The following is a 144,179-nucleotide window of genomic DNA, read 5'->3' on the forward strand; positions in this document are numbered from 1 at the left end:
CTGACATCTTTCTCTGTTTCATGAGAATCTGACAGGGTGTAACTGTAACGACCTGTTGTTTTATATATAGTTACCAGAAAGCAAATCACTCTAAGTATCTGTATCTCTGCTTTGGTTGCCAAAGAGACATTGATGGCTTTCTGAGCCAAACCTTTTTTTGGCCTACATGAAAAATACCCTCACTAGAGTAGGAACCTTGTCCTCCTATCATCTTTCTACTGTTTGAGAATTCATATTATAGCTGTGGTGGTTTGGATATTGCAACATTGTCAGAGCCATATAGAGATACCCAAATTTGTCCTAGGTCTGGAAATATCTTAATTTCATAGAATTAGCAGCCATAGCTATTTTTGAAAATGTTTAGAGTCTGTGCATACCTGGATAAATTATAGAGGACCTTTCTTAGCTCTTATTTTAGCACTGTGTTTCAATAGTTATGTTAGTGACCTTTTTTATTATGAGAATTCACGTTAATTCATGGCAAGCCAGAACATTATTATAAACCTCTTGACTGTTTCAGTTTTCAGGGCTTTTAAATGTAATCAAAGCTGGATTTATCTGATACTAAGAGATGAAACAGTTACCAGCCTTAAGTTTCCTCCCTTTTATTTTTCTAGGAGGCTACTGCCAGAGTAAACTGAAATTGGAGGTGGTTTATGTTAATGCTGCAGCTTGTAGACTGCACTTGCTCAGGAGTTTATCCAGGAGGATCAGCTGATCCCGCTGCAGGATGGTGACCTCTGGCAGAGACACAGGACAGAGACAGCTGCTTCAGCTCTCCCAGTTAAACCTGCTTAAGGCGGTGAGTGGGAGTTGTTAATACCATTATTTGTTTAATTGTAGGGCTAATAGATTTTTGTGCGTGTGTGTGTGCTTTATTACAAAAGAATACATGAAATAGAAGCAGAGAAAAAATTGAGCATGCTACTTGGGAGCTGGTTCCCAATTATCATTCCTTTTTATTAACAAGAGCCTAAAATGAAAAGTAACCAGGAGCATATTTGGCTTTAAACCATTTGTATAAAATGACAGCCCACCCTGAAACATCTCGTGCCACGGGGATGTACACTGCTTTTAAGAATACAGGGCAAGGGCAAATTTGTAATTAGCTTAGTCATCTTATTTTCCTCCAAATATAGATAGGCACTTCTTAGCTTTCTCAACTTTAGTACTTGAGAATAGGCAGCCAAGTGTGCTCTGGGAACTATTTGTAGGGAAGTCTGTTAGAAAATTGGGAATCCAAAAGTTATTTCTATTTTAATAAAGAGAGGATAAAGTTTTTGATGATGATAGCTTTATGGAAGTGCAACCCTTTCCCTCCCCACCCCCCACCCCCCTGCCCATTCCTCCGTAATTCCCTTTATAAACAAAACAGAGATAAACCAAATACTTGCTTCACAAGCTACTGCAGGGATCACATTGGCATTGTGTGCTGGCTTGTGAAGTGTTGTGTCCTTGTTTCAATCTGCCCAAACTCTGAAACTCCTAGAGAAAGTCGCGTGTGCTGTGGGAGGTACCTCCTGTGCTCAGGCTCACAGCGAATCTGCAAGTAATGGACCTCTCAGGAAAGAAGCTGAGGGCACTTGGCAGTTGAAAGTACCTTGCCCATACTGGAGATGGTGACAGAATTGGCAATGAGGACGTGACTGGTCGGTCATTCTGCAAGACCTGGTCTGGGGCCAGTTTTCATTTTCATCTTGCTCTCTTTCTGTTTTTCTTTCTCTCTTGCTTTTGTTATTTATACCAATGAGCAAATGTTTCTTATTTTTAGCAGTCTTTCCATTTTGCTCAGGCGCTGATCCTAAGTAATGGAATTCCTGTTGGCCCTCCCTAGGGCACCATCCCACCTCCAATAAAAGCAGGCAAATGCAAGCTTTGGTGTAGGGAGTTACTGATTTGCTTCCAGGCAAGTAGGTGTGTGTGATACATGCAAAGGGTGCCCGTGCATACCTTGTATTAGCACTCCGTCATCTTAGCAAATGACCTTGCATGATCTGCCCTGAGCTGTTGGTGAGAAATCATTTCTTTATGTTGTGTAGCTCCGTACAGCAAGCAGCCTTGTAGCATGCTTATATTAGAGCATAGAAAACCAACACTGAAAACCCAAACACACCCAAATACACACACCCATTTCCACAAACAGAGCAAAGTCCTCCATTGAGTGCAGACAGTTTCAGTTCTGGGAGGAGCAAAGTCAATGGAGCAAAGATCCATTCAAAAATGGATAGATTCCTGGAAACAGATATAAGAGTTACATAGGTAGGAATACACGATGTGAATGCCTTTTTTCCCCTTTTCTAGATCTTGTGTCACTGGACTATTTCAGATATGCTAAAACAAGGGACAATATTGTCCTAAGGGAAGCAGTTATGGGAGGACTTTCACAGGGGTGTGGATGTCCAGGGAGCCCCTGCCTCACAGATTAGCAGCCTGACCAGCAGCGTCTTCCACAGAGTGCTGTAGCAGCTTTATGTCTACTTTCCTACTTTAGGAGACAATATATGACATCAGATACTGCATTTCTTCTAAACCCCTTTAGGCTGGAAATAAAGGGAGAGTGTATCCAACCCGAGGCAACCAAGTTTATCCTTTCCCAAAGGTTATCCAAAAGAACTTCAGAACCAAGAAGGAGTAGCTACTGCAAGGTAAGAGGTGCAGACCTTTCATGTCTTGTCCATCCATACCAGTCCATACCCTGAAGTATGAATGATTTGCTGGGAGAACAAGTGCCCTTGGTCACTGCTGCCTACTTAGCATCAACAGAGCTTTACTTCCAGACACTAGCATTTATGTTGCTGTTGGTGGGGGTTTTTCTGGCTCATGCCCATTGCAGTTTCAACTGGAAGGAAAGCAGGTGAGGAGGTTGTCCCACACCCTTGGTGTGTCACTGGGATCCCACTCAGCCTGGAGGCATAGCTTATAAAACTCCTTGGTTCTCTCAGTACCGTCTGGCTTAATTTTAAATACTTTGTATATGTTTTTGTCTTCCCCATTTTCAGGCTTGACTCATTTTGATAGGGTTAGGGACTTCCTACATACATGGATGTGCCAGCAGAGGAAACTAATGTGCTGCTAATGGAGGAAGACAGGAGGTTTAGGGGGATGTTACTCAGGTGCAGCCAGAGCAGCTGATGGTTCAGTGCTTAATTTGCTAATGCCATGTCTGTTACCCAAGTGTCCTCACTTTTGCCACTGCTAAGGAATTACTGGTTGATTACAATTTAACCATATTGGAGACAGGGGGAAGAGAATCATAGAATCACAGAATCATTGGGGTTGGAAGGGACCTCGAGAGATCATCGGGTCCAACCCCCCTGCCAAAGCAGCTCCCTAGGACATATCACTCAGATATTCAAGACCCATCTGGACGCCTATCTCCTGAGAAGGAGACTCCACCACCTCCCTGGGCAGCCTGTCCCAGGGCTCTGTCACCCTCACTGTGAAAAAGTTCTTCCGCATGTTGGTGCGGAACTTCCTGTGCTCCACCTTGCAGCCATTGCCCCTTGTCCTGTCTCCACAGACCACTGAAAAGGGGCTGGCTGATTCCCCCTGCATCCCATACTTAAGATATTTATAAACATTGATTAGGTCCCCCCTCAGTCTTCTTTTCTCCAGGCTGAACAGTTCCAGCTCACTCAGACTTTCCTCATAGGGGAGATGTTCCAGGCCCTTAATCATCTTCATAGCCTTTCTCTGGACTCTCTCAAGGATGTCCCCATGTTTTTTATACCAAGGAGCCCAGAACTGGACATGGTACTCCAGGTGGGGCCTGACCAGGGCAGAGTAGAGGGGGAGGATCACCTCCTTAGACCTGCTGGCCACACTTCTCCTGATACACCCCAGGATCCTATTGGCTCTCTTAGCCACCAGTGCACACTGCTGACTCATAGCCAACCTGTCATCAACCAGGACCCCCAGGTCCTTCTCCACAGAACTCTTCTCCAGCAGGTCATCCCCCAGCCTGTACTGATACTGATGGTTATTCCTCCCCAGGTGCAAGACTCTACACTTGCTTTCATTGAATTTCATCTGGTTTCTCCCTGCCCAGCTCTCCAGCCTGTCCAGGTCTCGCTGGATGGCAGCGCAGTGTTCCTGCGTGTCAGCCACCCCTCCCAGCTTTGTATCATCAAGAAGAAACCTTGTTTAGGAAAGAGAGTTATGATGCCTTTGAGAAGGACACAAATACCTTTTCTACCATAGATCTTTGTCAGCCTTCTACAGGAAGACCCTGTTCCAGTTGCTGCTGGTTTTATCCTTACTGTGGTGGATCTCTGTGATGAAGCAAGTCTTCTCTGTGCCAAGAGTCTGTCTTGTTACTGTCATTTAAGATCCAGCTCTTATTAACTATCCCAAATCCAATGGAAGGGGGGCAGATATCTATACTGAAGCTGCTCTTTTAAACTCAGCCCTATTTGTACACTGTGATCCGCATACCTCTCTGCCCCCAAATGACTAAAATTGTAACACAGTTGTCCGAGGCTTATTTTTTAGTAAATGACTCTTATAACTGGCATTCAGATTAACTGCCATCTTAGTCTGAAACGCAGCGAGATATTTAACATGTGTGGGATATGATACCCACCTCAAATAAATACAAAGCTGCGTCAGTAGATGTTTTCATATTTTCAGGTAAGCAGGCTGGTGTTGGGGAAAAAGGTTAGTCTATTAACACCTCTGCTCAAAGCGAGCCAACTTCCTTTCTACATGGAATAATTATTTTTTCACATAAGCCCTGTAGTGCCTCTGCTATGTTTGCACTTGTAAGTCTCAAACATTGCAGTACAGATCACCCTTTATGAGTGGGATCTGAGGTCATGTGTCTGCATTTAAAATTCACCGTCCATGGGCTATCATGCACTGGCTTGTGAATTCTGGAGGTGTAGGGGCTATGGGCCCATATTTCAGGTGTGAAGAAAGCCGGGCCCTTTTTTAGCACTTAAAGCACCCAACTGTGCAGCTCATAGCTATGAGTACCTTTGGCAAAGCTTTATAAATTCTGTTGATTCATAGCTAGCATCTCACCATATATATGGGCAGGGTTATATATAATATATACGTCCTGTACATAACAGGACCATTTAGAGCATCCCTACAAGATAAAGGTGTAAAGTAAACTTGGGCATGGAAGTCATTATACCTCTATTGAAGACTTGCTGGGGCTTTTTGTCTGCCCTAGCCTAGGGTTCACAAGTGATTTTGGGTGGCTGGTGATCCATGCTTCTGTCTATAGAGTTCCAGCAAGGATTAAGGTTCTTTAACTAAAGACCGTCCATAAATAGGTGATGGTGGGAGAAGTGATTGTAACCAGCATGCCCAGGAAATATCAGAGAGAGGAAGGCCTCTACCCTGGATCATGTATTCTGAGGCTTTCCTGGATAAAAAGTTGCAGCCAGAGTTGAAGAGGATGTAATGACACTCAAAGCTTTGGTTTAATCATCTTCTAAAGTCATGCCCAGGGTTGGCTTACAGAAGATGAAAAAAAAAAAAAGCTAATGAACTCTGAAGAGGCCTGATCTGCAGCTGTCCTCAATAGCTTTCCTGAGGAAGCTCTTTTTTCACTGCATCTGTGATGGCTGCATGTTGCTCTATTGAGCAGCTGGGTCTTGGCTACTCCAGTATACTCACTGCTGGAACTCTCTTAAAACTCTGACCAGGATCTGAAAAAATGTTATTATTTGAGATGGCTTTAGCCATCTTAAACTGTGGTTCTAGCCACAGTTTTATGTTAGGCACGCTATTGTAGAGATATGAGAGGCTGTCCGTGCCCTAGAAAGTTTATTTTCTATCTGCAGATGCTTAGCTTTGAAAAAGGAAATGGGTAAAGATAATCTAGATTTTTTTTTAACCCTATATTTACTGGTTAGACTGGTCAGTGAGATTCTGAACAAGTGTGAGATTGCTGAAAGACTAGAGTTATCTGCAGAGTTGCAGAAAATCTGAATTAAAAAAAGCAAATCCATGAACAAAAAAAGCCCCATTGTGTCAATCTGCACTCAGTAGCTGGGCTAGGAGAAGGACTGTATTTCATCTTCTCTCAATGTCTTTGCCACAAATTCTTGTGTATTTTTATACACTGAACAGGTATATTTCACTGCTGTGCTAGATCCAGAATTTGTACATTGTGCTGCTGTATGCCAGAAACTGTTAGTCTTGCACCAATAGCACAATTTACAAGGGACATGCCCACGTGATCTAGAGTGACTGTAACTATGTTGGTGCAAGGAGTCCCCAGATAAGGTGAGTTTTAGTCATGCAGAGTATCAATCTGTAGAAGCAGAATGGCATGACAGCCTGGAGGGGAAAAAAGAACAAAGAATATATTGATGCAATCTATCCAGTTGTGCTATGCTGCAAATAGGAAGGTAATCCCCTAAATTCTGAAATATCAAAAAAAAATCTGGAAGGTGTCTGTCATTGCTCAGTGGGATCCCCCTTTTCCCTGCATATTTCCAACTTTTAAAAATCAGGAATGTTTACTGTGGGGAAACCAACTGTTAATGAAGCTCAGCAGAAGTGTGTGAATATTAGTTCAGAAATGGAAAGGGCATGTTCATGGGAAGAAAAAGGTGCATGACCAACATTTGTTAACTAAAAGATAACTAGCTGGAAGTAAGAGTTTAATTAAGCCTGTCCTCTGTGTGAACAGGCCGCTGTAGGCAAACAGGGAGGACCCAGGGGTGAAAACTGCAAGCTGTATGAACGCAGCGTTCAATGCTATGGCCATGTTTTTAAACTGCTGCAAGTAAGGTGCCTTTTTGTCTTAGCAAGGATGAAGCGTTAAATGAGATGTTTTGCAAATGTGTAAATATGTGGTTTTGTTAATGTGTCATTGGCTAGTTAACATTTTGAATGAAATTAATCGTTGTGAAAACTTAAAAAAAATATTCTTTGCAAATCATAATTTACTCATAAGTAAAGGCAGTGAAGGAAATCTGAAACATTCAGCGGTGCAACTGTGGAGAGTATCTTCTGAAATTCTCTAATATTTTTGATGCAAGAACAGAGGCAGGGATTTAAATTATTTTAAGGCATTGCTTTTGGAAAAATATCCTCGCTCATAATTTCTTTTTTATTCATGGAGTACCCAAAAGAGGGGAAAACTTTGCAAAGAAAAAGAAGCTGAACTGCAACTCCCTGCTCAAGGCGTTAATACAATTCAAAGGAGCCATGGCCTTTCCAATTCATAGCTGGCAGCATTACCACCCATCTGTGTGAGTGGGATGTGCAAGCAGGAGTCAGGGCTCAAAACCCTCCACCTGTTTTCAGAAAGTAAGTGCATACACACTGAAGTTACTCAGCATATTTGTTCCGTCTTCTGCAGTCTGGGTGATGTTGTTACTACTACTTTTCTGCTGTCTCATATCTCCCACTGCCATGTGCCAGCTGATAGGGGAGCTGTGACATACCACACCCCCGCGGCTGGGAAGGGGGTCACATGGACCGGTCTCATCCAGAACACTTTAAAGAAACTGATAAGCTCTATCTCGTTTAACTTGGCCTTTGGAAGACGCTTGTGGAAATTTCTGCAAAGGAGGTGACATCAGTTGTTGTCACAGCTGCTCTGTAAGTCTGCAAGGCTGTGTCTGTTCAGTATCTGGCCTGGGAGTGTATGTGTGTGCAAGTAGCTATTGTTTATAGATTGCATTTAAATCAGAAAACAGTTAATATGAAGTAGGTGAGGAGGTTCAATGGCTCAGAATATGTGCGTTATCATCGAGACTTGAGGCCATGATGGACTACATAAACTTAAAACAGAAAGACAACCAGCTTTGTAGGGCCAATGTTACATTTGAAACAAACCTTCTTCCAGGGGAATTCCAAGTGTTAGCATGTGGGACATACTCCAGCTGCTAGCTGCTGAGACTTAAAATAAACCAGGCAAAATCCCATATTCAGGCTCTACCAACCGAGGCAAACTGCTATTGCAAACCTTTCATCTCCCTTTTTCTTCCCATCAGGTCAGAATGACAACAAATATTTTTGAAAGAGCATTTAGACCTTAGAATTTCACACAGCCTTCCCCGTGCTTCTCTGAAGTGACGTGTTTCTCAACATAGCTGTAAATTTAGCAAAGAATCTGGTTTGTACAGGTTGAAACACTGTCCCGGGAAGGTTGGGATTAAAAAAGGCTTAGAAGGAATATTTCTACCTCATCTGAAAATGACATTGCCACCAATTCTCCTGCTTTCCTAATCTAGGTACTTTTGAAATCACAGCATGACTTCATTAACAGAGCACTATTCTCCTTATTAACTTGAAGAGGGGGAGACCCTTTTTGTTAAAGAGAAACACATGTGACTTCAGGGTGGTTTGTTTTTTTGTTCTGGGTTGGTTTTTTGTTGGGTTGTTTTGGTTTTGGTTTTGGTTTTTTTTTCCCTAATGTATTGAAGAGGAAATAATTTAATGTGTCTGTGGAAGACACCATAGCAGAATTTCAGGAAAAAAGATGTCTGGGGAGATGTATGGCTGTTTGACAGCTAGAATATGAATAACTTTGAGGAGGTCTGAAAATACACTACACCACTGTTTGCTTTGTTTTGTGGTTTGAGACTGACTTCAGGGTTTTTTGTGTTTTGTTTTGTTTTGTTTTTTTTTTAAATTTTATTTTAATAACCCTCTGACTATAATTTGTTTCTAAGGTACTGAGATGCTTGGGAGGGGTGGGAAAGAAGCAACTTAATGCAGTCTATGCAAATAATGTCTAATTTTTTTTAACACTACTCTGAAACTTCATTCATCAAAACTGCTCAGTTTTTCTGTGATAAAACCCGTTGAGCAACGTAGTACATGACATTTAGGAATTTAATGCTTTTATTACTGTCAAAGCACAGATATCAAGCTATACCAGTCAGCTTGAAAAGCATTCAAGAGACTGATACAACCTACCATCCTGCTGCTTCTCCCCTTCCTTTACAGACAGACACACAAATTCCTGTTCAAACCAACAAGCTTCTCCAGAATATATTTATGAGTGAATACCAGGCAATGGTTAATCACATACTGTGCTAGGAATATCTTTTGAAGGTATCCTGAATGCTGTGACAGAAGTATTTGCCGCTCAAACTATTTATACTTCATAGGAGTTTGGAGGGCAGACAGATGTTTATTTTTTATATGAAATGGCAGCTCTTCCTTTGTACAAAATAAATGAGCTGCGTCTGAGTGGACACATCAGGCAGATCTGGATCATGCTTGTTTTTGGGAAATGCTGTTTTTGCACCCCAGACACACTTGATAAGCCTTTCAGTCTCTCAAATGACTTTGTAGCTCTGTGGCCATCAGCTGGATCTTGTTTCTCTGAGCTATTGGAACAGGTCAGTGCAGGGTAACTCAGGCAATGTGAAGCTGTCGTCTACGTAGAACCTCCATTAGAAACTTTGAGGGCTTCCAAATTGAATAAAATTATGACCCTCAACTCTAGTGTTAACCACACTTTTATATATATATAATTTTTTTCCCAGGTGCTGTTCAAAACTCTACTGAGGCCAGGCAGCCCTTGAGGAATAAGACTGGTAACAATAACTTTTTTTTTCTTTCCATTTTCCTAAGCAAGTAGTTTTGAGGACTTTTTGACGAAGTATACATGCAAGTCATCCTCCCCTCCCATCTTGAATTATTCGTAACTCTGTGTTTTTGGGAAGCACGGGCAATGTATAGACACAGCATGTTCAGCAGGCATGCAAGGAATGTTATGAGGGTAGCAAGCTTACCGTTTCCCTGGTCACTCAGAAGATTTATGTGCCAGTATAATGAGAATGAATGATGAGCTGTTGTTCATTGTCAGAGACCTTGTGGGTCTGTCAATGCACAAGAAGTTTTGGAAGTTGATAACCTCTGTGCTTCAGGCTTTGTTTTGAATAGATAGACAGAAATTGATATTGGTGGATGTCAAATTGAATGGGCAAACTGAAGCATACCAGCCAAGCTACTGAAGTAAAGTGAAAATCTGAGCCATTTATACAGTTGGAAACAGAATCGGGGAATTTTCATTATTGAGGCACACAGTAATGTCTTCTATAGAATCATGAGATGCTCCTGCCGAGAATTTTAGTCTCTTCTATTTTTTAGGTCTCTTTGAGATGATGTATCATAGCTTTAGTCTGAGCACTGGCCAAGTATAAATGGAGCTCTGAAACTGAGAAGTCTGTAGGTCACTGTAAACTTGCCTGGAGACGGGGCGTGTTAAACTATTTTTTTGCTGTTCAAGAGCAAGATAAAATGTCCGTGGACAGAACCATGATTACTACTATATAAGTTATTCACTTCAACACCTTTCTCATATCATATCAAGTTAATGACCATTTTGTGCGTCTGGTATACATCCAGAACCCCTGTTGTAAAGTCAAGGTTGCATGAGATATCCCAGTTTGCATTAGTAAATGCTATGGTGTACTATATTATTTTGACAAGTATCATAAAGCTATGTAAGCAGAAACCATACTTTTAAGATTATTTTCTTTCCTAAAGAATATGAAGTAATATTTGAATACTGAACTTTGTTCTTTAGACATACTGCCACCAACCACCCCTCCCAACTCCACATCCTAAGTAGTAAATTCCTGCAAACCTAAAAAAGCCTGAACTTTTTTCTTTTATACACCTAAAATGTAGCCCTCTTTAACAGAATCTGAAGTGCTATGTCTACTTCAACCACGTTAATTCTAGTTATCATTTCATAATATCCCCTTTCTTAAAAATTTTGGTTGTCTGGATTGTTCCAGCATCTCCACGAAATAACTTCTTGAGGCCGATTTAAAATTTTGCTGTGCATTTTTGCAGTGTGATAGAGAACTCAAGCCAGGACTTAAGGGCTTAGGTCCTGTTCAGAAGTTACCCATGTGCAAAAACATTTTTCTCTAACATATGGGAAAGAGCAGAGTGCTCTTACGCGCGTGCCTGGGAGATAATTGGAAATTGCTGTGATCTGTTTTGCGAAAACAAGGACCATAAAAAGGCCCCCAACCCTCTCTCCTGGAATGACACAAAGCATGCACGTTTTCTTTTTGAACAGTGTTCGCTCAGTGTTTTTATGAGTACCTACGATATGGGGGTTGGAATGGCATTTGGAAGCGATCCTTAACAATAGCCTCATCACCGTCCCCGTATCTGCGCTGGCTGGAGACGGACTATTATTTACCCCTGCGCCGTTGTATAGCAACCCATGGAAGCTAGAGGCATAACTGCGTACGTTGCTTGGCACTGGCAGATAGCGTAGCGGCAGCGGCGGGGAGTATCTTGTACACGGGTGGTGATGCATGTGGAGCCAGGTGTCAGAACCGAGCCAGAACAATTCCCATGCTCCTGTGTGGTGCAGCCAGGGGAGGTGGAAAGGGGCAAAACTGTTCTCTTGGCAGCTCTGTCTTTCCTAGGTGTGAGCCTGTGCATAAACATTTCGTTCAGCCCTGAACTCGTAATGGAAAATCTTGCATGATTACGACTTAATATACCATAGTCTGTATTTACGGCTGAGTTGGCTTGAGTTAACAATACCTTTGGAGATACACTGCTTGCAAAACATGTGCCACTAGCCAAAGCATGCCTTTTATCAAGATGGGTTAGGAATATCCAGTGCTTCCCTACAGGCATGTCGCTACCTGTAGCTGAATTTAATAATACTAGATTATTGTAGGGTGGTTTATACTGGCTTTTTTCTTCACTCTTTTGAATCTATTTATTTACTTAATTTTCCTACCATCAAGGGAAAAAAACCTATGAATGCTGGCAAAAGCAGGGTCAGATGGTGAGACTGGATTGAAAGACGATGTTTAGGTTCTTAGGATGATGCTCAAAAGAACCTGTGGGCTCGGCTATGCTACACAGTCAAGTATGCTATAGAGATCCCCGAGCTAATGCCACGATCGGAAGCTCTGGTGGTGGTGTTATGTTCTCCCTGGGCTAATTAACAGGGGTGCCTCTCAGCATACCTAATTAGCTCAATTTCTGCAGCATCCTCAGGGGCAGAGCTAATTAGCGTGGGTGCTTTGCTATACAGACACAGCTATAGTGCCTCTGGGATATAAGCTAGCATCCGTACATGGAACTGCAGCATACCATGTAGACAAGCCAGTTTCCTCAAAGTTACCTCAGGATTTTGAACAGCCTTTTGCTGTGTAGACTTGCCTGGTGTGTTAATGAGACCCCAAAAGCTTATGCAGAGAGAAGGAAAGCAACTTGGGATGTGGGCCAGAGGGTAACATTTTGGGAGACAGATGTTTTAGGGTGAGTCCTGGATTCATTTGCATTTACTTTACCTTTGCATCTACTTGTTACCTTTGGATTAAAGGCAGTATTAAAAGTAAGCTTCAGATATGCTGAGGCAAAAAAACAGGCCTGTATTGAGGCGCGTGAAGTCTGAACCTTGCAGCTTGCTGCTTTTTGGTTCTCAGCTAAACTTAGAGCTGCTAAAAGATAGTCATGAACTAATGAACTGAAGTATTTTTAAAGCACATTTCTCTGTTGCTGTGGTCAAATAATCATGGTGACGAAGTATCCTTTATGGTTTTACAGATCTTGCTCTCTCTTATCTTGAAGTGTTTTGCTAGCATGAGTAAGCACAGCTTCACATGAGCCCTGTGATGAGGCAATACAATGATTCCCATAGCATGAGCAGTAAATCCAAGATGGGAAGACCAGCCAAAAGTAACTTGCTTTTATTAGAAAGAACGCGTCCTCTCTGGTTTAACTTATTCTTGCACCGCACTCCTCAGAATTTTCTTCTGCCAACGTTTTTCTTACCAGCACTATTTTAACTCTTGGATATCAGGTGATTGCAGATTCAGTTTAGCTGAGCTGACCTGAAAATGTTGCATTGCACTATGCAAGAGCTGCAGGAACATGGCTTATTATTCACAAAGGGGCTGTACACTGCAGAGAACTGATAAACAAAAGATCCACTGTGTCTGTCTTCTGCTTACAATATCAGTAGCAACAGGCTGCACTGATACGTTCTCTGATAGTTCAGCCTTGCACAGACAAACATTTGTGGCCATTTGTGGTTATGAATTCCAGCCTCTGCATGGAGTCCTCATGTGCTCAGCACCTCCCAGGAGCTCAGTTGGAAACTCTTCCTGAAAAGTGGAAAAGATCTGTCTGAGACGGCCTAGTACAATCTTTAATCTAGCTTCACTTTATTCTCATCATTCTAACAACCCCAAAGATACATAGCATACAGCTATCCAATTCTCTCCATTTCCCAGAAGGAAAGCCTGTGGCTATACCTGCATCCACCTGATCTTGGGAGTGGTCTGAAGCCTGCGATGCTCATCATGTCTTTGCAGCATGGAGTTCAGGTTGCATATGAATTCCATGTATTCTGTCACAGGATGGTGATTCCTGTTTATGAAAGTCCCTTTCTTTAATGGGAGGAGAGACTGGAAATGTGGAAGTGACCTGGTCAGGCAAGGGGAGGTGGTCGCTGGAGTCCCTCTGCAGCCATTTATGCTCTTCAGTGCCCTGATGTGCATGGATCAGCCCAGAATGACTGCCAGAAGGTAAAAGAAAATCTAGACAGTCCCTAACCATGTCCTTAAGTTCAGAATAGGATGAACGTTTCCTAAAATAGAGAGCAAGGGTATCCTCTGCTTCTCTCACGTCCAACAGGGAGAAGTAGTGTGTGCGATGCTGAGCCATTTGAGCCTTTCTCTAGTGATGCAGGCAGGAGAGGAGCCTCTTGCAGCCAGATTACCTTGTGGCTGGTTCCACAGCTGCCTGCCAAAAACAACAACCTACCAAACCCTGCTGTGATGTGAAATGGACCCATCTTCCCGAACTTACTGCTTTGATCAGTTGTACTTACCGTGCAGCTGGTGAGCTTTCAAATAAGAGGTGAGCAAGAGCTTGTAAGGTAAGAGCTCTTTATAATAACTTCTTCATAGAAGTGACTTCTGGAGTTAGCAAATGTGCAGTTAGAAAACAACATGGCTTACATGTATGGATCCTCCTTCATGGAATCCTAGCAAGATTCTTGCTTGAACTATGTGCAGACGAAATCCAGGATTAAAAAAAAGGCCTCATGAGCAAGGTGGAACAAGAGACAATGAGCGATGTGTGTCTCAGCAAGACTTCCACAGAAACGCCTCGACATGTGCGCAAGGTGAAAAAGAATAACAGGATGACTTCAGTGTTGGCTTGTGATGGGCAAGGGAGGGACCTTTTCATCACAGTCAGGCGGTGAAATGTGTAGCTTCAGAAGGGGGAGGAAGTACAGATCCTTACTTCAGAAATATAAATCCTTCTTTAATAAGTGTCTGAAACTGTAGGAGTTCCTAAAGAAAGCCAGCTTTCCTAATCCCCATATCTTTAACCCTTTGCCTGCCTGCTGGAATGCTGCTATTACTTCCACTTTCCCATTTTGCTCAATCTCATAGGTGTTTTGGGCAGAGAGTGAGCAGTGTTACCTTACACAAAGAGGTCTCCAAAAGGTCAAAAATCAATACCAAGACCTGCATCAGAAAGAGCTGGAAGCCAAGTCAGTTGCAGAGTTTCCAGTGGTCTCACAAGCCCAGTAGGAGACACAAGCAGGATTGGGCTACCACTTTTGAAGGAAAAGGCACCCACGTTCTAACTGAACGTGATTTTTGTTTTTTTTTTCTTCTGTTTTTTTCCTGAGGCTTAGGTTCTAATAACACATTCATCTTGCCTATCTGGAGCAATGCATCAAGTCACCTTAAGCCCTGTTTATAAGGCTAAGTAAGCATGTCCAGAGGGCAAGTCATCCCACCTGTGTTAGTTTGGGGAGGTGGGGTGGTGGAAATAAGTGCTCCTGGGAAGGGCCTGCCTGCTCTAGCTGGCCACACAGGGAAGCCAGGCAACTTTCCGGGGCTGTGTTTTGTCTGTGGCAAAAGCCTAAAAGCAATGCAGTCCTGCCTGTTTTTGATTTGGCTGAAGCAAGGAAGTACTGGAAAATAATGAAAGAACCTTGCTGTTCACTGGCTGAAGCCCTGGACGTTAACCAGGCATCACAAAAGTGTAAGTAAGGGTCTGTACCTTTACATGGAGGTAAGAAAAACACTCACAATTTAAATGTGCTTGTATTTGAACAGTTGCTAGCAGGATCTGAACACAAGGTGTGAAGTCAGTATTTGCATGCTGGTTTGGGTCTGTTGCTGTTGAAGTTGTGATCAGGTGTTTAAGCTGTAATAATTTACAGAGTGATACCCTTGAAAAGGATTTTGCGGGACAGATAAAACATAATCAGTCACCTAGTGCCATAATGCAAGATTTTCCACTCCCCTCCTTATGTTCTGATATCTGTAATCCACCAGTTTAAACAAAATGGTTTTTGATTTACTTCATGCACCAGAAGTCAAGGCTGATTTTCATAGAAATATTTAATCTTAGCTTTGAGATAAGAGTGACCAACCCAGACTCTAACAGCCAATTTTGTCAGTGCAGTTTGCTTTTCTTGCAATGGCACTTGCCTGAATAAAAAGCAAGTATGCTATCAGAGATGAGAGATCTCCCAGCCTAACACATGCCAGATGATTCCAGTCTGGGCATATTGTGTGTCTCTGCAATCTGAGTGAGGCTGGCAACTAACTGTGCCTTGCTCTCTGCTGCAAGGTGATCTTGCTGCTGTTGGAGCCAGTGGCCGGCTGAGGTGCTCAGCACTGGGCAAGGTGGTGTCTGCTGGGCTCCAGGACAGTGCAGAAATCTGCTGAGAACAAAAAGACTTGTGAGAACAACTCAGTTCTTTGCTTTTCCATCAGTGGACTGCTCTGCTGAATTTAGCAGAGCTGTTCTCAGACCACATTTGTGTGTGAGGGTGGACAGTTGCTCTATAAATGACCTTCCTTTAGGTGAAGCCAAATCCAGAGCAGTGACTTCTCTCTCCCTTCCTTCTTTTCAAATTTCTGGAGCCTCACTGAGGAAAAAGTAAATAAATCTGGGGTTTATGTGAAGGAGCAAATTTAAATTGGAAGCAAGTTAGCAGAGAGTTTCTTGCTGAAGCTTGAAGTTGTATTGGAACTTTAGGTCTAGTGTCCCAGAGCTGCTTTTCTGATGTTCTCTTCATGACCTGATTTATGAATTTACACATGCCTAACAGGTATTATTCTGGCCTGGGACGTATGTTTTAGTTCAGGCTTCAGATCCTTCCTGTGCCTTTCCTGCTTCTCTTGCTCCCCACGGCAGCAGAAAAATTAGGACGTGTTTGTAAGGGTTCTGTTTTCTTCCTTGGCTGGATGACTCGTAAGCCAAACATTGATAATATCAGCTGGCAGTTATTTAAACCTGAGGTTTCAGGTTAAGGGGTAACAATGAATGCAAATCTACTAGGTGAGAGACTGTGATGGACACGTGTGTGTTACAGCTTGAAAATTTTAAGGGGCTGTTATCACAAAGCCCTATCACACACAATTGTAAGGCCCTGTCTGTTCAAGGGTGTCTGTCTGTTTTAATGGCATGGAGCTGTACCTGCTTCTCAGGTACCCCCCCTCCCCCAAGAAGACTGCAGCTTGCTGTTGGGCTCAGTAGAGGGGACATGTATGCTTTCCTTGCAAACACTACGTGTTAATAACGGGACTGCTGGTCACTTGTGACTGCCTCATGAGAGAGGAGAGTGTCATATGGTAGTTAAAAAAGACATGAGCATTGCACAAGTACTAGTAATTAGTTAAACTGTGCCTGGGAAAGTTCCCACGCCATGGGACGTGGCCATCTCTGCCTGTGACCCATGAGAGCATTCCCTGGAAACAGAGCATTGCAGAGACAGCATACAGCCACCCACTTCCAGAGGCTAAGAGAGGCTGTGAACGTAGACACGGGCCATTTGCAGGACAGCTGACCACAATTCTCAGACATTCAGAGACAGATTTCACGGTCTCATTCTCTCAACACAACAGAGCTCAACTATAATGCTGTTAGAAATGTTTCAATTTAGAAAATGTCTTGCTTGTTCAGTTAGGGGAAAAAAATGGCCACTTACCCCACACCCCTCACACCCCCATACTCCTTCCCCCCAAATCCCCCAATTTTTTTCCTGTGGATGGACAAGTGGCTTATCTGGCATCTCCCTCTTTTCCATAGTGTCTCTCCTGTACCGCTGAGAGAACTGCGTCATTGTTGCTAATTTATCTCTCTGTGGTGTTGCTGGTAATAACTGATAGAAACTCTTGGGTGAGAAATCTCATTCTGGGCCCTAAGCTGAAGCAGTCCAGTGAATATACAAAGTAACCCAGCAGCAGACAGGAACTGTCTTAATTCTCATCCTTTCCTATAGTGGTGACAGGAAATGGAGGAGCCCCTGGGATTCATCCTCACTCTTCCTCCCCTTACCTTTAGGGCAACGTCTCTGTTTCTGTTTCCAGTGGTTGTACACCCCTTCCTTGCCACTGGAATTTTAAATATGAATATTTTTTCCTAGGGAAACCTGATAAATTATAGCCTATAATTTATCAATATATGTAATAGGACCACTTAATTTAAATACTGAAACACCTTCCTTTGAGATTTAACTTGTAGCGTGCATTCATATGAAGGAGAGACTTCATATGAAGTAAGATTTTGCTTAGACGGTCCAGTGGGTGTGTTAATGATTGATAGATGGATGACTACATCATGTCATCCTCTTACAATGTTGGTTTTTTTTATAAACTAATTTTTGTTTTGGACAAAAGAGGGTTTAGAGATTTTTTTTTTTTTTTTTTAACTTGTGAAATTCTAGACAGAAGTGTGGGAGAACTTCAAGAGGATGGCTTGGTCTTCTACTTGTAGACTTTCTTCAGGGCTGGTGATTTGTTGGCCTATATCACTTTACAGAACTTACTTCGTTGTTTTAGTTACATTGTACTGAGTTGTATATTCATTCAGGAAGAGACAGACTTTGATCACATCATGACATATTAGCTTTAGGCTTAGTCTTTATTGGGGATATTAAATTAAACTACTTAAAATCCTGGAAACATTTGTGAGCACGGCACATAAACACATTAAAACATCCCAGAACAATTTACAAATAGTTTAATTAGTGTTTAGAGTAGCTTACCTTTAGCACATTTAATAGCCAATCCAGCCTTTGAAACCTGGGGAGTTAAGTGCCAAACTGGACATGGGAATTAATTTCACTCACCTAATCTCCTATTGTGTCCTCACAGTTCATCAGGTGCCTCATGAAAGATTCATAATTGCCAGGAACAGGAAATTCTTAGAAAAAGCTGCAGATGAATATTGGAAATTGCAGAACAAAACTGAAGTTCAGCACGTCTTGTTTATGTAAGTCCAGTTCAGCTGATTCAATTACAAACCGTTTGTTCCTGTTGTGTAAGCACGACCAAACTGAGATATGAAAGTGGAGCTATTTTTCTGAAACCCCATCCCACTGTACCTCACAGCTGCATCTTTTTATCTTCCAGTGTGGTTTTGGATGACCATAAATAGAAACCATACAGGCCTTCATTGCTAGCTATAACTTAGAAAAATCTGTAGAGTGATGCAGAATCCTGTGTGCGGCTGAATTTCCCAAGTTCCCCTTGTCACCTACTTTATACTTTGTATTCACAGCATTTTCAGGTGTTTTTCCAGAAGCTAGTCCTACTAGTGTCACCTTGCAGGAAAAAAAAAATCACAACACTGAAAAGCAGACAAAGTCTCTTTTGAAAGTTCACTGCAACTTCTTTGAAAACAAAATACTGTGGCTGTTTTTAAAACCTGTGAGGAAAACCCCTTTCTGAGAACTCTGTAAAACCTTGCTCAGTCTGCATAACAGTAAATAGGAGGGGGGAAATGCTTCCTTGACCTCTGGGATGGTCATTAAAGTTACTTATCAAAATAAAGATCAGTCAGCTGAGTTCTGTTACATGGAATATCTGGTAAGAATGAAGTGTTCCACCCAGGTGTTGTGAGCAAATTAAATGGTGCTTCCTTCCCCCTGCAGCATCAAATAGTTATGCTGTAACTGTTGGTTCCTCTTCCAGTGTGCTTTGTCCTGGTTTTATGCACTGTGCAATTTGCAGGTCATTTTGTCTCAGTGTGGGAAGGGAGTGTTTTGGGGTTTGTTTTGGGATTTTTTTATAACCCATATTTACTTCATAGGAGCTAAGGTTGTGTCCAAGATTAGCTTCAGTTTGTTCTGTGAGGCAGTAGCAGCAGCATGAAGTATCAGTAGTGTATTCATACTGGATCTTAGTGATGCTGTATAAATGTGTCTGGATAACAAAGGGATTTTCCCAAACCGGGAGACCCCTTTCCCCAAGATTTGTCAGAAAGTAGTAGTAGTTTTCTATTCACATACAACATAGCATTCAAACGCAGGAAGAGAGGAGGAGGAAGAGTTGAGATGCAGTGAGAGGGTTCAGTGGTTACTTCTGGCTTGACAGATACTACATGTTCTTGTAAGCCTAATTTCTAAACCAAAGGAAACTGTAGACATTCGGATAAACAACTGATGATATCTAAAGTTTCATTAATCTTGTTCATTAATCTCTGTTTCTGTGCTTCTGTTGCAACTACCTTTGTATGCTCTTCTAAAACATATCTACTGTCTCCTTTTCAAGAGCTCCTTCTAACAGAAATGCCCTTAAGAAGTGAGTCAGTAAAATATTTACCAAAACACCCCTAAATACCTACGGCCTCATGGTATGTAAATAGTATTGCTCAATGTCTATGAAATGTTACTAATGATAACTTGATTAATTTTGTTATTTCAAACCTTTTTCTTGGCCTTTTATTGCAATTCACTGTGAATCAGATTATAAAACTTTCCCATCAAGCTCTTCACGTGAGTTCCCTGAGCAATCAGTAATAAATGGTCATGACATCTGAAACACAGCTTCCAAACTCTGTGATGTTTTCTTGTCTTATTTAATACTGAATCTTTCAGTTGTTTGTTTTTTTTTTCTGCAAGTAAGATACTGTCATTTCTTCATTTCTTGAATTTGCTGCTACGTGTCAGGAATCACACAGAGCTTGGATCCATTCAGTAGCAAATAATAGTGCTGCAAGCACTGCTCTTTTTCACTGTTCTAGTTCTTGGATGGGAAGAGGCTTTCTGTGTGGCTTTGAACGTCTTGTCACTTTTGATTCCTTCATTGAAGGCTACTCCTGGAAAGCTTTGTGTTTGTTTTCCTGCCCTGGCCAGTGGGGATGCTGAAAGAGGGGTGTAGCTATTTGTATGTTTAAATGGGGAAAATTTTTGAATAAAGCTAAATCTCCTTCAGGGCTATTGCTTCTCTGCTGAGCCAATGTGTTTTGTTAGCAGTAGGCTTTCCCCAGAAATGGTTAGGGCTTCCAAGTTAATGGTACGGCCAGTATGGTGTTGGACCAGATTCATAGCAGCCTCTGGACAGGCTCTTGCTGGCCTTGGTGGGACCAGTTCTTTCTTTCTGCTTGCAGAGGAGGGGTGGGGGTGGGGAATGAGGAGAAGGAAAGGGCATGGAATCAAGGAGAAAACTGGAGGACTTGAGTAGCACATGACAGAACTGAACTTGGCCCAGTAACAGAAATGTGAACCAGAAGACTTTCCTGAACACTTTGCCAATGTTGTTTGCAGAAGCAGGAGCTCAGGTGCAGGCACGATACTTGCTCTCTGCAAAGTACTAGCATATGTTTTCCTGTAAGAGTTAAAAAAGGGAAGTGTACCTTGCCCAAATAATTGCTAAAAGAATTCCGCAAGCAAGGAGTCAGGTGGGTGAGGAAGACATGTATGAAAAACTGTCTGGTTATTGATTGGGACATATATATTGGGACACTGGTAAAGCAGAATGTTACCCACAATGGTGAAAGTCACCAAAACCACAGGGAAGAGTGCAGTTTTAATTACAGAGTACAACTGCGTGGTGTTTAGCAGATGTCTGCTAAACGTAAGTATTTGTCCAACCACCTGTGTGATTTGCCACCAGTGTAAAATTGAGAAGAGATGAAAGGATGGTGCCAATAATTGCTCTTTTTAGGAAATAAGACTAACACTGATTTATTTACCTCTATTTAATGTAGTGTCCACAATGTATTGCGTGTCTTGCAAGAATCACAGAATGGTTTCTGTTGGAAAAGACCTCTGCAATCATAGAGTCCAACCATCTATCTAGCTCTACTAGGTCCTATACTAGACCTTGTCACCAAGTACATCTACTCTTCTTTTAAGCACCTCCAGGGATGGTGACTAAACCACCTCCCTGGGCAGCTTGTTCCGGTATCTGACAACCCTTTCAGTAAAGAATTTTTTTCCTAATACCAACCTAAACTTCCCCTGACATGACTTCAGGCTGTTTCCCCTTGTCCTGTCACCAGCTACCAGGGAGAAGAGACCACCCTCCACCGAGATAAAACCACCTCAAGATCTGAGACAAAAGAATAAATCCAGCCTTTGAGCTCAACAGATTAAAATCCTGTTGCTTCTGACCTTTTCTCACTTCTCAGCAGCCATGTTACAACACCAAACACACGGATTTGACCAAACCCTGGTCATGTCAGTCGGATTACTTCAGTTGACTTGAGTAAGGTTTCTATAGGAATGCACCTCATCATATACTCTAATAACGTTTAATGTTAGCTTTTAAGGCCGGCTTCATTAGTATTGCTTAACAAATTATAGGAATCAAAGCCTTATCCACCAATTTTTAAATACTCAGGTATCAACACTGAATTTTGACCAGTGTTTCTATACTATTCTATCACCTGCAGTAATGACAAACAACTACTGTATGCTCTGTCTGCAGGTGCTGTGCTTTGCCCCAATGGTTCTTCTATACTGTGAAAAGATTTATTAAGATATGATCCACATCAGAGAGATTACAGATCAGAAGTAGTCTGATTAAAATATTTGGCAGGACATTTTTGCTTGAAGATATGTTAAAAGATTAAATGAACTAGAAAAAAAAGAAGCTACTGTAATGAGCAAAATATTTTTCTTCTCAAGTGTTTCTAAGAACTTTTTCTAAGTCATCCATTTCAGCTCTTCAAAGATTTAAGGAATTACATAAACTCTTGGATATTTTCCCTTTTTACAAATCCTACAGTACTGTCAAATTAATTTCCAAATAAATCCTTCCTGTTTATCTATATTTCATTGTGTATCAAAGTGATAGCTAGCATGCTATGATGATTGCATCACTGCTTCAACCAGATAATTTGGTCTCTGGCTAGTTTACCTCTAAGGGACATGCTGACATGAAATTAAAACTGTAGCAAAACCTCATAATCTAGATGAAAAATACTAGTCTTCAAAAAAGTAGTAAAGTTGCTAAAATTTGTAGTCTATAAGTTTTCAGGTCTCACAAACCCACGTAAGTTTAGGTGGCATGAAGTCCACCTAAATTTATGAAGAGCACTGAGTTATCTCAAGGTATTTACACAAGTGCAGCTAAACTTGCGTTGCCTGGATTCAACACAACAAACCTTGGCGCAACAAACCCATTTAAAAGTCTTCTGGAGTTCATCAAGAAGCTGAGGCTGTGGCCACATGTCCTCCGGTGACTGATTAGGTAGTATTTTTACACCTCTACAGAGAAATAACAGGTTTGTATAGAGAAGCCTGTAAATATTAGATATTACATTTATTAATTGATGTAATCTGTTAAACTGTTAGCTTCACTGCTGAATGTGTTTAGCAGTCATTCCTAATCTGTACTTTTGGGGTCTCCTCTTCCATGATGAGTGAGGACCTCACGTTTCTTTACAAGATCCTATGAAGCAGGAACATGGGGATGTCCTCATTTAATAGAAAGAACTGAGACTTGGTGCTGCGATGAGACAGCATCTTTACTCCATGCAATTGAGTGTGCATGCCAACCCCGTTGCGGCACCATGCCACGCTTGCTGTGTGCTGCCATGCCATGCTGTGGGCTGCAGCACAGGTACCTGGAGCTGTCCCGGGGCCCCTGCATTATGTCCCACCATGAAGCATGGCTATCTGGGCGGTAGGTGAACTGCTCATAGTTGTGTTGAGGTCACTGGGTTTTGTAATGCTTGTGGGGAAGCTTTGGCCCATCGGCCTTCTGTTCTAAGGTGCTGTGTCAAACTGGGGTTTTCTTCAGGCATTTCACAAGGTTGGGTTGGTGCAGGGCTCTGTGGGCTGCCTGTCCTCATGGTCTTAGAGGCACAGGAGTGTCTGCTGACTGGTGTGCCTCCTCCCTGCTGTCAGTGGCTTCCAGGGAGTGACGATCCTGCTGGTGCTGTGCTTGTGCCCTCACCTTGCCTTGGGCTGGCTTTTTTGGGAAGCCATCATGCCTGACCCCTGAAACGAGGCATTTCTCGTCCATCTCAACAGACCTTGGCTTAATTTGGGTGGTGAGTGTTTGCAGATTACACCCTCTACTTAATAATGCTTCCATGGCAGCTGTTTTGTCCAGCTATCATCATGATGTAAATGTTTTTACCCAAAGATCCTTGGATACGTACTAATATGGTACACTTTCTCATGTGTTTGCTAATTGCTATTTATTTGCCTGAGAAATTTTCTGAGTTCATAATGTATATTTTTACCACTCTACTTCTGTTTCAGGGTAATGTTTAAGCCACTACTGGAAACAGCTTTTGCATTCTCTTCTCTATAATAAATGGCTAAACCGAAAGAAATGGAACTAAGCTCCTTTAGCTTAAATTCACTGAGCTTTTGTTTTGAGGTTTAACAGTGAATCTTAGAAAGCTTGTTTTTCATTTGTCCTGAAACCTGGTCCCTCCTGCCTCCCCCTTTTCATGCCAATAAAAGGTAACCAGAGACATCTGGGGGCTCTCTTTCTTACCTCCCTTGAATGGGAGCGTCTTCTGAATGCCTCTTTCATGTACCTGCAAAGACCCCGCTCTGCTAACCCGCCACAGCCGAGGTTCTCAGAGGTTGAATAGGTTTTCATTGCCCGCATTTCTGGTCTGAAACAGACTGAGAGAAATGAGTGTTAAGTAAACGCGGTGGCAGCCCTGCCAGCGTCAGCATTCCAGCCTGCAGCGTTGCTCTGGACCAGGACACTGCGGACATAGGCTTTTGCACATCCAGCTGTCAGGGGTGTGTGTGGGTCTGTTTTACTTGTTAGCAGTTGAGAAAAGGGATGCAAGGCAAAAGCAAAGAGTGGCGAGTCTAGTTTTTATGAGGCTGTTTATTCTTTCTATAACAAGTGTGTGGTGCCCTATTGATGTTCAATGGGAATTTAATGCAGTGATAAAGTAAAACTGTAAACTTACCAAGTCTGTTTTCAGCTGCCTTTGTTCTGTACCTCTGAGCGTCTGCAGAAAACGTGTTCAACAGCACTCAAACACTTCTGTGAAATAATATGCGACCTTCTTCTGCACCTTCTGCAGAGAACATCACCCTGCTGCAGCCCATGGAAGTCAATAGAAAATGAAGGTCTCTTTCTGTACCAGGCCTCTTGCATGTGAAGACAGTGTTTGCAGGCTTTTAAGTGAAAACAGAGTGGTGTTTGCAGTGTTGTGTCACAAGTGTTTTACAAATGTTCTGTTTTGGTTTAAAGATCAAGATTTAGGAAATGCAGATAACTTTGTAATAGAGTTTTCTGGATTTGGTGTTTTTACCAGGGCAAACTCCAAACACCCGAATGCCCAGCTTGCACTGGAAGTTACACATGGAAGGATTGTGCATTCATAATGTGCTAATAACAACATCAGAGTATTGTCTGTTGCAGCAGGAGAAGGAACACAAACTGCATGAATTAGGGCTTTGTTACCACAAACACCTAGGCACTGTGTAGTCAGGAAAGTTTCTCCCTTCTACCAAACTGTGTAGACAGGAAAGTTTCTCCCTTCTACCAAAATAACCCTATTCTTTACCACACATAGGCACTCTTATACCAGTTTGAGACCTTCCCAAGTAAAGATAGTTTGATTCAGGAATGAGAATGTGTGCTCAAGAAGTTATCTCGCTGTAAAATGTAGCCTGGGTTATGCAGATCCTTCCACCTTGCTTTTCTTGCAGTTGCTGCTCTGGGAGCTGGAAGGGTTACTACTGTCCCAGATGCCTGTTAAAGATCTTTTGGTGGGTGATGTGTTCCCTTAGCTCTGCAATGTAGCCGACTTGGATGATGCACCCCTTTCTGTTTTGCTCCCACTGAGCTGGTGGCTGTTGCTGCAACTGGGAGCATCTTGAGACATGTTGGCATTATCTTGTTCAAGTGCCTAATGCAGATGGACTAATGATGGCCAGAGTAGTGCTGGGGTGGTGTTAAGTGTTGACTTCTTAGCCTAGTGTGTGTGACGTTAGGAAGAAAATGACAAGTAGAAATGCTTGTACCCAGATCATCAAGCAGCTGTAACCATAGAAATGGAGCTGGGAAGAGTTGCTGTTGTGATGTGCATGTTCTGTGGCAGTGCTGTGCCACCCGTGACCTGTGGCAGACATGATGGCAGACACTGCAGAAAGGTCCTGCCCTGGGGACAGGCAGGAGGGCTGGCTGAGCAGAGAGACAGCAAACAGCCTCATCTGTCCAGGGCTCAGCTGCTGGGGCCAGCACCTCTCTCTTGTGTCCTGCAGGGTCCTTGAGGACCCAGAGCCCACCTGTGTGCCAGTGGGCATGGGGATGCTCAGAAACATAAGCTAGAGTAGCGTGCCCTAATAATTTTTGGCATGAGCTCCCACAGCATCTGAAGTTGTGTTTACAAAAATGTGTGCATAGAGCTGCTAGTCTTCAACTGTGGGCCCAGAGGAAATGTCACATGCTGACTTCAGAGTGACTACTGATGAAGAATGCATCCACTTCTTAGAAATGGGATGTCAGACATATTTAGAAGGGCAACTTCTCAGTGTGCTCTGAATCTGGCCCAATGCACCTTAGATCTAAGGTATGTTCTTGAAAATGAAGAGCCTTCCCCACCCCCTCGCCCCTTACCACTTTTTTGTTATAGCGAGTGTGTTACATGTCATCGGGATTTTTAAATTTTTTTTTCTTTTACTCCTAATTGATGGTGCTGTGTTATTTGGATAGTAATTATTTTCAGGTTGGGTGTAGCTGTTTGTCAGTTTATTGAAATGAACTGCCATCTGAGCACCCTGATCAAAGCAAAAAGCATGAAATCCCACGTGTTGCACTTTTGAGAGCATCAACAATGGACCTAACCTTTCACCCTTGACTTTCTTTTAACCCTAATTTTGAAAGACAGTAGCAAACAATTCAGCTAACTTCTTAAGCGAAGGAATATTCAAACTAGCTCGATTGTAATGCAGCGTCCTTTTCAAGTGAGTGGAAGGTCTCAGAGTGATGCATACAAATACAGAGTAAGCTGGGTAAGTTCATTACTTTGGAGTTTCTGGTGCAGTAATAGCAGTGAAATGGTTAAAAGGTTGGCTTTAAAGTGGTCACAATTAGGCTTCAAAGTTAACACCCCACCCCACTGAGATGAATGGGAGCAGTTGACATTTCTTAGTGCTATTGTTTCAGTCTGGCTCGCTATAGCTTCTAAAATAAGACAACAGTACATCTGTTTACATTCTGCTTCCGCAAACCCAGATGGACTAGAAACTTCATTGTTTTTTAAGTGGAAGCTTAGATTCTGGAGAATACAGCAATATCCACGGGGTATCTGTAGGAAGAAGAGCTGAAAGCCGCCTTAATCACAGGCATCTCCCCCTTCCTTGTAAACTTCTATTGTCCCAGGACAAATCTGTAAACCACTGGGGGGAAAAATAAAGTCATGTATATCTGAAGTACTTTTTACTTACTACATGACATACACACAATGACTTCTCAACAAGTCCCCAGTGTGCAAGTCTTCAGAAATGGACGGGGAGTTTTGAACTTCTTTAGTGAGCAGCGTGTGCTATAGAAGAAAGTAAAGGTCCTGCTTTTTTTTTTACTCAATGTTCTATCTTCTCTTAACCTCTCCTGTCTTTAGAGAAACCGGAGTTTCCCCCAGGAACGTTTTGAGGCCAGGCGCTACTTCCAGCCTTCACATGACTAGAATCCTTTACTTTATCTCTAAGAGCAATGTAAGAAGTAGTAAGATTCTCGAGAGAAATGTGTCTTGCGTTTTCCTGGTACTTTACTGGGGCAGCTACATTGACTGCAGCAAGCTCTTAGGAGCTGGCATGGATTAACAAAGGTGCAAGTAGGGCCAGAATTTGTAGCAGATGGTCTCTATTACCCCATGCCTCAGTTCGCATAGGGAGTACACTGTGTCCTCTCTGACTTTTGTTGAGGGGTCTGCACAGTGGCAAACTGCCCTCGGTAGCAGCCAGAACCCTCTGAGAGCTTCTCCGATAAAGGCGGCCCATTAGATATGCTTAGGCTGTGGATTGAAACCAGCTGTGAATCTGTCGGAAAGATTTTCCTCATTGTGCTTCCAGCAGGGTGGAATGCTTGTGGCTCCTTCTGCGTATATATATGTATTTCGGGCTTCGGTGCTCTGACTTTGCAAGGCCTAGAGCCTGCCAGTGATAAGAGCTCTCATGCATACAGGCTCCTTTTGTACGCTGGCGGGCATTTTGCCGGTGGGACAACACAGCTTGTGCTTCTCAAGTGACATTGAGGATGCTTCCAAATGGTGTCTCCCAGATTTCAACCCCTGGTGAATCGTATGGTGAAGGCAAGTGTGCCATCTGTGGTTTGGGCTCGTGAAGCTTGTTTCCTGCCCGGCTTCAAGCAGCATTTTCATCCGAGCATAAAATAAAGCAGCTCTGAGCCTAGCAGACAGGCCTCCAGGTTGACACAACCGTGGGCATTTCAAGATTGTGAGTTGTCTCCTCTCTTCAGCTCCTGTGTGAAGTGAGGGGTGTGGCAGTCTGGTCCACATGATTAAAATACCCGAGAAAACCAAGAGGAGTATTTATTTTGAAAGCTGCTCTCATGAGTTTATCTTTCCATTTAAAACCATTGCTTTACAAGTAAAAGTTAAATCAGGCTGGAGTGAGGCAGTTCCGATGTGACAGAGCTCCTACAGTGTGCAGCATGAACCGCTCCATGCAGCTACAGGAGGAAGGGCATGTTATTTAATCAAACAGAGGGTTATAGAACAGCATCAAACATGCATTTACTTTATTTGTTTCCATTTTGCATCTCCCCAGTCCATTTCGGACTGAGGTTCCCTATAGTATTACATAGGTGTGAGTTACACCTTGTGCCTTTTGTGGGAGGAAATAGATATCCTATTAGACCTTTCAAATATAGTGACTCCTGCAAGGCTACGGTAGGTCAGTGGCAGAGTTTGGAAAAGAAATTGAGAGACCTGTGTGCCACAGTAACTGGCAACCCGACCTGCTTCCCTGTATTGCAGTAGCATTGTGAAACTGCACAGTCAGAAGCCTGAGCTTTGTGTTCCTGCCTAACACTGCGAGTTTCCTGAATAGACTCAAAGAAAATATGACTATAGCTTTTCTAGTGCTTGTGCGTCACCTGCCTTTTTGCCTCATTTTTAAAAGTGGTTTTGATAACAGAGTTATCTTTCAGGGAATATGAAATACCAGGGATTCAGAGGGGCAAATTCAGACAGGGCTGGAATCTGCCGTCATAATGACATTATAATGCAACCTCTGAAAAAGTAATGTGTTATGTGAAAAAAACCCAAATAAAACCCAAACACTTTTAATTTTTAAATTGTGCTGCTTTTTTTTTTTTTTAAAGAAAATTGAAACATCCACTTTGAGACTATTTACCTTTGAGTAAGTTCTGCATCTCCCTTTTGTGGTTTATTTCTTTGGTTGATTTATAGTTTGTGAGCCTACTGCTCCCAGTCTCTTTGCTGGTCTGAGCTTGCTTGCCAACTGGTATTTGCCACTAAACAGCAGAATCTGCTCTCTTTGAGCAGCTTGGTACATTGTACCAGTTGTTCTTCCGTAGAAGAGGATGAGGGATGCAGACCATAGCTCTCATGAGGAATGCAATAGGCAAAGAATCCAGAAAATTGAAACAGAATTTTTCAGTTCATGAATACAAAAAATTGGAATTTCTTCCCAAAATATTTATTTCTTATTGGGAATTCAATTTTATTTTTTAAAGTAGATATTTATTTATTCATCCCACTTAAGGAAAGAAAAGGTCAAATACTGAAGTATTTTATAGCATTAAGTTCCCATCTTTTTTCCAACTCTAATTATGATAATGAGGTACAAGGATTTATTTTCTTTCTTTGTTTGTTTCTTTCTCTCCTTCCTTTTTCCACCCTAGACAATGAAGATAATTTAATCTAACAGCTTTTACATTGTGGTCTGTGGACCAGAGCTGCCTTGTAAAACTTTTTCTTTCAGTGGTTTTATTGTTCAAGAACTGACGCTTCCTGTTACTTCTGGCCATGCTTTTTGATTTTGTGAACGAGTGTGCTTAAAGAAAAGAATAATAATCAATTGTATACGCACCTTTTTCACAGCTTTACACTCTCGGCACAGTAAAAATGGCACTGGAACTGTGGAGGTAACAACTTCTCTGAAAGATGAAGCGAGCTGCAAGAAGGCAGAAATGGCAACAGGCATAAAGAGAAATCTGGCTCCACTTCACGTCAGACGTTCAGTAAGGATGAGGAAACAACAGAGGCTACCCAGCACAGGGTTTTGGCTCTTACTGCACTTATTTTTGACCTGATGGCACAGAAGCTGCGTTTTTGGGTTGCTTTTCAAGGAACAGTAAGTCAATGGGGTCCTGGTTCTCAGAGGAGACTAACAGCCCAAGCAGTGATCAATTATGATTGAAGTAGATAAGCGAGACCTACGTGATCTTAGCTGCTGCATCGTACTGAGGGTTTTTTTTTTTGTGTTGGTATTGCCTGTTGTGGTTTTACTGTTCTAATGCTTAATATTTGTGTAGTTTGAAGGATGTTGTATACGTGACTAGATTTACCCCCTACTAGGATGTAGGCCAAGTTTTTTGAAGTGATTGTTTATTTTGAGTGCCTCCATTTTTTTAAGGGTCCAAACCTGAGAAATTATAAAACAAGGGCAGCCTTGAAAGGAGTGCAGAGAATGCATCCTCTGAAACTCAGCTGTATGTGTGGTGTGTCAATATAGGAATAGGAAAGCAGTAAAAAAGGAAACGATCAAAATCCTTGCTCAGGCTTCATCATTTCAGGGCCTGATCTTGGGTTTGCTGAACCGAGGTGAGCAGATTTGGGCACTGCTGTGCTGGAAACTGTAACACATACCCAGCTCTGTCCCATCCTCAAGGAAACAAGTGGTGCAGTGTGGTAGCACCCTGGCTCTGCGCTTTTCTGTAACCTTCTAATTTTGCTTTAGGCTTTATCTGAGATTTAAGTGTCTTCTGCTAAGATGGTGGCAAGATCAATTCGGATTGTACCATATAGATGTAATAGCTAGAGGATATATATTATAATGCATGTATAACCTATGTATTCCGTCTTTCTCTCCATTGTGTGGATGAATCTCTCAAGATATTCAAGACTGTGCAAACTGCTCGAGATGACCCTGTTTTAGCAGGGGGGTTGGACTAGGATGATCTCCAGAGGTCCCTTCCAACCCCGACCATCCGGTGAAATCTGTGAATCTGGCTAATGCTGGGCAGCAGGAGGGCAGGCTTTTTAGAAAGACAGCATGAGCATGGGTGCTGTCAGGATAGCTGGCTTAGAGTTAGTTTCCCTCAATTTCATTTTTGCTAATACAGGGCAGTACTGATAGGGTTGCAGAAGAAAGTTAATTTAAAAGAAATACTGGTGTTAAAAAAAACCCCAAAAAAATGTGTCCTGGGAGCGTTTCTATAGGTTTTAGCTTTTTTGAATGCCTATTTTTAGGACTAGATGTCAGCTGACATAGCTCCTTTAAAAATCCACTTTGGATTCAAGGAAAGAAAATAATGAAGCTGTGAAGTCTTAATTGTTAGAAGTGCAACAATAGCTTAAAAACAGGCTGCAAAGCCTGGTCTCGCAGCTGGAGGAAGGGATACTTTATTAATAGTTGCAAGGAATGGGTGGATAAGGCCTGAAAGAGGCAGCAGGGGATATAAAAAGAAACCTTATAACACAAAACCGTTGCCAAAACCCCTTACTGAACAATTTAAGAAAGAGCTTGCACCGCGCAAGCATCGAGATAACACACGCCGAACACGGCGCGGCAGCCTCTGGCTGAGACACCTCACTGAAAGTTAAGGCACAGCAGTGTGGCTGCCCTCCGGCTCTGCCATGGGCTGGCGGGCTGGCGATGAGCGCACATGGCTCACTAGTCAACAGCCTGTGTTTTCATGACTCGAAGTTTCTGGCTGGTAAGCTATAGATGATGTGATGACTAGAGAGAGCAGAGCACTTGCTGAATAATCATCATCACACTTTAGTGTTTTACAGTCTATTAAGTCCCCCTGCCCACCGAACACCCTTGCAACTGATAGCCAAGCTGCTTTGCTTGTATGACCTGGGACAAAAAGCTCTAAGCACTCATTTTCTGGGGGAGGTGGTGAGGAAGGACCCTTTCTACAGAGGTTTCATGTAACTGTGCTCCCCTCAGTGTAAATCCCCAATTGAAGCATACCTGGTTTCTTTTTTTCTGTGGCTGGGAGCTGACTGTGTGGAAGATAAGGGTACTGCAAAATTGCTCCAGCCCCAACTGAAGGGCCCCAGACTGCCTGAGTGCCCAGCAGTGCAGTGTCCTGTGTTAGGCTGTGGCTGGTTGTTTATGACAGATCCAGACTACTGCAATTTTCCAGTTATTTCTTAAAATAAGTACTTAGGTAACTGCCAACAGCCCCCAGAATCTGAGAAAGGCTTGGGAGCAGAAGAGCTGCAGCGTTAGGGAAGTTTTGATTTCATTTGGAAGCATATATCCATAAAATTGCTTTAGTGCAGGCTCCCCATCTCATGCCGTGCAAACTCTGTGTGAGATCTGACATTGTTCTCCAGTCTTTAATCAAGAGAGCTCAGGGGGTTGCAGGGGGCTGGGGAGGGAGAGGAAATCTAAACAAAAATCTGAGCCTGATTTTTACCATCATACAGACTTAATCCAAGTTGCCTGTGCCAATCATAATCCCTCCTTTCAGGTTTGCCCTTTCTACGTGGGTCAATGGCAACTCAATGCCTGATGCATTAAATCCAGAAACTTGCTGAGACTGTCGGTATCCCTGGCAGCATCACATGGTGCCAATGACACTTATTTTGACTGTGGTACATGGCAAATGTATTCTCAGGGCCAGTGTTTGCTGTGGGCATGGTGTCATTGTAGTTTTCCTGCTTCACTACTGCTCCCCTGTGTTACAGGTGTGTTGCGCCGATAGGAAACATTCCTTGTTTTCACCTTCATGCTACTAGCTTTGTTTGTTGTTTTGTTTTTCCTAAAAGGGCATTTTCTTTTCTCACTAGTGATCTTTGCTGGTTTTGCTGGAGCTGATGAGAATCCCTGCTCCTGCTCCTCTGCAGCAGAGGTCCTTTCTGAAATGTTTTTTGTTTCTGTACGCTACCCAGAGCAGGTATATCCTTTAATAGCTACTGTTTGTTCACAAGGGGAATTGACAAGGTAGGTATTTCACTGCAGCTTTCGCTGCACCATATGTTTTCTCCATCCTTATTACCCATTTTGGGTAGCACCCATAATGGGAGCAACAAAGTCACCAGGCAAGCTGCCATGTTGTTTGTATTTGGATTTGCTTTGGGTGATATAAGCAGTTACCTGGTTGGAAGACCAGCCCAGCATTCATGTTGTTATTTCTGTGGCTTATAAATGAAGTAAAAGTCTGCAGGTAGATGTTGCTTGTGGCACTGTTGAGGACAACTGGTGCTGCTAAGACGGGAGAGGGATTGCATTTCTTTGTGACTTCTAGTCTGAATCTGCGGGATTCTTTTCTTATACCGTGCAAAGGGAGCTTTTAAGGATCTGCCATTTTACAGACCGTGTAGGAACTTGTACAGTCATAAAAAGAGGGCGACTGCAACTGCATTGGTGACTAGCTTTCAGGCTGAGAATCCATGATGACAGACTTTGTAGAACATGATCAGAAGGAAAACAAAGGCAAATGCTCTTTGTTGCAACCAGTGATAAAGATGATAAACCCCATGGTTTTCTTATCAAAGCCGTGCTGGCATGTGACAGAAGGAGGGACAACACCACTCCTCATCCTGCCCAAAGGGGTATATATTTATTACTTCTGTTGGCACAGCCTGAAGGCTGGTCAGATTGGGTCCTTCTGCTTAGACATCCTTCTGGTGAGAAAGGGCTCCCTTTCTTTCACATGTCCTACCTGTGAATGCTAAATTGTGCCGCTTACGTGAAAGGAAATACTTCAACCTCCTTTGTTCTTTTTAATCGGTTTGGGTTTGAACTGTGTTGAGCATCCTCACCACACCAGAACATGTTAATTGCTACAGTATATTATTACTGTTATATTCCAGGAGAAACACATACTTTCAGGACATAATTCTTCTTCATTAGATTAGAAAAATAAACTATAAACAGTGTCACATGAGGCTGAAATTGTAGCCCATCTTGGGAGACTTCTTGATGGGAGACTATAGGAGAGGCAAGGTGAAGTTTAACACACTATTTTTTTTTGAGATTTTTAAAATCTCTTTGTCCTCTCAGCATTACAACGTATGAAACTTCCTTGTACTTAGTTTCTTTAAACATGTAGAGTAAAAAATAATTTTGCTCCTAGGAATTTGAACACTTTGAAGTGAAATCAAGTGCATTTGCCTGCACTCTGCTTGTTAGGATCCTAAGAGCTTCTACTGTTTTTCTAGTAGTAAGTGCCACAGCTGTTTAAAATAGGTTTGATCTTTTGTCTAATCCTCCAGACTGGCAAGTTAATTTGTGGATATATTTTTTTTTAATCTTACAGCAGTATCACAAAGTTGCAAGGTATCACTGCAGCCTGACACTTCCACAGGAAGAAACGCAGGTGCACTGGGTTTAGCCAGGGCTTGTAAATCATAATGATTCACATAAAATCTATCTGAAGTTAGTCTGCCAGTGCAGCTAGCCTATTGACTCTTCTCAAATCGATAGAGGTGGGCAAGATAGAAAAATACAAAGTACTGATGATTCCATCACTGTCTTCAAAACCAGGACTAAACATGATATAAACACGTATATGTATGTATATATGCAATTCCATAGATGTTTTGTGTCAGCTCCAGCCTCAGATCACTGTTACTAATATGCATGCCTTATGCTACGTTTCTATATATGTGATAAACACATGATAAAAATCAGACACTGGCAAAAATGTCGTGCAAGATTTTGTGGCTCAACTGGCAAGACTTATATCCCCTATGAATGTCTGCAGTGTGGTAATCTAAGTTCATTCCTAGGAAGTGGTAACTGCTCTAGAAAGCCCTCTAAGCTTTCCATAATATGACGTGCCATGAGTAATCTTTCCAAAAAGATGTCAATGGAGCTGCAGCTGGTTAAAGGGCTATGCAGGGCAAAAAGTGGTATTAGTGGCTAATAAAGGCTGATTCTTTTGCAAGCAAAATTAGCTCGCTTCACTAGCTTGTTATGACTTGAAGTGTCTGGCCATTGAACTATGCATCTGGCTCGTTTGTTGCTCTCAATGAGTTTGCACCCGGCTGGAAAAAACATAGCCCAAATGAATGAGAACAGGAGGACTTCAGTTTCTGTGACTTTAGGACAGTAGCAATCCATGTAAACAGCCTTGATAAATAAAAGACATGAGCCCAACCAGGAATGTGTGTGATAGAGGTTCTGGCTCAAGGTGCTAATTTATCTTAAATAACTGGTTCCTAAAGCAGAACTTGGATGCTCACAGATGCTGCCTCCCACTCATGACTACCTAAAGGACATAAATGTCCAGTAACCAGTTCCAGCAACCCTAAATTGCTATAAGCCTGGTTTCCAGGAGGTCCCAGATCTTCTTGTGATGCTCTGAAGTGATCTAAACTGCATCAGAATAGCCTAAGCTCTTTGGATGTGTATTTATTTTTACTCACTGATGTTTTGGGGTAAATGCCACATCAGATTGTTTTTATTATCAAGTTCCTGTTCCTGCACAATGCAGCTGTACCTATTCTAAACTCCTTCATCAAAGGCTGCCATTTCCTTTTTTTTCCTAATCTCAGAGCAGTTGTCCCTGACTTCCTTAAGGCTGCCCTGCATAAAAGCTTTCTGAAAGTCCTCCCTGCATCCTTTCTTTCCTCAGTACATACTTTGAAATGTGTGGGTATACATACAAATGCATGCACACGTGCGTGCCCATGCATATTTTAATCTGTTTCTGCTTCTATTCTGCAGCCTTGTGCATGGTCAGGCTGGCAAAGGACCCGTGGAAAAGGAGAGCGCAGCGAAGCACATGCTTCCTCGTGTTCTTTGGGTGCTTCCAAATGGTTTTAATGCCTTCTTTATTTATGAGATGGTTCAAATTTCTGAACTCTGTGATAATGCCACGTAGACAAATGTGCACTAAGGTCAGGACTGATTACTTTTTCACTGCGGTATTGTTTTTGCAGGTGATTTGAGACTTGGTGTTAATACAGGTCATCAAGAGGGAGGGGTTGGTGATGTTGCTTTTTGCGCAATTAAACCCTTGAATGTTGTTCCTGGATTGAGAATTTATAGAAACCACATGGAAATACTGTTTTTTTGTTGTTAAGGAAATTCTGGGTCCCAAACTTTTTTTCATTATCAAGCAGTAGTTGAGTTAAAAGGGGAGACTGTGAACTAATGAGTGAGTGAGTTTGGCTTCTATAAGGGCTTGTGACATTGTTTTCTTTACGCTGCAGACCCCTGTGAAGTGCTGCCACCATCATTGTGGTAGAGAGTGGAATGGAAAAGGGAGATCTCCCAAGAGAATACCCACAGGTCTAACTCATTACCCCAAAAATGACAGAGGAAAGAATTACTAATGGATCTAGAAATACGATGCTTGAAATAAGGGGTTTGCATCTGTTCCTTGTGAATTTTTTTCAGATTAGACATGGTTGGGTACAGCTGGGATACCCAGCCCTGTAAGGGGCTGAGAGATGATGAGAGAGCATTGTGTAAAATTCTCTTTGCTTATTGAGTATCTCAGAAAATCACACAAGATGAAACTCCTGGTATTTTCACACCATAAGGGATTGTTCTTACATGGGGGGAAAAAACCCCACGTAATGGCTCTTTGATCCAGTGGCAGACATAAAGACATACTTAAGTACTGTGTAAAGAGGAGTCTAACTTATGGTGCTTAGTAGACAGTAACTTTGCACGTTGAAAAGATAATGGGAAATTATAGAAGAGAGATCTTGTAACACCCAGAATGGTAGAGAGGACAGTTGGAGCTAACACTGGACCCAGAACAAAACTAGCCAACCAGTAAAGCATTTGCAGAGATGAGTCCCTTGCCCCGGTACAAGAGATACTGGTGCTGAGGAGCCCCCCTCTGTTTAGATGTTGCCACAGTTAGAATGGCATGAATACATCAACGCCGCTGGCCGTGCTCGCTCAGGCTGCAGGTGACAGCCACTTCTCTGGATCTTAAGCATAGAAGTCTTAGTACCATGTATTACCAGGAAACACTAGCAGAAAACTTCTAAAGATACGTGACCTCACTGAAAACTCATAATAGTTTGTTTCTTGCTGGATCAGGTAGTTTCTCTGTAATGAAGCAAAAAAATACTGAAATAACATAGGATGTGAGATGGTCATGCTCCTGTTAGCTTTTTTACTATTGTCCTTCCTCTCAATTTGTGTCCCCTAGTAGAAGAAATATAATTTTGAGTCTATCCCAGGTAGCGGTAGGCTGGGATCTTTTTCATCTTTTTCTCATTATGAGCTATACTGTGGCCAGTGTTGTCACCTTTCCCTCTCCTTTGACTGCTGAAGAAATTCAGCTCTGTGTTCTCAATTGTGTTCTGCTGTCGCTGTGCCTCTAGAGGTTCAGCTCTTCTTGGTGCCCTCCTATTAAAAGGAATAGTGCTGTTCAAAGCTCTTTTTTTTTTTTTTTCCTTTTTCTTTTTTTCTTCTACAATCTCCCAGGTTTTTCCTGCTGTAACTGCATCTGAAGTTTGTCCCCCTACTTCTCTGTCTTTAGTCTGAGAAGTTGGATTTTGCAAAAAATAGCACCATGGTTCAGCAACAGCCAGCAGCGGTGGAGTTGTCCCAGTCCTAAGTGGATCATGCAGACCTGCTCAAGTATTCCTTCGTGCTTTGAACTCTTTCTCTGGAGCTAGTTTCCTGATTTGTCCCATTTGCACTGATTTGCTTTGTACTCGAGGTGCTCTGTTGGTGAGAGTTACAGCAAGTGGATCTCCATTTTTCCCTAGTGTAGACAAACCAGCCATGGTGACCACCTCTCCCTGGCTTTTCCTTGGCAGGCTTCCCAGAAAGATAGGTATTTAATGGCAATTTGCTCTCTGTGGTCAGCAGCAATATCTCAGCTTTTTGTATCTTAACAGCATCTCTATATTTAACTCTGTATGTGCCTGAGGTCTCACCTGCTTGCATGCGCAGAGTAACTCTGTGTTGCAATTAAATGGAATATATGCAGCAGAAACGATCTTCTGTAGTTAATTCCCCTTTCATTTGCTGCATCAGCTGCTTGTTGTGACTTCAAAACAAATGAACAACAAATCCCCACCACTTTCTTTTGGAAAAATAATATCACTTTCCAGGGAAGGCTTCCTCTCCTTCCTTGGTAAGGATCACAATGCCTGCACGTCTAGTATGACATAGGAAAGCTGCTGCTGAGTTTTAGTCAGAGAAGCAGTTGTCTACCAAAAGCTTCAAAATATACCACAAAACAAGCAGGCCATGAATCCAGGAGCAGCACAAGGGTGGGAATATGAGACCTGCAATATGTAATATGAGTCTTTTAGTCTAACCTCCCCTATTTCCACCCTGGTGCTAAATATACTACTGATGCCCTTACAAGAAAACAAACACACTGAGCTTGGACTTTAGTGTTTTTGGAAGGGCAGTGGGCACCATTGGTTTAATTTCTGTAAAGTGAGAGGCTAAATTCTTGTAATTGTATCTGTGACTATGGTAGGGAAGTTTGGTGAGTATTGGATATCAGATATCAATTAGATTCAATATCAAATATTGAATTTTAAATCTAGCCTTTCAATTAAAAATACATTTTTAATATAAAAAAAACCTGACAATTTTTAATCCAGGTACATGCCATACTCTCCAGGAACTGCTATTCTGAATTAAGAAAACTAAAAATTGTGTTTGAAGTGCATTAATCACTGTTGTAAACTAAGAAGGTTATTTCAAAATGTTTAATTTGCCTGCAGCATTTGCATCAGATAAATCAGCAGTACTTTGCTAGCCCTTCTTGTATTTATTTTATGTAGGAGGCAGGTAACCATCCCTGTATGTCCTGGAATTAGACTTTCCCTATTTTTAGTCAGGTGTCAGCTTGTATTTTCTTACCTCTAGCCTCAGGGAATGAAAGGAAATGTGATATTGTTGAAAGAAGTAGCAGCTCCAGATTAATTTGAAATTAAAACCACTCTTTTTGTGTGTGTGTGTGTGTGTGTGTGTGTGTGTGTGTGTGTGTGTGTGTGTAAAAATTGAAACATAATTATCCAACTTTTCCAGATTCACCCATTTCCCATCACCATCTTTTCTATCCAGTTTTGTAATCATGCTTGGTCACCCCTAAACTGAATTTCTGGGGAAATGCAGGATTTGCCGCTCTGTACTCTCACCACTGTTGATGCAGAACAGAAAACCCATCCAGTGCTGTAAATGGCACCTCTTTAGGATTTTGCAGCTTCTTCTGAAATGTTCTGCATTTAATGATAACAAATCTTATTTTGAACTTTTATATGTAACCCTGCTTTATTTGATAATAGCTAACTAGGAAAGGTTTCTCTTAAAAATATTGATATAGTGTTGTGGTTTAACCCCACTGGCAGCTGAAATCAACACACAGCCATTTGTTCCCTTCCCAACACCCCATGCCCCAACACTGCAGTGGGATGGGGAGAGAGTCAGAAAAAAACCTAATAATGAACTGTCTTTTGTGACAGAAAAGGAAGATAATACGACAGCAACAACAGTAATAATAGTATCCAAAACAAGTGATGTGCAGCAGAACTGCTCAGCACACACAGACCACTGATGCCCACCTAGTTTCCAAGCCGCAGTCTGACCTGCTGCCCAACTGGACCCCAGTTATGTGTTGAGCCATGACATAGTAATGGTATGGAGATATCCCTTTGGATATTGGAATCAGAGTTTGGGTCAACTCTCCTGGCTGTGTCCCTTCCCAGCTTCTTGTGCCCCCCCCAGCCCCCTTGCTGGTGGGCATGAGAAGCTGAAAAGTCCTTGACTTGATGTAAACACTGCCTAACAATTACCAAAATATCAGTGTGTAAGCAACGTTATTCTCATCCTAAGTCCACACCCCAGCACTGTACCAGCTACTAGGAAGAAAAGCTGGGATGTATATAGCTTTGCAGCAAGCTTTTCAAGATTCTTTCAGAATCTCGTTCTGTCGCCATTCAGTGAATAGTGCAAATCTCTTTTTATAGCTTTTGTCTCAGAATTTTTTAGTTACTCCATTGTTAAACTGTTTAATGGGTTTTAAAGCATTACATCTTGGATACAAGTTGATTATGAAATCAGGTAGGTTTTGTTATTGTGATTTATTTCAATGTGTTTTGTATAAAGAGTAAGTTTCACTAAATAATTACCAGCTTCTCACAGATGAGTAATACTTTTTATAGTTTCTTTTTTTATGAGAGTTAACATGCTGACCCAACACATGTGGATTCCTAACATCTGAATCTGATGCAAATCACAGGGGTGAGGACTGGCATATGCCATGTGTCAGGTGTGGTGGGTCAGGGCTTGTGTGCGAGAGCGACCACATCGGTTGTGCCTCACTCTGCACCTCCAGGAGCACAATCTCAAGGGGCAGTGGAAGGACCAGGGCATCAGCTTGCGGGGGTAGCATCCCTCTCCCTGCCCTCTGTGGAGGACTGTCACCCCTGCTCAGGCATCCCCTCCAGAGGCTGTCGCTTCTAAGGGGATTACAGCAGTGATGATCAGAAGGTTGTTCAGCCTGGAGAAAAGAAGGCTTGGGGGAGACCTTATTATAGTGGCCTTCCAGTACCTGAAGAAGACCTACAGGAAATCTGGGGAGGGACTGTTTGTAAGGACATGTAGCGATAGAATTAGGGGCAATGGTTTTAAACTAAAGCAGTGTAGGTTTAGATTAGATGTTCTTCACTATGAGGGTGGTGAGAGACTGGAACTGCCCAGAGAGGTGGCGGAGCCCCATCCCTGGAGACATTCAAGGTCAGGCTTGAAGAAGCTCTGAGCAACCTGATCCAGTTAAAGGTGACCCTGCTTACCGCAGGGGTGGTTGGCCTTTAAAGGACTCTTCCAACCTAACACATTCTGTGATTGATTCTGTGATACAGAGCTGTGTACCAGCCATGTCTGGCAGGTTAGGATCCCAACTTCAGGACAAGGAAGCAATGCTACCTCAGAGATGCACAAGAGCAGCATTGCTGTGGTGCCAATTAGAGGGAGGTGATTAGAAGTGATTAGAAGTGTATCTGTAGGACCAAACAGGGTCTATAAAGTTTGGGAAGTGCTGCCTTGTGCTGATTTTTCCATTCTAGGCTCTGGAGCAAGCTTTACTGCTGGCTGATTCCAGAGAGTCACCTTGTGATTCTGAGTTGCAGTTTCTTCATCTACAAAATCGGGAGTAAGGCTCAGAGTGTCTTGAGATAGAGAGATGAAAAGAATATCAGAAAGGGAGATACAAGGTTCTTGCATTCTGAAAGAATCAAATGCTGTGAAACTGGTGGAGCTGTAACAATAGCATGAGGAATGCTGGTAAAATACCAGCATGACATGACTTGAGTTAGAAATACTATATTTTTTTGCCACATGTTAGGAACCACTAAACCCAGTGGCTACTGTAACTGATTAAGAATTGTATGGGAGTCTGTTTTCAATATCTGTGATTTAAAAATATCTTGGAATGTAACACTGCAAAAGAAAACATATTTCCTGAAATCTGCCTCAGTGCCGTTTTGTCACTGTCTAATTTCTGGTTTTCTTCTTTTCTTTTCTTTCTTTCTTTTTTTTTTTTTTTTTTTTTTAATTTAAACTATTATTTCAAACACCATTTCTTCATTTTCCCAAAGAACTGACATTTATCCTTGGTCACATGTTGAGAATCAGCTGTCTAGTTATACATGCTCTTTTTTCAGGGGGGATGTAAGCATTTCAAGGAGAAGAATCTGTCTTACTGATTTCTATAAGATAAAATAGGAAGAAGGAAGCTTGAAATGTTTTCTGTGTGCTTCTGTCATGTCTGTTGATTATCTTTTTTCTTAAAAACTTAACTGTGACAGCTGGAAGGATCTGATAAAGCATGTAAGGTTTTTTACAGTTTCTACGGTCTCTACTTAAACTGCATTAAACACTGAAACTCAGCCTGACTAAGATGGAAGGGATGTTTTAAAGTAAGAAGTATCTTACGTTTTGTAATAAGGAAATGAAAACTGTATAGCTACAAGTATCATCATGGCAATTTTTCTTCATAAACAAGTCAAACAGCTTTAAGTCACTGATAGTATCATTTCTGCCCTGTGCATTTGAAAGCTCAGTGAGAAGACTTTCCCATGCCACAGAGAAGAACAGGCTATCAGCAGTTCTGAGTCCAATTTCTAACTCTTTCTTCTGTGGTTTAGAACAAATTATTTCTTCCTCATATGGTTTGGCTTACTCACCAGCTCTATAAAACCTTAGAGGTGTACATGCTTGCAAAATGCTTTAAAGCCATGAAGTCAAAGTTTAAAAATTCTTAAAAATTTTTTTCTGTGAGGCCTCAGCTGCCTTCTGCAATTTTCAGTGGAAGTTTTACCATACACCTAAATGGCCAGAATGAGGTTTAGCCTGAGTTCTGCTTAAAATCCCAGCTATCAAGGGCTTTGTAAATGTGAAGTATTGTCTCAGTAATTGCTTTCATTTAAATGAGTGACGTTATGTTGGTATTCATATTAACAAGTTTCTAGTCTTTCTGAAGCTTCATTCAGATTAGAACTTGATTCTCCTGAGCTGTACTAGGAAGTATTTGGGCAATTAATTTAGTTGACCCAATTATTTTCCTTTTATCCACTTAAATATATGCCTTCTCAAAGCCATATCAAAAAAGCAGCTTATCGCTGGAATATCACCATATTTAACTGGTTAAATCTGTAGGTAGCAAGGTCCAGAGTCCCTGAACCTCAAAAGCACTGACGGTATCTCCTCTGTTTAATAAGGGATTCTGGCTTTAAAGCCCTCACTGTCAGGCTGTCCCAGGACTTGACAGGTTCAGCATGTACATACCTGTCTATGGATCAGTGATGAGCTGATTATCTCCTCCTGCTAATTGATCCTGGATGTCCCATACATCTCTTGGCTTCCGAAGGTGTGCAGTAGGCAGGTACCTTGCTGCTTTGGAAGACTTGGGTGAGTAGCTCATATGCTGGCATATGAGAGGGTGAGCCACAGCTATGCAGATAGTTCCCAGTTGCTTCCTGAAGGTCACTGTGCTTTGTTGAACTCTGGTGAGATTGCTCTGGTGCTGCTTCAATGCTTTGGCACTGGCTGAAGCAGTTAGGACCTGACTGATAACATGCATCGGCAGCAGCCCAAAAGCCTGAGGTCTCCTGCTGCCTTGCTACCTGTCCCAGTGGCCATGCAAACATTTTATGCAGCAGTGATTTCAAAGTGGCATTCCTCTGGATGGCACATCAACGGGAATGGTTCCACCAGAGAGCAGGTGTGACTGCTTCTGTCAAAGACTGCAGTTGCAGGCTCCAGATAGCAAGTTAGATATGTGGTATCCTATGGCATGCCAGTGGAAGATGCAAGACTACATGTAAAAAGAGGAATTCCAGCAAAACAGAGATTTTCTCAATGTCTGACTGAATCTAGTGGCTCTTCAACCCAGAAGTAATGCTGCCAAATGGTTTATATAGAGTGGTAATGCTTAGCAGCAGTTTACCGAGCAGATAGATGGAAGCACAACACATTCTTGTAGTCCCAAGAAAACTTTCAAGTGCAGTATTCTGATTTGTGGAATTTTGTCCTCAGTGTCGGGAAAATAATTTCCCTAGGTGAACTCAGATGCTTAAAAGCTCTGTGTTTTTAATAAGGTTATTTTGGACATCAGAACTTCAAAAGCTGAAATGATGTGAGGTGTTGGAATAAATGTGTTTGCAGAGTTTGGTCTTTGTGGCTTTACAGAATTACTCAGACTTCCTTTATTTTGAAAAAAAGGAACCACATTTCCCACGTCCTAAAAGCGACAGTCCTGTAGTGAAAAGCAGAACTTGGTAATCCTCAGCTTGGTGATAGGGGTCAGTGAGGTACAGAAATAAGTGTTCCTTGAACACACCGATGGAGGTGCACATGCAGGGGTTAATGGGTTCATGGAGGAAATGGTATTGTGGCTAAAAGCTACTTGGCAAACAAGGTCAGCTCTGAGGCTATTGTGAGTTTTCTACTCAGTGGCCATAACACTCCTACTCTAAACCAACTTATCTGATTGTCACTACAAGCGATGAATGCCCAGATGAAGCAGTTCTTTTATATTTGGAATTGGCTCAGTTACTTTCCATGGTTGGAACGAAACTAGAGAGATGGTCAAAAATATTTGAATGGTCTTGGCTCATTTGGTGCTGTGTAACTACTGACAAAATGTAAGTGATTACATGGTGACTAGAAAGATGCATGCCAGGTTAGTAGTGTGAGAATGTCTTGACAAATTAGATTAATGACTGCACGGGAGTCACTTTGGTAAAGCTCCCGTTAGTCTTATGATCATGTTTGATGAGAATGAGATGTGTCCGGAAGCTTGAACAAACACAGTCTGAACCAAGTGCTTATGCTGTTAATAGAAAAGACTCCCAGAGTCATACCATCGTGATCTGTCTTTCCGTGTGTGTTCACACATCCTGTTGCCTGATCCATGAAGCTGCAATGACCAGCTGGGGCACTTGTAGTCAGTTGTTCAAGGACACATAAGGCAAATAGGTGCTTAGTGGAATTGCCAGAAGCTGTCAGATACTTACTGCTTTTGATTTAACAACCATTTCATGGAAATCCGACCCAGGGCTAGGTCCACCAAAGAACTTCTATGTTCTAATGCACCTAATGGAATTTATCTAGAGGAGAATTTACTATACTGCACTGAGGAGCATGCCTGGGCACCTTGGGAGGGAACATACCGAGAAAGAAACTGCTAGCAGAAGGGAATGGATAGGAAGAAAGATAGGACTTCACTTCCTTCACCTTTCTGTCTGTTCAGGATGCAGTTCAGCCTCCTTCCTCCCAGAATCCTCAGCCATGAACTGCATGGCTCTGCATGGCTAAATATACCTTTTGTAGCTCCCCAAAACCCTCAAGTTGGTTTTAGGCCCTTCTTCAGCTTCTAAAAGAGTCTCCTTTTCAGCAGCTTTTCAAAGTGCTAATTTGCAGCCCACTGCTCCTTTTCTCACATTGTCTTTACTCCTGCTAAAATAAATATCTCCTTCCCTGACCCCACTTAACTGTCTTGTAGTGGTTACAGAGACACCAGCCTCCCAATTCAGTGGGATTAACACTGATACTGATCTAGTATTTCATTTCTTTGCTGATTAGAATTAGTCTCTTCAACTGTTGTCTCAATGATCGGCATCATTCTTTTTTTGCAGCACTGATATTTTCCAGCTCACCAAACCCTTACATTTTCTACCCTGGTGAAAGGTCCACATAACCATTTATACAACTTAATCCATTTGAATCTAGATAATGAGAAGGGAAAACTTTATAGTCTTGTTTATGGTCATTTATGGTCATGGTCATGTGCTGAAATACTGTAACTCATTTGAGATACTTTGTTTAAGGAAAACTAGCTAAATCTTGAGCTATGTAAGAAAAGCGATGGTAAGCTTGCAAAACAAGATCCATGGTATGATGCTAAATTGAGATAATTAATCACTTTAATCTGGGAAATTTAAAGTGACCTCTGTTGCCATACACAGTAGAAAGGAAATGGAAAAGAGATGATATTTGATTATTCTCATTAGTTAACAAATAAATAAATAATATATATTTAATAAATAAAGGAAAAATTTAAAACAAAAAAAAGGCCCTAAGTATTGTGAAAGGAAAAGTTAAGATTATATATCATGGAAAAGTTTATAAACATAAGGATTCATAGCCAAGGAAACCAGCTGTCAAAGGAACCTTTGGAATCAGCATAACTGAAGCTATTCAGGGCTTGGCTAAATGTCTGTCTATCAAAAAAGGACAGAGAAATCAGTCCAGCCATAATGTAGGGATCGTCCAACAGAGTTCACTGACACATTTCTACCCCCAAAAAGTGTATGATTTAATTGGTAAGGAAAAGAAAAACACTTTGGCTTGCTAGATCTTTAACTGGTGTTGTAATATTAAAAGAACAAATTCCTCTGTCTTTAAAAAAATTATTATTGCTAGTAATTTTTAAAAATTGGTTTATTTTAACTAGAGTGTGTAGGCTTTGCTGTAGCTTCAGACCCATTGATCCTATCTTAGAATGTTGTTGCATTTTCTTGAAATAAAGTATTTATTTAGAATTTATAAGGCCCACCTCTTAGAGTGATGAATTATTTAGTGATATCTTTTCAGAGCTTTTTTCTGTATGTTTTCCTCACACCAAGCCTGAGAAAAGGCCTTTGGGAAGATAATTATTTGTTGCATGCTTAATTAGAGGTAGGGAAACAGGAGGGAAAGGATGGTTATAATGGTATCATTAGCTTTTTACCTCTATGTCACAACTACAAATACAGGCCAAGAGGGATCTTTCTCATTCATTACTTCTCAGCTACTGTTCAGATGGGTGGCAATGACCTAGTTGTAGTGGGTAGGTAGGTAACACTCATACAGTACACTGCACAAGACTGAATTGAGTTGGTAGGCTAAGAGTACTGGTCAACAAGACCAGGGGGTCAGATTTTTAATGGCTGTTCAGGCCTTTGACGTTCAGCTAGTTGCCTATTGTAGTTTTAAGGAGTTTGAAAGCACTTCCCTTGAGCTAAGTGGAATTAAGGTACCTAAGCTCTTACAGAAGTAAAGTATAGGTTTGTCTGGAACATTGAATGCCTTTATAATTTCAGCCTAGCACCCTCAACAAATGTTCAATGAAACTCTGATTCACCACTTTTCAATGCAGCCCCAGTAAACCTCTGATTTCCCAGTTGTTTATACCCTCCCATAGTGTAAAAGAGAAGATGGATGACAGTTACCTTTCAAGTACAGTGTTGCAAGTGTGTTCTCCTTTCACAGCAATGGCATTGAAAACATCAGAGGTAGCAGGCTAGTGCAGAGATGAAGCAAATGAGGTTCAAAGATGCTGCTTCAGAAAGAGTTAACCTTAAATAACAAATGTATCTTCAGGCTAATTCAGTGAGTACAGGTTTTCTGCAGAAATGTAGCACATAGCATTTAATGTTTGCAAGGGCAGGACCATTCAAACCTTGCATTCCCTAATATATACTTTAAAAATTGGCTTCTAAGTTTCTATCTAGTTCCTAAGAAACACTGTGGAGTGGATGAAGACTACTTTGCAAAAGTAAGTTTGCCACGTTGTCACTCTGCAGTATGAAAATATGTCACATGATGGAAGGGAAGTACGAATATCTGCTATCTGATGTATATGATTGAAAAGGGAAAACACAGAGTGAAATCATCAAGCCACATTAGCCAAAGTGAACAGATAAGAAAGGGTATAACACTGGAATTGTAAACAATCAAGCAGAGATTACACCTCTATGTGGAACCGTGCACGCTTTTTCTATTGAAAGCTGGAAGGTTGATGGTGGAAAATGAAAAACATCATGGTTTATCACAGAAGATGTTCAAAACACTGTATGGATGGCACAACATTCATTATGTGTATAAAAGCAGTCCTATTTTGCATGTCACTTGAAACTGGTCTACAAACGACACAACTGACAAGCAAGGAAATTAACTGCCCCTGAGCTCCAATTGGTCTCGTGTACATATGTGCATCCTGTGTGCCCCCACAGCCAGCTTCTTGCCATGACACAAACTCTGTGCCACAACTCTTGCTGCTGCCCTGCCAGCCTGGCCTGGCATCCAGCACACCCCTCCTTCTCAGCCACCACAGGAAACCAGTCACGCATGTGCTACTCATCGCCTCTATCTTCCCTTCTGAGCATCTTTGTGAAACCACATGTGCTCAAGTTTGTAAATGTGGACATCAGATAAAATGCAAGAAAGCCTCACCATCAGAAGACTTTGAATGTGGCAGAGTCTCTATTTTCCTCATTCCTTCCCCCTCCACCACCGAGAGAGAAACCGCGATGACAGGAAGAGTGCACCATTTCCTCTCAAAGAGACTCATCACTGCTCTCAGTAGCTCACGTTTACCCAGATTTTTCTCTTTCACTGTTGATGCACTTTAAGAAGCACAAATTATGAGACTTACCTGTACATGTTAAGTCACTTAAATAGGACGTTTTGGTAGAGGAAGCTGTCAAATCAGGTTACCACAAAGCAGGAGCTTTTATAGTTGACCATTCAGGCAGTGCTGCTGACTGCTGAGCTAGCTCTCAGTAAGAATGTGCAAGTTGTGCTATTTTTACTTGCCACTTGTCTAGCACTGGCCTTGTTTGCAATAATTCACTTATTCTTGCTTATACAGGTATGTATCTAGCAAGAAGAATTTTCTGAAGCAATTTCTGTGCAATTCCCTGGTGAGGACTGAGATGAATTCTCTACAGCGACACAGCCGTCTCCACTTGTAAACCATAAAGACTTCCATTAAGAAGGGAGAGAGAAAACCTTGCTGAAAGAAGCTGTGGATGAACTTCAGAAAAAATGTCCAAATACATTTGACGTTCCTCTCAAAATACTCATATTTTTGCCTGTGGTGAGCGCGCTTCATCATGCCACGTCATAACTTCTTGTCAACTTTTTATATTTTAACCAGTTGTCTAGTTGAGTGGGTTTTATTCCTTGGTTTTTCAGCCACTACCCTTTTCCAGTTTTCACTCTTCCCAGCTTACACACAGACACCATCTGGCTTTACCCCCAGGGTTTCCTAGACAAGGGCAATCTAGTTAGCCTTGTGAAATCCAAATCCCAGGCGAAACAAAAACCGTAAGAAACCTCCACAAGACAGGCGCTGCCATTTCTCTGTGAGAGGACATTACACACAGCAATTCTCAGAATATCTCGAGCAATAAGTTATCTTCTCAACCAACTTATTCTTTTCCCTGAACTTTTCCTTTCAGTTTACTGCAGTTACTACAATTCTCTTCCGGTCAAGAGAAAGTTTGAGCAGTGTGTGTGCAATTACAGTGCTTCAGAGTAGAACATCATGTAAGAAACTGTCTGTAAAAATGCTTGGAATAAAGTAGATTGAAAACAGATTTACTAAAGAAATTAGGAAGTCATTCCAGTGTTCTTTTCTGTTCTAAATAACATAGTGCAAATAAATTTCTGAGGCAAGATTCTGGACAAAGACATTCCTTTGAAAAGAGACCACAAGATTCCTGGTTGTCTTAATGGAGAAAACAGAAAGAATTGGTCTCAGTCTGGGACTCACAAAATGCTGATCTTTTTGAACAATATGGACAAGTACAGAATATTGTCCAGTGTATTTATCCTTGAGCAGAAAAACCCACAAATTTCTGTGTGCTCTCACTGTCTCATAGGAACTGAAAAAAAAAATCCCCACCAACCCCTCCCTTTCTTTTTTATGTTTGCTTGCTTCCAAAGTTTTTGAAAGAATTCATTTAGGCAAAGCATTTTGAGCTGTAAATCTGATTTTTTTTTCTGAGAAATTGTGATCTAGTTGCATAGTTCAGTGGTTTGGAGCTAGATGCTTGCTTATTCCAGGTTTTGGGAATCTAAATTCAGTAAGGAACTGTGTGTCTATGTAGGTGCAGTTCTCCAGTGAGGACTGAGGGGAGTTCTCCAGAGCAACACAACTTCTGAACCATAAAGACTTCATTTTTAATTTTCATTGTTTGCTGTATTTTGTTGTCTCTTGACTTAACAGTTACTCCTGGATGTCTTCACAGGAAGAATGTGTATCGTAGTCCTGCTCTGCAGCATAGCTCAGTGAAATGAAGAACAAGTTTTCTCCTGTTGTACACCATGGAAAGGTAAAAATAGAATCACTTGATTTTTTTTTCTGCTAGGCAGTCACAGGATGGGAAAGAAGGGTGTACGTAGCAATAGTTAGGGACTAGTTGTATAGATAATAATTTTCAGCCTTGTTAAATGCCCTGTGAAAAGGAATATATGTTGTGGTATGCTCTCAATATGGCAGGCTGTATGACATTTAAGGGATAAAAGACAGTTGTGTAAGATATTGGATGGGCCACCTCTGCTTTACTCTGTTACCCAGTGAAAATCACAATTGTCCTTTGGTCTAATGGGCATGCCCTGATGCCGTTGGTAGGTTTAGGGAGCAGGGTCTGATATTAATTAGGTAGTTAGAATTTTGCAGTCTAAAGCTGAAGTTTTGTGGCTCTTTGGGGTTTCTTCTAAAATGGTGGCCTTTTTAGTCAACACTGTAGAGTGAAAAATCTTGCTGTTTGAAATTCCTGTGTCAGTTAACTCAGTTATTTAGCAACAGGCTTAGAAGAGTGACTTTTAAAGGGCATGAGATGTAAATCAGCAGTCTGTTTTTAATTACAGTGGAAGTACAGGTTCCCTTTGAGTCCTAACAAAGGAATTTGGAGCTGGAGTCCACAACACGTTTAAAGTAATTTAGATGTTCATTTTGCAGATTTCCAAGGTATCTAAGATGGGTCTGATAATAATAGCAGGTGTTGTCTGTTTGTCTCAGCATGTGGCATGAAAGTAGTGTGGTCACACAGCTATGCATTATTTACATGGTGTCAACATGTCAGCAAGTGGGATGGCAGAGCGCCAGATTAAATCACTTCTGATTTTAAATACAGGACACTGAATAATAACGCTGTGTCACACTTGAGGACACTGGAATCTGGCAAATCGGCAGTAGCTCAGTCTGCCAAGCTCATTTGAATGGCTTCCCCCAGTCCCTCCTGAAGGATGAAAGAATCAAAATCAAGAGTCACAGAAACTGTGAAGTGTTTTTTGTTGTTGTTGTTGTTGTTAATCCTTGAAGCAGAAGATTGTATCTGGTAAAGAGACATTCTTTATTTAATATAAAGATACAATGGTCTCTGCCCTCGTGCAGGACTGTCTTACTCCTGAGGCTGGGCAGTCACCCTGTGGTACATGTTTGCCATTTATCTTTTTTGTCTCTGTAAGTGGTAAAACTGTATGGTTTGGTACAATTACTTTCTTTCAGTAATTTCTTGCAGAAGCTAGCACAACAGGTCCTTAATCTCAAATGGTATCTGTATTTGTAAGAGGTGTCTATGGTATTTAGAGTGGGTATTTATGGAGAAGGTAGGACCCCAGAAGTGGAGTCTCCTAGCTAGTGCTCAATGGTCTCTTAGCAGCCTTGTGTTGTTTCCTGCAATCAGCTCTGTCAGGGAATCTTCTTTGCAGATCCTATCCTCAACAGCTTTCTTTTACGTCCTTTGCATAGAGCTGAACTCTGTCCTGGAGAAGAGCTGACCATTTCAGATGAGATGAAATGGCCTCAAGTTGTGGCAGGGGAGGTTTAGATTTGCTATTAGAAAAAAAGAAAAAAAAAATTATCCACCAAAAGGGTTGTCAATCACTGGCACAGGCTGCCCAGGGAAGTGGTTGAGTCACCCACCCTGGAGGTACTTAAAAGACATGTAGATGTGGTGCTTGGGCACATGTTTTAGTGGTGGACTTGGCAGTGCTAGGTTAAACAGTTGAACTCAATGATCTTAAAGGTCTTTTCCAACCTAAATGATTCTATGATTCTATGAGTTCAGCCATACTGCAAGACCTCACACAAGAATGGTTAATGCACAGGGAGGGAGCCGTTTGAAGGTTAAAAGAAGCACCCAAAATGCTGGGATTCATTTTACCTTGTCACCATAATACCCTTTTTATGAAACTGGAGCTATGTATGCTCATAAAAACCTCTTGCTTTTTTTATTTTAAAGGATAATGCAACCATTGGAGCCTGTGCACAGTTCTTTCAAGTTAAATGCTTAGTTCAACATTCCACTTCCATTTCCTGGTAGAAAATGTTTTATAAGAAAGCAACTTTAACCTTTCAGAAGGGTTCATTTACTGTTATGTTTGGTATCAGCTTTCCAAAAAATGCAGTCTGCATTTGGCATATTATAGGTTCTGGTTTTAATATTGGTTTAGGGAAGGAAAAAAAAAAAAAGGAAAAAAAAGTCATACACCATAAGTGAGAAATAAAATATTGCACCAGAATTCTCTCTATACATGAATTCACCCCATGAGCAAGTAGTTTAAAGTAAGTCTGATCACTTAAAGCCAAGACTTGGGCTCAATCTGTCTGTGAACCAGCTGGTAACAAATAGCACATTCAATTCTTGGTCACAGGAAACCATGAGGTTGCTTTTTTATAGACAACTACAGCCTTACAGCTCCTGAAGCACAAGGGAATATCGTACGGACCATGGAAAGTGTTGAACACCTACCATATGCACATAAAGAAGGGTAATAAAGATGAAAGACCCGAACTTGAGCTTTAATTCTTATTTTTCTGTTTTTGATTTATCATCTGCTTCTGCATTGCTGCAATTTTCTTTGGCCTAAAATTAGGTAGAAGATGCTTGAATTGCTAAGTTTGATAAAATCAGGCAAACGTAGGCTTCTCTCTCTGTCAGTGTAACAGATGCTGAAGGTAAAACTGTAGAAGTACTTTCCTGCTTTCTTTTCAGCATTATCGTGCGTTCATTTCTGAAGTGCTGACTGCTATAACAGTCCACTGCAGTGGGCAGTTGCCAGCCATGTCTCATTGTTACAGAGGGTGCTGCAGTCATGGTGAGGTGGGCATTGAACTGGTAGAGCTGTGAACTCTGAACTAGAGACAGGGCTGACTTGGTTCTGTGCAGGGCCATGAAAACACGGCTGAGTTGCTTTTGGGAAACCAGCAGCTTCTCTGCATGGTGCTGCAGTAGCAGTATGCTGTGGGACTACCTCAGCTGTTGGTTTGCTCAGGAGTCTCTGCGCTGTGGTCCATTGCCATGTATGGATGTATTCTGGGAGTTATCCTCCACAGGACTTCTGCCATCAATAAGAACCTCTTACAGGAAAAAGGGCCTTCAGACAGGCCTGGCCATGAGCGAGACAATAAAGGCTAATCCTCTGGGATGCTGAGCCTCAACTTCTAATAAAGGACTCAGAACTTGTAAGGGTAAAGCTTCAAAGTAAGCACAGATTTACAGAGGGAGGGCAGATAAGAGGGTTGTAGCCCACCCATTAAGGCCACCTGGTCTTAATATATGGTAGCAGACAGCCTTTGTGAGACACGCACACTCTCCATATCCTAACTGTTCCAGGGAGAGAGATTTCCAAGAATTCTGCTGGCGATGTACTTGTCAAAGTTGGGTGCGCTACAGAGGCTAAGTCTGTCAGTCATACATAATAGTTTTGTCACCCCTTGAACTGCGGCAGCTAAATGTGAGGATGATAGTGAAGCAGAACCTTAGCAAAATAACATTTATGACATTTAATATCACTAATCTTTTCTGATGATGAATGCATGTCCAATGCTTTGAAGATGGGAAGGTCTGCAAAAATGCAAACTATTATTTTATCTGGAAACGTGTTTTGTGGCATCCTGAAGAGTATTCACATTTCTTATTTCCTTTTTTATGCATGTGCAGGAGTTCTCATGAATTTTCAGCAGTGCGGCCATATGGGAATAATTTCATTGTGAGAAGAAGGCTTCCATTCTATCATGAAAAAAGGCTGCATGGAAATCACGGAAAGCTACAGAAGAAAGTATCAGTCATTGTTTGAAAGCATTGTGGCCTATGGAGATGGAAACCAGAACATGGATTTGCCTCCAAATTTTATAAGCTTCTAGAAACTCAAATGATGAGAAACAAATGCGAAAAGTTCACAAAGTAGTGGTTGTTTAAAAAAAAAAAGAGGTTCTTAAAGCCCTGTTGCTCTTAAGATGAACAGGCCTTGTGGGAAGGACATTGATTATCTCAAATAACATAGTTTAAATAGGTAGAGGTATTCCCAGTATTTTTTTGGTTGCCACCTAAAATAGTGTGATACTCCTCAGTTGCTAACAATGAACTTATCAGCCCTGGAAACAAATAATTAAGAGGAACAGTGAGCTTACCATTTCTTGAAATCTTCGAACTGAGAGTGGATGGTATGCTTTAGCAAACAATAGATACACAGCTGGGTGAAATTAAATGATTGTACTAAAGAGAAAGGAATATGAGATATTATATGTGGTCTAGTCTTAAGAGCAATAGGTCTATAATTTCACAAATACCATTGCAAAGAACTCCTTAGATGTAACGATGACCATAGCAGCAATGTGAATCCATCTCCTGATTGAGGGTAGATCATTCCAAATATTAAAAAAAAAATAAAATTACAGACTGTGGTACTGTTTCAATGTGTTTCTGTCACTGCAAGTCATATTACAATTTTGGAAATCTCTTTTTGAGGACTTGAGAGACCTTCCCTTCCTACAAAGAGCTCAATGTACTTTGATTCATGAATGAGTGTATGCTTCTGCTTCCCTACCTGATGTATTTCAGTCATTAAAATCTGAAACAAGTAAGCTATATTCACTTAGCAAAATAAAAGACAATTTGTGAAGGAAATTCTAAGATTCTTCTCACTGTAGACCATTCCTAAGGAACGCTTTAATTTTCTCCTCCATGTAGGGTGATCTGGCACACTGTTTAAAAAAGAACCTTAAAAGAAGATTTTAATTTATTTTATTCCCCTCCCACAGCAGTCCTCCACCTCAGAATAGCTAAACCATTTATTCCCCCTGGATTTCCAGTGCTTTGTGACACTGGGCACTGCAGAAACTTAAATCTAGTGGGGCAGTAGGAAGTTTGGGAAAACTAGCTTGATGTGAAAAGCAATAGTTCTTCAATGTTGAGATGTATTTTTCTTGCTATAAAGAAAGAATTTAGTGACTACATACTTGAAAGAAAGACCTTGCTATTTCATGATGGCTCTCAAGTACCGTCTTTATGACTACACTGAACTATTTCTCTGATAAAACCCTTGTAACCTACGGTACAAAGGGTTTTGAGTACATGCGCAGGATATGCTGCCATCAGCAATCATCACAATGGTCTCAAAAGGTATTATTCCTGGTTAAACCATCTCATTAATTGTAAGACAAATTACTCCTGCGCCAGTGTGTTTTCCACCCACAGAGGTGGGTTCAGCAGCATAGCTAGAACAGCATAGTTAGGATGTCCTAACTAACATGGAAAGATCTGAAAAACCACGTGGTGTAGCTTTTCAACTGTTTCAGGGAAAGTTGATGATTTTGTATCCGGAATGGATAATTCCAGAGGCAGATTTTTAGTTTTTAGATTGTAGTTGATGGTTAGTTACCCTTCTTTCTGTGAGTGTCTGAAACTCTCTTTGTGGCTCACTACTTGTACATAGGTACGTTGTGCCTAAATAAACATCTCCACTGTCCCTTGTCTGGAGGGCTGTCTGCAAGACACGCTTTATCCAAACACAGTGTGTCACTCAGATACAATGAAGGGAGCACAATAGAAGAGAGCCCAGAGGAAATGTGATAGCTTGTCATATACGGGCATTCAGATCACTTTATCAAGAAGTCTTTTCTGGTCTTAAGTTCCATGAATTTGTAAGTTGTGCTGTTTCAAGCAAGTTTAACTTTCACTTGCTGTGGGGTTTTGTGCTCTTGAGAAAAGAGGACAGAATAGCTGGATGCTTAAAAAGAGGAGTGCCCTCTGCTCTTAAACTTGTCAAGTATCTTATCCTTTTAAAAAAACCTCAACAACCCAGTTTGTCACAGCAGTTTCGGCAACAGTGACTAATCTATTTACCATGCAAAGGCCACAGTAAAATATAGGTGTGTATCTTTAATACTTTGATTTAATGAATCTGCAACAATAATTTTGAGTTGGTTTAGTTGAAGGGACTCCTTGGTTTTAGTCCCCTTAAGACTGTGTAGCTCTCTTTTAAAAAATATAATAATGGAAATGAAAAAAAAAAGGGGGGGTAGCGGACGGGAATAAGAAGTCGCTAAACATTTGAAAAGCTGGAGGTCTAGACTATGTTTCCATTCATCAAGGCAGTTCTCAAAAGTAATTTTTGAACCACACTGTAAGGAAACTGGGAAGAACTTGAACTGCTAATGTTCCCTTTGTTGTGTGGGTATACAGAAAACAGTTTTCTTGTCCCACAAGGATTCTGTTGATTTTGAAATTTTAGGTCTGGCATGGGGCTCAGTGAATACATGAGTGAGTTAAGAAACAAGCAAACATATTTCATTTTAATGCTGACCTCTTTTTTTCTTTTTTCTTTTTTTCTTTTTTAACCTTTTAATATAAACTAAATTAAGTTTCAACAGCAGAAGATGCTTTTAACCACAAGACCAAGACTTTTTGTTTAAAAAATGTCAAAATGGCACATTTCTAGAATTTCAAATCCCGGTTTTCCATTTTTTTTGAAGACAGGAAGCTCTTCTGGGAATAATTTTAGTTTTGATGAATTGTCAGTTGTGATCATCTTTCCTCTTCTCTATGAAAGCCCTGTTCTCACTCCCAACACTAAGTCCAGGCTTCCAGTGCTTTACAGAATTCTAAGGTATGAGTACCTTATGTAACTTACTGATGCATTTGAGTGAGAAATAGATTATGGGCAATGATCTTTATCTGCTGGTGCAATAAGACAACTGTGAGAATGTTGTGATGGTCTTGATTGGGATTCTTCTTTCTCCACAAGTGCTTGAGATTGTCATAGTGCTGTGTTTTGTGTTTCTACATTTCACATGCCTACCATTTCATGTTAATTATTGGTTCACAATTTGTAAACAAGTAGATATGAGTTACAACTATGCTAGAAATTAATTTCATTAACACACCAAGTCCTTTTTTTCCATTATATTTGTCAAGAAGGATTATTTTCCTATGTAATAACCATGGTTTTGTTGATGGGACAAAATGCGATGCCTTCAGTGAAGGATTGCTAGTGAATCCTGCTTTAAGAAGTCTTGGATGGCTCTTATACCCGGAAACAGGTTTTTTTTTACTCTAGGAATACATTCCTGTCACGGTTTGACCGAATGGTCCATCTATCCTGCTAGGAAGAAACTAAGGCACCAATTTCCCTGCAGCCAGAGGACCTCTTGCTCTGAAAGAAGGAGGTGAAGGAGCTCCCAGTGTGGAACAGCAGCACCAGGGGCTGGGGAAGGTCTGCACAACCACAGCCAAATCATTCCAGTGAAAGTCCTTTTCTCTCCCACGTGAAAAGAGAAATCCAAACTGAGTTGTTCAGAGCTCTGAAAGGTGTGGTTGGTTCATGGGGATCGAATAAGTAAGTTACCAAGGGGTTTCTTCCTTTCTGAAACAAAAAAAGTCCTTGCACTCAGCAGGCTCTTCCTTCCATCCTCCAGCCCAGCACTACTGTATAATGTCTACTAGTTGGCAAATGTATGTTGCCTTATATATGAACAAAGTACTGGCATTTTAAACAGCTTTAATAGCTCATAGTCCTGCTGTTTGATAACATTTTAAATGTGTTTTGTTTATACAAAACACCAGTTGCCAGTTAGGTGTGTGATGCCCGGGGCAGGGGCTGCCCCAAGTGCCCCCCAGCTGCCCCCTCCTGACTGAGGTGGTAGGACAGGTCCTGCCGTCTCCCTGATTGAGCCCTGGAGAGCCCTCCAGGACTACCGGTGCCACTGCTCCAGGGAGCTGCTCTTCTGCCTGGCACCCCAACATAGAGTTTGCACCCCAGTGTAGTCATGCCCACACTGTGTAGAAATACTGCTGCTGTGCCCAGGTATAGCAGCTGCAACCTTATCTAACAGTATAACCTCATGAGGATTCCAGAAAGAAAGGGGTCCTCATGGCAGAGGTGCTGTCCTTCATTATCAAGAGCGAACCATGCTTCTGATGAAAGCAGGTTCTGGAAAACGCCTTTTATCTTACCTTTGTTGTACCCTATTACTTTGAAGAACATGACTCTGGTGCACTGTATGACAATAATGCAGCTGGACCAAAAGTTTCACTTTCAGTTATGAGCTTTCTGAAATGAAGTAGATGTTTACAGTTTTTCATACCTGGAAATGGTTCTACTATTTTGTTTCAGGCTTAGCTGAGATAATGCAGATATTATCTGTACATAATAGCTTATATCACAAGTTTGCCACTGAAAGCGGTGAAGGCCTTGTGTTGGGATGCCTGGCTGCAGTGGGACTTCCAGCGAGTTACTCAGTCACAGTAAGTTCCAGCGCAACCCTTCTGGTGGTAAGAATGCACTTTAAAGTGTATTTATATGCATATACATATGCATTCTCAGGTGTCTCCTCTTTTTTTTTGTTGTGAAGCAAAGTTTTGAAATTGTAACAAATAGTCTGAGGTCCATCTGGAGCCAGATTAACAGTGTCTCTGGGATCAAGATGTCTTTGTTGCTAGACAGCTGAAGGGAAACATATTTTCTCAGTTTCAGTGTATCTGTATATCCTGCATATTATCAGGAGCATTCTTCTGAGGTGGAGAAATTAGCAGTGGTTTCTGCAAAGCATCAGCACTTCTCTATAGTCCCAGAGAGGGATGGTCCTTCATGATGCTTCTTTTTCCAAGTAATAGTTTTGAAAGATGCATCCCATTATCCTTTCAGCCTAGGAAACCAGAGTTCTTTTCTATTTTCTGTGCCAAGACCTTCTTCCACCCGTATTGCAAACTGGCAAAGCACAAAGAGCAGCTAGTGGAATATCCCATTAGCCAAATGTATTACCCTAACGAAATGCCCTACTCGTGCATGAACTGCCACGTAACAGAGCTCTCTGAGTGTCAGCCCTTGCTGTCTGTGCTAAGCAGTGGCACTCTTCTGCTACCCGGTTCATTTTGCATTGTTTCAAATCCTAAATTTGAAGCATAACACCAGTGTTATTTTGGGAGTGACAGAGCACCAGTGCATTGTAGAAGATCAATGGAGAGATTTTGGCAGTGGAGTAGGGAGCCACGGGGGCTTGTGGTGCTATCCTTTGTGCTTGGAGTGGAGGCAGGGGTGGGGGGCTTGTGATGAGGGGAGCAGGTCTGCATGCTGCTTTCTGTTGGGCACAAGCATTTTGCAGTTGAAGGCAGAGATTTGTTTTTTGTGCGCCTCTGTAGCACTGTGAAAGTGACTAAGTGCTCTTTCATTTAGAAACTGAAAAGGAAACGTATCAGCTTGTGGTTCTGCTGCTAAAATAATTTGTTTCAATGGCAGTTCTCATTTCTGAATCCCAATGATCATATGATTTTGCTGATTCTGAGTTTGGAACATTTTCAGACTCAGGAAAGTTTCAGCAGCTTCTGACATCAGTTTTAATCGCTTTCTTCATTACTCTAGGATAAGTATTTCTCCATGATGAAGAGTAATGCTTCTTGTGTACAGTTATATGGTAATTAAAACCAACAGTTGTTTGGAGGTTAATGGTAGTGGCATTTTGCTACGTTATCTACTTTGCTTGCTTATAGCTGATTTCTATCCTGAACCTACAGTTCTGTACACAGAAACCTTTTTGAAAACCAAATGACCTCTCAGGAACCTAGTCTTTGTACTAGATTTTTAGTCTGATCATATTTATGTCTTGAATTCTCACTGTCTGTTGGTTGAGAAGAAGGTTTGGTAGTTGCAACCTCATCCTATCATTGCAGTACTTACATAAGTATTTATGTATTATACAATATACTATTTGTCAGAGTTGTCAATAGATAAAATTTATCCTCAAAATTGAGAATAGAGTTATGACTTTATAAATCAGGAAGGTATACAACATTTTGCAACACTGATTTAAATAGCCGCCAGAGGAAGGGACAGTGCTGACAAACAGCGTGAACAGATAGGTTTAATTCTCTGCTTGGATGAAACAGAAGCATTGGGTTCTGAATAAATTTTTATTGGCTGCATACACTAAGAAATGATGCTCCTGATTATTTCAAGGCATTTATGCAAGATTCTATATATATTACAAGCTGAATACAAGTCCTTTCTGTTGTTAGGAAATTGTGTGCTTAATACTTGAAGAAAGAAATAGTCTGTATGTTGGGACATTTTTTTCTTTCCCACCTTTGGCAGCGCATCTTCTATGCTTCCACACTTAGCTCAGAATGACATTTGCAACTGTTATTATCCAGACAAAGGTGCCTACTATCACAGATAGGTCCTGACCTTACTTAATCATACCTCAGCTCCTGCCTTCAGCCTAAATTCTTGCAGAGGCAGCTTAGGAGTGAAGGAACCTGTGGTTTGTAATACAGCTATGAAGGGCAGCATTTCATACTGACTTGTGAGAAGAGAGAAGATTTATTCTGGACTTCAGGAGATGTTACTTTTATGCATATTTTGTAAAATTGAGGGGAAATAGGTAGCCTTCTACCTCCTTCCCCCTGAAGCAAAGAAATTTGACAGCTGCAAACAGAACAGGCTGAAGCCATTTTGGAGATGAATGTTTAAGTTGTACAGCACGAATGGGATTCTTTAACAAGCATTCTCTCTTTTTTTCTTTCATTACATGAGGTTTTGCTTTTCTTGGATCACGCAGATTCTTGTAAAAATGTAACAAGCTACTATTCTGAATATGCCAAATAAGAACCAGATGGATCTCTTTAAAGAATAGTCTATCAGTAATATTAACAGGATCTCATGTTTAGGGACCAGACACCTCCCTTTCCTCATGCCAGCCTTCTTGGCCTGAACAAAGAGGCTCTTCTAGCAATGACTTACACATGGAAAAGAAGAAAAAGGAGGTTTTTGGTAGTTACAAAATAACGCACAGCATTTTTTCTTCTTTCACAATGTATTTTTAATGTGCTATACCCTTGGCTATTATGCACAAGGTTTTCTGTGGTGGGCTGATTTAAACACAAGACTTGGCCCTTGTTTTTTGTCTCACACCACAGTTCAACTGGTGTAATACTATTGCCTCAGTGACTATGAGCTCCTCAGACTTAAGTATGATCCTCCCTGATTAATACCCTGTAGATCTGTATTCATGTGACGAAGCGAGAGCCTTCTGAATGAAGAAAATTCCAGTTGCTGTAGTGTGCAATAGGATATACATAATACCCCTGAGACACCAACTCGGGCATTTTAGATTAGAGCTTTACTTCAGGTTTTTTTAGTCAACATGGGTTTACAAAAGGTAGATCCTGTCAAACTAACCTGATCACCTTCTATGACAAGGTGACCCGCTTAATGGACAAGGGGAAGGCTGTGGATGTGGTCTACCTGGACTTCAGTAAAGCCTTTGACACAGTTTCTCACAGCATTCTGACTGAGAAACTGGCTGCCACGGGCCTTGACAGGTGGACCCTCAGCTGGGTTAAAAACCAGCTGGATGGACGGGCCCAAAAGGTGGTGGTGAATGGAACCAAATCCAGCTGGAGGCCGGTCATGAGTGGCGTCCCCCAGGGCTCAGTCCTGGGTCCAGTCTTATTCAACATCTTTATCAATGACCTTGATGAAGGGATTGAATGCTCCCTCAGTAAGTTTGCAGATGACACTAAACTGGGAGGAAGTGTTGATCTGCCTGAGGGTAGGGAGGCTCTTCAGAGGGATCTGAACAGACTGGACCGATGGGCTGAGACCAACGGGATGAAGTTTAACATGGCCAAGTGTAGAGTGCTGCACATGGGACATAACAACCCCATGCAGCGCTACAGGCTTGGGGGAGACTAGCTGGAGAGCTGTCAGGCAGAGAAGGACCTGGTGGTGTTGGTTGACTGCAGGCTGAATATGAGCCAGCAGTGTGCCCAGGCGGCCAAGAAGGCCAGTGGCACCTTGGCTTGTATCAGAAACAGTGTGGCCAGTAGGTCTAGGGAGTTAATTGTGCCCCTGTACTCGGCATTGGTGAGACCACACCTCGAGTACTGTGTGCAGTTCTGGGCTCCCCACTATAAGAAGGACATTGAAGTCCTTGAGCAAGTCCAGAGAAGGGCAACCAGGCTGGTGAAGGGGCTGGAGGGCAAATCCTATGAGGAGCGGCTGAGTGAACTGGGGCTGTTTAGCCTGGAGAAGAGGAGGCTGAGGGGAGACCTTATCACCACCTACAACTACCTGAAGGGAGGTTGTAGAGCGGTGGGCAATGGTCTCTTCAGCCAGTTGACAGGAGATAGGACAAGAGGAAATGGCATGAAGCTGTGCCAGGGCAGGTTTAGATTGGATATTAGAAAAAAATTTTTTTACTGAAAGAGTTGTCAGGGCCTGGAACAGGCTGCCCAGGGATGTGGTTGAGTCACCTTCCCTGGATGTGTTCAGAAAAAGGGTTGATGAGGTACTTAGGGATATGTTTTAGCATAGGATGAGAATGGTTGGACTTGATGATCTTCAGAGGTCTTTTCCAACCTTGTAATTCTGATTGTGTGATTCTGATTATCTTTTTGCTTTAGTTGAAGTGGCCCTATACTCTCCTGTACTCTTGCCTTGTGCCACCTTTCTCTGTTGAGAAAGATGGGCGATATGAATGACTAAATACCATGAGCATGGCCATCCCTTACTTCACGAACAACAGCTTTCTATCACACATAACACATTTCTGTGCTATATACTATCAAAACCTGACTTACCTGCTGTGCTGAAGATAAAGCAAAATACTAGCTTCAGAAATAGTTGGAGTATGCCCCTCTGAGCTCATTAGACTTCATGAGTATACTTGGTGTGTCAAGTCTTGGCTTGTCAAGTGGGTGAAGGCAAGCATGAGACAAATTTAGCCTGAAGAAGGCTGTGGGGAGACCTTATCACCGCCTACAACTACCTAAAAGGAGGTTGTAGAGAGGTGGGTGATGATCTCTTCACACAGTGTCAGGAGATAGGACAAGGGGAAATGGCAAGAAGCTGCACCAGGGCAGGTTCAGATTAGATATTAGGAAAAAAATTTTTACTGAAAGAGTTGTCAGAGCCTGGAACAGGCTGCCCAGGGAGGGGTTTGAGTCACCATCTCTGGATGTGTTTAAAAAAAGGGTAGATCAAGTACTTAGGGATGTGGTTTAGCATAGGATGGGAATGGTTGGACTTGATGATCTTAAAGGTCTTTTCCTACCTTGTGATTCTGTGAAATTCTGTGATTCTTGTAGCCTCCCTGACTGCTCCCGATGGTGTAATGGGCAAAGCACACAAGTTGCACAAAAGATGTGCTTCACAATCAAGTAATAGAACTATGATGATGTTCTTCACTGCTGCTATTTTCTTTTACTTGGGATATTTCCAGAGTGGGGTGGGTGGGATGTACAGTACTTGTTTGTTGATGAAATGATAACTTAACCTAGATAAAGCACATATGTACTGTTATTTTAATAAAAGAAAGAAAGCTCACGTTTAAAAGGGAAATATAATACAGTAAACATCCTTTTGTACTGGCCTAGTTATTTTTCTAAACTTGTGTGAGGCAGAGGTATTTGCCTTCCAAAATAGAATTTTTGCAAGAGTCTGCAAGTTCTGTAATACCTTTTCCAACATCTGTTGAGTGAGCCAAAGGTCTGTGGTCAAGTGGGCATCTCAGTTACAACTCTTTATTGAGCGTCTAACGCATCAGGCTTTAAGTCCCACAGAACTTTCTCTTCCTGAGCAAAGCAGTTGAGAATTTAATTTTCAACTTCACCTCAGTTCCAGGCAAAACAAACAAAATGAATCCAGTCTTCAACTGGTGTGATGTCCATGAGTCTTGAATATCTGTGATATTTTGGTATTAACTATTCAAAAAGATCAGAAAGGTTTTCCTTGCTTTTTTGTTTTGATTTAAATTTGGTTTTAAAACAAACTGAAAACACAGAATTTATTTTTTACCCAAATTTTAACCCTAATTCCCTTATAGCACTGATTTCCTCCCATTGTTAGTAAAGTTTTGTTAGGATGTCCTATTTAGATTTTCTCACCTTTTTGTGCATCTCACCTTTAGTGTATTTTTAGGATGATTTTTAAGTAAGTATTTGATACACCCAGTCTTGTTCTGTAGATGTTACTGTCACTCCTCTCAAACAAGTAGGATTACTTGTTCTAAGCAAGGTACAGATCAGAATGGAGGTTGATGTGAGTGCCTTTACCCACAGTACTGAGGGTAATTATGCCAAGTTACTGGACTGGGATGCTCCCACTGAGTGATAACTCTCATCAATGCATCTGGTTTACTGTAGTATTTCAGTGTTAAAATGAGTATGTGCCCTTGCTATCTTGTGACCTGTCTGAGGACTACAGATGGGAACACCCTGCCTAGACAGGAGAGATTAAATGAGGGACTGAGAACTGGTGTGAAAAGAAGTCATATTGCCTTCAGAAAGAGGTCTATGTTCAGGACCAGGCCAATGTGATTCTACAGGAACCCAGGGCCATAATCTGTGTTGTGGCCTCCTACAACCACAACCGTTACAACCTTCTCCAGGCCTTCTGCACTTCCTCTTCCAGCATCCCTGGGATCCATAGCTTGAAGGGAAGAAAAGAGTACACATGTAAAATTGCCTGGGTGATTTGTTTTTGGTATTCTCTTTCCAAGTGTTCTGGTAGCACAAGCTGACTTGCATTTATAAAATTTCCTAGAAACATTCAAAATGGTTTGTATTTACAGTAGATGAAGATTGCTTAAAAACTGAGCATCTCCCTGGTGGGATGTTTGAGGTTTCAGAATATATGTAGTTTATTTTTGTCTTGAATTAGAACAGAGAGTCAAAAGTGTTTGCAGAAAAAAATTGGAAATGTTTCTCTTTGATACTATCAGATCACATATGAGAAAACAAAAATCTCTTCCTTTCAGAGAAGAAATGCTGGATATTTGATGATGATAATATTAATGACCTTTGAAAATGCATTATAAATCCAGGACAATGTCAACATTGGTATTAGTGGTGGATAAGTTTGTTTAAATAGCATTTAAAGCAGCTTATTCATGAAACACAATCTTTTGGATGTTTAGAAATGTCTTATTATATTATTATGCTTAGAGCTTATAGTATTATACTTAGAGCTGACCTGTTGCTCATTTAGCTGGAACTGAAAAACTGTTCTTGTAGTCTGTCATATTTGCTTGGAAGGAAAAAAGACTGGGAAAAAGCAGCAATGCTGATAACTTTGTTTCCAGTGAGGAGGCACCGATAATGTTCAGGTAACTATCCAAAGCGTTAGGCCTTCTCCACCAGAATGGCGTTATGTACCAACATGTTCCATTGTCAGTTGTAGCCAAAAGAATACTAATTTAGTGTCTCTGAAGAATGCTGGTGCTCTTTTTTTTTTTTTTTTCTTTCTTTTTTTCCCCAAAGAACAATGCTGGCCACACTTACCCATGGGATAGTCATTGCTAGTTTGATTAGCATTGTTCTGAAATACGGTTTTCCAGCCAAAACCTAACAACCTTCCCCTCAGTCCCCCTCTGTGAAAACTATGCTACAACTCTGTAAGGAACAATGGAGCTTTACAATCATTTAGGGAGCACACTTTTGTTCTTCAGTCATGTCTGTACAAGAAGGGGAAATTTCCAAAGTGATGAACATCCTCATCCCCCGTTAAGTCCAAAAAGAAGCACCAGAGTTTAATTAGTCTAATATCTCTTTCTAAGAACTGTCCATTCAGAATTATCAAGATGACCTTTTCAAAATGCTCCAAGTAACGAGGGATTGTGTTATATTTTAAATAAAAGACACTATGCCATGCTGACTTGCAAAAGGTGATTCCACGGCTCTGAGAAATCTGCTATATGTAAGGATTTATGTACAGTTTGATGGGCATTTTTTGGTATTAAAAGCAAGACGTAGGTCCAGCTCACAATCTGAAGAGGCTTGGTGCTGTAGCAAGAGCTTGGCACTGAGGCAGGTCTGAATCTGAGCTTCAGAATTGTCTGGTGGAAGAAGTGTTCCTTCGCTTTATGAGATCGGGGTTGATTAGTGTGAATGATTGCCTCTGCAGCCCAATTTTGTGTGTCCAAGGTCAGCACAAGAGGAAAACTAGGCAGAGACAAGATTAATGCCTCCTGCAGATTATGCAGTACATTAGGTTTGAGGCTTTTTGCTTTCTGTCTGTGTTACAGAGGTTCTAACTGTCATCAACAAGAGTAGAATTCTAGAATACTAAGAAGTATTTCTGTAACACTTACATGTCTCTCCAGGTCTGAAGAACATGAAGCTTTCTGCCAATGGTGGATAAAAACATGGGTATGGATCTATTATACTCTGAATTTTTAATCATGTTGTGTGAAGATCAACGGAAGATATGAAGAAAATTTAGCTAGTAAAGTTTGCTTCTGTGTTTCAAGGCTGGAATAATTACCGAGGATCCTAAAAGATGTACATGACAGCCTGCTCTGTATCTGCTATAGTGGTAAGTACTGTGCTCATGGCATTGACTGTGCAGTTGTTACTCAGCAACAGAAGCTAGTGATTCCTGACTTGTAACTGTCTATGGACAAGACTGGGTATCATGAGATCAAGGGTTCGAGCTTGTTGAGGAGTGTGGAAAGCTCTAAAAGACAGTTGCCCGAACTGTCTGTAAAACAGTGATGAGTCAAGGCCTGGGATGGACTATCTGTCTTAACCTATGTGTTCCAGGAGAACTGACAGTATGCATACCTCCACTTACTCTACTGTAGACCTGGTGAGGTTTTCTATTAACAAGAGAATGTTTTTCTCCATTGATATATAAGCTATTGCAAAACAATTCTGCTCTTTCTGTATCCTACAGTGATGGCGGATAGGATAGAATCTGAACATCAGTAACTTGTTTGTAGCTATGGAAAGTTGCATAGAGGAGACAATCTTTCTAGCTGGCTTGGTTGAGATCACAGAAAAAGTGGACTACATCTTTCTCCTTGATGACTTCACCTACTCTTTTTTTTCTACATCCCTGATACAGCTACAACCTGTAGGACCATGGTGGAATGTGCATGTTGCTGGCAAAAATCAAGATGTCAACTGATTTGTATTTGTATCATCCCCAGGATTTTTGTCATGTGTTGCCACCAACCTGGTATTGGATGAAGACTGACAATGATAGGTGTCAAAGATCACCTCTGTGATCTCAGAAGCTGCCATTTCTGTGGTCTCTGTGGAATCTACTTTGAAACAGTTTCAAGAGTAAGTGTGACCATAAAGTGTAGCTATGGTTAGGTAAAATTGTCAGTGACTAGAGGATGGGAAATGGGGAAGGGAGAGAGTCAGGCACTTATCTCTGGTGAGTGGCAAGGTGCTGGAACAGGCTGCCCAGAGGGGTGGTGGATGCCCCGTCCCTGGAGGTGTTCAAGGCCAGATTGGATAGGGCCCTGAGCAACCTTGTGTAGATCCAGGCCTGGAGGTTGGTGGCCTTGCCTGTGGCAGGAGGGTTGTAGCTCTATGATCTTTGGGGCCCCTTCCAACCCATGCTTCTATGATCTCTACATTTTTCTATTAGATTTAGGTAGTACTGCTACAACAATATGCATGACATCTTGTGTAAGGCTGAAAAGCTAGCTCTTCTTCCTGAAGTTAGAGGCTTGTTTCTGCTGAAATCCTGCGGAGATGGAAAATGATGTCTAACTTCCCTACTGCTGAGAAATGCTTGCAAACACTGATAGTGCATCTTGCAGTACCCACTTCAGTGCCAGTGTCTTACTCATGTGTCCTGTGTTGGCAGTCACAGACCATTGTTTGAGCTGGAAAGCTAGGGCAGCATGCATGAGGTGTCTGTTTTTGTGGTTAGAACCTGGTTTTGGCTTGCTGCAATGTTAAATTATGAGTATTAGTAATCTTTGGAATCTGCAAACTTGAAAACTAGGACCTAGGAGTGGAAGACAATGTGTTGTTGAAGTTTTACTGTGATGCCACATGCAAACAGGGATTTTGCAGTGTTGTTAGACTGGTTGCAGGATGGTGGTGAGGAAGTCACAACTATTTATGTAGCATCACTAAGCTTGAGAAGCTTCCGCGGCTAAAAAGCAACACCTTGTAAGAGCAATATACATACAATATATATTCCTTTTCCTATTTCTGCCTGGACAGATTGCTCTGACTCAGCTAGATTGTAGTAAATGCTCTTGTCTGCATTTGTATCTGAGTTGCACTTGATCTCTCTAGAGAAACACAGGACCTAGATTTCAGGACCTGTGGCCCTCATGCCCTGGGCATCTATCATATTCCAGTCTGAAAACTATATCTGTCCCTGGATGTGTGCCAATGCCAGCCTGCTTCCTGCAGGTGCCCAGAAATTGAGAGATTTATATGACCATGTTCCTGGATTACATGTGACCAAACTCCAAATCCTTTAAGGTGTGGCATTGTTTTGGTTTGCTGTCTTGCACGTAACCTGCAGTATCTGTGGTGTGGTCTAATAGTGCCCTGGAATCCTGATGGTCCGCGTGGCATATCCTGCATGTAAATGGCCCACATGCTGCTCTGATCCAAATCCTTCATCCAAAGGAAAAGGAGGCTCCCCTTGGACCGCTCTCACACTGAGACAGATCAAACTTTGTACACTACAGCTGTGACCTTGTAGTGGTTACAGAGATGAAGTCTAAGTGTCCCCATAAACATGCTAAAGGCTAGAAGAGTACTGTAGAAGTTGTTGCCTATTTTGCAAGGCAGCTGCAGTCTGCAGGTAGTTGAAAGTGGCAGCAGCAGTGTCCAGTGTAAAAACATTTCTTTCTGCACATGGGATGGTAGGAAAGGGGCCTTGAACTTGCTCACAAAGGAAGTGGGGCATCCAGGAACATTATTTCCAAGTCTTTCATGATTGGAGAAAGGAAAGGAAGGCCTCAAGCTGGGCGCAAAGGCAATTCAGGGCGCAGTGATGTACACAGATGATGACAGATTTTTTCCAGAAGAGATGGATGTTCTTATTTAGACTGAGTTAAGTCTGAGCTGCCAGAGCCAATCTTTGGTCCCTGTTATGGATCAGTGACCACTTATAGGTGATTTTTCTCAGGCGTCTATCGTTTTACGAACCAGTCAGTATGATGTTATCCATATATGAACATTTTCTCATACAAAGCTTTTCAGCAGCCCACAAGCTTGTCAGGCTGGGCAGAGGTAACCGTTGGGATGTCAAAAAGGCACAGCTTTATTATGCTCTGTTAAAGTGGGAAAGGATTTTCTTTTTTTCCCCAGCCAATTAGGATTGAAGAAAAAAAGCAAAAACCATGTCTTCCTCAAACACAGCACACCATGTACTTCTTATTAAGGACAATACGTGTGCTGAGTGTCACATTTCAAACTTCAGCTGTTTTTGCTGTTGCCCTATTCAAAAACAAGTATGGTTAGAATTTCATTACAATGGGAAAAGTGTGCGTGTATATTTGCTTCCCACTGTTCCATAGCACAAAAGCTGTTGGGAATTTTCTCCCATTTTAGCAAGATGTACTGGTGTTGTGTTTTGTTTTGTTTTTACCCTAAAGCACTGAAAAACCAGCTTTAAAAGTGGATGAATGTGTCAAACCAAGAAGCTAAGTAAGAAATTATTTTCCAACTTTTACTGGTATCAGTGCTATTACTGTGACAGTTGGCTGAATTTTTCAGTTAAGGATCTCAAAGTACACAAAATTAAAGATCTAATTACTGTGTGTGTTTCTGGAGGCGCAGCTGATATCAGGCTGTTATGTGATGTAGTATGTTACTTCTGTAAGTAGCTTTGTGACTTCTGTGTTTCACTGCAGGAATCTTTTTGTGGCTGGATATGAGGCTTTTAGGGTGCTCTCACATGATTCCAACCACATTATGTAGGGTGAAAGGGTTAGTGTACATGTCTAATTTGACAAGATAGATGAAGTGAAGGAGCCAGTCTTTATTGTTGAGATAGGGAAATGAGGTGAAGGAGACATATGCCAAAGATCAGCTAGATTAAGGCTAAGAACAGAGGCCATGTCTTACAATTCACTTAATGATAAGAGAAAGTATTTCTCTTTGGGTATGGCAGACTAACACAGGTAGTGTGCCATACTGAAGTGATGTCGGTTAAGGTGTTTTGGAATTCCCCTCTTTCCTTCCCTGCCTATTCACAGCAAAGTGTATTTTCACTAACAATGATTCTGCAGCTCTTCTGTGCTATATGTACAGGAAGCTGAATGAGTGTCTGGGGACCATTTAACTGGATCTATAAAAAGTCTGTCAATAAAATCCTGTCAGGTCTATCCTTCAGTACTGTGATTACAGAAGAGGAAAAAGAAAGGCATTGCTCAATGTGACTGCAATATTCCAGCACGTAATCTTCTCCCATGTGGTCATGTTTCCTCAGATAAGAAAAACTGCTGCTCTGGTGTCAGTGGGGATGGGGTCACAGAGTGAGAACAGGAACGTTTTCATTTTTTTCACAATGGACAGTTGTTTGGTGTGTTTTCCTGACTGGATAAACCATGTCCATGGTTACTGAGCAAAGTTTATTTCTGTAGGAAATAGGTAACCATGTTTGTGCGGTGGGGGTATCGGTACACAGAGCATTTGAAAAGAAGGGTCCAGAGGTCATCAGCAGAAGGGATATGATGAGGAAATGCAATGAGATATATCATGTGGATTCTGGCATATACTTCATGGGATGCTTCCTTTCAAGTGCTAGTGAGCAAGAGAGGCAAATAGAAGCTCTTTGATAACAGAGCAGCAGGGCCAGCTCTTCACTTCGTGTAAAATAGTGCAATTTATTTATGCCCACAGAAGATTTGTCTCAAAGCTTTAATTGCATTCTTGGCTAAGTTCTGTTTTCCTTATGTGCGCTCAGACTATCAAAAGAGTGTTAAATACTATATATCATCAAAACCTGTTGCTCCTGCCACCCTATTTGTTCATTGTGTTCTCTTGAACCACTGCTGCAGTGTGGCTTTATTTCATAGCTCCAATAAAAACTGTGTCCAGAACTACAAACGGCTTTGTGAATACCACCAGCAGTCCTAAATTGTCCTTTCTTGTTAAGTGACCGGAGGAATGCTAACAGGCTATAACTGTAGACTTAATCTTACCAGATAATTTATGTCATTGCTACACTGTTTGTATCCTGTGTTCCCACACACATCTTCAGGTTTCTATATTGCTTCAGGTATAAAGTGTGCTGTGACCTTGTGTAACATTATTGTCTAGAGCACCAATTAAACTGTGATTGCAGCTTACGTAGGTATGAGTATAAAGCTGAGTGCTATGGAGAGTGGGAAGTGTTGCTTAGTGGAGACTAAAGACCTTGCCCAAAAACCAGGATGGAAACTCTGGCAGTTTGTTTCTGCTAAGTGTTACTTGGTTATTCTGCCTCAGTTAAGGACCCAAGGCCCTTCCAAATTAACATCTCCTTGAACTGGATTTACTCTTGAATACTTTGTAGCTCTTACAAGGAGAAAGAGATGGTGTTTTCCCCAAAGGGTCGACTTTATAAGGGAGCAACAGCAAACAACTACTGGACAGCAAAAGGGATAATTTAAAATCGCTTCTGCAGGTAAGGATCAAATGTGTGAAGAGATGGGATGACTTACATAGTACCATACTAAAAAATGTCAAATGTGGAGTTAAACTGAAATTTCAGGCCAGCACCCTAGTGTCAGGGTAAGAACTATTTCTGTTTCACTGTTGCTTTGTGCTTCTTATATGCGTGAGAGTATCCATGATTTGGTTATAATTGAATCACGGCCAAACAGTGGTGGTAGAAAAAAAATGACTGTGTCAAATTCAAATGTGACTGTAACCCTGTCTGCTTGTTACCATATTTCTAAACCAAGTGGTACCTCAGTGTAGAAGACATCCATGTCTGGTTTAGCAGGGAGCTGGTTACCTAAGGGTGGCTTGGCTGATGTGGTGGTGGAGGAAGTCAAAAAGCATTCACCGAGACCATTTCCATTATAATGTATACTATGAACTTACACGGTAGGGTTGAAAAAACTGTACTCATTAGAAAACTCATCATTACATTCCTTATATCCTCCAAAGGATCTCAGTGAGATCTTTGAAGTCTCTCTAGAGGTGGTTAGACCGGTGTGAAACTGCGCGTTACGCTACAGTCATAGTAAAAGATCATTTTTGCATTTGTAACATGCCTGTCTGAAGGGTACCAGACTTTTCGTGTTACCTTTTCTCCCATGGGGTGCATATTGGGAAGCTGTAATGCAATCTGATATTCAGCAGTTTGTGTTATGTGATCAATTTGCTTCTCCTGTATAGCCATAATAATGTCTCATAGTTGCAGCATATTTTTATACAGCACAAGAAAGTCATTGATTCTCACAGCATGCCGGAAGTGGTATTGGAGGCTGCAATTAAAGACAGTGAAATTAGGAATTAGAGTAATTTTTTGGTTCATCTGAAGGAAGAAGACAGATTGGAACTTGTAAGCCTTTTCCTTGATGGACACTCTTAGGGATAATGTCAGCTGAAGTTCTGTGTGGGATGAATGCAGGAAGATTTATGATGATTTGCATTACAGATCACGAATTTGCTGCAAATAACTAATGGGTGTTCAGCTTGGGGTGGACGCAACTTCAAGGGTGGACCAACAGCAGCCCCAAGTGCCTGTGGAAAGGTTATTGAGAGGCTGATGCCAGGCAACGCACAGCAGCGCATGGTGGGAAAATGAGACCCAAGAGATATTTATTGAAACAAGAGAGGAGCAAACTGTACAGAGGGAGAAACCTTATCTCCATATGAGCAATCAGGCAAATGCCCAGAGGGGTTGTGTGGCCTCTGTCCTTGGAGATTTTCAAGACTCTGTTGCCCACAGACAGCTCTGAGCTTTCTGGTCTGACAACATGGCTGAGCCTGCTTTGAGCAGGAGGTTGGACTAGAGACATCCTGAGGTCCATTCCAACCTAAACTATCCTCTGATCCCATGACAATTTACACTCCATAACTTTACCATATAATTTCTTGAGGAAGATTTTGTTTAGTGGAATCATACATTTAGAAATTATTTCAGCTTTGATTAAAGAATTCTTGCCTGTTAGAACTGTTTTATTAATTATGCTTGTGGTTTAAAAGCAGATGACAACTCAAAACTCACCATTCAACAACTTATAGTAAACCCAAAAGTCTCCAACCCCTTCTCTGCTTTTCTTCTCTTCCTTCTTCTCTATAAAAAGTCCCCAAATAGAACTAAAAAAAAATCCCCTGATTGTGGACTGAAATATCAATATAGAGAACAATATTTATTGGTCCAACCCTTCTTTCCATTTCAGTGGTTTTAGTTTGTGCTCTAAAATTCAGAGCAATGTCTTTTGTTCTTATTCAAAGAAGGATCTGCTAAGTCATTGGGGCACATCTTGTAAAATAAGGGTGAATTACAGGCCACATGGGGCACATTCATTTTCAGACATACATTGGACTGGCAGCTGGAAATTCCCATAATGTCATTTTAGGGGTTAGTATTCAAGAATAACCATTTTTTTTTGTGTCTGCAAAAGTCAAAGAGGAAGCTGTTTTTTGTATTTTCAGAAATGCTGTATTATATTGCAGAAATTAAACTGCAGAAACTACATGAGGATAATATATAGGATGACATTGTCCCAAGATATCTATTAGGAATTCTCTGAGCTAAATCCATGCTGGAGCATCAAGCAGGCTTTTTGTTTGGATCTTGAAATACATGGCTTAGTTTTTGTTCACCATGTACAAGGATAAATTCAAGTCATGAGTGAGAGGATGAGATTTTGAAATCTGTGTCTTGCTTTTGACATTTAACTGGAAGAACATGATAGGAATCACATTCACATGGTATTTGAAAAAAGAATATGGTTATATCACGCTGTCAACTCTGCTAGCTTTATTTACCTAACTCTTCAGCTAATGCCACTAATATCTCAACAGGGCTATTGGTTTGATAAAGGAGGATTTAGGCAAGTAATGGTAGCAGAAGGAACTTAAATTTAATTTGCCCCTACACCATGAAATAAAATTACCTTTAACAAAGGCCCATCTTCTGCTACTTGTTCTCAATGCTTTATTACTCTAACTGTAGTAAGGTACCTGGCAGTGAAACACAAACACCAGTAAGAATGAATTTATCTCATATAGATTAGCTGTCAAAAAGTTACCCCTATCTGATACAGTTGCTTTGGCTGATTCTAAAACTGAGTCAAAGTAATAGATGTTGCATCAAAGCTGCTCATCCCATCATAGGAATATTTAGTTGACTAACTTAAAGTTTGTTCACCATTTAGTTAGTTAAAGCTGAAGGAGATGAGCCCCACTATAAGCATGGTAGAATTTAATCTCCTGTTTGCAGAAGTGGTTGTATCTTTATATATTAACCTTTCTAGTTGAAGTAAATTAAGATGCTATTCTAGTATTCAAAAATACTGTGAGTCATTACAGCATATTATGTGTTCTAAGAAATCTGTTATCCCAGCTATTAAAAATAATGTTTTTATTGTCTAAAGTGGCAATCATCTGTTGCACTTTGTAGTAGATTCATTCCTGCTCAACAGCTTTCTGAGCAGTCATTTACTTTCTTGTGCCTCAGTGGGATGCAAGCCAGCAACACGAACAACATAAAATAACGATAGTGGGCACAAAGCGCAGTAGCACACCTTCAGCTCAAATATTTACTGTATGCAATGCCTTTGGTCCTGCAGTGCACAAAGAACCTTTTGTCCAGAAAGCCAACAGAAATCGTGAAGAATCACTTTAGATTTTCTGCAGAAGGCACTGAGATTAGCCAGAGCAGAAAAATACCGAAGTGTCAGTCCTGATTATGCAAACATTAATTCAGAACAAAGATTTTGCTTTTATGGCTGTATTTTTTTAACAAGTACACTGTTTCTTAGAAATAAGAGAAGATACCAAACTCAGCTACAGTCCTAAATACACTTCTGCATGAATTTCCCCAGTCTCATGGCCACATATTTAAGGTGAGCCTGTTAGCCAGGGATTACTGAGCCCAGCAAGGATGAAGTGACTGTCAGAATTACAGCTGTAGAACGAATACATCTGATGTGTTCTCTGTTCTAAGGTCTGAGAGGGTTAGTTACAAAATAAGTTAGAAAGGGTAAGTTATAAAATCTTGCCATGAAGACTGGTGAATATGCTCTTTCAGTGCCACTAACACCGAGGGAAGTATTTTTTTCACTAGATCACTACTCCCAGTGGGAAATATCTGAAATTTGCCCATGGTCAGGTAGCAGAGAGACACAAATAACTTGCCCTACATTTTTTTAAAGACCTCACTTCGAACAAGACAAAGTCTCCTCATCTATAGCCCCTCCTGTGTCTTGCAGATGAGGCAACCCCAGGGTTCCTCAGCACTGCATTACTTGTGTTTGACTTATTTGCAGGACTTCAGTGCCCTGCTTTATATTGCCAGTAGGTCCAGCTTTCAGCAGACTGCGGTGTCTCTTCAGATGTTTTAAATGGAACAATGCATTATTCATATGCCGTTATATGAATTCATGGCCCCTTCCGCAAAGGAAATTACTTCTACCTACTTCTAAGACTTCTCCCATTCAAGAAAATTAAATGAAGCACTCAGAGATGTTGTTAATTGCTCACGACTCAGTTGAGAAACTTCTAAGAATGAGTTTCTTTTTGCAAAGTAACTTGAGAGCTCATTCACTGGATGTAATTATGCTGTATGATGGATTGGGAAGTATAAGTGGACAACTAAATAAGACGGAGATGACAAAATAATGGTAATAAAAATAATAGTGCTTGGGTTATGCGATACTTCCTGACAATGTACATCACCACGCTGTCACTGTCTTTGGATACTAATGTAGCCTTGTGGCTTCTTCCTGTAGCATATGTTTAGCAAATGGCATGTATTGTTTCTCTTCTGGACTTTAGTGTACAAATCGTGTGGGTGCACGCTTTGGAGCTCTTCGGAGAGATGGGAGTAGAGAAGGCATTTCCTCCTTTCTGTGGAGTGAAGGCAGACCTGCATCCTTGGGGTCATTGTGCTACCCCTCTCATCGGTGAGACCAGGCAGTAATTTTTGCAGTTATGGAGACTAGTCATGCCTCTGCCCCTTCCCTGTCCCGAGGCTCAGCTAGAATTGAAGATGAAGCCTCCAAAGAGCTGTAAAGGCTGCAGGAAGCAGCCCCAGAGTGTAGCACCATGCTGACCCATATAAGGCACTGAAGTTGTTTACCACTAATGAAACCTCCGTGACTCTTTCAATAGCTGTGTTAGAAAAGGCTTTTATAGATTCTTTAACACAAAGCAAACACATTTTATCAGTCACATGAATGAATGTGTTTGCCTGTCTAAATTGCTGTGTGGTACGAGGGCTGTTCCTGTTAAACTATAACCAGGGGGCTGGTTGGAGAAGAATCACTTTGGCACCTCACTTAAGTGTTCATTGGGGCCTGCAGAGGAGGGGAATAGTCCACACCTTCACCGACAGTAACTGATGGAGGTGTCTGAGGGACACTTTCAAAGAGAGAGCGGGAGCACTTCTGAACATGAGATATGTGGGGAGGAATGGCTCATTGATGAACATTTTCTTTTTGTAGAGCTAACTTTCGCTGTAACTTAAGAAACCAGACTACATGTGCTTTCCAGACTCCCTGGTTTTGTCTAGTGAGACGAATCCAGCCTTTCCCACTCTTCTGTTTCTCTTTTCCCACCCTATTCCAGATGTGCAGGCCTGCATAAACCAGCAGGATTCCAATTATAATGATACTTTCCCATTCACTATTCATCTAGTGTTTTCTTGATGTGAAAATGAAATGTGACCCAAAATAACCCAGTTGGGGATGGAAGGACTCTATCATTATGCACGTGCGATTTATTTTTCCAGAGTGTTTTTTTCTTTTAATATATTTTTTTAAGTACTAAAAACAAATGCCCACAAACAGGAAGAACAAAAAGTTGCATGTATGCAGAAGGCTTCTATTCAAACCAATGGCATCTGAGGATGGGAATTATCTCCTAGATGGAAGAAATGAGCAAAACCCTGATACATAATGATTACTAATTAATAAAACCAGTATCAAAACCCATAGTGATGAGACTTGGAAAAATTACTTCTGCAAACAATACCAGCATTCTTGCTACGAGGATACGGATGAATAATAAGAAATATAAAGAGAAAAATCTCTGACACTAAGTCCTGGAAGAAAATTTACTTCAATATCAGTTTTTCCTGATTCACAGAAATAGGGAACAGTATGGAATAACTGAAAAGCTTTTAATACTGAGTAGGGGGTTTTAATGCTGTCCTATTCTTCCTTTCCAGGTAAGTTGTGAGAGTAAAAAGACAACATTGTTTCTTGTTGTGCCATTTGTACAACAGAATTGGGATGTGTGGCATTATACAGGCTGAACAAACAATATCCAGAGGCAAGCTGAAATTTAAGTCAGGAGTGTAAGTTTCTCTCAGCTCCCGCACACTTTTTAGAAAATATAACAGTTTTTAAAGAGTGAGACATGGTATTTTGAATCTGGGACGAGGCTGAATGATGGTATAAGGACTTTGAAATGCAGGTTTGAAAAGACCTGAGGGAAGAGAGTTAAGAACATGATATAACCAGCAGTCATGTGTCTCCAGAAAAATGGCATTGATCATTTAACATCAATTTGAAGACAGAGTGGCTGGTCTTCTGTGGCTTTCTTTTTCTTTTGTCTGAAAACAGTGCTTTCCTGCAACAGCCTTTTGGGTTTTGCTGAAGACAAAAATGTTTATAAAACTTATAATAAAGGAGTCAGTGGGAAAGTTGATTTTGATTTTTGTTGCTAAACAACTCAAGGTTAGAGGAGTTTTGATAACTGATCTACTGGTTACTGTTCTTACAATTCAACTCACCATAATAAGAATGTGCTGAACCACTCCAAAGAAACTGTTTACAAAATCATCTGTTTACAGTGACTATGGCTCCAGGATAGTACCTGTCTTGAGCCACAGCTAATTGCTAGTCATAAGGTCAGTGCGAAGGTTTCAGAAGATCCAGAACAGGACATAGTGTCCTGATGTAAAGCCCAATGGATGCAACCAAACTCTCAAAACAAGGTGCTCCAGGCAAAGTTCTCAACCTGATCACCCCATTTCTGTACCTCAGGAGGTGCTGGCCCTTAAACAAGAAGACTAAATCTCTCTTCAACAAAACTGTCACATACCGTAAATGTGTTGTCCTTAACCATTTTAGACACTTAGGTCTCATTTCTCTTTCTGTCCTCATGAGCTGCTGAGGTTTTTAATGATTGCAGTTAGTTTCAGTAAGGGATATTTAGTACCTCTGAAAAACCGAATATCTAATTACTGTATCCTCCCAGTAACATGCAGGGTGTAGTTCTGCAACAGGGGTGGAATGTGAAGATGCTTTTTTTCTTTTTTATTTTCCCCCCCCTCTTAACATTTGCCTGGTCATATACTTACTATTTTCAAATCCTATTTTGCATGCATTTGGAATAAAAGACAGTATAATCTTATGTAGAGAAAACTATGTAGTTGGCTGCGTATCTATGGACTTGTTCACAAGTTACCAAATATTTTAATAGGAGTGTCATGCTTTGTCATAATTCCGAATATAGGACTGTAGATTCTAAATAACATCAACTTTTTAAAGTTTTATTGTATAATTAACTTTTTTTTTCCTAGAAAATTTTCTTTGTAAAAAGAAAGCTTGGATAGTATCTGTGCCTTTAGCAGTTCAAATTATTAGATTTTTGCAGATCCCAGTGACCAGACCAGAGCAGACACATACCCAAACATGTATGTTCTCATGGGCATATGTATATCATTTTAATAGATAGGTTTGAAATGTAGCTCTATCATTAACACAAAAGCTGAATTCAGGTGGTGTTATTGATGTGAAAATTCAGGTTTACACCAAAGGAGATTTCCTAGCACAGGACCAATCTATAGACCTAGAAATAACAGAGATTTGTTTTACAGCACTTATGCAAGGAACTACATAGCAAAATGTGCCTTCTGAATTCACAGGAGCCAGAAGAGTTGTCTGTTGACATTAATTCTTACTTCTCAATGGAATCTCATATTCCACTTTTTCTTATTTTTTGTAGATTAGGAAATTAATAAAAAGATGGCATATATGAGAAAAGAAAGTCATGAAGGAAGTCTATTGGATCTTTGTGACTGTAGCCTTCATCTCCTGATACATAACCTTTTTCTGTGCTGGATGACAGTACTAGCTCAGGAGTTCCTCCTTTCACAATGGTGCTGAGCTACTTTGTGGAATGAAAATAATACCTGTTCACTGTTTCATTCATTCCACTGCATTTTTTTTTCTATAATTAAATGAAAAACTGGTGAAGCTCTACTGGGTTCACAAATTTTTGATGGCTGGCAACCAGTGGGATAGGAGAAGAATCAGGCTCACAAACTCAGTTTCAGAAGCCTGGTTAAAAAAAAGTCACATTCAAAAAGGTTGAGCACTTGCCTGTGCACTTGACAAGGTTTTAAACAATTAGGCAACCAGCAATGGTTTCTGATCCCATGGAAACGGCTGTAGAAAAAAAAAAAAAAGGCCGTCCTCCATTGAAAAGTGATTACTTTAAAGAATTCTGTCCCATTTTTGGCAGTTTGATGGCAGTTTCCATGGGGATGGGAGTAGAGGATCGCCGAAGTGTTGTAACTTCTGTAAACGACACAGATGTAGGTTAAAAAATGTAAATTATATTTCAACAACACCTGTAAATGTATTAATTTGGGGAGAGGGAGAAGGGTAAGACAACAAAATATTTTTCTTTTTCCATCTGCAATACTTCTCCGATGAATGATGCAACCAGTCTAAATAAAATAAAATTGTCTTTTTGGCCTCTCATTCATGGTTTGCAGGGTAGTAATATTTACTGCTTTGAGAACATGACCAGGGATGTACAATTTCTTCAAAAGTAGGTATTGTTATGCTCATTTTATAAACTGGACATTTGAGTCAGAAAAAAGTTTAAGTGGCCAAAAGACCAGGGATGGGGGATATTGCTGGAAAAACACCACTTGTTTCTAAAGCCCAGGATAAATGACTGCACAGATGAAATAATGATTAATAATGATTCCCCCCCCCTTTTTTTTTTTCTTTCTCCCAGGATTCTCTCTCAGGACCCTGGGGGCATCAGCAGGCCCCAGTGTCCCTGCCCAGCCCCTGGCGCTCCCCCACACCCTGCTCAGGACCCCATGTCAGTCCTTTGGGGCTGTCAGCCCCTGCCCCAGTAGTGCCGCAGTGGGGTAGTCTCCAGCTCCCCACAGCCCTGTTCCCTGGGGAGTGTCCGATGGACTGTGGCTGCCTCAGCCTCTCTCCTGGCTGGGGTGGTGGGACAGGCACTGACTGCCAGACCCAGTCTGGGGGATCCTCCCAGAGAACTGCCCAGCACCCAGGCAGCATCCTGGCAGGAGCTGATGGCCTGGGGCTGGGATGAAATGAAGCCCTGGGCCACAGACAGAGCTTGGGGGGATGCCCCGGGGGGCTGGGTCAGGGCAGGCAGGGCTGCCATTGCCCTCAGTATCTGGCCTTCCAGTGACAAGCACAAGAGTTTTCTTGGGAGTTGACTTTTGCAGCTGAAAAGCTCTGGCAGTCCTGAAACAGAAAGGTAAATTGAAAATGACCTCAAATTGAGCGCTGCACCATCGCGGCTTTCTAACATCTCACTTGTTTGCGATGTGGGGAAATGATGGCACTTGAACCTGGTGCTCTCTCTGTTTCAGCTGACAGTTGGGCCTGTGCTTTGGTAATTTTTGCACTCAGTCAAACAGATACCTAAAGGGATTTTTTCGAGAGGAGGAGGGGAGAGTACACGATTCTCGCAGACCTAAGCTGAGAAAAGGTATTTTTGTTACCCTTCTTTGTTTTTCTAGTTGGTAACATTGAGGACATAGTTTGTGACTGTGAAGTATCTGCATGGAGATTAAAATCTCTTCGATAGATTTGTGATGTGAAAAAAAAATACTATGTGGATTACTAATGGAAAATCTAATTTTAAACAGCGCTGCTTAGCTGTGACTTGTTGGAGGGCTGCATGGCGTCGTTCCTCTGGTCTGATGTGATGAACATTGAGGTGCTGTTACATATTTCATACTAGCTCATAATTTCCTATGAAGGACATAGGGATGCACTGAAGAATACATACTGGCCTTCATTTAATGTTGTCTCAGTACTGTATTATGGAAATACAACTTTTTTTTTGCCTATGACTATTTGCGACAAATACGCAATTCAACTACTATTAGTTCCAGTTTCTCTTTAAAAAGTATATTTGTCAATCTTAATACATTTCAGTGTATCTTTACTCTTTTAAGTTGTGCTGTGGAATTCTTTACAGTTACAGCTGAATTTAATTTCAAGCTGACTTCTAACCCAATCAACATTCAGCACATTTCTATGGTCTGCCTAAATCTGTTTAAATGAGGAAAATATTCTTTCCACTGTCCTCTTTGGATAGGAAAAGACATCAATCATTTCACAAGTGGCTAAGAAACATTGAGAACAAAGGCTTAAAGGTGAACACTACATAATTAGATCATGACTTTTGATGCAAGTGATTTGTATCAATTCATATTCAGACCTCCATCTGTAGCATTATGACTTCATGAAGAGCAGGCTTTGCTATAGAGAACTGCTGAATCAGACTGTAGAAGTGTCATTTGCTTAAGTTCAAATCTGATTTTTAAGTTTTCTTTTTTTTTTGATAGGTATTTAAAAGACTTTTTTAATCTAATAATTCATGTAAATTGTTTAGCTTCAGTTGGCAAAAAATGGTACAAATACTGACTAAAGAAATGGGTGATCTCACAAAGAAATCTAGGAATTTCAGACAACCTGTGAAGAGGATAATAATCACAGGTGGAAGCGCAGGGACTGTATTGGGGGAAAAAAGCATGGAGATTGGTTGTGTTTGGAAGAGCTACAGAAAGGAAATAAAGCCATTAGTATTTCAATGGCTAACAATATCTAAAATAAAATCAAGGAAGGAGGTCACCTATCTCTTCTTCAAAATTTGCTTTCATTTCTTTAAGCCTCTGTAAGTGTGAGGACAAGAAAACATACAAGTTCAGACTTCATTATAAAAATCTTTTGCACACTGCAGTGGTTTAACCCCAGCTGGCAGCTGAGCCCCACGCAGCCAGTTACTCACTCCCCCAAAGTGGGATGACGGAAAGACTGAAAGTGAGAAAGCCCACGGGTTGAGCTAAAGACAGTTTGACAGGTAAGGCAAAAGCTGCGAAGCAAACCAAGGAATTCATTCCTCATCCCCCATGGGCAGGCAGGTGTTCAGCCATCCCCAGAAAAGCAGGACTCCATCACATGTAACGGTCACTAGGGAAGACAAACACCACCATCAAACATCCCCTCCTTTCTTCTTGCACAGGTTTATATGCTGAGCATGATGTCATGTGATATGGAATATCTCTGTGGTCACTTGGGATCAGCTTAGCCAGCTGTGTCCCCCTCCCAACTCCTTGTGTCCCCTCCCAACTCCTTGTGCTCTCCCAGCCTACTCACTGGTGGATTAGTGTGAGCAGCAGAAAAGGCCTTGGTTCTGTGTGATGTTTTCAGCACAAATCCAAAATCCCTGTGCTAGCTACTAAGAAGAAAATTAACTCTATGCCAGTCAAATACAGTACATGCATTTTAAAAACCATTGAAACTCTCTCCATCATCTCCAGTTCCCTTCACATAAATCTTAAAATCTGCAATTGAGTATTCCTTCCTTACAGTCAGAGACAATTTCCATGAGCTGGACAATGTTCTGTCAGCAGCTGTGGGGATGTGCTTAACAGTTTTACATGCTCAAGGTAAAATGCCCATTATACTTAAATAATTTGGACAGATTTTTGTTACATGCTGTTTAGGGTTGAGGGATGACTTACTTACTTATGCATCTTAGTGGCTACTTAACCAAAACCAAATATTTGTCCTACTTTTCAGTTGATTTGTAGGCAGAATGGAATTGTCAAGTGTAGTACCACTACCTATAAATGGTGCTACATTGTCAAAATTGAAATAAGTAGAATTTTAATTTATGCTGTTTTCAAATATTTTAGTTATATTCACTGACAAAATTGAAAATTAATTATGAACATTTCATATGATTATTGATAATCAACTATCAAAACTACACTGAGATTATTGTGAATGGACCCTTCAGTCACAAAAGAGTGTAACAGAGCTTAACTTTAAGTTTTTAGTTATATATACTGCTGAAAGAAGAGCTAATGCAATGCTCAGAATAATAATTTTTCTTGTAATAGGATATATAATTTAAAATCTGGTGAAATGTGGAGAATTATATTACTTAATTTACTGTTGCAATCAAGTGGTTTGTATGAGTGAAGTATGAATGATTAAACTGCAGTACATTTTATTGCATTTATAGCACTTTGTTTGCTTTCATATAATTTAACTTTTTTTTTTTTTAAAGAAAAAATTTTGTTCTTGGAACCTGTACTGATTTCCCCCCGCCCCGGCTTTGTTCTCATACTTGAACCTGGGAGTTCACTACTCTGAACAACTGAGAAACGTCTGCAGAAACTGCAACCCTGTGACAAATATCTGTCTTTATTGAGCTACGTGAAATGATCTTCCAACTCTGGAAAGAACAAGTTGTCTTTTTAGGGATTGGGTGTCGGTGGGATATAATCATGAGAGTCACTAGCATGTCTATGATCTGTGAAAAGAATGCAATAAGCTAAAAATTCCCACTTAGAGCCAACCTTTGGACCTGATCACTTTGCTCTGTATTTTTAGAGTGTTGGGCCAGTAGATTCCAGACACTGTGCAAAATCTTTCCCACAGAAAGTATGCAGGATAAATCTTCAAACACTAAATAATTCAGCATACGGGAAAATCCTGACTAAACTAATTTAAAGTGAGACTATAGAGCTATTCTAGAAATTTATTTCACACTTCTTTTCCTTTGCATTTCAGTGGCCTTTCTAAAGTAAAGTTCATAAGGTAATTTAGAATATTTGGATTTTAAGGTATTGCAAAAGTATAAATTTTTTGTTTTGGAGAAGAAATACAGTTGAATGAATTTCAGACAACAGTTCTTTGGAAGGGAGGAAAATAAAACATTTCCAGAAGTTTTCTTTCTCTTTATGTGCTATTTCTGCACTTATTTGTATAGAAATAGAAGGTTGGGGTAACATCAAGATTTGAAGAGTAAAGTTTGAGTGATGAAACTAGATAATTAGGGTTTATTTTGGATAGACAAGTTACTTAACTAATGCAGATAATTAATTTTAATTTTTAAAAAATTTTGTTAGTTTTCGTTAATATTTTCCTGCTGTGAATTCTACACTGAAAATAAAGTTACTTAATATTTATATTTTGTTTTCATCTTTGAAGGCAAAGAAATTAATAAAATAAGGGGTTGTTCTTAAAACAAGGGATAGAGTGTCATCCAGTCTGATTTTGGTTTGGGCATTTTCTGACTTATGAAAACTCATCTGACTCTGTTTTCTCTCTTTAAGTCTGGTTCTTGTCCCCTGGTCTCCAACTGTAAAAGAATCTTTTCTGGAATTCACAGAAGTATATGTAAGACAGACTCCACAGACAGCTCTTAAGAGTGGAAGGTACTTGAAGATCTCCTGAGTTATCTTTTGAATGTAAAGACTATTTGCAAACAGCACGGTACTCTTTAGTATCATTGTAACTAAAATAAGTGGTCCTACATTTAGAAATGTAGAAAGTAAATAATCTATGTATGCCTTTGTATTTACGTAGTCTGCATATGTATTCATTTCTTCTTCCCAAAATGTCAGCAGGATCTTAGGCTCCCAGACTTGCTTATTAAGGGCAATGAGGAGCACAACGAAAAACTTGGTGACTTTATATGATGAATCCTAGCAGTTGGTATAACCCATCACTTCTGGAAACAATGTATGAATAGCTGAGTGTGACTCTGTGCAGTAAACTGCATGCACAGAGATTTCTAAATATAGTTGTTGTAATTTAGAGTCAGTTACTGTCAGTCAAATCAATATAGGTCTTAAAAATGTCTGAATCTATTTTTGATGTTGAAAAATAAGAGCAGTTACTGAGATTTTATCAATTATATGATGCACATCTAAGAAACTGTGTGACTATTTATCCATGGCTTAGTAGTCTCTGATATAAATTGATGTGTTTGCCCTGATATCTGCATCTCTATATTTAATATATGTAGCCATACACACAACACATTTTTCTGTTCTAAAAAAGAAAGGCCTGTGGTGGAAAGTGCTATCTATTGCCATGTCCAAAGCTGGCAGCACATTTTGAGCAGCTGATCTTTGCCTTCACGTGTAGGACATTCCTTCTTCACTGTACAAAGCAATAAAGAGACCTCATGTGCATTAATGTATATTTTATCCCTTTTATATTTAACTTGGTTTAGTGCCACAACTGCTTTTCACTGCTGATGGTTTTCTCCTTACCTCAGACATCAGTTGTGTGCTATGTACTATTCTGTCAGATTAGACTGACGTGGGATGAGGTAAAAGTCAGGAGAAAGGTTATTCTACAAGCTGTGAAACAGTTGTGATGTTGCTGGGAAAAAGGAAAAAAAGAGTTAGCATGTTTAGAGGAAACTTTCATCCTAGGGAAATGCCCCAGTATTATTTCAGTATAGCATAGATTGATTTAACCTATATCTGTGTTTTGGTAGGGGGTCGAGGGGGGCTACAGGGATGGCTTCTTTGAGAAGCTGCTGGAAGCTTCCTCTTGGTCAGAGAGCCAAATACCAGTCAGTTCCAAGACTGACCCACTGCTGGCCAAGGCTGAGCCAATCAGTGATGGTGGCAATGCCTCTGTGGTAACAGATTTAAGAGGGGAAAAAACCCCTCTGTAGCAGTGGCTTTTGCAGCCAGAGAGAGGAGTGAAAAGATGTGAGAAACTTTGCAGACACCAAAGTCAGTGAAGAAGGAGGGGGCAGAGGAGGTGCTCCAGGCACCAGAGCAGAGATTCCCCTGCAGCCTGTGAAGAAGACCGTGGTGAGGCAGGCTGTCTCCCTGCAGCCCACAGAAGATGATGGGGAGAAGAGATTCCACCTGCAGCCTGTGCAGAACCCCATGCCAAAGCAGGTGGAGACATCTGAAGGAGGTTTGACCCCATGGGAAGCCCGTGCTGGAGCAAGCTCCTAGCAGGACCTACCAGCCTGTGGAGAGAAAAGCCCACACTGGAGCAGGTTTGCTGGCAGGACTTGTGAACCTGTGGGGGATCCGCATTGCATCAGTCTGTTCCTGAAGGTCTACACCTCATGGAAGGGACCCACATTGGAGCAGTTCATGAAGAGCTGCAGACTGTGGAAGGGACGCATAATGGAGAAGCTCACAGGGGACTGTCTCCCATGGGAGAGACACCACGCTGGAGCAAAGGAAGAGTATGAGGAGTGCTTCCCTTGAAGAGGAAGGAGTGGCAGAGACAACCTGTGATGAACTGACACCCTCTCCCTGTGCTGCTTATGGGGAGGAGGGAGAGAATTCAGGAGTGATGTTGATCCTGGGAAGAAAGGAGGGGTGGGGGGAGGTGTTTTAAAATTTGGTTTTATTTCTCTTTACTCTTTTCCTTGGTAATAGATTAATTTTCTTCTAAGTTGAGGATGCTTTGCCCATGATGGTAATTGGTGAGTCATCTCTCCCTATCCTTATCTCAAACCACAAGTCTTTTGTTATATTTTCTCTCCCCTTGACCAGCTGAGGAGGGGAGTGATAGAGAGGCTTTGGGGGACACCTGGCCTCCAGTCAAGGTCAGCCCACCACATCAGGTTTCAATATTTTTCGTGACACGTTTGTTACACATCTATTTATTGCACTAGCCGTTTTCAATCTCTAATGTCCACCATAGCCCATCTTCTCTGCCCACAAAACCAGAGTCCAGAATAGTGAATAGTGTCACAGTTACTTCCCCAGAATCCAGATGTCATCTGAAATCAAATTATTTGGCTATGAGTGGTCTTTTTAACCAGGCAGGCTACAGTCCTGCAGAGAGAGTAAGCTGAACCTCCCAGTTTCTTCATGGAGGAGATAACAGCTATTAACTGCAGACTAGAGGCATTCATTTGGTTAAACTGCTACAGTTCAGAGAAACTCACATTAAAAACAAAACCCAAATGAACCCAAACAAGCAAAACAAGGAGTTTTAATGGGACCAAACCCAATGTTGTGTTCCATTCTGGGCCTTATATTAACAAGAGGTATTGTCAACCTCAAGGGAACCCTTGAGGAATAAACATAGGTATTACAAATATCATGATGGAGTAAAAAAGACTAGCTGAGAGATAATGTAGCAGCTCAAAAACATTTTTAAAGAGTAAAAATTCCAAGCAGAAATAATCATTACTCTGTGTAGCATGTGAAAGGCATAAGGAGTATGGACTTTTCTGTCCTTTCTCAGCTAAGCATTTTTTCAGTGTAATCTGGTGTTCTCCTGTGATTCTTTGGGGTTTTTTTTCTTAATAGGCCTGGCATTATCAATTATTAAGTGACCCACTCTCCAGTGGGTCAAGATTCTAAAATCAAATATATCCAGCTCCATCTAAATGGAAAAAAGAAAGTCTCATGTAAGTGTAAGAGTAGAGGAACTCTGTTTACAGAGCGATGAGAGTGTGTGCACGATGCAGCAGCACAACATTCTGAACGGAGCCAAGCTCTAAGGCAGGGAAGGAAGTAGGCTAGATGGTTTTAAGAGGTCATCTCACCTCTAGCTTGTCACATGATGTCTAAAATTACTCCTATGTTCATATAACACTTCTTATCTGTAATGTCAAAGTGCTTTTACAAAGTCAGGTGGAGTCAGGTAGTACTGTCTTCATTTAAAGAAAGGAAAATCCTGCTAAGATCCATGCCAAGGAGGGAATCTGAAATAGATGCATATTTTCCTCACAAAAAAAAAAAAAAAAAAAGTTCCAAGAGCTGTGTAACAAAATTATGTACTAAAAAATTGCACCATAAGATCCCACCAGAACACGACTCCAGGCTTACAATCACAGGGAGCATTTCCATGCAGCATGGCCCCAGGTTCAAACTTGAGTTTTTCTTCCACTGCCATGTAATGAGGAACAGAACCTGTCTCTTGCTAAGGCAGCTCTAGGGGACAAGCTTTAGGGCTGCTTTTATTGCCCTGCCTGGATTCCCCATGAGGAACTTGCCTTTCTTCCCCACTGTGTCTGCAAACAATTCAGTCAAAAATTACTCTCTAGTGAGTACACCTGAGTACAGTATGGGGCACAGTTCTTGAAAGAACTTAGAGTCACCTAGCACAAATTGATCACATTTGGAGAATATGATCCAGTCTTTATATGTCCTCTTGCCTACTTTCTGATCTTGCTAGCAGCTATCTTCAGTTGGAAAAGCTGTGGAATTTGAGCATGGAGTATAGAATACACAGCGTTGCAGGTTAAAAGATTTCCTGTTAAGTGAGAAGTCTGGTTTGCCAGGAGGGTAAGTGCAAATTTACTTGGGCTGCCCTGATTCCAGCATTGAAATTACCCACATTTCTGTTGAGAAGAAGCTTTTCTGAGCAGAAAGTAGATAAAATTTTTAGTAGAAAAGAAAGATATAAGGAAAAGTTTTTTTAGTACATGGAAAATCCAAAGAAATAGAATCATACAATAGGTTTTCATTTCTTAAAATATATTGATGCTCCTGCTGCAGACACTGTTCTCTTGCCATTTCTTTACTTCACATGTCGAGGCATGCAGTTGAAGTGGCTTTTGTCCAATTAATCATAAAACAGAGCCTCAGTTAATTTGTCTGAAAAATTTGTTTTTCTTTTTTTCTGCAAGGACTCATTAGAGCTTTGCACCAGTGGCATTAATTGTAATTCTCAGTGCATAAGAAGAAAATGTGGATTCCTCTGTGTACTAAACAAATTCTCCAAGTAGCGATTATTGTGAATTTAAAAGTTTATGATCTAAAAGGTGTTTGGCAAGTTGGGGTATATCTGAACCTTCACTTCCCCCTCCTCGACAGTGGTTCACATAGTGTATTTATTTTGTACCTCTATGGTCTTGAAAGAGAGGGGAAAATACAACTGTGTAGGAGATGATGTCAGCCTCTCTGTTATCAAAAGATACAGTGAGTATGTGTGTGTGTATTTGGGAAAAGAGGAAAAGATACTGGCTTTGAACCCAAGTAAGACAGCTGTGTCTGCCCTGCCATTACTGGTGCTGGATCAGTACTGAGAGAAGAAAAAAAAATAATCCTTTGGACCCTCTGCTTCTGCAGCTGTCGGACAAAGGTCTGAGCTTCCTGCAAGTGCTGTGAAGACATCGTCTCTCAAAGGGTCTAGGGAAAGCTTTATAAAAGCAGAGAGATGGAGGGGGAACCTCTCCCTTTCTCTCTCCCATCCACAGGGCACTCGTCCACTGGTGTGCCAGAAATGAAGTGATTTTCTGTCTGCTCTGCCTATACAGCCTCATTTCCTGTGCATGCCTGGGCCCAAATCCCCAGCTAGCTTGGCACAGATCTTCCCAAGTCAATGGAGCTGCCCCACTCAGGCCATAGCATCTGAGGAAACAGCCTTCAGTGTAATTCTTAGGCTCTCTGGCATGCTGAATGCAGAGAGGAGCATCGTGCTGGTCTATGCACCCTTTGAGTAGGTCAGCTGATTTTACAGCTATGAAGCTGAGTAGATGTGAGTTTTGGAGAGGGGATGCACCGTTTTCTGGGAACAGAGTCCTAGCTGTTGTTTGGCCTTTACTTCAAGGGTGGAAATCTAAACTGCTGGGTCAGTTAAAGCCTTCAGGAAAGTGCTGTTTTCATGAGTCTGATAGGCTGAATTTATGCACTCTGATTTTTTTTAACCATTTATTTTCTCTCCTGAGATAAACTAATCTCAAATCTGGATTTTTGTTCTCAGATTTATATTTTGTATCTGAATGTCTGCCAGATTACACCTGGGGCGGGGGGGGACCTGACCCTTTATCCACGTAAAGGGTGAGTTTAAGAAAGTGTATGTTTTCTGCACCTTAATTGTTCTAAGGACCACAAAACTGCATCTAATACATTTGTAAACCAGTCACATGGGAAGGAAGGTCTGGAAGTATTGAGCAAACTGAAATCACTTGCAGAGTGTTTTGAGAAATTCTTTTACTTTTTAGGTGGAATGTGGCAACTGTTAAAAAGTACATGGCAACCACAGAGACAGTCTGGGACAGGATGGGAGACAGGAATACAATATTCTTGTGGGAACTGTGGGGGAAATAGAGACAGACTGCTGTGCAACAAACTCCAGGATCTGTTTGTGCAGAGGAATGCACAGTTGGAGGGGTGGGGGGTGGAAGGGAAGAGAGGAATAGGAAAAATAGACTACCCCTCTGTGAAATGGATATTATTTAAAACAATAGCTGAGAATTTCTCAAATTACAAAAAAATATGATGCTGGAGAATACAGAGACAAATACACAGCTGAAGAAGGGAAAGAGAGAGCAAGAGAAATCTCAAAATCAGCTGGATAGTGCTGGTAATTTCAAGGGTACAGGAGGAATATGTGTTCTAATCTGTGAGCCTCCTTGATAGTAATTAAAAAGTACATAGAAGAGAATTTACCCAAAATTGTTATCATGGAACATAAAACGATGGGGATTTCCAAGTGGGGACTTCTTAAATTGAACTGTAAATAGGACCTTTTTTAAAAAGAAAAAGATCTTTTTAAGGCTGTTCCTTTGTAATTGCAGTTATTTTCAAGGGAAAATGCTAATTCTGAGTCTACAATCACATAACTAAAAGCCAAATTTCAAAAGAATTTTGCTCCCACTTTTACCCTAGGATATGTGACGAACTTTCAAAATCTTTTACAAAAGAGAGAGCCCTAAGTGCCTGGCTGTGAGCTTTTTGTACTGAACACTTTCAAAAGTCTGAACCTTCTTTAGCTGCCTAATTAGGCACCACTTGTGAGTGGTGGAGCACATGAAGAATTGCTCTTTGCCCTAGATGTCAAAAACGTTGCCACTCAACCTCTCTTGCACTCCTTAGGTTGTACTTTGAGTCTGTATACCACAGATGCGGTTCATTGCTGCTTAGTCTTCAGGTTTGCTGTGTTCCCAAGGGCTTGACCCATGGGTTTCCAAGTACTGTTGCTGAAATTAGTTTAGCTGGAGAGTATTCCACAGCTCACCAGCCCAGGTCTGATGGTATTATCCTGTCATATGCTTGTCCTTCTTCTGGAATCATTGGAACTTTTTTTCTCCTTTTCCCTGAAGTGAATTTAAAATGTGATTTCATTCAAGATTTTGGAACTGCTGCTGTTATTGATTCTAGATAGTGGGGTATGTAGCATAAATAAACCTGCTGCATTTGGAGAATCTTGATCTGTATGGCTGAACTTCTGAGCCTCTGTCAACTTCAATGAGCACAGAAATCTGCTTGTACTGCTCAGGCCCTAATTTCACAACCAGGACTCTGTTTCATTTTTCCATAATACGGCATGTCAGCAGAAACACGAAGCGTAGAGCCAAGGGATCCTGGCTCCCAGGCTCCTATGCTTTCTCTGGACAATAGTTTTCCCTTAGAAACCACTAAGTTATGGACTAAAGACTGCCCCATTTAAAACCATCTTGGGCTTTGTGACTAGCAGGATTTAATAAAATAGGAGTGATTACTACAGTATGTTACTGCTGAGAGGGGTGAGGATAGTTAAAACTGAAGGCTTTGCTTGCAGCAGAAAAGCACAGCAACCACTTAAAAATATCTTTGCTAATGTTTTTATTTTAAAAATGGAAAAAGTGAGTCAGCACTGAAGGCTCTGTATTCACTGCTGTGTCCAAACTCAGCTGCTCTGGAGAGTCTCCCCATTCCCTCCCCCATCTATGCTGTTGGCACAAGCGAATGTAGTTACTCCTAATTTAGCAACATGCAGTTGCTACCTTTGCACAGGCTCTAACAATGATCCTGAGAGGTTTTCTGCTGTAGGAATTTATTTTCCAGGGCTGTAAAGCCTCTGTGCAAAAATACAAGGAAAATAATATGCAGGAAAGGTTTTCAGGTGATGAGTGTGTTCTGCCTTCAGACTGCTGGAACAAGAAAGTAATGCTAGCGGAGCATAGCTCCAGTGAGCAAGGAACTATATTGGGTTTTTTTGTATACACTTATCCTCATTTATTCTTGGTCTAGAGGCATACCTACAAAAATAAATCTTTCCAAATTCTTGGAGATTTTATAACTGCTCTGGGCTTGGTCACCTTTGATTCTACGCTGTGTTTTGCATTGCGGTAAAAGGCAGGCGAGCTAGTTCCAACATCTCCTGTGGGTCCCAGTCTGGCGGGGTTTTCAATGCACACTGCAAGCCTAAGCGAAACGCGCACCGCGCTCTGAAAGAGATACGTTACATAAGAGGCTTACACAGTGCTGGACCGCAGTGTAAACTGTCTCTGGGATGGATAAAAACCATCTCGCAACCGAGGATTAGCACTGATTCTTGTCAGGGGCTCTTGATTTGAGAGAAGAGAAGGAAATTTGGGTGTGCTGTTTTAGTGAGTTTTAGCAGCTATATAAACTGCACTTTGGAAGTCTGATGTGTATCTAACCATCAGCATGCCTGAACTGTGTTTCATAAAAGGGGCAGTGAGCTCCAGTTATGCAGCCCTTTCTCCCCTTGCTTCTCCTCTGGAACCAGAGGAAAACCAGGGCTATTTGCATGTAAATCCTGAGCATTTGGCAACTTTTGCTGCAGCCTGAGAGAAAGGGAAAGAAATGCAAATTCCCCGTAAATTAGTTTGTGTTCAGCCACACTACAGATTTAGCTTATCCAGTGCTTGGCAAGCAATGCTGGCAAGGCAGCTGGGGGTCCGTCTGCCTGTCTGCAGCCTTTTACTATGGCCAGTGCCCAGTATCTGGAAGACTGAATGCCTGGACTGAAAACAGTGATTGCAATCGAATCCCTCTGATATTGTGAGTTTCACTTTGTGGAGGGTGAGACAGAGCTTTCCCGGATGTCACTCCAAAGCTCCTGATCAGACATCCACAGGGATGTGAAAGAGCTTGCTGTGACGGAGGTCAATTACTTCCAGTCTTGGTGGAAGACAGCCTGCTTCTGCTGTGACTTCTCTAATAGTCCAAGAAGCTGCTTTCTAGCAGCACACACAGGCTTGGAGATGTTCTCCTAGATTCTAACACACTCAATGTTTTACTTCAGGGGAGAGAACACAAGTTGTATGTTACTCACGTTTCCTAGTGAACTACTGGCAGGCGTTCAGCTTGTATGGTAGATCAATGCTTTAAACTCCTGTGTTAAAAAAGATCAAAAATGTAGTTGTATCCAGAAACAAATCCCTGTGGTTAGTGACCCATTATCCTAAATATGAAACTGCTGGAGAGGGAGGAGAAGTTGGATCGTGGTAATTGCTGTACACCTTAACTCATGCCCACCACAACACCAAGCATTTCACTGAGAATATTCAGCACCTCAGAGAGTTACATGAGTACTCAGTTTCAGTGTGCAAAGGTGAATTAAGGAATGGATTTAAAAGGAGGGTGTTATAATATCAAAATACTAAACTTATGATCTTAGTCCTGCACACAATCACGATGTTGTATGTTTTCTTCAAATTTCTTACCAAAGGGCTGCAGAAAGGAAAAGCTTGTTACTTGCAGGCTGTTACATGAAGCTGCTTGATAGGGATATATAAATGTATCCTGATACACAGTGCTTTCAGAAAACTTAGAAACCAACTATGAAGTAGTGCAAGTTGTCATTGCCTACAGCAGATCATAGCTTTATCTGTCAAATCTGTTTGGCCACTGCTGGTTTTTATACATAGTTATGTCTTGGATAAAAAGGGTTTTTTTAAATTGCATGTGTGTTTTGTTCCTCATTTATCAGGGGTCATTCCTAGTGTCTTCCAAAGGACTGCCACCTTGCTGTTCCATAGATTTAGCAAATAGGGGTTTGCTTAGAGTTGCAGATAAAATTGCCACACTTTTATCAGCCAAGACATCTTCAAAATATAATTTGTTTCCAGGAGAAAGGCCTACACACAAGCCTTTTATGGCATTGTGTATTTATAACTTTAATCTGTACTGTGAATGAATGGATCACTCCACAAAACACAGTACAGAGCCATTTGATGAGCATGTTCACCAGTCTGAGGGCATTGGGTGGGGGGGGTGGGGGGGTGTGTGAAGGTGTAAGGAACCTGCTTGGTTTTCCAGCCTTGCACAAGGGGAAGAATGGAAAGGCTTATCTGAGTTTGGGGATGAATGAGCATGTCACTGCAGGGCTAGCTTTCTCTGAACTGCTGAGGAGCCAAAGCTCTGTCCCCCTGCTCTGGAGACTTGCACAGCTCTCCACAGAGAAGTGTGAGACAGTGGCAGGACAGTGTCCACAATTCCCACTAGGGTGGGAATAGCTTACATCCAGAACGGCTTGGGTGTGTGCATATCCTGTCTCTGTCATCCAGTGGTATAACGTAGTTTACACCTTTGAATGCCTGTCCCGATCACTGCTCACAATGGTGTCTCCTGGGGCTCTTTCTGACGTTGCAAACTCGGTATGGTCTCAGTCAGCAGCCTGAATCCATCTGTTTTATTGAATTCCAGTGCCTGGAGGAACATCTGGACCAGTGTTAGATATAGGGCTGTTATCTTACAAATCTAAAGGATTAGGAAGGCTAGCATATTTTACCAGTGAAAAGGTAGCTTGGAGTAATTGCTAATGGGAACTGTGACACAAAATATTTTAGTAAATCAGGCATACTCAAAACACTGTTCTGTATGTAAAGCCGTTATAAAAGAATTATTTAATATTTGAAACATATTCTATTGCTTTCCATTTGCAATAGATTGGAGTTGAATGAAGCCGTATAGCTTTTTATTTTTTAGAAGTCAAAACATTTATAATGCTGCAAGGTCCTTATTTATTTGATGTGTGCAGAGTACATTTAAAGATGCTGCACAAAAGCTGGTTAGCAACTGAATGACATGCCTGAACTATTTGGATCAAACCGATTCAGCTCAGGTCTCATTCCTGCAGTCAGGTGTCTGCCTTTATCTCCTATGAAAGAGTGGGCATCAGGAAGAATTTATCAGTGCATTTTAGTTAATCAAATCCCATTATTATAGGCAGATATTCAGAGTCTGGATCTCAGTAGTTGTGATAATAAATGTAAAATGTTCAGTAACTGTGAAGATCTGATACACAGAGACAGTATCAGCACACAGATCCGCTTCTCAGAAGCATCCTCCCCAGTGAATACTATGAAAAAGTGACCCTGAAACTATTTTTGGAGGTGACTTCTGCATGCTGCCTCTGCCACTTTATTAATCTGTTCACTTCCGCTTAATTAATATTGCATAAGACAAGGGAGACACAAGACCTAGGTGCCAGTCTTTGCCATAGGGAACATAAATCCTATCAACATAGAAACTGGAACACAGGTTTCCTCTGTAGTGGGCGTGTTGGAAGCATCAAGTCAGGGAGGTCTTACCTATGTTGTTTCTATAAATCTAGGCTCTACAAGTTGCACTTGTAAAGTATATTTAGTCCCAGAAGAGAAGGATTCCCGTTCGTCTCAGGTGGAGGGAAGTTTTGAACGGGTATCTCTTGGGAACACAAATGAGAGCAAAAAGGCAAGCCCTTTGGAAGAAAACCAATGCAGGGCCTAAAGATGTCTAGACTTTGAATGAAATTACAGTTTTCTATTTTATTTTTCCAGTGCCTTAGCAAATATTGCCAAAGCAAACTGTCCAAGTTATCTCAACCTGCTAAGCTGCCATCTATGCTGAGGGTAACGCTGTTCTACTGCTGCCAGTTCTTTTAGCAATAAGAATGTTTAAAGCAGGCTTTTATGAACAAAATGTCTCTCAAAAGAATATTATCATTGCTGTGAAATCAAGAACCTTTTATAAAAAAAAAAAAGATGCCAGAATAAAGATTTTCTTAAAAAAGCCACAAGAAAGCATGTGCTTCTAGATAAGGCAGTTGGTTACTTTGCAAATGCAGGCAGATTTGCAGGCTCTGGTTGTTAGGGGGCATAAATGACGCAAACTGCAAGTCATAAATGTCTGTTGCCGTGAAAGAGTGGGTGCAGTTTTGGGTGAACTGTGGTGTGATATTTCCATCTGATACATACAGTCAGCCAATAGCAGCAGGTGATGAGAGGCTGAAGAGCACAACATGTTCCAGTAGCACCTGAGGTTTGATCTCTGTGGCACACTTGCTGCACGCTGCACACTGAGCCTGTTATTACTGCCTCTGAATTTGTTGCATACAAATCAAAACTATATTTATTTTAGTCAGATCTTCAATAAGTAGTGGCCATTTCCTTAGAGCTATGACCCACTGAACCAAGAAATAGTTCTCAGACATCCTGATGCAGGCATTGATGACCCTTTATGAGATACCCCTTTCTGGTTTGCATTCAGGAGCTGTGCCTTCTGCAGGATTTCATCTACCATCTGCAGTAATTACCACTGACGAGAGTTTAAATACTTTGCTAAGATACTGTTTTGCTCTACACAATTTAGAAAATCACAACCTCCATGGGCAGATAATAGGTAGTATGTCTTGTACTGTGTGGAAAAAGAGGTGTGAACAATGTTGCCTCCGAAGTTGTAGATGTGCCTACCCACGCTATTTTACTACTTATAGCAAGATAGTCTCTGGAGTCCTGCTTACCTACTCCTGCACTTGCTGGGTTTTGCACATTATTTTTTTTTAAATGTAAGTATATGGATGGGTTTTGTCTCTCTTAGCTGGTTTGGTGGGGTTTTTTCCCCTCTTTGTTGCAGAAAATGCAATTGTGCTTTCATCTTCCCAAGGAATCTGTGAGCCTCTAAGTGGGAAGAACCACAAAAGTGGCCAACGGCATTGTATCTCAATTTTCCACAATCAAGAGGAGGAAGGAGAGTCTGGTTGGGAGCTGTACTTCACTTATTTCAGGATGGTTGCTGCCACATGGGTATTGCTGCCCACTGAACCTGCTAATGAACTGCGCAGTCAGAAGACCTCTGCAGCTGCATGAGGCTATATTCATCCAGGCAGTAGGCACTCAAGTTGCAGAGAGGGGGACCAATTTCATAAAACACTTTCTTCTGATATCTTTTAATTCTGGCTGTAACATCCTCTGGATGTTGTGGGTTTCAATCTCCTTTCAGTTTTAGTGGTTACATTGGTTTGTTACAAAACGCTTTTCCTAGTAAGGCTGAATTAATTTGCAAAGTGTGATAGGTGAATGTCATATCTGTGTTTATTTTGTAGCCCCTAAATCTGTGTGGTTGTATGTGCCTTCTGAATCTCTAATGTATAGTAGAACAACAGAGTGGAAAAAAGTTAAGTGCAACTTATTGATCTACTGACACATTGGAAATGGTTTTGTCATTCACACACACACACGCCACATTACTGCAGAATCTCCAGTTTCGGACTCCAAATTGGATCCAGTTTATACACCAGATACCCAGATGTTGGTGTTACTATACTTAAGATATCATAATTTTTTTCTTTTTTGGTGGAAGTCTGTTTACCTTTGCATTGCATGATGTACTAGCAGAATTTAGATCTATATATTGTTTGCACAATACAAACAAATGACAAGTAATTAAAGACAATCTTTTAAAATTAATATAGAGAAGCAAGGTGTATATATAAGTAGTCTTTTAAAATGCTTTGCCCAGATGGAATTCTGTGACTGTCAGAGGGAAAATGAAAATTGATTATAGGTGAAAAAGTAATTTGATATACTTCTAATGTATGAAATTCTTCAGCTTGTGCCAGGAGAAGGAAGTGTAACTGCATTATACTTAGCAGGAAGGTGCAAAGCTGAAGTGAGATTTATGACTTAATTTGCACATACTTCTATGCCATTGTGAGTTGTTTTCCCTTCAACATTTGTCTCTTCATTTTTTTGGCATATTAGTCTATTCTGTACAGAGAACCCTAAGGAAAACATAAGATTTTAAGCCAGACTGAAGCTAGACTGTGCCTAATTAAGGACACAAGGAAGTTATGTTTTGTGGTGGCTATATCCCTTTCTTGAAATGCTCTATGTATACATTTCCACTGTGTATCCAAACTGTTCTGTGAGATAGTGCCAGTGCCTGCATACTCTTTGGGAGAAAATTGTTCCTTTAGGTGCAGAAGGAGAAAGGCCCAGGGCTTGTATGTAAGAGTCACCAGGCAGTGGAAAGCTCTGTAATTCCTGCTAATCTGGTAATGCTGTGAAAACCACATAAAGGCCAGTCATTGCCTTGTCCTGGACTGCTGTCACAGTGTGTTGTGACCAGTTGCAAAGAGGATCAGCTTACACCAAACTCCAATGTCACGAGGCATCCAGCTTTCACATTGCTCTAGGAACCAACCTTCTCACCTTACCCCTTAACCCTGAGCACAGAGGTAGACGTGAAAGCACATTTGCTTAAAGGCACCTTGCCAAAGCCAGTTTTCTGCAGTGCAACAGTACATATATTTTGTGTTTATGATAATGCTGTAGGAGTAACTTGACTATAAGTTACGCATCTTCTTAGGTCCTATCATCATTGGTTTCAGAAAAGACATTTTCTGCCTCCTCCTTCTGGCAGAATTCAGGTGAAAAGTAGAGTTGTTTGGTATCATTGTCATCTCTGGGCAACTCCAGTCTTGAATTATCTTGGTCAGATACTACTTTGTGAGTCCATTATGATTATTTTTGAGGAGTTTTGTGTTCTGATTGACTTAACAGCAGAAATCTTCTCTTCAACCTCCTATGTAGCATCAGAGCCACACTAACAGCGCTCTGCTAAACATGGAGGCAACAAAGCCACTGGCCTCTAGGTTATATCTAAGGCAAAAATTGCCCCAACTGTCAAAAAAACTCTGTTGCCTCCTGAGTTACAACTTTTCACATCGCTTTGTAAATTATTCTCTTGGCTGACCTAGATGAAATTACCTCCTATAGCAATATAACACAGTGCATTTAAGTGAGCATGGGTATCCTTAATTTCTTACAAGCTGATGAGAACTCCCATTACACAATAGTTTCAGTGGCAATTCAGGCCCTTGTCACCCTGCAGCACTATGTCAATAATTAAGAGCCTTTGGGGCTACTGCTTTATAGGTCTTGAAGTACCCTACACATTTATTACACTGTGTAAATAATAATCCTTAGTCAAGCAACATTGTCTTGTAACAAAAAAAAAAAATAATGGCAAGCCAGCCTCAATAGAGAGGGATATCTTTAAAAGAGTTTCCCCACACCACTGGTAAGACCCAAGTCCATTCTCTATCAAAAGAGAAGAAACTGCCTGTGAACATCTAACCTCAAGGTTAGAATTTAATTAAAGTTTGTAACCGCTCTTTAGGCTAAGAGAATATGTCTGTAGTTAAAATAGAAAGCCCTACATTAACATTTGTAGTAAATACAGATGACATCATTCAGCCATGTCAGAACCCATACTCAGTATCCCAGCATTGATACAGTGGCAGTGAAAGGGGCAGTAGCAAAGTACACTGGTTGCAGTTCAACAGGTCCTAGAACTCTGTGTCCAGTCCAGCACCTCTTTGACAACACTACACCTCTCACCATACATCTCCTGTCTGAGACCAGCCAGGTAGGATTGTATGATGGGTGAGGAAAGCAGTGCTCAGACAGGTCCTAACCGAGGTGGTCAGGATGTAGTGAAAGGGCATGCCCTCCTGTGGGAACTGTGGTGCTCTCCTGCATCCTAGTGCCTAGCTACAGCTTTTGAATTTCCTTTTCCAAGGACTGAGGAATACGAACTCTGAAGGACTGGAATAGCATAAGGTAAATTGCACTTGAAATATGTTTTTTTTTTAATTTCTGCCAAAAGCAAAGTGTGCATTTACAATGTGCAACATATTTGCTAATTCCTGAGGAACTGGGGTCATAAATTCTTCTCCCTTTGAGATATAATACAGTGTCTATTCTACTTTTAAACCTCTTTGAGTGAATGGTTCATTATGTGGCTTTACTTATACAAGGTAGAGTATATCAAAGAGCAGATATATCGGCTCAGTTCCAGAGAGAACCAAGTTTTAGTGCAGTTCTGCAGCAGAAGTACAAAAAACAAGCTTGGCAAACCTTAACCTGGGAATATAGGAGGCTGCAACGTAGTGACCCCAAAGTTTTCCAATTCCTGTCTGGCAATAATTTCATCTTGTGATGAGGAGAGCTGACTGAATTTGGTGCAGAACGGTGCAGATATGTCATCTACTGCCTCAGCTATTGTTTGGAGGAAAATGGGGTATGTCCCTGGCATACCTCATAGCATAGCAGTCATACACACATTTTGTGCCTCACAGTCATAACTAGTCCTTCCCTGAGGTGGAAGATTTTTGTCCCCGTTCACAACTAGCTTGTTGATGCTCCAAGTAAATCATACAGCTTGCTGCAGAGTTTGTGGCTAAGCCTGGAATTGAACCAGCGTCTTTGTGTCCCAGCCTATTGTCCTAGTCACTCTCTGTTCTTCGGGGTCTGACTCAGCTCTCCTCAAACATCCCAATTTCTATTTTTCCATTTTTTTTCTGTTGTTCCCCCCAGCAAACTTCTGCCTCCACTTCTATTTTCCCTTCTTGCCACTCTTCATTATTCAATCTTTAAATATTCAGCAAACTCAATGAATGGCAATATAACATTGTGGAAAAAACTGTTACAGTTGGATGATGCTACATAATCTCATTGCTTATTGTGTTAGAGATGATTTATTCTGTTTTATCAGTTTGTGAATAGGTCACCCTTTTCGAAATACTAGCATGTCTTTTTAATTTTTTTTTTAGGCTCACAATTGATCCTGTAAGTTCAATACTATTTATTTTCAATTATTAAAAGTAGGCTTATTTTTTTTTCAGGGGAAAGAAGAAGTTACTAAGTTCTCTCTGGCTAAATTTATAGATTTTGCCACTGTACAGACTCTCCAAGTTTGGACTGGAAAAAATGTGGAAATGATAAAATGTCATCCAAGATAGAAAAGAAATTGAAAGATTCCCTTTAAGCATGGGCATAAGAAGCAAAAACAGTCTTTAAAGATGTTTTACCCCCTACATTTTTTAGGGAGGTCATTATTACCAAAGTCACTTAACTACAATTGTAAACTACTGATGAGACCAATATTAAAAGGGAAGAGTTTGTTTTGGAGGATGACTTCATGCTCAAAGACATTACTCTCAAAACACACAATTCTACTAGTGAGAGGAAATATTATACCTCATTTGACATCATTGCATTGTTTCATGAACAGTGCTTTTGTTTTATCTTCATGCTGGCCTGGGAACACCTCTTCTTTGCAGGTTAAAATTGATCTGTTGACATTTAGCTATCATCCTCTTGTTTTCTTTGTGTGAAAACATGGTCAGAGCAACCAGCTTTGGAGGAATAGTTTGATTTAATGATACTGGCACAAACATTCTACGTAAATGTATTATCAACTTTTATGCTGTGTAGGTGTATTTCAGTTTGATGAGAACTGGCCCAGCTCATTTTTCCATTTAATCCTGTTCAGATATCCCTACAGAGTCATATATGGTGCTATGCATACATTATGGACGAAAGAGGGGAGGATAGTCTTGACAGGTTTTCTGTAGTCTGGTTTATAGACAAGATACTGGGTTTATTACAGTGATACCAGTGTTCTATTTCCCCCCTTTCTTTCACTCTCTTTTTCTCTTCATACAAGTTGGATGTAGGAAACAGATTTTTTTCTTTCTAGTAATTTTTCCTGCCTTTGATGGGGATCTGCAATGTTATTGCTTGACAGCAAGAGTAAAATCTTAATGAGGTATTTGAGAAATCCCAATGGAGAACCTGCCACATGTAAAGAAAATATAGAGTAAATGCAGGAAATATGCAGGCCAATGCTTTGCTTTATGGATTGTTCTGTCACACGTAACGCAGAACTGTTCATTTAGTCATTTGTATGACTGTTCTTGAGGAATGATTTTCATATAATTATACCTTTCCTAGCAATTCCTCCCAGAAAACTAGGTAGCTGGTTTCATCCAGAGCAGCCCTGCCTTCTGAGAAAATTTAGATCCCTTGTGGAGATTCATGCCCACTTCTAACCTTCACTGACTATGGATTAACTTCTGTTTCAACACTTGGGCAGAACCCTTTTCTTTCTAAAAACTCCATTCTTTGAGTGCGCTGCTGAAGGTGAGCGCAGTGACGGATCAGAAGCTGAAGCTCCACTCTCTCATCTTTTTGTTGAGGCACTTTTCCTACTGCCTATTTCTGGACTTTGACAATGGTTGAGCTTTAAGCAAATCAGTGGATATTAGCACCCTCAAAAGAAGAAAACCAAACCTCACTTGTGCAGCTGTAGTGCTTTAGACAGTCTGAGGAGTGACTGACTTTCTATATCAGGGTTATGCTCACACTGCTGCCTGGCAAACTGCAAAGGTAAACGCCCATAGAGGGAAGGCAGTGGCCGTGGGGTGAGCTGTAAATACAGCCGTCTGTGAATCAAACCACTCTCTCTCTCCCACCCTTTCTAGAAATCTATCAAGCTGGCAGCCTGCCCTGCTTGAAATAAATGTGGAAAATATTATGTAACTTTGCCCTGCGTGCTGTGCTGACAGCATAGGCACTAGGCAGGTTTTAGTTACACTATCTGCTGAGGCTATTTTTGGTGACCAATGCCTTCTCTCTTTAAATTTATGTCTCTATTTCCTTTCCCCGACCCTCTCATTTATTTTTTTTCCCTCTGACAACAGAATGCAACTCAACATCTGCAAACAGAAAAACATCAGTGAAGCTGTTTAAGGACAGGCTATTCCTTTTCTTTTTTTTTAAAACAAAACAAAACAAAAACCAAAACCAAAACAATGCACAACAAACAACCAAAAAACAAACCAAACTAAACCAAACTGCCTGAGGAGGGATATATTGCCTCTAACTGTAGCCAGGCACTGAAACAGCCAGTCTCAGATCCCCTCCCCTGGAGTTATATGCTGTGTTAATACCTCCCTCTGCTGAAAGCTCTACATTCTTCCTCTCTAGCTTGACTATTTTTCTCCTGTGACAGGGCTTGCATAGATCAGAACCAGCCTGTAATATGTAATAGAACTGCCTGCTTACTGCAACGCAGATGCCCTACCAAGATTGTATGCTCTGGAGAGTGCATAAACAGTTGATCCTTCCCTGGCATGCCTGTTTGCAGCCTAGAATCTGAAAATAGGAAAAGAAGATAATTTAGAGCCAGATGACTTTTAAAAATCCTCTCTAAGGGACCCCTGTGCTGGAATTCAACCATTACCAAGGGACATTCTGTTTAAAGGCAATCCTACATGCATGTGCATTACAACTTCAATTTATTCCCTTCAGTTTTAGTCACTTAATTAGTTTTTGTTCTAGAAATAGTAAAATTACCGCATGGTTTGTGATCCATTGTGCTGCATGAACTTCCATGTAAGACTAAGTGTTGTGTTACTCAGATTGAATTATCTTAATGGTTGGAAAATCTATGAATCATCTCAACTACAGCTGGTGTGGTTGGTTATCGGGAGCTCAAAGTCAAGACCTTGGTTTTTCAGATGCTGGGGGATTAGAGACCCAAGCCGGTTGGTCATTTCTCACCTGGTCATTTTCAGGTTATTATAGGATAAAGATTTTAAATTGACCAGCAGGTTTTATTGTTCTCTGTCCCAGGCACCCCAAAGTAATACACCAAAAGGAGTAGCAATTTTGTTAGAGGTGAATGATTGAACTTAGTGAAGAATTGGGCAACATCACGGGTGCTTGAATTAAACCCTTAACCTTAGTAGAGGACTAGAAGCAAAAGGCACTAGTTAATAAAGAATATTTTCCACCCTTTCAGAATTTTTTTGTATTTCTATGAGTCTTGCAGGAAAGGCTAAAGCACTGCAAAGCAATGGCTAAGCTGCAACAGACCACAGCTTTTTAAAATTAATAATCCTTGATATTTTCTCATTATGTTCAGCTGTTTCAGAGGCAGTTGAATTTTCCCTCTATTTGATGGCAGATGGCAACAGCCACTTAACATCAACCTTGTTTTGGAAGAAGTACAAATCAGGTAATACCTTTTGAATGTCCTCAGGGACTCTGGTGATGTTATAGGTGAGAGGAGGAATAAATCACACAAGCAAATAAGTAACTAAGGAAAAAGAATAAGTTCTGTGTACAGGCAAATTGTCCTGATTGGGTGGGGGTTAAAAATACAATAGACAAGGAAGGGGATGGGTAGAACTGAGACAACAGGGTGCAGGGAGGAGCACAGCTGTAGGGAATAAAAACACTAAGGGAAGGCCGTATAAGGAGAAGAAGGAATCACCATTGCATAGGTGAAATTTTCAGGAAGGTGTTTTTGTGTGGAGACTTGTGAGGGAACCTGACCTTACTAAAGGAAGAAATAAAGGACCACTTGCCACAAAAATGATGGTAGGAATTAGGCTTTGGTGGAAAGGAGGGATGTTTGTCTGGAAGTGAGCTGTGTGGTTGAGGTTTCATAGCTCTCTGGAAGATGTGTTTTCCTGGCAGGAGGAGGCTTGGCTGATGAAGCATAGCTTGAGGAATGGTACCCTGTAGGGCAAAAGAGGTGTCAAAAATACCCATGTGGTTTATTAAATATCAGGTTTTGTACAGAGATTTGTTGGCTCTTAATTACTGTGCTGAGTGTTGTATCTTTTTTGCTTCATGTCTTGGATATTTATAACTGGTAGAAATATGCTAGCACAATTACTGGGTGTGTGGAAGGAAAATCTTGGTGTGTGTTTGTACTTGGCATTTCTTCAATATGATATAATATCTAGAGTTTATTTTGATTATTAAATCCTTCATACACATGTTCTATAGGATGCTGGATATGGATATGACCTGCTCAGTTGATGAGCCTGGGAAGAAGAGATGCAAAATTACTTGAATGGATAGGGGGAAAAAAAGGTATCCTTACTGTTTTCTGGATTTCAATATCTTTTGGATATGCAAAGACTTCTAAAGTTAGGTTGGATGTTATTACTAAAGAAAAATGCCTATTTCTTTTTTTTGCTGTGACCGTTTTTTCAGGCTCTGGTGTGCAAGGGTGATACAGGCAGAGATGTAACTCTGACTGAACTGTTTGGTGATTAATGTACAGGCATTGCTGAATGTTGTGTTAACTTCTGCTCTGCAAGAGGTTTTTGATGAATAAGGTGCTTTGGAGTTTACTTAAGTACTGTGAGAGTATATAGCTGAATATCTTCTATGCAAAGCTAGATTTAGTTGGGGAGAGGCAGATTACAAAATGTGCATCCTACCTGTGGCAAGACAGTGATAAATGCATTTGTAATGGTGTGGGTATATAGTTGTTTCCAGTCAGCTGTGTGACAAAGTCTAAAGCTGTAACTCAGTGGGAACCTGCTGCTGGCTTTAGGGCTCCAGAGCTAAGCTCAGCTCTTTAGGATCTGGAAAGTCTCTCCACACTCTGCAGGGCTCTTCAAGGATGAAAGTCTTTTATGGAAGACAGATGAAATCAGGATGTGAAAGGCTCTACACCCACAGAACAACTGCACTCAATTTTTATCACTGTTTTATACAACAGGGTATGTATTTCTATAAGCTTTTTTTGCTCAGTGAAGTGGCTGTACTCTGAGATGCCTCCTAAAGAAGCTATATTTCAAGTATCAAAGATATCTGAACTAGCTGGCTTTATGATGCATGAAACACAGGGATGTGTAAGATACCTCAAGCAACTTGCTAGAGGCATGCTTATCTTGCAAATACCATGTCACATGGTTATGTTACCCAGCCATTAGAAAGTAAACTTAAGACTCAAAGAAATAGAATATATATCAGAAGGGATCATTATCATTTATGTTAAATGCTCAGTGAAACATGAGACCAGGCAAATCTCAACTGGTTTCAAGTTTTCTTACAGTCGAAACTCGTATCAAGTTCCTTGAGAGTTCAAGAATTTCTGAGCAAACCTAGACCTGTTGAATACTGAGAACTTGAATAGCAGCTTTATAATGTGTTCAAAGCACTTGCTATAAACATTTACAATTTTCCACAGTACCCTTGTGAGGTCCTATTTTTGGCTCATAAATTGATTTTAAATTTATTATACATAGCCATTATGTAGGCCATTGGGTGAGATATTTAATGGTGCATTTTTGTATGGATTAGGATTTGCTCTGCAAATACTGTGATTTGAATCCTAATGCTATTCTCACTATCCCTCAACACAATGGCTGCAAAGCCCAGTGAGATACGCAGTGTTTAGATGTGAATATCTGGGTGAACATATACTAGTGTACATCTTCTACGAAGTGCTTATTTTTGGCAGTTGTCCTGAAGAAAAATGGTCTGTATTATTACATAGAATAGTTCATTTGGATGTGCATGGGTGTGTGTATGCACGCACATCTCTTTCCCTTGGTCCCCAAAGGAATTAGACAATATACATGTGCAGAAGAGACAGGATGGCCTCTTCATTAAGTCACTGAGCAGGAAACCAGGAGAGTTAACTCCTGTTCCTGACTTTGAAACTTTCTGCCTGCAAATCTGGGAAATCCTCTTTGACTTCATATGCCTCAGCTTTCCTATTAGTAAAGAAGAGACTGGAATAATTTTGCTGTTGTATCTGAATACTTCAAAATGCTATGGTAAAAAACATGAGTGTCTTAAAGTTTCTATTAAAACTGACTTTGAAGCCTTGAAACATGTGTCCTCAAGTACAGAAAATACTTAAATATATATACTTGGGGTTATAGATAGATGTTGGCAAAAAAAATATTGCTTTGCTTTTCAATTACAAAAGCAAACTTAGCAATATCAGAAGACAGATACGTATTTATTCTGTTAACTACTCTTGAAATGTTTGTAGAACTCTCTATCAAACCTTCACATTTTTGTTTGAAATGTCACTTTTTGAAGTGGGGCAAACAAAGCATGTTACCTGTATTCTGGATTTTTTTAAAGGACCTCTCCATTTGTGTGTAGTCTTAGCAGTCTGCCAAAGCAAAAGAAGTCTTCCTTTCCAAAACTTCCAGAGAACTGAAACTCCTCTTATCCTTTATTCTAATTAGTTATATGGACATGTTTTTACCACCCATAAATGCTTTGGATACTCTGTTTTGGTATTAGTGTCAGTTCTCTGCCATGCCTCTGCTTGTTGGGATTATATTCAAACATGTAATCCTAGGAGTAGTGAAGCCTGATGCCCTATGGTTTTATCTTGTGAATATGGCTTGAAGTTTGTGTAATGTGTGTTCATAAAATTTCTGTCTCCCTTCTGTGTAGAATCCTGGGTGTCTTACAATGCATGACCTTGTTGCTTGTCCATTAAGATGTCTATCAGGAAGGCGCCTGTTTCATTAAGAGAATGTGCCATGTATGCAAGAGAAAGCTACTATTAAGTCACTTTTTCAGGTTAATTGAACTAAAAGAAAGATAGGGTGTTAAGCCTGCCTCTTTGCCTACCTATCTGCCCAGTTTTAAATACAAAATTTGGAATCACCTGGGCCAGTTTAGGCCATGGGAAACCTGCCTTAAAACAGATAATGTCAATACAGAGCTGTTAGATATTTGAATGTTTTTTTTTCCTCTTCCTGAGGTATAGAGACAACATGCTTTGAAGTTTCTATATAAATTCTTGAGCAATACTTCAGGAATCGGATTTCTTCTTCTACAGGAGAAATTAAGGCAGGTGCTTACTGGATGACATCTCTTACTAGCTATGCCATTTAAATATTAATTGCAACCTGATCTACTTCTCTCGATCTTCCTCCAGCTGTACAATCTGTCACCTTCATGGTCCTTTAGCAACTAGGACTTCAGGCACCTATTTTTGTGCACCTGTTCCTCTCTCAATGCAGAGTTCCAGCTCTGGACTGTCCAGCAGCGGGTGCTAGGGGGTGAAGCAATTGGCACCTGCCTATCCACATACCAGGGTGTCCATACTGTCTGTCTGGGACGAAGACGCTGAGCTGGCTTTGTGTTTATAAACTGTGATTGATAACTGCACCTGTGTGCCTGTCAAGGTCAGGCTGTCTTTGGGGGAATGTTTCATCACCATGGGCACCTGGCTTGGCAGAAGATTTAGGGGCATGGCCTGTGTTTGATGACATGATTCTGGCACTCTTAAAAGACTTTTCTGCAAGACATTGGCTTACAAAGGCTAGCCAGGTGACAGACTTACTTTCTGACATCTATTGGGAACTTTGAACAGGGAAGAAAGTCTAAACCCCACCTAGTGCATCAATAACTGAATTTAATACCCAATAAAAGATTAAGACTTTTTCCACTGATAAATATGCTGCTTCTGGGGGGCTTGGGGTTAAAGAGGTTACAGATTGTTAGAGATTCCTTGGATTGTTTTTGTGTTGTAAAGCAACCACAGGTACTACTTTTACAGATCAGTATATTTTGACTTGAGGGAGGAGGGATGGCTAGTAAGTCAGACCAGCTTGCTCAGAGCTTTATCTAGAGATATATTTGAAACCTTTATGGACAGAGACAGCACAGATGCTTTAGGCAACCCATTTCACTGTCTTCATGGGGTAGACAGTTTCTCTTTGCATCCAGTCTGAACTCCTCTTGTTTAATTTTATGGCCATTGTGTCTCATCATCCCAACACATATGACTGTGCATTACCTTGCTCCATTTCCTCCACAACCTCCCTGAAGTCCAGTTAGCCTCCTCCAAAGCCAGAAGAAGAGCTCTGTGGAGAAGGATGTGGGGGTCCTGGTGGATGACAGGTTGGCCATGAGCCAGCAGTGTGCCCTGGTGGCTAAGAGAGCCAATGGAATCCTGGGGTGTATCAGGAGGAGTGTGGCCAGCAGGTCACAGGAGGTGATCCTCCCCCTCTACTCTGCCCTGGTCAGGCCCCACCTGGAGTATTGTGTCCAGTTCTGGGCTCCCTGGTATAAAAAGGACAGGGATCTCCTGGAGAGTCCAGAAAAGGGCCACAAAGATGATTAAGGGCCTGGAACATCTCCACTATGAGGAGAGGCTGAATAAGCTGGGGCTGTTCAGTCTTGAGAAGAGAAGACTAAGGGAGGATCTAATTAATGTCTATAAGTATCTTAAGCATGGAATGCAGGGGGAATTAGCCAGCCCCTTTTCAAGGGGCAATGGCTGCAAGTTGGAGCACAGGAAGTTCCGCACCAACATGCGGAAGAACTTTTCACAGTGAGGGTGACAGAGCCCTGGGACAGGTTGCCCAGGGAGGTGGAGGATTCTCCTTCTCTGGAGATATTCAAGACCTGTCTGGACGCCTATCTGTGCAATATGTGCTAGGGAGCTGCTTTGGCAGTGGGGTTGGACCTGATGATCTCTCGAGGTCCCTTCCAACCCCTACAATTCTGTGATTCTGCTAGTAGTACCACACTCCCACCCTTGAAAGAAGTGGAGAGGTTATTTGTGAAGGAGGACTGAGCCAGGAGGACTGATTGTAGGTGACACAGCAGGGAGCTGGAGCTGCAGAAGGTGGTGCAGCTGGAAAAATATACATGGCACTTCTGCTTGGCAGGATGAAAGGAAAGGGGAGGAAAACTATGGGCTGGGCACTATTGTAATTCTTCAGGGCTGTGAGCTGAGATTGAGATGGCACAATGAGTTGGTCTTAGTGATAATCTTCAAGAACAGGTATAATTTTTAAGCAGATGTTTAAGTGTGCTGTAGTTCTTGGAGCTGTGTTTACTATCCTCAGCTATCACTTCTTGAGACTAAAACTGTGTAAATTTGCATGTATTTTTTGTGTTACTAGGTACTGAACTCCTGAATATATGCTAGGCTTTTTCCAAATCCTGCAGGGTGGCATTTCAAATGTCTGACCTAAATTTAAAATAGGAGGATGCTAACTGCTTCCTGCCTCAACTCTTCCAGGACCTTGACACACCTCTGCAATGGTGGTGTTATGTTGAATACAGTATCATTTTTCTTATCCTACTGAGGTAATATCTTGGTTAGAATGCTCTGCTCTGGAATGATTGGAATTAAACTAAATCATAAGGATGCTTAAATGCTCTGTTGCATTAATCTGTCTTACAGGATTTTGAGTTGTACTTAAAGGCAACCATTTTTGGAATAGAACATCTTGCTGCATGATCTGTCTAATTTAGGGGTTATGTGTTTTAGGTTATGTGGTATTCTTGAAATTTTTTGTGGTGGTTTATGATCCTTTGATATCCATAAAATCACTGCCTGTACTTGTGATAGGACTGCTAACGTACATAAATAACGTGTGCTCCTTCTCTTTCACTTTCTTATGGACAATTGGTCTACTGCGCAAAAGTCCAGCTCCAGCAGAATTGGTACACTGGAAAATTTAAGTCTTCCTAGTGATTTAGGTAATAAAAATGTCATTCAGGCTTAAGCAATGATGCTTAAGTTTTTCTATAGAAGCTTGTGTCACAAGATAAATATGAGTGGGTTTTAACCCACGCTGTTTCAAAGAGTTCTCTTGGCTGGATCAGAGGAATAGTAAGATATGTTTGGTTTCCTTGTATGGATTTGGGCAGGAAAATGATGCTGAAACACTTATTCTATCGATGGATAGACTGAGCATTTCCCCTTCAAACACACAAAAGCTTCTTTAGCTGCTCTAAAACCATGGGAAAGGTCTGGGTTCAAGCACTAATAGAAGGTGAGGGTGAAGATCTTTAGTAATTTTTTTTTTTTTTATAATGACTGGTCTCATGCATTTGGGTGAACATCCTTTTTGGCATGTCTGAGTACAAACTACTGCTGTGTCTAGAGTTTTCATCTATATTATTCAGAACCAGACACAATTTGGACCAAATTTCAGTTTACCTCACCTGCTTTTCTTCAGACTGTGCAATCTTATTTGTCCCCTGCTGCTTAGCCTCCCATTTGGTTACTGTTTCTCTCTGAAAGAATCACGTTGACATTGTAAACTTGCTTACTGCCTTGACTGTATGCATCATGATTATTTGTGTACTAGAGTGCTATTGTATTTTCCCTGTTTATGGAGATAGAGAAAAGTGCCCAGGGATTAATTGGAGGAAAACAGTTCTCAAGCTCTGATAGGAAACTTAATGACATGCTGGGGGACAGACTTTATCCAAATTGCTGATCTGAAGCACTGACTAATGGTCTGAAGAAACTTACTGGGCATTGAATAAGGCTTTTGAATCCTGAATTTTAAATATAACGTCTTTGAATTCAGTGGAGTTACTCTGTTCTGTCATGTAAAATGAATATATGTATTGGGGTGACAAGTGAATTTTATTCCTGCGTGTAAGAGTTCTGGTTCTTCACTGTGTGGTTGTACACTGTGTTCATGATCTGTTCATTTATATGAAGATGTCAAATGTTAATATTGGGACACTGCAGAATGGTATGCAAAAACTTGATGAATTCTTGATGAATCTATTCCAAGGGTCTTGGAGTCCCCATCTGAGCAGATCTTTGGGTATGGCAGCCTGCTATTGTCATCCATTTTTAGATGGGCAATAGTTAAGCTGGCTGGGAGTTACTTTGCCATCTGTAAGCACACAGTTGCAAACTCATGATCTCTCTCTAAGATGAATTTAGGATATCTCAAAAGCTCAACTGAAGAGAAATTGGAACAGGAAGTCAAAAAAACACAAGACCGCATGTCCTGGTGTCATCTTCAATCTGTTTATATCTTATATACCTGACCCTGTTTCCACAGAAGCTGATGGAAGAGTATTTTGCTTAATGGAAAACATTTGTATTAATTATATCTTTTTTTAATACTTTAATATTATGTTCTGATTTTATTAACACCTACTACTAATTCTCAAAAGGGTGAGATTTTGTTGAGCTATTTGCTTTAAATTAGTAAATGAAAGCAAGACTGAACTCTGGGCAGCTCAGAACTTCAGCACTGTCATTTGACAAGTGGTTGAGTTGGGGGGAACATTTACCCCCAGTCTCCCTTTCCTCTGTCCGATTTTCTTGGTTTTGGGGAAAGATTTAAGAGCCTGGAGTAGCTGGTAGCTTTGGACTATGTGGAGTGATTCTCTTGAAAAAGGAAGCAATGTTTGCAGTAGCACTGGATGAACTGTAGCTTGACTGCTTAAGGCAGAGCATAAAATGTGCAACTTCTAGCTTCTTATTGTGCTTATGTTGTATGTATTATTTTTATTTCCACCACTTTCCATTCTCTTGTTGTCTACATGGGAACATTTATATGAAACCTTTACCTCTGCTGTATTCTCTCATTCATATCACATGATTGCCACCAACCGGTACAGCTCTAATGTTTTATTGCAGTTTTGGTAGAGGCTGTGCAAGAACTGCTTTTCATCTATATGCTGTGTTCCACAGCTCCTCAAGTGTGGCTCTGCTGTGAACAGGAAGGTGTAAGCACATGGCATTTTAACATGGGCCCGTTACCTCAGAAGCGTGAAACCTCATACGGAAACCAAATGGGTACCAGGTTCAGAATGTGCCTTCCTGTTTTTCTACTGTTTTCTGAGTTGAGTTTTGAGTGTAAACAGACCTTTATTTTTCTTCCTTTTGCTTAGCACATGTCTTTGTGGCAGCTTTCTCCATTCAACTAGAAGCAGAGAAGTGAGGCTACTTCCCTTGAGCAGCTCTGTAAATATGGTAGGTTGGGAGGATTGGCTGACACGCAGGAACACTGCGCTGCCATCCAGCGAGACCTGGACAGGCTGGAGAGCTGGGCTGGGAGAAATCTAATGAAGTTCAACAAGAGCAAGTGTAAAGTCTTGCACCTGGGGAGGAACAACCAACTGTATCAGTACAGGCTGGGGGATGACCTGCTGGAAAGGAGCTCGGTGGAGAAGGACCTGGGGGTCCTCTGTTGATGACAGGTTGGCTATGAGCCAGCAGTGTGCCCTGGTGGCTAAGAGAGCCAATGGGATCCTGGGATGCATCAGGAAGAGTGTGTCCAGCAGGTCGAAGGAAGTGATCCTCCCCCTCTACTCTGCCCTGGTCAGGCCCCACCTGGAGTACTGTGTCCAGTTCTGGGCTCCCTGGTATAAAAAAGACAGGGACCTTCTGGAGAGAGTCCAGAGAAGGGCAACGAAGATGATTAGGGGCCTGGAACATCTCCCCTGTGAGGAAAGGCTGAGTGAGCTGGGTCTGTTCAGCCTGGAGAAAAGAAGGCTTAGGGGGGACCTAATTAGTGTTTATAAATATCTTAGACTTGGGATGCAGGGGGAAATGGCCAGCCCGTTTTCAGTGGTCTGTGGGGACAGGACTAGGGGCAATGGCTGTAAGCTGGAGCATAGGAAGTTCCGCACCAACACGCGGAAGAACTTTTTCACAGTAAGGGTGACGGAGCAGTGGAATAGGCTGCCCAGGGAGGTGGTTGAGTCTCCTTCTCTGGAGATATTCAAGCCTCGTCTGGATGCCTATCTGTGTAATGTGAGATAGGGAGCCTGCTTTGGCAGGTTGTTGGACCTGATGATCTCTTGAGGTCCCTTCCAACCCCTAAGATTCTGTGATTCCACCCTTGAAACCTGTCGGCCAGCCTTGAACTCTTAGAGCAAAATTGACTGACCTCAAGTAGGAGTTTTGTTTGAATAAAAGGATGTATGTGGGTTTTTTTTTAATGCTAACGAATATTTAAAGCACATATGTCTATCTTCCTGCTCTGACACTAAAATGAAAGCACTGTTTCTAAAATTTCCTTAAACAGTCAACCTCAATATCCAAGCGATAAGGAAACAAAGCAAAAAGTCTCCTGAAAATAACCTTACTGGGAAACGTGAATTCTTCAAGTAGTTTAAAGTAGACTCAGGCCAGTGGTGCTCAACAGAACTTTGGGTGATACGTAAGCTGCTTCTTTGTAACTATTTGCTGCTGTTGACAGAATAAAATATTTAAAATCATGCATGGCACATACTTCACCTATACTAGTTTTTACTATCTCTGGCTTTGTATTTATTTGTAATAGTGAACTTTGGTAAGAAAATACAAGTTGAATGAGTTCATACTAAAACACTTAGTAAAATTGTAATAAAGTAGTTCATTATGAAATTAAAAGCAACTTATGTAACAATATCAGGGATTTGCCATCAGTTGAAAACTTGACTTCCACACCAGATGCCTTTCTGAGAAATATTCTTAGTTTAGGCAGATGTTTTGGACTTTCTGGGTTAAAGTCTTTCTGGTATATGCAGAACATCAGCTCAAGTGGTCATATGTTTCTTTGTTTCTGCTCCTTGTGTAACTGCCATTGACTTTCAGGCAGTGGAAAACTGGAGATTTTCATATGCCATATGAACTTGCTGGTAAATAATTGAGAAAAGAATAGGTGCAATGAAGACTGCAAATGGAAGTGTTCAGTGCCTGGTAAATGAGAGAATGCACATAGGATGAATTACATCCATACAAAGCCATTATGAGGTAGTTCTTAAACCTAAAATAATAGCTTTACATACAGAGTTCAGGCCTTTTTCTAAAGGCAGGTTGATGTAGGGTTTCCCTACTAGAATCTTCTCTTTGCTGTATTGCTGTGTAACTGGTGTGTGCTATCAGTGTAAACTGGAAGGGGAGTGCCATCTCTGTTCCTTACACCAGATCTCTAGCAGATGGAGAGACTTGTCTGTTTCTTAAATGTTACTTTTGTAATGTTAACATCCTTTTAGTGCAGACAATTTGGATGACTCCTCAGCAGGACTTTGGAGCTACCTTGGACTAATCGTTAGTGATAGCAAGTTCTTGTTCTGTCTGGACAAGTACAAGTGTGGAATGAAATCTAAACTTTACTAGTCAGCTCCACTGATATTGATGGATATGGAAGAAAGGGGGAATGTGAGTACTCAAGGTCCCATTTCAGGCTTTGCAGGAGAACAGGCTTTATTCTAGAAGTCAAAACACTTCTGCATGATTCATGCACAAGAGTTCTCTTGTATTTCAGTTAGACTTCTCTTAACTTGCTCCTAATTTTGTGTGTCAATCCCTGCAGCCCCTCCTTGATCAGCCTGACTCTGGGCTCCTTGTCCAGCTCTCCTCCTTGTTTCCCATTCTGCTGGCTCTCAGATCAGATCCCTTCCTGGATTTCTTGTTCAGTCAGGCGATTTGTGTCTTCTCACTGTAAATATGCTGCCCCCACAGATCTGGTGCTGCCCATTCCCTTCCTGGCTCCACTGCTCGTGTACCCTGGACCTGTCAGTCATAGCCCTCAGACTGCCTAATGCTTATTTTCAGGTTCACCCTCACTTTCCTATTTTCTTCTGTAGGTCTTTAAATTCTGCTCAGTGTCTCCCAGTCTTTACCACTGGAATCTCCTGCCACCCTAAAATCCAAAAGGCATCCCTTCTTCAGACCAGAGCCCCCTATGTTTTCAGTTGTGTCCACTTGTCTTCCCCAAAGTACCTCCCTGTTTGCAATTCAAATGAATATTTTTTGGATCTATTAAAGCCCTTCAGGGATTTGCTGGTTTACTAAGAACAGGCAGGGTGCTGCCATCACTTTCCTAAGCAAAGGAAACAGAAAGAGGTATTACACGAAGAAATGAAAACATAAATCCAGGTTTATCATTTTCTCAAGCTGGAATGAATTCAGATATTCAGTCTGCAACTGCCACAGGAGTTGTAAGTGTATGGATCATGTTAAAATTTCCTGGTTTGAATACTATATGCAGCTTGAACTGATGAGAGATGGCAACTTGCTAAATGAAGAGAGACTAGAAAATGTTAAATCTAGGTACAAGTGGAGACAATTTTATTTTTCATTTGCAAGAGCTTAGTATGGCTGAATTGAGGTAAATGTATCTAGGAACCACAAAGGCACATCCTTAATGCTGCAGTTTCTCTTGTAATAGTCCTACTCTAAGGTCTAGAAATGTTAGGGATGCTCAGAGAAAAGGTTGATAGAATATGAGCTTTGCAAAACCAATTTATTTGCCCCTCATTTTAAGATACAGCTGATCTCTTGACTGAATTTCTTCCCCTTCTTCCTTTTCTCCCCCCTCCAATTCTGGTTTAGCCAGGCACATGGCATGGAAAAACTTCAACCTTGTTAGTCTTAAAATTAGGAATTTGTTTTCAATTCATTATGGAAAGAAGTCTCTGAATATAGTTAAAGGTAGGGCTGTGTTCTCCACTTGTAAATCTATCTTCTGATCTTCAAAGCTAGGTAAAACTAGAAAGAGAAGCAAAATCAAAGAACAAAAGCTTCTTACATCCCAGTTTTTTTGTTTTTGGTTACTGATTGGATGGGGGCATATATACTTAAATTGACAATTTGGGCCCATGAGCTCTTAAATGTAGATATTTTCTAAGCCTACCTATCTTTCTCCTCACCCCCTAATGGCAAATTCTCGCTTATACTTTTCAGTCTCTGCCTTGTATTATAAAAATCATCTTAAAGTTCCTTGACTTCTATTTTTTTTTTTTTTTCAAAAAAACCCTCAGGTTGGGCACCCAACAAACCACTAGTGACTTTAAAGGTTATTCCTTTGGACAACTTCAAGATGAAAAAAAGTGTAGACTCCCTGGCAAGCCACTAAATTTTTTTGGTGGTACCCTTGCAATTACTTTTTTTTCACTGCCATGCATGTTTTAAGCAGGTTGCTTCAGTAAACAGAAACTGAAGCATCAAAACTAGTTAGACTTCTCTTTCCTAAGTGGCCTGTCTTGTATGTGCGAAGTCCATAAAGGGCTCTAATGTTGAGAGATTCAATGGCCCATCAATTAAGTTCAGCATTAAGTTTATGAACAGTGCTTGCAGAAATGAAACAAACCAGATTATATTGCATAATCTCTTTTGTTTCAGGTTTTCTTTCTCATGCAGCTTCCTTTGTTGGTGTTGATAGCCTTAGCCAAATTTCTAGAAAGCTGAGAATGTATGTTCAGGAAACACCAAAGAAAATTTGGTAACAACAGTAACTTTAAGAATAAAAAAAATCTAACTTAAATATTCCTTACTGTTAAATTGCCATTACGTGTGGTACTCTGGAGACAGATTATAAAAATGGGTTGGCAGTCAGTCATTCGTGATCCCTTCCTCTTATTTTGAAGTAACTAATCAGACAAGAAAAGATTCTATGGGTGAAGTGTTTGTAGAGTACAATGTTTCTGTTTAATTACAGCAGAGACTACAACACAGTAGAGAAATGCCACATGTTAACATCAAAATCCATAGGCTCATGTTGGTGGCTGCATTTTTTTAAAGACTTTTTCTTTTTCTCCTCCTTATCCTTGATCTAAAACTTTCAGACAGCCTAAGGTCTGGGCTGATACTTGCTAATTAGTGAAGTCCATGAAACTAAGAAATAGTCTTGCTTGAGTTACAAATCCTAAGGGAAAGGGGCAATTTGATCTCGTGGAATGGAGGGTAGAATGCCAGTGGCCCCTTGGGCTGCAACATGTGTACTGGTAGGAGACAGCCCTTACTGCTAGCGTTGTACTGGTAAACACTGCTGCTATTTTATCCTCTTATGTTTTGACTTTCCCACTTATTGAGATGTCTTTCTGAAAACCACCACATTCAAACGGAATAAATTACAAGAATATTTGTAATAATTCCCTCTGAGCCTTTGCGCAGCATGGGCAATAACAGCTATTTCTATTAATACAGGGGAGTTTCCCCAAGGCAGTTATTCATACCTCTGTGCACAAATGTTTTTAGAAAGTCCTGCACAGGCCCTTTTTTATTTTGCAGTAAAAGTTTGTGGTTTAAACCTCTTAGAGGATGCTTATATATAACTAGACTGAAAATCCCCTTACGTGAATGCTGTTAGTGGCCAGACAGGTTCTTCATATTTTTATTGTAAGGTTGAAGAACTACAATGAGGTGCTATTTGGCAAAGATGCTAGTTAAGAAAAAGGTTTATAAAGTGTTATGTAATCCATTCAGAAACAATGTTTCACTAAACGTCTTCTCTAGATCTAGGAGTGAGTCTGTTTAAACAACTTATGAAGCTTCATGCTATGCAAGCATAATTGCTTAAGTCAAACTCAGGAGCTGTTGAACCCAGGTACTACTCCATTTCAGTAGGCAATCTAGGAAATAAACCACCCCATTTTAGATTTGTCCAACTGAGTTTTGTCTCTAATAGACTAAAAATAATCCTCAGGAGTAAATTTTAGACAATTGTGTATTATCTTGTGGAATGACTCCTCAAGAGAAAAAAACCTAGTACGAAACCTGGTTCTCATAACACCTACTATAAACTGTCAGACCTCTGATTTCAGCAAAATATGATCTTTATTTTTCTTTGTAAGGGAGTCAGTTTCCTTTCTAGATGGAAAAGGCTATTCTGGTAGTAATGCCACAAAAGTAAAAAAGGCTCATTTGGGACACACTGCACCCCAGAAATGTAACTGCAAAACCAGGACTGTGCAAACCTGAGTTCTAGTTGCAGTCTTGACACTGATTGTCTCTGATCTTATACAAAAAGCTTCAGTTCTTGGCCCTTTCCTGTCTTCTAGCTGGCTTCTATATGTTGGCCCTGCCTCCGAGATTCAAATGTACCAAAGGATGTGGAACTAAGTGAAGAAACATTAAATCTGTTTTAGTTTATATCCATCTGATCTCTATTTGCATATTTTTTTTTTTCTCTCACCTCATCCCCTCTCATTTTTTTTCCCTAGCAAAAGAAGCAGGAAGCTGAGGTGAAGCTTAGGGATTGCCCTTTGCATTTCATTATTCAGAGGAAAGTTGTCCTGAGATTTCTGCAGTTCATCTCCTGGGTATATATCAGTCTGCCCTCTGAAGTAAATGGTGGGTGAACTTGCAGAGATCTCAAAAAATCAGGTATGTTATGGCCAACAGTAATAACCTGAGCCAAAAATGCTGCCCAGTTCTCTTGCATTGCACACTTGATCCCCAGCTAAACTTGTGTCTTTGGCTGCTTCTAGTTACTTTGTGTCCTACCTCACTGGAGATGAGAGGCAGTTTGGAAAATGATGCCAAATAATATTGAAATTACAGATTATTTGAGCAACTTTGTTGTAGAAATGTCAGCCTGAGAAACTAATGGACCAGCAGTTACGTGTGCCAGTGGCAATAGTGCAAGTGTTCAGAGTGGATGTATCTGTACTCTGGTCTCTGCATACTGAAGAGATACGATTGCCCAAACTCTGACAGTAGAGCTGCTGGACAAATGCCAGCTGGTTGAAAGTACCATTTTCACAGTATATTCCCAGGAATTTTTTTTTCATTTCTAAGAATGTGTTTACAGGTTATTTGTCCAAAGATGATTGCTACTGGGTTTTGATACAAAATACCATTACAACCATCTTGGGTTTTTTCTCCCTGAAGTTCCTGCTCCTCTAACTTTAACTTTTTAAGATGGCTTAATGAGTCTTCTATTACACTAGCTTTTACTCTAGGATTGGTCATTTGGCATTTGGGGGTTAACTTGGATTGTAACTTGTAAAAATGAGACACAAGTGAGGCCTTTGAATCTCTTCCAATTTTAATTTTTATATAAGCCTCTCAAAAGTCCACAGCAGCCAACTCCCATCCCAGGTTTTCTATTCAACAAAATATTTCAAACATTATATGTATCCCCTTATCAGCTATATGTTGTGAAATCTGGCACAGCTTTAGTCTTTGCTAGGAGAGTAATTAGCATATCAAAATATTAATGCTGTAAGACATGAGCAGTAAAAAAACCCGTATATAGATATTTTTTTTTTTTAAATTTAAAATGCCTCACTAGAAGTCTTGGCAGCTTCTGTTAGCCTTTCATAGCAATGGCAGTGAGAGACAGTATTTGGCTCTAACAGCAATATGATCTCATTATGTAGGACAGGAATATAGAGTGAAGAGACAAAACACTCTGTATTAATTTTAGGTTCCAATTAAATCTGTGACATGTCTTTAAACTTGTCTTCACAGCATCCTAGTTTGGGTTGAATCTCTTCAATAACATCTGTATTGAATGGATCCCCTGCAAAAAGCACAGCTTCTTGATGCAAAGGGCTTCCTGTTTGACAGTGGAAGGCTTTTATGCCTGTTTTGGTGTTTTCCTCTTGCCGAAGTTTTGCATTAATATTGGTCAGAGCAGAGTATCACCAAAAACCTCCATGTGGGCAGCCACATGTTCAAGCTGTCAGAGTCCATGTGACATTTCAACTGGACTGTCTCTAGCTATGTGATGGGGTGGGGGGAAGGAGGAATCCCCAAGCAGCACACACTTAAAATGAAATGGGTTTAAATTTTATACTCTCCAGCCACTTCAAGACAACCCACACAAAGTCAGCGCAGTTACTCTAATTCTGTAGCGTATCTTGTGTTAGCAACGGCTGGAAATTCTGGGACAGCTCAAAGCTGATCGAGCACCTCTGTGCTGCTCTAGTAGCTCAAAGAACTCCCGGCCGACCGACTCCCCTAGCTGGGGATTCCCCAGGCACAGGGGAATCTGCAGCTGGTGCTCTCTCTGCATAGCTGCCTTTCTCCGTGAAGGCCGAGCTGCTGCAGCTGCTGGCCGGGGAGCCCGGCGTGGCCAGCTACCAGGCGTGAAAACTTAGGGCAGCTTTGTGGCTGCTCTGACGTTCCCCCCCAAGAGTTTTTTTTGTAGTTTGTATGAAGCCTAAATGTGTTAGAAACCTTGCTTTTTAAAAATTAACAAAAAAAAAAAAACAAAAGAAAGGGGGGGAATTTTTTGACTGCTCCCACAAATTTTTGACTGCCGTGATCCACAGGTGGTTTGGATTATTTATGTATAATCTGAGCTGTTTGAGTTATATAAGAAATATCTCCCTCTCACGCTCTATGGCATAAGCCCAACATAAAAGCTTAAGATTTTCAGAAGGATTTAGGATGTTAGGCACATAAATCCCATCGAATTTTAATGGAATTTAGGGTATTATTTGGTCTCTCTTGAAAAATTAATTCTAAATCTGTGCAGGATTAGAGGAAACTCCCACTGTGAACAACACTTTTTCCAATAAGGTACACCTTTTCTTGAAACTTCTAGCCACTGTTACAGTGTTGAAAATACCACTTCGTGCTGGAGGAGTCTGGCAGAAATCCTTTAAAGTTCCCTTTACTTCAGTAGGCTGCACACCGGTCTAATTTACAGCAGCAATTCCTATTGCCCCATGAAACTTTGGACTTGCCTTTCATTTAAGTTAATAGAATGAGAATTTATATAACTATATTAACAGTTGCTTGAGGCAAACAATATATTAGATAAATGCTTCCATAGTGGGTTTTCTTCCTTTTTTAAAAAAACCAAGCAAACAGTAAATTAGGTGATTTCTGGTATTTAGCCATGCTGAAAATGTATGCTTTTCTTAAAAAGTGAACATCCTCCTTGTTTGTGACAACATTTCAGGCTTTCAAAATCCTAGGAGTTACAATAGCTGTCTTAAGCAATATTGCCAATATTTCTTCATCCTAAGGCTCTGTTACCCCACTCAAACTACTGTCAGATGTTCTGCCCTACAGAGGCTGCCCCGGGCCCCTGCAACTGCACATGGTATCCCCTATCATTTCCTTTCAACACAGGTAGCGTTAAGTATTGTAAAAGTTGGTTGCCAGATATCTCTCAGCTGCAGAAGAGCTCTGTTCCAGATACTTCTTCAGTTTTATATTGCTATTAGCTGTCGGCTATCAGCTTGCAGCGCTTCCCCCCGCCCCCGTTCCTCTCCTCGCTGAGCTAGCTGCATTCCCATCTCTGAGAGGAGGAATCTCCTGGTGCTGTTTGGCTTCTAAACTATTTACACTGAAACATCCTTGTAGAAATGGAAAGAAGCAAAGGTCACACTAACAGCCCCATGTTAAAGGTCAGCAATACCATGGTAACATTAGAAATCCATCCAGCTGCCTGCAGAAAAGTTGAACCCCTTACTAATAGGAAATAACCCAAATAAACAGGGAGGTAGATATAAAGAAGTATCCTAGCCCTGAGCCACGCGTCAAGTGGAAACCTAACATTTGAGAGCTTGTTGGGTATTTCCTATGCCTAACTTTGAACTATGTTGCTTAAAATACAAACCCATAGCCAATATTCAGAAAAATAACTGCCTTGTAAATGTTCTGAGGCTTTCTTTTTTTTATTGCAAGCGTGTAATGCAGCCAAGTGTTGTTAAGTATCCTTCCTGTGCCTTAAAGTGTGACTTTTATGGGTGACGTTATGTTTATGGGTCTTTGTTCATCCTCGGCCTCATGTACCCCACTGCTGCTTCCTCTGAGGCTTTGCTGCCACACCGCAGGGTGTTAATTTCCTGTTTTGAGTCTGTCACAGACAAATTCAGAGCCTCGATTAAAACACAACACACAGATACATGCTGCTGACAAAGGCACTAATAAAACTCTAAAGTTTAAAGGTGGCCCTGGTGTTTCCTCATGGAGCAGCATGGGGACCTTTCACCTCTTGGAGACATGCTGTTTGCAGAGGTTTCTTTTCTTTTTAATTAGGCCTCGCCTGAATGAGTTTTAGCAAGCTGCTCTAGCGTTTGGTGTGTTTGGTTTATGGATATATTGACTATAAAATGCACACAGCTCACTTGAGGTTTGGTGTTGGTTTTCTTTCTTAAAAAAAAAAAAAGCAGCCTTATGAAACTTACAGGAACTGCAAAGAAAAGAACAGCTTAAATAGAAAATGGTTACAGTGGTGGATCTGGTATGTATGCTCTCTGCAAGACACATGTACAGGCATTTGAATTTCTTGACCTCTTATCTTGGTTATTGAGCAGAAGATGGGGAGGAAAACCCAGCTTTTCTTGCTTTTGTGAAAAATCCTCCTTTTCACACTCACATCCAGCGGTGTATGACTTGCCAAAGTAAATTCTTAGGCATGAATTTCTACGGGTTTTTTTCCCCACTTGGTCATCTAGCACAGGTGTTTGAGACAATCCTGTAGAATAACAGATGTAACAGGCAATTTTTTTTTTCCTATTACTCACTACATGTTTTCTTCTCATCTTCAGTTTGTTGTGTTGTTCCTAGCACTGCTGTAAAAGTCTTTGCTCTCTGTAGAAAGACTGCAGAATGCATTTTAACAAGAATGCATTTTAAGCTTCAGTTTGTTCTGATGTGAGCCTTGCTAATTTCATGCAGTGTTGGGACTTTTTCTCTTCTCTGTAAAATACTCCTTATGTATTTATCCTAGTGGACCTTAACATTACAAAGTATATTTGCAAACTTAAGTTTCTTGCATTGTCATTCTGATCTATGATTACTATTTTCCATGTCTGCTGCATCTCCTCAAAAAGCCAAATACCTCATGATAGAGTCCCTTCATAACTGAAGCTTCTGAGTTTCTCTACTGATCTCTCTTGTGATATACCTGAGGTTTAACTAAACTTAGGCTAATTACATCTGGAGAACAAATTTTATGGCCTGATTTCTTGCAGGTGCAGCTATGCCCATCTCCCTGCACACCACCTTGTACATATCAGTCTCTGGTATGGGGTGGAGGAAGTTAGCTTCAAGCTGCGTGTTTCCCCTGCCTTTGCTGCGATGTTTCCTATGGCTCAGGTCCACAGCCTTATATTGTGCCTGATGGATTCAACATCAGGCACACATTCAACTCTGTTTATACTGCCTTGCAGTAGAAGGAAGAAACCACAGCTGTGACTTACTACTCCTTATTGTCTGCCCAGTCAGGCCATAATAGTTAGCTGGGGAGAGCAGGAAAGGTGGTCTAGGTCACACTGTCAGCAGCTCAGTAAGTGACAGCTGGTACCTCTAAAGACAACCACCTTGCCAGACCCTGTGGAGCAAGTCCAAATACGTATTTTATTTCTTATGTAGTGCCTTGGGCCAAGTAAACTGCTGCAGGTTTTTCTCTGGAGCTGACCGAATCTTTATCTAATCTCTTGGAGTTGCTTTACTTGGTGTTCTCCTTCCTTTTCTATCAGCTGTGCTTTGTCTCCAGGACTTCATCTCTGTCCAGCTTGCTTTTCTCTTTGGTGGCTGTTTCCATCTCTTTCCTTTTAGCTTATTGCATTCCCTCTAAATCTTCACCCGGGAAGGAGAAAAAAATCAGTGCACTGACTGAGCTGTTGTGTTTGCTGTAGTTATGTTGTTTCTGTAGTCTGCTCCTGTCCTAGACTGCCTCTCTGTGTTTTCTATTTAGGGGGCAGTATGGACAATTCACAGGTGGGAAACCACTCTTCTTGAAAAAGTTGAGGATGATGGACTTCCTCAGAACTGGTGTATTTTGGGGGCAACAAATGTGGTTATTTAATGTAGAGGCTTGCCGTATTTCTTACGGAGCATAGCCTGCGCTATGTTCAACAGGGTACTATTCTATGTGGCTACTTAGATGTTGAAACAAGCTCTGACTTAAAGCTCTTGAAATCCCAGTTTTGGCTTATAAGTAAGCCTAATGATTTGTTTAAGTGCAGACAGACTTTTTAGTGCTGCTGACCCTCTATAAAACGCTGCAAAAGGTGGCATAATCAGACACGTAGGCATTCCCTCTGTGTAGAGTTTATTAAAGATGAGATGGGATGCAGTGACTCTGTGCTCCTCAAGTAACTGGGAGGAATAGGGAGTGAAATACTTCAAACAAGATTTTGGGCTAAGTTAGAGTATTCATAAGGCAGTCTTAACTCTCCCCAAGGGTGAGTTAGAAAACTCTCTCATGTCTTTACAGGAGCCCATTTCTGCTTTCAGAATGTCATTGTTATTTCTTAGGGCTGAGTTAACCTAAGGATTGGTAGGAGAATTAAGCTGTGAGACTTCTAAGGCAGAAATTCTTTGTTTGACTCTGCACTATATAAACATCAATATGGGTGGCAGCCCATAAATGAGATCTAGGCACACCTGCTATACGTATGATACAAGTGGTAGATGAGTGCTCTGCAATGTTAGGTCTTTTCTATTCTGAAATGGTGCATTCTTCATTTGTCATGCCTTCAAGGTTTCATCTACAAGGGAGAACAGTACTTTTGCAGTCAATTTTTATTGTTTAAATTTTTTTAAAGCTGGATGTTAGCAGTGTGATAGCAGCCACTATATAGCTGGGATGAGCTGTGCAAAAATGAGAAATGAGTCATGTTTTAAATGAATTAAATCTGATGCATTCCATATGCAGGATGTATATGCTTCTCTGCATTATGAGTACGATGCAGATCTCATGCAAGTCATGGGTTCTATTTTTTTTATTTTTTTTTTTTGCAAAACATCTGTGACTTCTGACCTTTCCAGGCTTGTGTGCATATGAGTGAGAGCACTGGTGTGCTCACAAACTGTGGAACAAACTTCATTGAGAATAACAGAGTAAATCTTGGAATGCGTAAGAAAAGCGAACAGAAAGCTGGAGGCCAGTGGCAACAGTGGGGACACAAAAGACCAGACCCACTTCCCAAGGCATTGAGCTGTTTTAGCTGCACCAACTGAAATAGAGGCGTTGTCAGGTTTCTCAGTTTTCCAAGTTATGCAGCTGACTTTCCTAACGTTGTTCAAGTGCAAGAATAATATGAAAGAGATGCACTGAGGCTGATCCAAACTATTTTACATTAAAAATCATACCTAGCACTAACCATGTCTGCAGTGTACACACTATTGACTAATGTGTGGAACAGACCTGGGAGTGCTGGCTGGCATTGTGAGGGATATAGAATGAAACAACATCGTTCAAATCCTCTAACATCACTCCCGATAGTAGGGCATTAACAGATTCCATAAGTGTCAAAGGTGTTTCTCTGTTCTGAACTAATTTTAACTGCTCTTTGCTCTTGGATGTTTGCCTTGCTTGTCTACTGGCTACCCAGAGCTGCACTTTTCCTCTTGCTGTCCAAGAGTGTACATTCTTTCTCGGAGTCTCTTCCCATCTTACTATTTTTTCTTTGTTAAAGCTCTCTGATTTTGTTCACTCCTGTTTCTGCTCTCCCCTTGTTTATTTGTCACCAAGCCCAAGCCTCTCTTTTACAGATAAACTTCATGCTTCTATTTGTAGTGCTTTACCTGTTCCTGTGTGTGGTGGTCATGCTTTCTACATCTTTCCTGATGTCCTTTTTTTTTTTTTTGCCCAGAAGCATCCACTATGGGCCTGGTGAAGGGAAACCATTACCACGCTTCTTTCAGCTTGAAAGAACTGAATAGAGAAAAACCACACTAAACAAACCAAGTGTTTTGAGATGGCATCTCCCTCACTTCATCTCTGCATAGCTCTGCACCAAAATCTCCAGAAAAAGGAAGACTCTTCTGTGGTATACAGACAAAAATGCTAATTGACAGATGCTTCGGATTTGATCACAGCTCTGCCACAATTGCATTAGGAAAGGCAGAGTCTTGACTTGCTGTATCTGCAACAGGTTATATGACAGATGTAGATTTCTGTGTCATTCTGAGGAGAATGTCTTGCAGCATGTCTTCATGAAAGCTTGGCTAATGTGCAGGGTATTTCTGCCTTCGTGCTACAAGAATGCTGTTGGGTATTTTATATTTTTTTGATCCATTTGTACTGTTCAAGCTGAATTTAAGAAAATTTAATCATTATTGTCTTGTAGCAGCCAAAGAGCCCCATGCCAGAAAAATCACTGATCTTACAGAATATAGCTATTGAGATGTAGGTTACCCAGGATCTTCAGTTTGATCATGAGTAGACTGAAGAAAGGTTAGAACTGCATTTCTAGAAGCTAGAGGAAAAGACAGACCCTAAAATGATTTTTTTTTTTGTTTGTTTTTTTTTTTTAATGAGTAGTCCTTGTCTTAATAGACTGTGATATGGAAAAGGTTGCAGCCCTCAAACTTACACACTCTGGCCTCCTGACTGAAGAAAGCCTTATAGGTTCTGACACTGCCCAATCAAAATCCTGCCAATATTGCTGTGGCAGGAGTCACTAGGGGGCAACATTACCTGTACTCTTACAAATCCATGAGTACAGGCATTGCACAGCCTTTTGAAGAAGCTGCCTTGTTCTGTGGAGATCTTCTGTGGGAGCTCAGGCCAGCTAGGGGGTGAGGCCACCTCCTTTTCCAGCCCCTCTCTGAACAGAGATATTACTTGACTGGTGATAACTACACACAGAGTGTAAAATAGTCATTCTAATGGTATACCTACTGATTCCTGTTCATACTACCATAACGTAAGTAAACAGTGATGTAGGAGTGTGTATGTAACCTACTCGGCAGTGCCTGCTGTCAATAAGGATGTGGTAGTGGGAAGTGGATGGGAGGCAGCAGTTAACTGGAGGTGTTTCTGTAGCCCACTCACCTAAATCTGCCAGCAACTGTGAATTAAGACCCCCTTTAATGCTTCGACGGGGGGCTGTACTGCCAGGACTTTACATCTGCTACCACTCAGGGAAGCTGAGAGCGTCCTTCTTCATGCTGGACTCAGCAGGTTTTGCACATGGCTCTGATTGTGTGAAGCTGATTTTAGGTATGTGCCACAGAGGTTACGCTAATCTACCAAAAAAAAAAAAAAGAAAAAAAAAAAAACCTCAGAGGATTTCAATTTAGGATTTCAGTACCTCTGTGGAAGTGAGGTTAGGAGTAACGCTTAAGATTTAGCTGTTTACGGTTGATGGAGAAATTGCCTAGAATAAGGTATATGATCCTAATAAATGTGAGTGCTGAGCTTAGCTCGTTTCACCTAAGATTTCCCTGTTAGAGCTCTGCAGCAATGTTTTAACAAAATAGCTTTTGTCAATTAAAATTTGAATTTCAAAAAGTTTAGGCTGGTTCATGCAGGTTATCTGGAAATCACGGAGCTGCTGAAGTATGCAAAAAGTGCTGCCTTCTCTCTGCCCTTTTTGCTGCAGATGTTGTTTCTATTCTTAAGTGTTTTGGCTGAAAAATCTCATTGAAAATAATCTTAGGGGGACCCCAATTCAGAAAAGTCCTGATGCAGTTAACTATTTCCTCTTCACTTACACTTGAATACCAAATAACAAGTAATAGGTTCTGAGAGTAAATGCAAGATCAACCAAAACTTCCTCTAACAAATTTTTAATAAAATACACAGTTGGGGGAGATAAATATTTTTAGTAAAACTAATAACTGTAAAGACTATTATTTGGAATAGGTTAGTAGTTTTCCTTCCCTCCATATTGTTCAAAGCTTCTCACTGCAGTGAGCACATTGTACTTTTTGTTCTTGCAGCCTCATATCCTATCAGGAAAGCCTATCCCAGGCTCACATGTGGGACAATCTTGTCTGAACTCCGTGATCAGCAGAGTAAGTTTGTGTAACATTAGTTTTTCCTCCCCTGCATCATGGTTTTTATTTGTGAGCTTATTTTTCTTCAAGAAAATTCAAAGTCTATCTGAAGTAACACACTTGAAGTGGGAAATATTGTTAGGTACAGTTTCATCTTGTAAATAAACAATAGAAATATTTCCCACTATGGAGGAAAAAACCAACCCCTGCAACCCCTTTGGATGTCATTACATTTTTATCCAGTTATCCTGAAACAAAAGAAAGAAACTGTTGTGCAATGTGAGCTGCAGAGTAATATAGATTGATAGTGGCACAGCTGTGCTTCTCTCCCCCTCCAGTCCCATAACCTCCTGTGTTGTTCATCTCCACAGGTTCCATGCACAGGCATTTAGGAATAGCATCTGACAGGCCTCAGAATAACTTTCTACTGGTAAAGATGTGTCAAAGCAGAGCAACAACTGCTGGATGTCCTATGTCTATCAATTGGCATGCTTTCTCTAGCAAGTAGCAATACAAAAACCGAGAAAACCGATTACTTTTTTTCCCCTAAAGTGCTGAACATTCACATTTTTTGGGGTAATCTCTCCATAAAGATAGCAGCTGATATTAAAATATTAAAACTCTATAAATTATCAACAGCACTTGTATGGGCTGCTCTCCCTGCACTTAGAGAGCTGCTTGGTGCTGGGTCCAAGTGGTGTTACTGAAAGCCCATGCTGAGGGCTGCTGGGCCAGCTTGCTCTGCGGAGCACCAGGATTGTTCCTGACTCTTATTTGCACTTGGCGAGGGCCCCTGGTGAGCACTAGTGCTGCTGCTCCTCATATTGAGTGAGGAAATTGAAATGTACTCGAATTAGAAACAGATGACTGGAATTTAGAGATGAGTTAAAACTGCTCTAAGCAAAGGGCAAGAGTGATATAATTAGTCTGGCTTGCAACTTGTTTGCTTATGGTACATATTAGAGCCTGTTTTTATCACTTTAAAAAGTAACAAATGAAAAATTAAATGAGTGTAGATGCAAACATAACAGTTGATTTCAGCTTTACAGTTCACTCTTAAGTCCTGAAGTCCCAAAGCTAAAAAGCCAGAGCTTGATTTTTCTGCTGGTCCAGGTCTTGCAGAGGTATGATTTCACTGGAATCACGAGGAAGGTTTCAAACTGAGATGGGCATTAATGGACCACAGTGAAATTACTTCCTCTCTGCCTGCTGAAAATTTGGCTAGTCTCATTGCTTTAATAATGAGAATAGAATCTGTCTCCTTAATTTTGTAGATGCTTGAGTTACTATTTAAGCTATAGGACTTTGGTCCATTTGTTCTTAAAGCTTGAATTTGATGATGGACTACTTTTCTGTCCTCTTAGCTTTAATACCAGTGCCCTTAAAGAGTATTAATGAATGTTAAAAAGAAAAACTTCTGAGGAGGAAAGTGCTCCCTATTGCTTCTTGGATGCTTTGTAGGGCTCTGCTTCAGGAGCATGGTGATGCTGCCATCCACTGCACTGATGTGTTGGTTGATGTAACACTGCTGAATCACTCAGCCTTGTTTGTCAGAAGGCATGGAGGATCTGGAAATAAACAGAAAAACTGCAACAAATCCAGTAACAGATTAGTTCAGATGCTAAAGACAAGCAAGACTTTTTGCTATGTTTCAAATAGCACCAGCATGAAGGGGTGCACTAAGGCCTCTCATCAAATTAATGCAAATCTGCAGATAATTCCTGCTATAGCTGCAGGAGTCAAAGAATAGTTTGTGCCAAAGTATAGCAGAAGGACAGAGCAGTTCTATGGCTGCAAACAGCAAAATATTCATCACATTCAAGCTCATTTCAGAAAAGCATAGGTGAGAGGGATGATGGAAGCATAGGTGAAAGGCATGATGGAAACATAACTACCCACTTGAGTGCTTCCCGATTATCTTGTTTGGCCTAGATCAGTTTAAATTAATGGAGAGAACTCTGACCCCCGAACCGACTGTGATGGAAGAGATGCAGGTTGCCATTTATTGTATATTGTTTATTTTAAAGCATGGATACTGTAGTTATGAAAACAGTTCTGAAGTGGCCAAGTAATTGCATGCATGAAATTTGAGATTTTCAAGAGGATTTTGGCGAAACTTAGGTGGAAGCTTGAGAGCATATTTTTCAGGACCAGCATGTTTTTGCTGTACAGATATATTTGTAGAGGACCTTCATATGGAGCTCCTAGATGTTAGTGTGTAATGGATTATTTGAGCTAGTAACGGAAAATTGTTCACTTGAGTTTTTGTTGGTGTCGTCCCCCCCCCCCCCCAGAAATGCAGTTTTGTTGAATTTGTGGTATTGCATAGGGAAATTAGGGTCAAAAGCATTTTTTTATTTCACTGAGGAAAATGTGTTCCTTTCCGTCCTTTGAAATGTCTTAATTGTGACTTTACCTTTAAAATGCTAGGGAATATTTTTAATGCCACTTTGTTTAAATGTAAAATACACATTTAGTACTATAATATATTATCATGGCTGTAAATTAATTTTATTCAGATCATTCTAAAAAGCTTAAAAACTTTAGTCTATTGCTTGGAATCTCTTTTGTTTCTCTTCCGATTTCGGACTGGCTTTCCATATAGCAAAGGAGTACAGGGCACCTGGTTTGCTGCTTCACATGTTTCTCTGTTCTAAGAGGGGTGCATGTCTACATATGAGGAAAAGAAGAATAGGTGCTTTTTCTATTAAAGTTATGGAGTGATTTTGGTACTTGATAGCAAGACAACTTCATTAGCTACTGCACAATGTGATTGACTGCAGCTATTCAGGAATGCCTGGAGTACCTGCACATCTCCTTGAGTAATGAGGAGTCAGTACTTCAGCTTCTCTGAGCAGGAACAAGAAAAGTCTGACTGGGAAAGTAAGAGAAGCTTGGCCTTGGTGTATGGCTTAGTTTTCTGGCTCTCCCATAGCTCACTGATATAAAATCTTCATTTGAATACCTGGAAGTCAAGCATTATTTAAACAAGGTCTTACTGCGTTTCTGAGGCTTTCAACAGTATCAGAGCTCTTACATTTGCTTTAAGTGCCTTTCATCTGAATCCAGGTGGGATTTCCATAGTGTACCCACCTGCAGAAAATCAACAAACGCAGTGAGCCTTTAAATATGCTTCTGCTTGTCCAGGGGGGCACAGAGGTGACAAGTTAAAGCCTGTTGTGCCACATGCAGAGTGTGTGCTCTCAAGAGTAACTTGCCCAGAGAAAAGGCGTTTGGTTGGCTGTGTTGCAGCAGCGCTCGGTGGGGTCGCCTGTTTTTCCCTCCGCCTTCCTGCCCGTTTTCCACCCCACTCCGTCCCAGAATCTGCCAGGTTAAGCTGACCCCAGTAGCGTTTAGATTTGCGGTTGGCGAAGGAGAGTCACTGTATTTCTTCTTTATTTTGCTCCGTGCCTGGACTGGCGTGCCAGGCAGCTGGTGTGGCCTGACACAGCTGAACTTGCACTGCCCTCTGTTAAGGAAATGCTTGAGGCGTTGTCAGCTTTAGGACAGATTTAAGTGTCTGTTGTGCTAATGAAGTTGTGTAAAAGAGCCTTAAAAATGCTGAAGATCTGCCTGTCTGGCAATTATGACTTTTCCAAGTAATTGCTAATGTTTGACATGCAGGAACTGCCAGTTTTTAAACTGCTATTTTTGTTATTGTAAAATTATAGTAAGAAATTACTTTGTCTCCATAACATTCTCTAAAATTGAAAGTACAATTAACAAAAAAATCAAATTTTCCAGTTTGATGTAATGAAGCATCTGCAAAAATACTCTAGAGGATGTGATAACCACAGTCTGCAGCTGTTGTGTTATTGAGAGCTGATCTCAGGTCTGTGGTCAATGCCGATTTCAATTTTGAACTTCATGTAGGGATTCAATTTTTATAAATAAAAGTCTTATTCCAAAATATTGTATCCACTTTTTTGAATATGGAATGAATTTGAGAGCATAGAAATAAGTGTGTTATAAACAGTTACTAAACAATTCTTAACTGAAAATGCATCACTAGGCCCCAGTCTTTTGCACACAGGATCTCCAAAGCAGAATAGCAGTTAAAATCATATTTTAACCTGGTTAAAAATTAATTTAAAATATAGGGGTATGCTACATTTGAAGAGACAGTTTTAGAAGCAAGCTGGGATGACTTGCTACCGTTACTTACCAGACTGGAACGAGCAGCAGGGTGCTTTCCACCAGAGAAATTGCCTTCTTCAGTGTCTTATGAGGTTTCTTGTAATGATGGAGTTCAGATAGCTTTAACTCAAGTTTGTACAATTAGGAGTCTGGGTTTGTAGCATTACTAATAATGACTACAGTGTTACAGTTTATCATGGAAGAGCAACCAACTATCATTTGGGTCCTTTTGAGAATCTCAATCCTCATGCATAGCTTTCCACTAGGAAACATCTGTTCCTGACTGGTCTGACTTTGAACCTCAACTTCCTATCACATCTAATGCATAGATGTCTCCTGCTGGTGCTTATTAAAGAAGGAAAAAAATGAGAAGTATGCCTGGTTAATAATGCCATGCTTTGGGGATTTCACTTGTCATCTGTTGGGTCATGAAAGAAAAGCTTCTCCATGATAAGTTATAATTTGATGTGTGTTTTTTGAGTTTTCTGGTCTTTCCCTGGAGCACAGGAGAATAACCACACTAAAAGAAGAGTTTTGGACAGGATACATTCTTCAGGCAGTGATACATTTTCAGAGATCTGGGTCATGGTTTTTTGTAGACAGGTTGGGGTCTAAGACTGCCAGCTTTTGAGACAGATCCCTCTTGATTGTCAGGGTCTATTGGATTTTTTTTTTTCCTTATGCAGTTGCACTGGTCTATTAATTAATTCCTTGAAGAGGCAGAAGGCTGCTCTAATTCAAATTGAGATGAATTGTGTGTCCCTGCAATTCAGATACTAAAACTTAATTCATAGCTTCTAATCTGATGTTGCAAACTAATGAAACTCTTGGCTACAATGTATGTATACTGGAAACTCCTAAGGCAGGTGCATTCTTACTCTTTCTGCAAAAATGTCATGAAAACCTCCCTGCCCCTTCTAATCTGACTGTCAACCAAATGCAATGTCACTTCAAGCCTCCAACCCCTCTCCCTTAACATATGCTGAAAAGTCCAAGACACATATAAAACTGTAATTAAAAACTTCCATTACATTTGAAGAAAAACTTTTCCCAAACAAAATGACACTGTGATTTTATGGCTGTCGGCTACAATATAATAGGTTTTCTCAGATTTGATCCTATGGATAAGGAAATACATAAAATTCTACTGCATAGGTGATATTGTAGCACAGTTTAGAGGAACTGACAGAAAGCAAAAAGCTTTTATGACTCTTCTCTATATTTCTGCTCCTTTACAAGAAAGCTTTCCTGTTGGAAGTCCAGTGAACTTTGTTACACTCTCTTAGGCTATGAGCCAAGACATTTGACACTGTCCCGCGTGACATCCTTGTCTGTAAATTGAGAGAGACATGGATGTGAAGGATGGACCACCTGGTGGCTAAGGAATTGCATGTTAGAACTCAGATGGGAGGCAATTCGTCCCCTCTACTCTGTTCTTGTGAAACCCAACCTGAAGTACCACATCCAGCTCTGATCTGAGTTGGAAGCTGCCTTCAGTGTAAAATCTAAAAGTGGTTTAGTTTTAGGTAAGCTTTGGTTAAATGGGAACTAAAATGAAGCTTGTGGCTAAAGTCTATTCACAGACTTTGTAGTGCATCAGCAGTTAATGGCCCTTTTAGTGAGAACTGACTTTGTTTCTGTGGTATTTGTATGGGGATACTTGAAAAGGAATTTAAAAGATGGAAGAGAAATAACTGTATAGAAGTACAGTTACATTTTTTAGCATGGACCCTGATGCATAAATTTGGAAGATTAGAAGCAAAAATCATGGTTTCTTTGAACCTTGTGCCGTAGTGTTTCCTGTTTAATACAAGCAGTAAAGAACAACAAATCAGAGCTCCATCAAGAATTGAGTAGGTGGGTATCCTGCATTAGAGGAATGCAGGACAAGAAAACAGCAAGAATAGGAATTGTTTGCCTTTTACATAGAACAACAATAGTGGTGGCATTGGAGTGGAATAAAGGAGGTGTGAAGCAAAAGTGGCTCAGGTAAGAAAGACCCTGAAATTGGAGTGCAAAGCCTTTACAATATCCAATGTTGATGGGACTGCAGCAAAACAAAACCTGCAGAGGCAGTCTTTCTTTTATCTCTTTCCTAAGTGATGGACGTCAGTGCCTCTTTTTCCTCTCCAACCCCCCAGTTTCTGTGCTGTCTTCACACCTCAGGGTATTTGTGCTCCTGCTACCTACAAATAGACGTATCTGATGAGGGCTGTATGAGAATGTGCACGTAGTAAGCAGCTGGGCCAGATTCCCTTGGTCTATTGTATTCATTCAAAGCTCAGAGCTTTAACATTTCCCTGTGTGTCTAATTGTTACTGGATTTCCCAATTTCACTTTTTGGGGGGGAGGGGGGGTGTGTGGGGGTGGGACGAGGGGGGGAGGAAGGGTAGAGGAGAGTAGGTCATAAAACATGTATCTGCAATGAGCAGTGATCAGGTTTGCTGCAGTAAATGCCAGTTTCTTAGCACTTTGGAAGTCTTCAGAGATAAATAGCTAAACACAAACCTACTCATTCTTGTACAACAGTAAATACTGGTCTAAATTCTATATAGTAACATCCTAGGAAGCAGAAGGAATGAAAATAGCTATCATAATTCTTGAGTCAGTAATAGTATTTCTGAATTATTTGTTTAAGGTCTATGAACAGTCTTTGAATAATATTTTGTTACAGCTCATTCTAGATGTTCAGTGGTTGCTCATGTCCTTGTCACACTACAGCCCATGCAGGTCTGTGATCTGCAGGGAATTGTGTAGAATGTATATCAGAACAGAGGTTTGCTCTGTAGCTATAGGACCTTATCTGTTAACTATTTACACAACAAATGTCACTTTCCCTCGATTTCTAAGCATAATAAATAATTTCTTGGAGATCTGAAGACTCTGAAGGATGAATTCAAACTTTGTCTTTGATGCAGTTAGGGTGGAGGTTGGTAGTTGTTGCATTCACTTGCTTATGTTCTTTCTGGAGATTGTGCAATACTTGCCATGACTTGAAAACCGTGTCCCTTCAGAATTTGGTTCTGCTATCAGTATATCTTTACCACTATAGTATTTCATGGACTACTATTGATGTTTGAAAAGTCAGTCTGCTATGAGTATTATAATTCTGGGGGGGGGGGAAAGATTTTGAATTTGCTTGGAAAGTTTTCATCCACCTCTAGATACAAGTTTATTTTGAAAGTCACTGTTCTCATCCCTCTGATGTCAAGACTGGTGAGTAATCTGTACAATTGTTATAAAGGAAGAATAAATATAATAGAGGCTTTATGAGACCATGACTGAGCATTGGTGAGCACCAGAGTTACTGGTTCATGTATGTTTGACTTGATTGATTGTCAGTTATGTGGCATAGTAGGGTTAAAAGTTTTTTCCTCTCTGATATACAATCTTAGACGTGTAAATATTTTTCTCCTAGTGTAGTTCTCAGCTTTGCTTTGCACTTAAAGCTGTGCCATACCAGTTTGCTTGAGACCTTATTGTGAAATAAAGACAGATTGTGTTTAACTTACTTTCTTGTTGACTAAGTCTGTCCCAAACGGCTAAACCTCTTTCTCTTAGTTGTAGAGGATCAAATCCTGGAGCAGCCCTCACTTAAGGCAGAAAAGTAATCTTAAGTCATTGAGCTTGAACCCCAAATTTTCTGAGGCATGACTCTTGGTTTGTAGGATAGTGCTAGAACTGAAAATACTCTTGGCACAATATAGGACTAAATAACAGCTTTGAGATTTGGCCTCTAGGAATTTCCTGTTTAAAGAATGCTGGGCTTGGCCATGAACTTCATATAAGCAGTGCACACACCGCCAGATGCATGTACTCTCTTTTACAACACTGAGGGAACCAAAGGCACTCCTGGATTTTAGCAGGATCTGCAGAAGCTCTGACAGCTGATAGATACTAATGTTGTATCCATAGTTCGAGAGTTGCCATAATAACATACACAGTACTGCATAGCATTGAAGTATAATCTGTAGCTTTACTTAGGATAGCTCGAGTTTAATTTTAACTCCTAGTACAAACTGCCTTTCCCCCCCTGCTTTTTTTGTTTATTTCCTATGCATATAATTCTAGGGATATGAAGCAGGAAAGCATGATTTAAAATGTTAATTTGGAAATAAGTGTGTAAGCTTTCTGTGGTTCTTTGAAATAAAGTAAAAAGAGTACGTAATTGCAGGACAGTTTTTACCCTCTAAACTGGCTGATCCTGAGGTGCTGCAGAAGTTTCTTCAGGATCATCATCTGAGTATCAATTCTTTAAAAACAATAAAAAGAAAAAACTTTGATCCAACTAAAAGTGATGCCCCAGGCATTTTAAAGCACACCTGACACAGCCATGAATCCAATAAAGGTTTAAATAGAGCTTACAAACAACCCCCAAACAAAACCACGTAGGAGAAGCTGTGACCCAACTGGATGCTTCGACTCCTGGGACAGGACAAGCTAATGGCCAACGGCTCAGTGTGGGGAATTCAGGCAGGACTTGGAGTGTTTCTCTTTTGTGTAGAACTTCACATTTCCACTTGATTTGGAGGTATCAGTTGCATAAAGTTCCCTCAAAATATATGGCAGATACTGTTTATTACAGGTGTATTCTAGGATAGAGCAACTGTTACTGTTGAATTATTCGAGGCTGATGGGCAGGGGGTTTCAGGGGATGAGCTGATCAGCCTCTCTATATAGTTTGGTCTGATTCACATTTCTAGTACTAGTGGCTTTTTTTCCTAACCAGCTCTGTGTATGTCTCATTATTTCCCTAATATGTTTATGAGACTATTAAGTGGCTCAAGTAAGACCTTACAAAAACCAGTTTGTGTGTGTACACATATAAGGTATGTGCATGCATTATCTTCTTATGGATAAATGGAAAATAAAAATGGAAATGCAAAAATGGAAATAAAACATTTGGATATGGTCTGAGATGTATGATTACATTGCTTTGAGAGTTCCTGGTGGTCTTTTCAATTCAAGACTTGGGAAATGACTGTTGTAGACCTGCTTTCAAATTGCTTCACTTATAGGATACACAAGATATATGCTAATAGGTCATAGTTTCTGGTGTCCTTCAGTGCTGCTACTTTTCTACTCCCTAGATCTTCTCCCACCCTTTCTCACCTTCAGGCTTTGCACTCTTTATTCTCTTTGGAGCTTTTGGGAGACATTTGAAATTGCTGAAGCTTTTTAAAGAAAATTGGCCCCTGCTGGTTAGAATTGATCTTGTCTAAATATTTTAAGGTGTTCTGGCTGATACTCACTCCTTCCCCACTTAAGTATCTTATCAGGTTTAAGCATATTTTCACTGTTAACCCTTTGTGGTAGGCAGAGAAAACTCCGTCTCCAGGCTGTGGTCATGGTGGGATCAGCTGTAGTTTGTTAAAGGCAGGTGTAGTTTCCTCCTGACCAGAGGTGTTTCAAGGTCTGTGAATCCCCTTTTCAGATAGGTGATCGCCTTGCTCAGCACCACCTCCTCTTCAACATTTCCTCTTGTCTCACACTTTTTGTCTGTATTGCTGTCTTTGACATGTCTTTCTGATGTGCTCTGCAAAGACTGTTGGGTCCTAATTGAGAATTGTGGGTTTCACTAGACACCAATTGAATTTTAAGCATAGGGCTGAGGAGAAGCTCAATTACCATTGAGTCAGGCAACCTTGAAAACTGTACCACCATTGATGTAATAAAAGCTGTTGCCGCTATGTTTGTGCTTGAACTGGGAAAACCTCATGAGTATTCAAAAAAAAAAAAGAAAAAAAAAAAAACCGCAACCCACTCTTACCCAACTGCAGGTTGATAAAGCATTCTATTTATTTAACAAATAATCTATTTGGGCTAAGATGGGTTTACTTTTCCTGACAGTATCTGCTCCCAGAGTTTGACTGAGGCCTTGTCCATGCTTACAAACTTTGCCAACCCTGGCTGGGAGTTTTAAAAAATAACAAAACTAACAATATTACAAAAAGAAAAAAATATCCAGGAACTATGCTGGGTAAACTTAGATTAAGATATGGTGGCTGAAAGCTCCTTTTGCCACTGCTGTTTGCTTTGTTCAAGCAGTGCAGTGATACGTGTACAGAAAGGGACTGTTTAGTAGGTGTCAGCTTTGCCTCCACTTAAAGGATTTGACAACCAACAGATAGGAGCTCTCCTTAAACTGTCTGCACATGAAATACGCATTATGCAGGGCTTCAAAATGGGTCTACTAATCTGCTTGAGAACGGCCTTTTCCTCCCCTCCCTGGGTGCACATTCAGGGTTGGAGTAACGCAATGATGCTGCTGCACTGGATGTAGCATTCCACACTTGTGCATTCCACACTTGTGCATTCCACAAGCAAAACCAGGAGCATAATACAAGAGAGAAGGAGCAAAAGTCAGTTCCTTGACTTTTACTGCAACTTCAAGTGATTTTTGTAGGTAGGCAGTAATATTGCCACCAGGATTCCTTCTTCCTATATTTGTCATCAAATGAGTAAGGATGTGCTGAAAATGTAACTGGGTCCATTTTCTCAACCCTGTTCAAATGTGAGACGTGAAAGAAATAAAGGACAAATGAAGACCTAAAGAGAGGAAATTATGAACAAACAGGAAATTTCAAGAGAATGTGAAGGACTAAAGGATAATGTAAGTGGGATAATATTAGAGATGGATAGAATGAGTTGCTGAGAAGATCCACATCAGTATTTTATATTCTCTACAGTGAATGAAGGGATTCAGTGAGTACTGCATTCCCCTCCAGGAGTATATGCTAGTAAAGTATAATTCTCTCTCTGTCTTTGACCCCTTTTCCTGATAGGAGAAAATTTTGAAATATAGTTTTCTGGCAAAATCCTCAATGTAACTCTGAATAAAATATTTGCTTTTGTTCTTCTTTCCTGTACAAATTTTAGCGACGTGACAACTCTGCTGCGAATGTCAGACATGGGTAGCTGAGTCACACTGAATAAAAGGGAAATACAATTGACCTGCCATTATTAGAGTGCCCTCATCACAGCTGTTTTGTTCCCATGTGAGATCTTTTCTTCTTTGCACTACTATTCCTGTCTAGGTCTGCCCACTCAATTTTGTTGAAAACTAGTCCCTTTCTGGAAACCATCTAAGCATCCACAGGGCAGAAAACTACAAGCAGACTAAAAGCTTAGCTGCATAACAACTACTAACATAAAATTCACTGGAGATCAGCCCTACTGTAACCTGGAGAAGTGGCATCAGTGAATGCTGAATTGGCATCATCTTACACCTGCATAATCCTGAGAGGCTGAGGACAGCAATAAGTGGGCTTGGTCTCTTTCCTGCCTCCTTGACTGGGATCCAAAGAGGAAGGGAGTATGCTTCAGAGGTAGACCCCTCTGTATGTTGCCTGTGTTTGCCACAGCAAGTTGTTCTTGCCATCATTCCTGGAGGGACGTGTCCATCTTTATAGGTTTCTGTTCCTAAGAAATTATTGTTAATGATAAAGAGCTTCCACTAAGGTGAATTATCCAGATATGCTGAAGGTACCACATTGAAGAAACAAACTCTTGCTGTTTCATGTAATGCCAGTATGTGCAATATGTGTACAGCTGGCTGGGAGGAGTTAAGGAACACCACAGGCAGGAATACAAGCTCAAATGTTACTTTTCCTTGTGTGCAGTTCACCACGTAGCAGTGCCTGAAAATATCAGGTAGACAGAGAAACTCCACACTCTTCCCCCCCACCCCCTGGCCCAACCGAAAGAGACAAAAGATGATAAAGATGAGTTGTGTTACTGCTAGACAATGCTATTCAGTTTGTACTTCCTCTGACTAACAAGTGGAGATCTGGTTCAAAATTCAAAGAGTACTGTGAGAGATGAAGATGAGATGTCCTAGAATTATTAGAGCAATATTTTCAAGCTAGCCATCTTATCTTTTGGCATACAACATTGCAGATGCTTTGCAACAAAAGGATAAAGAATATAAACAAACTCTTGATTCAGTTTTCAGAATGTTGTTGTTGTTGTTCAGTCTTTGTAAACAATTCTCTCTCTCCCACCTGCCTTTTCTAAAGGCTTCATGGGTGTAATGGTGTAAAATTAACTACTGAATCTTTGGAAGGAAGCTCCAGGAAGCAGATGATATGCTTTCAGGCTAGACTTTCAAAACACTTCCCCAGCAGATCAGATTTATTCTGCATTGGATATTCAAAAGGGAAATAGTAAATTATGTTGCTTTGTCCATTGGCTGAGGAACAAACCAATTTGAATTGAATGCTTTATGCTGGAGCAGGGAATCCAGTATTTCTCTGGGGTGAGCTGTGGCTGAAGTTGTTCACTTTGTCCTAGATTCTGGAGTGAGCGTCCAGAGAGATGATTTCATGTAGCTCTATAATGGATGACAGTTGGAAGAAGCTCCTTCAGGAACACTAAAAATATCTTGCTCTATTTAGCCTTTTCTAAACCGGTCAGATGGCTTGACAAGGAAGAATTTTGGGGAAAAAAATGAAAAAAAAAGAAAATTGCGTTGTGTATGCTAGCATCTGTATTAGGGATACAAGAAATTACTGCCAAGAAGAATTCCTAGACTTTTAGCTCTAAGGGCATCTTCAGCTCTGTATTTGCAGAGCCATTGTTCTTTCCTTGGATAGGGATACTAAGGACAAGGTTTATCTCTGTCACGTTTTTTCCATGCATTAGTAACATCCATACTCACTCACAATGTATTTTCCTTCCATATAAAATGATAGTGTGTGGATATAATGAATCATTGAATCCTTATCAGGAAGGGTTTGGGGTTCATGGCATGCTATTTCTGACCTTAAAGCCTCTCAATGCAAATGACTGATGTAACTACAGGTTCTGGCCGGATTTCAGAAATCATATGGGTAGAAAATATATATTGCTCCTCTGAAATAAAAGATGGTGTGTAAACACTGGTATATGGATCACTCGGTACAACTGGGTTATGCTGGTGTAAGAGAGAGGGTAGCCTGGTTTAAAGTAAAAGCAACCAAGAGGATTATTTTAAAAACTTGGAGGCTTATACATCTATCGTCTCCGTCATCATCACGCTCAAATTTTAATTTTTTATTAGACTTTTTTTTTTTCTGCATGTGCTTTGACTTAGAAGTGTGAAAAGCAATTTTTCTTTGATAAGAATGCTCAAGACAATTTTTATGAAACTCAGTTTCTTGTTTTTTATGCTGTGCCCAGGAGCAGATTCATACGTTTTGAAGACAGAGAACTGCTGGGATCACCTAATCAGATCTCTTATGTAAGACTTCCTTGAATTATTTCTGTCTGGAACTAGAGGAAGTCTTTCAAAAGCAATAAATGCAAAAATATTCCAGTCTTGGTTTTAAGTAGAGATTTTCTTTATTAAAAATAATAGCCAAAATTGCTTTGATTTGTTGAGTTTTGGAGAGTCATTCAATCCATAGCATTTTAAGGCAGCTCTGATTGTTCATCTTTTAAAACTACAACCTTGCTAACAAATTTGCTTCATGATCAGTAGGTTTAGGAGAGCCAACATTTGCTCTGGATATGTAACCTTTCAACACCTTTTGGTCTTCTCTCCTCCCTAGGTTCTCCTAAACACCTCAACTGAACAAGGGACTCCTGTGCTGTGCTAGTTCAGAGGGTGTATGTGTTGGCTGCCCAGATGTCAGGTGGGCTTGCTGTTGATAGTTTCTGCCTCCTTTCCCTCAAGTAGAGAGCATTAAATTAAATCTTAGCCGTAGTTTTTTATTAAAATTTGACCTTTGAGATTTCTGTCCAACTTCTAAACTTGCAATTGGCCAGCCAATTCAAAAATGACCAGGAAGGGGTACAGGCAGGAGGGGAACAGCTAGATTGGTGATGGTCATGTCTAAGTCCTATTCCCTTCTATGTCTAACTGACACCTGGTAAAATCTTAAAAGCTGAAAGTCTGAAAGAGTCAATAGTTCTAATCATGGTTTTGAATTGAGCCCGCAGATTCAGATGTTCCCTAGTTTTATATTTCATGGGAGGTGTAAACTTTGCAGTTGGCTCCAGTTTGTGAAGTCTGAATTTGGACTATGTATATTGGGTGCTCTTTAATCACACTGTCCATATATTTCTCTGCCAGTGTATTATGATTTTTGTCTCGGAGTTTTTTCATGGTGAAAAGAGTATCCCATCTTCCAAATTTATTTCCAAAAGCCAAATGAGTTGTATCATTTCATTTACCAAATCTAACATAAATTGAGAACTCAGTGCCACATGTTCATGATAGACAGAATTTCACAGACATTAAGATGTTTTATGACTTTTGGAATTGCTGAGAACTATAATTGTAAGAGGCACCAGACATTAATGAGCATGGAAACTAAAGTGCTGCTGTGCTCCGGAAGGAGAAATTATTCCTTCAGGTCATGGGTGAAATGATGAAGCAACAAACTGAAAGGAGTCGACAGCACACTGTCCATTGGTAATTATTTTTGGACTGTGCCTGTAATGATTTTCCATATGTTACTAAAAAGACCTTCCATCTTTATTATAGACAGAACCGGCAATAATAATAACAATTCATCCCATTACTCAAGGCAGAGTCTATTGGGCAGTTATTAACATTCATTTGAATTCCTCTGCTGGAGATTTAAACTGGCATGGGCAACTTTTACTGAGGTCATACATGTGAGCAGCATTTCTCTTGTCCTAAGATGGCTAGCCAGTCTGTTGTACTGCATGTGTATACGCTATTTTTACAGTATTGTCTATTGTTGCCAGTGCTGATGATCCAGAGCGCTCCTGCCCAAAGGCAGCAGGCTCTAAGAATGTAAGCTATTTCATGAGTCTTTGCCTTTTCACACACAGAAATAACAGTAATAATAGCCTCGGCTGGCTTATAGAAGGGACTATTAAAATGATCAAATAGAGAACATTGAACTCACATGTTGTGGGCCCAATTATGAATGGAAACTTGATTAAAAAATAGTTGCTGTCAAGTCCAAAATAGCAGAATGCAAATGAACGTTTCTGTCACTGCTGTCATATGCAAAAGCTTATTTAAGGATTTACCAGTGGATTAAATGATGGGGGTTAGCCACATTAACAAGAAACAAGTACTGTCATCCTCTTTCTGGTATTGACTCTAAATTCAAATGTGTGAGCTGTCCCATGGCTTGAAAGGGAGTGCACGTGTGTTGAGGATGTGTGAAGGTGCCATCCTGGATTGGGTGCTATGTATGTGAAGGTAGGCCAGGTTAATATGAGTAATAACATATGTAGAAGGATGTGTTATGTTCTGAAGCATGTATGGCAAACTTATTGACCTCACTCTGTAGAAATCCAACATATATTATCCCAAGGAGGAGGAGTTTGTGCTTTGTGAATTCTGGATTCCAACTTTCTTTTGGAAGTTATCTTGGTTTGAGATCAGATTCACAAGACTCACTGTGACCTTTTTTGGATCTAGGATCTGGCTATGTTGGTTGAAGACACTAACATCCCTAATGCTGCAGTGTGGCCCACCATTTGCAGCTTTCAGTGTGCATAGTTCTTCACTGGCACATAAAAAGAAACTGTCTGAATTTGCTTGCAGCTGTGCTCTTGTGAGTCTTAGGTCGGTAATTGACAGCATGCAGATGGTGATGAGTACCACAAGAAACTTCCAATTTTAGCTTGCCTGACTCTTGACAAAATGAATACCTTTCTATGGCTTAATCAACTCTGGATTTCTCTTTGAAATCTGTAACAAGCTAAATCACTAGAAGTTCAGTCTCAGAAGTTTGGGTTTGACTTTTGGGTTGGTATCAAAATACTGGTGTAATTTAGGAAGGGCTTTTTTCTTTTGCAGCAGTCATCATAACGTTGCCTCTCTGTGCTTGCACAGGCGTTTGCATGGTTTTGTTTTCAGATCCTGTTTGCCACTTAGAAGTGTGCTGCACACAGTTAGCTCTAAGCAGTATGAAGGTGTGAATGAGCAGTCAACAGCAGAGACTGCTTAAGATGACTTGTGCAGTACTGCTGCTGAAAGCATAACCACAAGGTCAAATTCATGCTGCTTCTTGTAACAATACTAGTTTCAGGAGCCCTTGTTTTCTCCTTGGGTCATGGTTGTCAGAGGAAAGCCTAAATCTAGCAAAAAGGTGTTGTATGAGTTAAAAGATATTAAACCTTGAATTTGCTGGTCATGACTCTGGTTTACGTGTCAGCCTCATAAGGAAGTGAGGAAAACAAGATGAGATTCCTCTAGAGCGTGACATTCTAAGAGATTATAAATGATCCTTTGTCCTGAGAGGGGCTCTGTGGAGGTGTCTCTGGAGCTTGGCTTTGTTTACACAACCTAGATGATGCATTTTAAGTTTGTAGATAGCACCCAAACTGAACCTGCTAAGGAATGACTAAAATCTGAAGAGAAATTGAAGAAATGGTCTGAAGAAATGGGATGTATTTCAATATGAGTAAGTGCAGACAATGGGTGACTTGAACAAGCAGCAGTACGGATGCAAGGCAGAGAATAATGTAAGTAGCTGTTCAGAAGAAAAAGAGCCTGGTGCTGTCATGGCAAAGCAGCAGAACAGGAACCAATAGTGTTGTGTGATCGCAAGGAGGAAAAAATGCAAGTGCTACTACATAAGGGTGGAAAGAGACACAGCTTTGCAAGCTGCATAAAATAAGCCTTTTGATCTTGCATTTTACCCTTAAACCCTCCTGGGTTTAAGATTTGGATGTGGGTGTAGGTCAGCTGGGGAGAAGAATTAAAAGGGAGGTTTAAGGGATTTTAAAAAATCTGCATGGAAAGACCGAAATCAGGCATTCCTAACCTACATGAGAGAGGAAATCATAGTTTAGAACTGTGTATCAAGCAGCTGCCTAGAGGAAGGGATCAATCTGATAGCCATGTCCCTGATAGTTAGCAGAGGGAGTTAATGGGCATAAACTAGCACAAGAAAGGCTCAAGTCTTTTTTTTCCACTGGTAAAGAGACAGGTGGTAAAGCACTGGTAAAAAATTACCTGGGGAAGCTGTGAAGGACCTCCAGTAGTAGAAATCCCAATAGGCTAGATAACCATCAGGCAGGAAAGACATAGCATTCATCTTGCCTTGGGGCAGCGGAACAGCCTGAGTGACCTTCTGAAGACATTTTCAGGTTATTTTTTTCTATTATTCTATAAGCAGTTGCCTGTAGTTTTTGAGTAGTACTGTTATTGCATAACCAAACTCCAGAAGAAAAACGGTTTTGTGTGCATTTTGGTTCCAGATATAAGCTACTATTTCACACAAGTTACACCTGATACCCCATGTGTGCTGGTTTGTTGACGTGTACAGAAGCTGTGCCCATTGGCACCGTGTTATGATTGATTTTCTCAACTGAAATTATATTCTGGGAAGCAGAGAATCAAAGTGTGAATGAAATGCTTTCTTTAAAGACTAGGTGGATCAAAAATGAGCTTTTTACTTTTTTGAGTGGCTTTTAAGAAAATGTTATTTGGCTTTAGGAGTAAAGCATTTGAATCTTTCATAAAACAAGCCATGTCTCTTGAGCTTCTGCAGTATTCCCCACATTTTCCATCTATACAGGAAAAAAG

At 40.8% G+C, this 144,179-nt stretch overlaps 1 long non-coding RNA gene across 3 annotated transcripts; it reads left to right on the top strand.

Annotated features, from left to right (window-relative positions):
- The first annotated feature begins 737 nt into the window (after positions 1–737).
- On the top strand, positions 738–65,145 carry LOC311190258. 3 transcript variants are annotated; one of them, XR_014617195.1, is made up of 4 exons: positions 738–802; positions 2,540–2,645; positions 48,823–48,906; positions 64,959–65,145. It is a non-coding gene; the product is annotated as an uncharacterized lncRNA (long non-coding RNA). The 3 variants fall into 3 exon arrangements; XR_014617196.1 differs by lacking the exon at positions 64,959–65,145 and adding an exon at positions 52,522–53,138; XR_014617197.1 differs by lacking the exons at positions 738–802; positions 2,540–2,645; positions 64,959–65,145 and adding exons at positions 7,517–7,563; positions 52,522–53,138.
- Positions 65,146–144,179: the final 79,034 nt, after the last annotated feature.

Source organism: Gallinula chloropus (genome assembly GCF_964237585.1).
Source record: "Gallinula chloropus genome assembly, chromosome: 3".
In the NCBI taxonomy this organism is placed as follows: domain Eukaryota; kingdom Metazoa; phylum Chordata; class Aves; order Gruiformes; family Rallidae; genus Gallinula; species Gallinula chloropus.